Source organism: Pleurodeles waltl, chromosome 1_2 (genome assembly GCF_031143425.1).
Source record: "Pleurodeles waltl isolate 20211129_DDA chromosome 1_2, aPleWal1.hap1.20221129, whole genome shotgun sequence".
Taxonomy (NCBI): domain Eukaryota; kingdom Metazoa; phylum Chordata; class Amphibia; order Caudata; family Salamandridae; genus Pleurodeles; species Pleurodeles waltl.
This window is the reverse complement of record NC_090437.1, coordinates 650963695-651107873: the sequence shown is the minus strand read 5'-3', so window position 1 is coordinate 651107873 and position 144179 is coordinate 650963695. Positions and strand designations below refer to the sequence as shown.

General features: G+C 46.4%; 1 long non-coding RNA gene across 1 annotated transcript; it reads right to left on the bottom strand.

Moving 5' to 3' along the window:
* Positions 1 to 23700: 23700 nt before the first annotated feature.
* On the bottom strand, positions 23701 to 143068 carry LOC138295768 (uncharacterized). Its single transcript, XR_011203682.1, has 3 exons — positions 142991 to 143068; positions 25223 to 25580; positions 23701 to 24320 (listed from the first exon to the last, which is right to left on the bottom strand). It is a non-coding gene; the product is annotated as an uncharacterized lncRNA (long non-coding RNA).
* Between the last annotated feature and the right edge of the window lie 1111 nt (positions 143069 to 144179).

Here is a 144179-nt window from a genome sequence, read left to right as displayed (position 1 = left end):
CTGGCGGTGGTCTCCGGACCAGTAATGACGGTGCTGGCGGTTGTGTCTGGACCGCCGAAAATGATGGCGCACTTCTCCGCCGTAACACTCACAACAGGTTGGGGAGACTTCCTCGGGACCTTCCCCACCTTCTTTGGAGTTACAGCTGACTCACCAATCACCTTGGATCCCATTTCAGTTGTTGTCCCACCAGGAGTCTTGACACGGTCCTGTCGTCCACTCTCCAGTTTCAGAGCCTTTACAGGGGGTGGGCTGACAGTGCCTTGGCTCCGGGTCCTACTGCCTGCCCTGGTGGACGGTGCACTCCAAAAACCTGGAACACGCACCACTGGTACTGGAGGCTTTTTGGCTGAGGCGCTACGACGGGACTGATGAATTGGAGGGTGGGTGGGGGCAAAAAGGTCAATTTTACATAGGGACAGTTTCTGACGGACACTGGGATGGGTAGCTGGAGGGGGTCTGGGAGTGGAGGAAGAGGAGGTGGTTGTAGGAGGTGTCACTTTAGCTGTTTTGGGTGCAGGTACTGGAGGCTGTCGTGAGGTGGATGGATGTTGGGTGAGTGATTGCCGGTGTTTGTGTACTTTGGGAGGGGGCGTCACAGACACACTGGGAGAGGACACAGGGGACGTGTAAATGGCAGTGGAGGTGGTGAGTGCAGGTGAGCGGCTTGTGGTGCTGGGTGTCCTGGTGCGAGTCCTAGTGCCTGTAGATGTGGTGCATGCAGGTGTGTGTGTAGACGACACTGGGAAGGAGGAGGGAGAAGAGGAGGAGTGGGACACAGTGGAGGCAGTGGATGTTGCTGTGTCTGTATGGGTGTGATGCTTGTGTGAGTGCCTGTGGTGTGTGTGGTGCCTATGTTTGCTTGAGCTACTTTTGGGTGTTGACTTGTGTGCATGCTGGTCTGTAGGTGTGCTTGGGATGGACTGGGGTACAGGGGATTGGGTCTGGTGGAGGAAGTTGGAGGGGGGAGGCTGGACACAGGGACAATGGCTGCCATCAGTGCTGAGGCCAGAGATTGCAGGGTTTGCTGAAGGGCATCCTGACCAGAATTAATGCCTTCCAGGAATGCATTACCGTGTTTCAACTCTCGTTCTACACCCTGGATGGCATTCACAATGGTAGACTGCCCAACAGTGAGTGACCTGAGGAGGTCAATGGCCTCCTCACTGAGGGCAGCAGGGGTGACTGGGGCAGGGCCTGAGGTGCCTGGGGCGAAGGTGATGCCCACCCTCCTGGGTGAGCGGGTACGGGGCGAACGCTGAGGGGCTGCTGGGAGGGCGGCGCTGGTAGGGGAGGTGGCGGCTGTACCTGTAGAAGTGGGGTGCACAGATGGTGCCGCCACCACAGGGGAGCTCACATCGGCGGACGAGTCAGTGTCGCTGGTTGGTGATCCAGTGGCCGACGTGAAGCTCCCCTCGCCCTCCGTCCCACTGCTGCATTCAGAGTCTGTGGTGTGGCCCTCCATGGCCATGTGGGATGCAGCTCCCTTGTGCTCCGGTGCCACTGTATTTCCGCCTGATGATGCTGATGTACAAAAGGACAGGGAGAGCAGGAAAAGGGGGGTAGACAGAAGAAAGAGAGTTTTAGTGCATGGCATACCGCTACTGTTGGCGGACAAGGCAGACGCAGCAGCCCCATGCATTACGCCATGCTCCTGGCCTCTCCACATGCAATTTCTGGGATATGGCCTACATGGCAATGGTAGAAATCTGCGCACATGGATGGCAAAGGGGCAACTATACCTCAACTTGCCACTGTTCTGAGCTGGGGTAGAGTCCCACATGGCCTACATTATGGAGGGGCCTTGCCTACCTAACTCGCCCTGCCCTAGGGACACCCACAGCCCACCTCCCCCACCCAGACACCTCCACTGCACGCAAAGTCCACAGAATGAGGTTGTACTCACCCCCTTGTGTCTGCTGTGATGTCCTTAAGCGCCCATCCAACTCCGGGTAGGCCACCGCCAGGATCCGGAACATCAGGGGGGTCATGGTGCGACGGGCACCCCTCCCACATTTGGAGGCCATCCCCAGCTGAGCCTCCGCCGTCTTCTTGCTGCAGCGGCGAATGTCCTCCCATCTCTTCCGGCAGTGGGTGCCCCGTCTCTGGTGGGCCCCCAGGGTCTGGACTTCCTTGGCGATGGCACGCCAAATGTCCCTCTTCTGGTGGGCGCTGACCTACATGACATGCACAAGGAAAGAGGAACAGTCATTACCTACTGCACCGTCAATGTGAGTGGCCCCCTCCCAACTCTGCCCATGTGGCCCATTCATCCCCCTGCATTTCTGTTCTTAGAACTCTGACCCCTTCCCTCTCCCACCCAGCCCTGTCCACCCAGGCCTAGCCCATCCAACGTGCTCCTTGTGTACTGACCTGTTGGTCTGGAGGACCGTAGAGTAGCATGTACTGGGGGAGGACCCCATCCACAAGTTTCTCCAACTCCTGTGCAGTGAAGGCAAGGGCCCTTTCCCCAGACGCAGCAGCCATTGTCGCTTCCAGATCGAGGTCACACCAGCACTGGCAGTGTAGGTCCTCTCCTGTCGAAGGTCAGGTATCTAGTGATTGAACAGATAGAAAATGGCGGTGACGTCCGCGGCGGTGACGTTCGCGGCGGGGCGCATCATCACCGCCGGCGCACCTGTTCATTGGCTCCTGGGAAACATAGGGTCAAATGTTAACCAATGCAGCATTGTGCTGCGGTCTACGACCGCCTACCGCGACGGTGTCCAACGCCAACGCAGTTACCCCACAATTCCATTGTCCCAGTTTAGAGGTCAGGCAGCCGTCATTTCAGGGGCCCACATGGCTTCATTTACTACTGCGTCACACATACCGAGGCCTACACTCAAAACATATCCCAGAAGGGTTAATTGTCTGTTGTAGTCTTGTGTATGACTGTGGGTACATACCTGGAGGAATGGTGACTGTTTCTTCGCTGTTGTCCTTCTTAGGCACCGTCATTTGGGACATATGGGAAGATGGCGGAATCCGCCGGTGTACCGACCGCTGGGGGACCTGTTGACAATGGAAGAGAGACATTTGATTGTGACCTACCGGTTTGACCGTGCCACAATCCAGGAACTATGTACCCAGTTGGAGCCAGACCTGATGTCACCAATCCGCCATCCGACAGGAATCCCCCCTGACGTTCAGGTGCTGTCAGTGCTCCATTTCCTTGCAAGTGGGTCCTTTCAGACTACTGTGGCCATGGCATCAGGGATGTCCCAGCCTATGTTTTCCAACGTTTTGTCCAGAGTGTTGTCTGCCCTGCTGAAACACGTAAGGAGATACATCATTTTCCCTCAGGTGGAGGATTTGCCTACAGTTAAAGGAGAATTCTATGCCCTTGGACATATCCCTAACGTCATAGGTGCCATTGATGGGACCCATGTAGCTATGGTCCCCCCCCACAGGAGTGAACAGGTGTACAGGAACAGAAAGAGTTATCATTCGATGAATGTCCAGATGGTCTGTTTGGCAGACCAGTACATTTCGCAGGTAAATGCTTTGTTCCCTGGCTCTGTGCATGACGCCTACATCCTGCGGAATAGCAGCATCCCTGATATGATGGGTCAACTCCAGAGGCACCGTGTATGGCTATTGGGGGACTCTGGTTACCCAAACCTTTCCTGGCTATTGACTCCAGTGAGGAATCCCAGGACCAGGGCAGAGGAACGGTACAATGAGGCCCATGGGTGGACTAGGAGGGTGATCGAACGCACCTTCGGCCTCCTTAAGGCCAGGTTCAGGTGCCTCCATATGACTGGTGGGTCCCTATTCTACTCACCGAAGAAGGTGTGCGACATCATCATCGCCTGCTCCATGCTCCATAATTTGGCTTTGCGACGCCAGGTGCCTTTTCTGCAGGAGGATGATCCAGATGACGGTATTGTAGCAGCGGTAGAGCCTGTGGAGCCTGTGGACAGTGATCAGGATGAATCTGAGGAAGAAGAAAACGACAACAGGGAGTCAGTTATACAGCAGTATTTCCAGTGAAACACAGGTGAGAACATTTTCAGGTTTCACATTACATTAACTTTCACACGTCTACCTCTATCCTGTACCTACATTTCACTCACTATTTGTTAACTGAGTTGTCCCCCTCCATTTCAGTTTCACAAATGTGGTAACCTACGTGTCAACAGCTTGCACCCTTGAAGGGCTTGTGATGTGTGACATTGGTATGTTGGCCTTCCAATGGGTAACCCTTTTTGACAGTGTAATTGACAATACAAAGTTCAAAATCATAGACTGACTCCAGTTTTATTACTGTTTCAAGGGTGGTTATTTAAGTGCTTAAACATGAAGGGGGGTTGTGAATTGGGGATGGGTTATGGTGGAAGAATGTCCATGGCAGAGTCCAGTCTATAGTCTCACAGGTACATTGCACATCTGGCCATTGGATGTGGAGCTGGGGCAGTTCCAATCTGGACAGGGTAACAAAGTGGGACAGTGGTGGGACAATCAGGGTACTCTTATTTCCTGGCGGGGGTCTTGCCATCTTGCTGTGTCCTGTTCCTGGATCTCAGGGACCGCTTTCGTGGCGGTTGTCCGTCTGCAGGGGGTGGGGTGCTGGTGTGTTGGTCCTGTGGCAGGGCGTCCTGTCCACTAGCGCCGGCAGAGGTGGTGGGCATTTCATCGTCCTGGCTAGTGTCAGGGGCCCCTTGGAGTGCCACAGTGTCCCTCAAGGTCTTTTGAATGTCCGTCAGCACCCCTACGATGGTGCCCAGGGCGGAGCCGATGGTTCTGAGCTCCTCCCTGAACCCCAAATACTGCTCCTCCTGCAGACGCAGGGTCTCCTGCAACTTGTCCAGGACCGTTGCCATCGTCTCCTGGGAGTGGTGGTATGCTCCCATGATGGAGGAGAGGGCCTTGTTGAGAGTAGGTTCCCTTGGCCTGTCCTCCCTCTGTCGCACAGCAGCCCTACCAGTTCCCCTGTGTTCCTGTGCCTCCGTCCCCTGGACTGTGTGCCCACTACCACTGCCCCCAGGTCCCTGTTGTTGTTGGGGTGGTGGGTTACCCTGGGTTCCCTGTAGTGGTAGATACACCGCTGATTGACCTGTCCTGGGTTGGGAGGTATGGGCCCGCTGGGTGGGTGCTGTGCTGGTGTTACCAGAGGGTGGCAGCTCGGTGTTGGGCTGTGGCTGGGCAAGGGGAACCGACTGTCCTGAGGCCCACGATGGTCCGGGCTGGTCATCAAGATCCAGTAGGGCAGGGCTGCTGTCGTCACTGTGGGCCTCTTCTGGGGGTGGAGTGGTGTTGTCTGGACCCTCTGGTGTGGTGACGTTCCTTTGGGTTCCTGCGGGGGTATAAGTACATGATTATTGCATGTGTGTGTTTCATGGTGTGCAATGGTTGGGTGTGCGTGTACACCAGTGCTAGCATTCCTGTGTGGGGGCTTGTGTGCTGATGGTTGGGGGGTGTTCTGGGTCTGTGCAGTGGGCATGCTTTAGTGATGGGTATCCATGCTTAGTTGTGTCATGCAGGTCTTGGGGTTGGGATGGGTGGTTGGTGTTATGGGTAGATTAGTGAGGAGTTAGGGTGTTAGGGGAGGGTGTGAGGGTGGGGGTGTGTGATGGCATGCAGGTAGAGTGGGGGATATGATAGTTAAGATTTGACTTACCAGTGTCCATTCCTCCAATGACTCCTCCGAGGCCCTCAGGATGCAAGATGGACAAGACTTGCTCCTCCCATGTTGTTAGTTGTGGGGGAGGAGGTGGGGGTCCGCCGCCAGTCCGCTGTACCGCGATGTGGTGTCTGGATACCGTGGAACGCACCTTCCCCCGTAGGTCGTTCCACCTCTTCCTGATGTCCTCCCTATTTCTTGGGTGCTGTCCCACAGCGTTGACCCTGTCCACTATTCTTTGCCATAGCTCCATCTTCCTGGCTATGGATGTGTGCTGTACCTGTGAGCCAAATAGCTGTGGGTCTACCCGTAGGATTTCCTCCACCATGAACCTGAGCTCCTCCTCAGAGAAGCGGGGGTGTCTTTGGCGTGACATGGGGTGGTGTGTGTGAGGTGTGGGGTGGTGTATGTGGTGATGAGTGTGGTGAGTGTAGTGGTATGTGGTGTTTTGTGCGTGGATGTTGTGTGGGCGATGGTGTAGTGTGCCTCTGTGTGATGGGGTTCTCTACTCTGTGCTGTCTCTCTCTGGCCTTCTCTCTGATTTTGGGTCGTAGGGGTTTGTGGGTGATGTGGGAGTGTGTTTTATATTGTGTTGGATGTGTGGGAGTGTTGTTTGTATGTGTATCAGGTGTGTGTATTTTGAATTGTCCAATGTGGCAGTGTTTTGTAGATGTGTGTGTATTTTGAGCGCGGCGGTGTGTACCGCCAATGGAATACCGCGGTTGAGAGACCGCCGCGTGGATTCGTGGGTCGTAATGGCATGGGCGTGTTTCTGTTGGCGGGGAGGTGGAGGATTTGTTTCCGCATGTTTATCGCTGACCTTTGGTGTGGCGGTATTGTGTGGGTGTCTGAATTTCAGCGGATTCCGTGATGTGTGTCATAATAGCTGTGGCGGGTTCCCGCCGCCGCCGCGGTGTGTTGGCGGTCTTCTGCACGGCGGTAAGCGCCTTTTACTGCCAATGTTGTAATGATCCCCACTGTCTTTTTGAGGAACCCCACGTGGTAAAAGATCACCATCAGAGTTCTGGTCACCACAGGTGCAGTCACCATCCTTAGAGGGATTGCGTTTGGGTAGCATGTGGCATGGTCCACCAAGACCAGGATAAACATGTTGTCTAGGTCTGTCTTGGGGCCCAATAGACCGATGAGAATTATGCCCACCCTTTCAAAGGGGGTGGCAATGATGGGAAGTGGGATCAGGGGAGCTCTAAGCTTTTCCGTGACTTCCCACTGGTCTGGCAGGTGGGCGAGGACCTGCAGACTGTATCTGAGACTGTTTTCATTCTGGGCCAATAAAAGTGGAGGGCAAGCCTGGTTAATGTCTTGTCTTGCCCTAAATGTGCTGCCGTGGATATGTCATGAACCAAACCCAGTAGGAAGGCATGGTAACACTGGGGGACTACCAGCACATGTCCTGCCTCAGTACCAGGAGCCTTAGGCTCACTGTACAGGAGATCATTCTCCCAGTAGATTAGGTGATCCCCAGAGGCTTCACCTTCTGAATGGGATAAGGCCTGTTGCCTCAATCTCTCATGAGTGGGACACTCTTTCTGAGCTTTACAGAATTCTTCCCTGCTGGACCCACACTCCCCCCCCCACTCAAAGGGTACCAGAGCCACCAGTAGATGGCTCTCACGATTGTCGGCCACTATGACTTGGTGGAATGTGATCGGTAGGATCTGCTGTGCTGACATTTGACAGTTGTCATGCTGGTTCCTGTGTCACGCCCAGCCTCCACCCATTCATGGTGATACATTGCCTATACTTGGAAGTATTAGCAGCATATGGGCTTTTGGCACCACATCACTAGGGTTAAATCTGTCTGTTTCCCAATTCTAGCTGGGACTATCTCCTCCTTTGAGCACCACACTGGCCAATGCAGGTGTCTGCCCAGCAGTGGGGGGCTGTGCCTTCTTGGAACATTTGGAGTCACCCTTAGAGTGACCATACTTGGAGCACTCTATGCATTAGGATACCAACCTTCTTGCTGTATGGTCATAAAACCCTTTTTAAGATCAGACTGGGACTGGTTACCACTACTCCCTTGGGAAATATTTTGAGGACCTTTGGAGAACTCCATATTAATACGTTTTTGTCCCCTCTCTTTCTTCTGATGGGAACCCTGACCCCCTTTGAGGGAGTCCCCCAGATACATTTCTGGATACTCTGGTGCTAGCCCAGAGCTCTGCCTCCTCAACAAGCTTCCTGGGATCAGTCAGCTTATTGTCAACTAGGTGCTGGCGCACCTCCATAAAACAAGTACTGTGCATGTGCTCTCTCAAGATTAAAATGTACAACCCAACATATTCATTGACTTTGTTGCAGTAAGCCATTCAGTGCCTTACTGGAGTAATCAGTTAAATCTACCCAGGACTAATTGGGGACCTTCTGACTATCCCTTAATCTTTGGTGATACTTCTCAAGGTTCATTTCAAATTTGGCAATCAAAATAGCATTCATGGGAGTGTACTTAGTCTGATCCCCAACTTCTAGTGTTAGAAGTGTGTCCCTCCCAAGTGCTAGCACATATTTCCACAGTCCCGTCCCCCAGTGCTCTACAGGAACCCTGTGTACCCTCAGTGCATCTTCATAAGCAGAAAACCACTTATCAGTGTCATCTTCCACCACATAACTGGGCACAAAATCCTTGGGTATATGAATCTTCTTGTCTCCATCAGGTACAGCATGTATGCTGTCACCATTACTGCTGGAATCTGCCTGGCCTTGAGCTCCAGCTCTTTTAGACTCAGTTCATGAGCCAGAAGTAGTTTATTTAGGCTCTTTCAGTTTCCCTTTCAGCACTTTCAGCTTCCCTTTCAGCTTTTTCAGCTTCTTTTTCAGCTTGCTTAGCTTCCCTCTTGGCCTCTATTTTAAATTTTCTCAACTGCAGCTGGACTTCACTCTCCTCTCTCCTTTCCTCTGCTGTCAGGCCTTGACTCGAGACACCGCTTCCTGCCTTCACAGGTAGCACAAATCCAGGGGTGTCCCCCTTAACTGCTGCAGGTAGCTCCTCTGGAGAGCCATTCACATGCTCGCTCAGCTCATCATCTGCCTGGGAACGGGCCTCTGCCCAGGCTCTCAGCACCATTTGAAACTCCACCTTCTTGGTGGCTCCTTGGGCTGGTACCCCCATCCCTTTGCAGAATGTTTTCAACTGTTTACCTGTGTAACCCTCAAGCTTAGCCAGCTCAAACTCCTTTGCTCCAATTTTAGAACCAGCCCAAGACATCATGTAAAGGATGTATTAAAAATGCAAAGCAGGGAAAGTTGCAGACAATGGAAAAAACATCAAAATGTTCTTTAAATGTGGATAGAAATTTCACACGTAGCAATCGTGTGGCACTGCACAAACACATGTGCTATCCTCACAGCTGATCACCAGTGTTAGAAATTGGTCTCTAGTTGGCAGGGCTATGCACGCTGTCCAAGTAGTGACCACAGTTCTAGACAGGGTAAGTCACAACACAACCTAAATGATCCTGTGCTCACCCCTCAGTACTTAGCACAGAGCAGGCAGGCTTAACTTAGAAGGCAATGTGTAAAGTGTTTGTGCAATAACTCATACAGTAACACAGTGAAAAAACACAAAAAGTATTCCACACCAGTTTAGGAAAATAGATAATATTTATCTGAATAAAATACGACTAAAGGACAAGAATCCAATATGCAGAAGTCAATATATCACTTTTTAGCAGTTTAGGTAAGTCTTAATCCATACGGAGCAATGGTTGTATCTTTTTAGCACAAAGTACTTGGGATGTTTAGAAAATAACACGTAGAGGGCCACAGAGGAGTTGATGTGCCGGAAAGTAAATCAATGCTTTGATTTTTCTTGCGTGGCAGAAGTGATGCGTCAATTGCCTCCTTGCAGGCAACGTGCAACGTCAATTTCTGGTGCGAAGTCTTGGCTCCTGTGTGTGGTGCAGGGATATTTTGATGCCCAGGGACAATGCGTCGAAAATCCTAAATGCGCCCGGAGGATGAAGCAGGCACTGCATCAATCTGGTAGGCGATACAGCAATTTTTCAGCCGTAAGGCAGAAGCTGTGTCGATTTTGCAGGCATTGCATCGATTTTCTGATGCAGTGGATTTTCTCTCTGTGATGAAGTCTTTGATGGCCCTGTGACTTCTTTAACAGGAGGCATGCTCAGTCCAAGATCCTGGAGATCACTTGTGGGGGAAGGTAAAGTCCTTCCAGCAGAGACAGGGGGCAGCAGGCAGCAGGGCAACAAGCAAGGCAGCAGTCCTTCCTGAAAAGCAGTCAAGATGAGTCCTTTGAGCAGCATGGCAGTCCCTCTGACAGAGTCCAGTTGTAGATCCAGAAGTATCTGATTTTAGGGGGTCACAGACCCAGTATATATATCCAAATGTACCTTTGAAGTAGAGGAAAACTTCAGAGTAGTTTTGAAGTGCACCAGTTCCCCTTTCATCCCAGTCCTGTTTACCAGGAGATCTGCTAGAAGTTATTAGTCTTTTGTGTGAGGTCTGGCCACTAGCCTTCCTTTGAAGTGTAAGGGAGAGCCCCTCCACCCTTCCTGCCAAGGAAGACCAGTCAGTATGCAGATGAAGGCAGATGCAGCTGAGTGTCCTGTGTTTATGGCTGTCTGGTGGAATGCACAAGGGGAGCTGTCAACCAGCACAAACCAGACGTGGATTGGAAACATGCTGTAAGGCACAGAGAGCAGTAAGTGCAGAGAAATATATACTTTCTAAAAGTGGCATTTCTAAAATAAAATAGTAATGTTAAATCCAACTTCGCCGGTAAGCAGGATTCTTCGCTACCATTCTAACCATGCCAAACATGACAATGATTCTCCTCTTAGATCAGAAATTACCTCTTAAAGGTATATAAAGGAATTCTCAATGCTGGCCTATGAGTAACAGGCTTCACAGTAGTGAAAAATTACTTTACTTGTTTTTCACTACCAGGACATGTAAAATGTACAAGTACTTGTCCTGCCTTTTACTTACATAGCACCCTGCCCTGCGGGCTACCTAGAGCTTACTTTAGAGGCGACATATGTCATAAAAAGGGAGTTTAAGGCTTGAAAAGTAGTTCTAACTGCCAAGTCAAGTGGCAGTGAATCTGCACACACAGTCCTGGCAATGGCAGGTCTGAGACATGGTTAAGTGTCTATTTATGTGGGTGGTAAAATCAGTGCTGCAGGCCCATTTGTAACATTTAATTTACAGGCCCTGGGCACATGTAGTGCACTTTACTAGGGACTTACAAGTAAAGTAAATATGCCAGTGTCACCATGTTTAGAGGAGAGAGCACAAGTACTTTAGCATTGGTCAGCAGTGGTAAAGTGTGCAGAGTCCTACAACCAGCAAAAATCAGAAGAATGGAGGGATGCAGGCACAAAGTTGGGGGAAGACCATCATAAGGCTGTCAGGTCTAACAGTGGTCACCCCTTGATTTACAAGGAATAAATGGGGTGATAGATTTTATTTGTGTCTGGCTGCCAAGGAGTGGAATGTTCTTCCACTACAACTCTGTGCCACTGTGGACATTTTGCTTTTCAAGATACTTCTCAAAACTTGGCTTTTTAGGTCAGTCTTTTAGTCCTTATATGTGTTAGATTTTACTGTTAGCACCAGGACACTGTTTGAGTAGCTGTTGCACTGTACAAATCCCCAAATAATAAGAATAATCATAAGTCATCAGACGTGGATGCGAATTTAGTATTACGCATGCACATATTTTGCAGTGAGCATTTTATTTACTTTACATTTAACGTTCCAAGACGGTGAATGCAAATGTTTGAGTAGTAAACTAAAAAAATATCTGCCTGAAGATGCAGAACGGAGGAAGAAGTGGTCCAGCAGCAAATTCCAGCTGCTGGAAAAGAGACAATCCTATTGAGTGGCAGTGGGCAACTAAGGGGTGTGCTCCTGTGGAAAAAACACGAGCTGACTGTATTGGGATAGGCTAGGAAAACAATAAACGATGGTAGGGGAGCAACATAGAGAGACGAGGGGGTGAGATGGGAAGGAGGATATAGGAACAGAGCAAGAAATATGCTCTCACATGGAGTGCTGAACCAAAAGAATAAAATAGATCCCTTAAGTCGGCCATGGGTGCATACAAGTCCACCCTTTCAAAAAGGAAGTTAAAGGGGCTATGCTGCAGGGGAGTGGCAAACACAAGATGAGGCTGGGAACCAAGAAAGGAAGAAAGGAAATGAGATTGGCAAGGAAGCCAACCAACAGTACGGGGCTGCCCTATGGTCTACTGCGCTGCCCCGCAAACAATAGCTTTTCAAAAACAGAGAGATAAGGCTGTCCATCGGTGGACCTTAAACATAGGCCACCGACTGCCTAACAACTAAGGTCTAATGTGCTTATTTGCTACTGTGTATGAGATTCTCCAACAGACCTAGATGGCAATGTGTTTTTTTCCAAAGTGAAGGTACGGTTAGAGTTAAAGATTACTCACAAGACTTTACACGGCTCGTATGGATGGCTGCTGATTGTGCAACTATAGGGAAAAGGTTTATATAATTGTCAGTCCTTTGAAGTGTTGCCTCTGTATATACCCAACATTAGGATACATAAAAAAGCGTCCGTATACCTATAAAGAAGTGTTGTTTTTACAGTTGTGTATCTTCAGAGGTAGCGCTTAGGCATTTCGCATATTTTCTGAGGGATAAGTTCTTGATGTCATCATTAATAAAATAACCTTGTTTGTTTACCTTTATAAATTCGTATTGGAAATAAAACAAATGTTAATATAGATTATCAGAAAAGCCTATACATTTTGAAGATCTGCTTGCCTCGGGTTCTTAAAATCTGCGCCTCAGAAGGTATGTATATTCTGGGCTTTCGGGAAACAGTGGCTTCGATTGGGATCTTCAGTTTAGCATCACCTTTTTGAGGCCAGACCCAAGGTTCAGGAAGCTGTACGTTATCACAACCCCTGACAATCCTGATGATTTAGAGCTCAAAAAGGAGTGTAAATGCAGGAAAAGGAGTTCAGAACTTTGTGGGTAGATCCATAGTCATTCCCGAAAATCCCTCCAGCGAATCTATATGGTGCCTTTTCCTAAATCTGTAGAGTTTAAATTATATCTATCATTATATAAAAAGGCCTGGGACAGTTCTGCAAACATCCCAAAGGTAAGTTGTAGACACAAACACGGTGGGAAAGTGGTATGTCAACTTAAGTAATAGAAAAACAGATGTATTTTCGGATTTTATCAAATAATGTTCAAAAGTAATCCATAAAGCATAATTAACAACACAGGAACTGCATCAAAAACTTACAATACCCGCCAGTAAATCAGTAAATGTGTGATAATGTACAAAAGGTGTGGTCAGTTATGTAAAGAACGCTGAATGAATGCTTCAGTGGGACAGAAATATCAAACAATCTACCATTGTGGTTTGATTACATTGTGCACTCCAAATGGTCGAACTTAACTTTGAAGCAGTTCTGATTTTTCAGATACTCTAGGAATAATTAAGGGAAACTGTCTTTGAGCCTAGGTTTGTGGTCCAGAACTTCTTGCCTATCCTGGTCAGAATTCGTTTAATAGGTTTGTGTGGCTTTTGTGAAATGCTTATAATCATATTTGTCTACCTTGCTTTAGTATAGCAGCGTTTTATGACTAACATCCACATTAAACTTGTGAGAAACAAAAAACACGCTGAATAGGTCGTACTACATGTTTCTGTAGAGCAAAACAATGTGTTTATATTGTTCCAGGATGGTGTTTGGCATTCAGTTTGGTCATGGGATACAGGGTGGAATGTAGATGAAGAGCACAAATGAAAACCTAGGAGATTTTTAAATTCCCGTTTGAATCTAGCAATAAATAGCAATCCTTGGTAGGAGACCATCACAGAAGGTGTTCTATTCAAGTGAAAGACATGCTGCATAAATGGCTTATTCATGGTATGCACACTGAGATCTCCCTTACTCTGCATATAGTGTACACATTTTGAAAACGCATCCTTTATCAGGTTATTCAACATAGGAATGTCCATTAGAGGGGTGAATCTATAATTAATGTTAGATCAGACACATCTAGCTCACTTCCAAATGTAGTCAGCAACATGTTTCCTCATTACGCAGCCACTGCACCACCATTGTAGTGCCTCTAGGGTTTTATGCTGGCCCAGATGACCGACAGTATCGAAAATGTGACAACATAAAATAGATTGTATGTCCGCCTTGGATATGGGTACATGCAATGCCCATTGCATGGTAGGCTCTCTTTAATGTAGCTATAAACCAGACGACTTCTCTGTTAAACAAGCAAGTCAAGGAGGAGGATCAATAGGAGGATACAATCTATGGGTTATGCTGGAAAGTCTTTCTTCAACATGTCTCCGAAGACAGGAATTCGACAGGGGTGTAACAAAGGCCCTTGCAGCTCCTGCGGTGCAGGTGGGCGCCTGAGCTCCAGGAGGCCTCTCAGCACAGCACCTGGCCTGAGTGAGTCCGGAGGGGGATCCCCTCCATGTACTGTGCAGGGGGTCCCCTCCAGTTTGGTGACACAACTGGAATGGATGTAAACCTTCATTAAAGGAAAGGCTAAATTCATTAAAAACATACCTCTTATCTTCTTCCTGAAGCAGGATGGGTCGAAAAGCAGAACTGTACAACCATACTAAAACTGTTTTTCCTATTAAGATCCTGCTGCGTGGAATGTATGAAGAATCTGACCTTTCGACACATGACGGTGACATAGTATTATGCAGGGTTAAGTTCACATAACCTTACAGAGCACTGATCAGGAGGAGCAATGGCAATGGCTCTCTTTCAGCTGTGCACTGATGTCATGAGGCCTATTAATGGACCTTCCATAGTTATGCCGCATTTCTTAGCACTCTAGAAGTCATAATGTCTGGCATACATTGCACAGTTTTTCTTTTGTGCCATTTTTTTGAAACACACTGTAATGCCATTTATTGTGCAGCCACTTGCCTGGGATTCTGTCTGTACCTTTTCTGACTTCTCAGTGGGCACAAGTGGCAGGTGTTGTTTTCTGTCCACCCAGCAATCCTTCCCAGGCTCCTATAGACCTAACACAGTAGCTTTTCACATTATCAAGCTAACATTATAAATGAGGTCAACCTGTTGTGTTTATTTTTAGAGGCTTCTACCAAAGCTGACTCCTCTGTGGAACAGATGCTTTCCAGGGCATGCAGGCTCTGTAAACTGGGTTTACACTCCCCTAAGAGGACTACTTGAGTACTCAGTGACATGGGGTTCTCCACACACAGAGATCACACATATTAATAATCTGTTTTGGCAGAACTGGTGCAGCCCCTGCATTCTGACGTTCTATTATCCCAAGGCACACTTCTGCAAAAACAGACTCCCTGTGACACTGATGGACTTTGCATACACACAGGTTATGATGCATGCAAAACTCCTGGCCTAGTTCCCATTCAGAGATGACTGTGAGTGATGCACCAGAACCTCGAAAAATTGTTCGCAAGCTATGGAATGGCTACTTTGAGAAGTGGCCAATGGTTAAGATTGACCTTACTTAATGGCCCTTGAACTTGACAGATTTTACTTTCCTATTTGCCAGCCTTTTCCTAAGCAATACAGGTTTTTTGGATAAATTACACTTCCACTGTTGTTTTGATAATTTATCCCCTGCTGGACGTATGCCACTTAATTTGTCCACGTTGCTGATGTCTTTAAAAATATTTCCAGGTTCTTCTGAATTGTGAATAGCACACATGGTTTCGTCACCAGCGGTTCACTCTTTGCCAAATTGTAAAATAATTATCCATTCAGATTATTTGTAATATTCCTTATTTGTATCCATGCAGGAGTTCACCTTCTTTCCATGCTCATCCAGTCACCTTTCCTAGAACTTAACATTCTAATGAATATTATAGAGCTAATAAATAGACGTAGAAGATGCCAACATCACATCCACTCTTTTTGTTTTTTACAAAAGAAGACATCAAAGACTGCTGGTGTCCAGATTACTCGCTGCTAATCTTTGTTACTCAGGGGCATAGCATGGACAGTAAGATTAGGGGGGGGGTGAGCGTCAGTTTGTCCAACAAATAACTCTGCCATACATTGTCAAAATACACTATACAACAAGCAGGGCTCATGAGAGGGGCTAACAGGGCAATGGATAGGGAGATGAATGTGGGTTGGTAGAGATATTGATTAAGAGAAACACAATATTTAGTAAAATAACCAACATTTTTGAAGACGTTCAAAGCAAAGAGGGAGAGAGTGTTGGTGCATTTTTATCTGTAAGTATGTAAAAATTCCTTTCCTTGGGAAATCCGACAGCACCTCACCATACCCGACTGAAAGCACCTGCACCCAACTATTTTCTAGAAAATACATTTATTAGGGGGTGCAACACCCAACAACTCCCTCCCCCCCTGAAGCTACATCCCTGCTGTTACTTGTAATCCTCGTCACATTCTTTATTCCATGAGTTCACTTCCATCCTCACAGATATTGTTTGCTAGCTGGAAAAAAACAACACCATGGTGTCTGATTCTCTGAATACCACAAAGGAGAAGTGAGCACCTAACACTTCCTGTACATAATTTAGAAAAATACTAAACATACAGAATCAAAATTAAATAGTGCAGGGGAAATAGTGGGAGGGGATTTAGGACTGTGATGAAGAAGACCTGGACTACTACAGTCCTTATTTCAGCAGCACATACCCAAGCAGAAGAATTTGATTGTGATTCTCGAAAAGACCATCAACCTGTTTTGAATAATGCAACAAAATGTCTGGGACATGGACTAGGTTGCCTTACAACAGATCTCTTTGAGACGACAGCCTCTGAACCTACCCATAATGTTGCCAGAAAGCTTGTGGATCTACTAACTTCTGAAGGTAATTCCCACCATGCCATTTTGTAAGCTGTAGTAATGGTAGACTTGATTCACCAAGAGAGTAGCAGGAGATAGGTCAAGTCCTCTTCCGGAAAGGCTAAAGGTTACAAAGAGTGGATTACTTCTGGAAAAGAGGACGTTCTGGATAAGAACATTAAAGAGCTTTGTGGACAGCTAAAGTGTGTAGGGTGTACTTCTTCTCCAAGGAAGGATTTGGGCAGAATGCTGGATGGACAATATCTTCAGCGCAGTGGATCGAGGTTGGGACCTTCTGAAGGAAGAATGCACTTGGTCTCAGGATGACTTTGTCAGGTAAAATAGAGGAACAGTGGAGAAGACAGTAAAACTCCAAGTCTCCAAATCACCTACCAGAACACATCATGACAAAGAAAATAACCTAAACAGAAATGAGTTTATGATCAGCCATAAGCAGAGGCTCAACACGAAGCTCCTGAAGGTATCAAAGGAGTAAGAGAAAATGATATGATAGAACAGGCCTATGAACCACTGGAGTGTGGAAAACGGAGCCTCTTGGAAGCCTGAAAGATAACAGAGCTTGGGACAAGGAGTCCTGTTCCCGAAAAGCCTGGATTGCCAATCACTGGCTCTTTGTAGTTGACACCACTGGACCCAGTGAAAAAACGTCACTCAGAAAATTCAAAATCTTAATAGAATCACAGAAATATGGAGAGAGACACCTTTTCCTACATGGGATTATGATTTCTTCCAGTGTCTAGTAAACGATTTCAGGGTCAAGGGATGTCTAAATTGCTGAATGCATTTGTAATCTTACTGGAGCAACACTGTGAAATCAGCCTTAACCTCTCAAATGCCAAAACCCAGTTTGAGGCACCAGAGAGATGCAAAAGACAGAAGGGAGGGTAAAAAGGAAAACTGCAAGTGAGGACTCACGGATTATTAAAGGAGGATTGGGTACCAAGACTTTCTGGGCCAGCTGGGACATATCAACAAGACCTCCACATGATCCTCTTCAATCTTTTTTGCTATCCTCAAAATTAATTGGGAGGGTGAAAAACAGAAAAGAAGACTAGTTGATCATGGAATCGAGAAGTAGTCTATTACCCATGCTACTGAAGATGGAACTAGAGCATAAAAGGGTGGAAGAAGAACATTATCATCCATAGCAAGGAGGTCGAACCATGGAGTGCAGAATTTCAGAGTAATCTGTCAAAACAAACGAGGACACAGACAAAGGGACACCATTAGTGAGAACTGCTGACTCAGGCCCTTTCTCCTTCCCTCAAACATAAACTGCTAAGAGAGGGCAAATCCTTCTCTATCCAAAGGAAACTCCTCTGGGAAAGGAGAGCCAGACTCCAAGAGCTCATACCTCCCTGGTGATTCACATACGAATTCACAACCTAGTTGTTGGTTTGCATGCATAATGCATAAGATTGAATGAAAGGAGAAACATGGATATGTGCCCTGGTAACTGCCAGCAGCTCCTTCAAATTGGAGGATTGTGCTGACTTTTGAAAAGTCCACATCCCCTTAGCTGAGAGAAGCTTATTGCTGGCATCAGATGTTAGGGATACGAAAGGAGGAGTTCAAAGGGTAACCCCTGTCTAGATTGGACTGGATCATCCACCTTTGAAGCTCTTTTCTGATCTCTGTTGTCACATAATCATCTGATGTTGGGTTGTAATAGTGGAGTAAATTAAACTTGTGGTGTCTGTTATGTCACACACATTGCATATTTTGAGACTTCTTCACAACAACAGAGCTTGGTCCACAAACAACAGGCTGTAGGTGCCTCTCACTGGTTGCATTGAGCAGGTTGTGCTCATATTACTGCTTCTCTGCCAGTGCTGTCATGCCATTTTGTACCAGTAATGTCCTTTGCCCTGCTGGCTGCCTAGTTCTTACCTAGTCATGACCTTGGGCAGCCTGGCTATTGATGAAGGAATGGCTGAAGCGTCTGTTACAGCTACACCCAATGCTACCCTTGTCCATCCCCCATGCTAGCACCTATAGGCAGGTCCGGCCCCAGAGCTTGAGCTACAGCACCAGATTCTGCTCATTATGAACAATACTAACCACCAGTCCCAGTCTGGCCTGATATGCATGACTGCAGAGGGCACTGTGTAATATCAATAATGTTGGGCCTTCCCAAGGGTACAGGCTTTCTTACCAGATGAGATCTACAATTATTGGATGAAATAGGTCTCAGTACTCTTGGCCACCTGTACTAGAACAGACAACTGTAAGCAGTTGAAGACTTTCAAACTCAATACGATCTACACTCAGGCCAGTTCCTTACCTATGCCTCCATTAGCAGACTCATGCAACACCAGTGGCAGGTAGAGGTTACCGAACTGACAGAAAATACCCCAATTGATTATCTGTAAATACTGGGTAACAGATGGAGACAAATCATCCGGATCACAATGGTGTTGGTGACATACACCGAAGGCTCTCTGCAGCCTTCATGAGACATCTGGGAAGTTGAGATTGACAGGTCATTGCGTGAGTGAGCACATGCTCTTTAGCACCCCCATAAGTCTCTCAGTATGCCCTCCTTCAACTGATACAGTCTTACGTCCTGCACAATCCTTTCAAGTGTTTGACAGAAAGTCCTCCAAAAGCTTTCAGTGACCACGGCCTGACCCTAATTAGACAGTTTGGAGGTGGGAGCCATGGGGATTTACAAAACGTCTCCCTTTCTATTGTTCTGGCTCTTGATGGCAGAGACATCAGCCCCACATAGAGAGGAGGCTAGGGTAGTCTATAGCTCTGATGTGGCATGCACTGTTATCTCGCATTACGGAGTCTCAACCAGTTGCTTCCCATGACATTATATCAGCGAACCACCCTTTCAAACACCCCAGACAGTGCTTGATAGATATACCCTTCATATCACAAGAGGAGGGTGGCAAATTACCTCTCCCCATCTCTCTACACGGAACAGATGAGCACACAATCAGCAGACAGTAGGCAGAGCACACTACCTTGTTGGCCATTTACGTGATGTAAATACTCAAACACCTGGTCCGTAGGCCCCACTGCACATTTCTCTCTTCTATAGATCCCACTCCCAACCAAGTTTGCCACCGTTATATTCTTTACCCTCATTTGAGGAAGATAATCTTCCAAGCACTATAGGCAAGCCAACCTCACAGTGGGAACCCTCCCTCCATATTTCTCGAAGGGGTATCTACCACAGAGTTTAATTTTGGAGGCCATATCTAGAACTCTAGTAATGTTGCCTTCACTCAATGTGCAATGAGATGTATGCATCTTTACGTATACAAAATTCAATTAGAATTTTCTTTAAAAATTGTATTTGCAGACCTGAATTTACAATCGAATAAGCAAGACTACATGTTCCTGCATGTAGAGAAAATAGATTGGGCTGGATGCACTAGCCATACACTCATCAGAACCTCTTTTTTGTTCAAGCTGAAGTTTTAATGTGTCATGTTGAGCCAACACCCATGATGGAATTACTGAGCAATACATGTGTACTGAGATAACCCTGGCATTTTTAGTCAAAGGCTAGTTTTCAGTGTTCCCAGGTAAGGCCTGTACAATTGGTTGAGGGTGAATAAAGCCTGTGTGCCCAGCTTATTCTTGCACTCCAGAGTGATTCTTGTATGTCAAGAAAGGCTTACACTCATGCTTGAGAGTCTGTAAGCAAGATTTGTTTTGCACTTAAAATGATCTCAGTCTGCCTGACTTTCTGCTCATGGAAGTTGGACAGACAGAGGGCATCTCATTGTCTGCACTGACAATTGACTGTACTATGCAAAAATATTCTGTCTCATTCCTTTACTCTAGGAATTTGTGAGTGTCTGTCCCCCAATGTTGTCTCTACATTTTTTGTGAATAGGGTTTTCAGACTGTATTAGCTTCATTATTAAGACCAAAGTTCACCCAAAGGCATCATGATTTTAAAAACCAATGCCAGAGAAAGCACATATGGTAGTAAAGTAAGCTCAGCCTATGTTTTGGTGTGGCGAGGTGGTCAATGTGTTGGTGCAGTGTTTTAGGTGCACCTGTAATAATGGTGATGATGTTGGTGTGTTAGGGCCCATGTGGTGCTGCAGTGAATGAGGGCCATGTGCAATAGAGAAGTGAGTAAGCCAAATGTAAAGGTTGTATCGTTTCATATACTTTATAACCTAACCAACAATAAGGTCATTTTTCTAACCCGTACCCCACTTAAAAAGTACATGTGTATAACCACACTGAAGAGAAGTAGACTCTCAATACCAGTCTGATCTAGAGAAGAATAAGCACGTAAAATGATCCCACAATCCAACAGCGAGGGCGTAAAGCATGCCTCTACAGTCCATGCAGTACATGGGGGCCCCCAGCCTTTCACTTGTTCCTCAACTGCTTATGGAGGCCCCATTCAGTCAAAGGTCAATGAATATCTGTGAGTTATAGAAGACTTAGTTGCACCCTTCACATTCTGCAGAGAGCCCAAACATTTTACGTTACACCACTGTCCGAGAGAGCTATACAGATGAAAGAGGTGAGGGGATCTGTGGCCCATTATATTTTCACAAGTTTCATGTTAATTGTGCTGAACGATAAGAATGACAGTCAAGTGCGTAGGAGAAACTAAGGGCCTCATTTACAAGAAATGAAGTACAACAACGCTAGCGCAGTTGTGTGTCAAAAAATGAAATGACGCACTAAGTAAGTTCTTTCCATCATGTGTGCACCGTATTTACAAAACGGCGGCGCACCATGGTGGTAGGAGCAGGATAGTGTAAACAAAAATAATCTTAGCCTTTGCGACATGCCGCAAAAAAAATGATGCTAGTTCAGCAAAAGTGGCATTAGCCTGACTAGCGGCATGCATTTTGATGCTAGCCGTGCTTGTGTCACTTTTGCATCTAAAAGCGTCAAAAAAAGCCTGAGAAAAGCAAAACAAACACACAAAAAAGGACAGGAGACATTGCATGAAAAATGGAGAATCCAAGATAGCAAAGACCTCAGGAGGACCCCAAAGACCCAGGGCCAGCCAGGATGTCCAGACAGACTCCCAGGAGAAGGGGAAGAGGAAGTGCAGGTTTAGTGAGAAGGAGAACCAGATCCTGATCACTGAGGTGATGGAGCATACAAACCAGCTCTTTGGCACCTCAAAATTGCCATTTGGGAGGAAAGAGGCCCTATGGCAGTCCATTGTGAATAAAGTCAACAGTGTGGCAGAGCTGAAGAGGACCATCATTAATAGTAAAAAGTGCTGCCACAATGCCAAGCGCAGAACAAGGGAGAAACTGGCCAGCAACCACAATGCAACATTGCAGGCCAGAGGTGGAAGTCTAGCACCTCAGGAGGAGCTAGAGGACCTGGAGGACATGGTGGCAGCCGCCATCCCTGAGGAGTTGGTGGCAAGAGTCCAGGGATAGGCCAGAGCGGCAAACAACAAACAACAACAACCACAGGGTACATTGCAGATGGAGACAATGTGGTAATGAACAATTACCATAAGGGAAAGGCATCTAGGCCTCAGAGATAAAATGCACTGAATGCATTCTAAAGGGTTTCATTTGTGCATAAAAATGGGTAAACACCAAACATATGTAATGCGCATTGACCCCCCACTGTATGCAGAGACCAGTCCACAACCATTGTTGCGTTGGCTCTCATTGTACCATTTAGGCTGCTGGATTTGGGCTGCAGCATCGCCTGGATTGTGGAGAACTGTGTCCAAATCCCACACCATGTGACAACTGTCGGCCTTATCCGTTTCCGGACAGCTAGCAGTGCGTCATCCCTGACCAAGTGCTGGGACGATTTGTGGGAACCGAGCACTTGACAATATGACTTCTCAGGGAAATTGTGGTGGATCTGATCTCATCCTTTTCTTTCAGTTACCTTAGTCTCACACATGCAAAGACAAACAGAGGCAGAAAATGGTTCAATAAGATTTATTGAATCAGCTGCATCTAAAACGACATGAAATACAATATTTAGAATGATGAAGCATACTAGAAGCTAAATGGGGACAAAGAAAGTGAAACTCAGGGAAAGTCCCCCATACTGTCACTTTGCACAATATATGCAATTCCTAGCTCAACTATGTTAGAGCACAGCAGGAGAAGCTCTAATTTTCCCTTCACCATCCCCATGTGGGCCAGGGAACTGGTAGTCTCATCAAGCAGCTGTAACAAAGTCAGACAGCATGCAGTCATGGTCACATGATTGGAACCTCCCCCTAACATGCATAGGACAGGGAAATGCTTTTATAATAAAACAACTGATGTTCTGGGAAAATGTCCCCACGTAAAAATAGGTATGTTTCCGTGAATGTTAAAGATGCAGTGTACCACTTGTGCCGACAATCCTATCTCACTGTAGCCTTGAGGAAAGCACTGAGGGAAAGAATGTTGTGCTAAGAAATGTAGTGCTTTCCTAGACAAAAGGACAACTAGATAGATAAGGAAAACAAAACACCACCATGAATGTGGCCAATTCTAAAATAATAAAATGAGCAGAGTAAAATGTTTCTAGGCTAAAGGGCACAAGCATAAGTCTTAGGGCCAGATGTTTCAAGCTCCCGGTTTGCATTTCTTAAAATTCGCGATCGCAATTGCAATTTGCAAGTTGCAAATACCAAATTGCAAAAATTGCGAATCGGTATTTGTAAATCACAAATTGCGAAAGCAGCAACCCAGAACAGCCTGATGACATCATAACCAGGAAGTGAGTCAGCTCATGCTGTTTCCAAAAGCCCCACCCACAGGAGAAGGCAGAGAGTCCCAGCCCAGCACCAGGGAGGCAGCCTTGAGAGCCTCCAAACAAGATCATGTCTACTGATGGGAATGTGAAGGAGAAAGAAGACAGGAAGCGCAAGCTCAAATTCAGTGAGTAGGAATTAGAGGTGCTCACCTAGGAGGTGGTAAGGAACCACAACAAACTTTTTGGGAAAAACTCACTACAGGTACCTGAAAGTGAGAAGAGGAAACTGTGGTCAGACATGCAGATCAAAATATGCGCAGTGGGTGTTGCGCAATGCTCCATCAAGGAGATACGCAAGTGATGGTACGACTAGCGTTCACGTGCCAAAGAGAGGGTAGCCAGCAGGGCAAAGGAGGCAAGAAGCACCGGAGGAGGACCACCCACCCAGATACTGTCCACCCCAATGGAAGAGATGGTGGAGTTGACACGGCTTCCTGAAGCTGTCAGTGGTGTCACTGACAATGACACCTCAGGCACACCCAACACCAGAAATGGTAAGGACAGTAATGATGTGTCTCCCCATATGCGCATGTACAAATGCCCCTTAGAAAATAGCTATTGGCACTATGCAGTGTGATAAGTAGTCCATGCCTCATCTTACATACAACACAACAATGCCTTATGGAAGTGGTAGTCCACACCCCTAAAGTGCAAATACCATATAAGTATAAAGATAGTGTTAAAGCAAACAGAGAAACAACACAAAAGACTGTTAGTGATACTATGCCAGTGTACATGTAATTCTATTATGCAACTATTTGAGTACTAATCAAAAATGACATGCTTCACATTGCTGTTACAGATGTTCTGGGCCCTGACACAGCAGAAGGTGGAAATGAGGGGGATAGCGAAACTCAGCCACAGTCCGACTCAAACACCAGTGAGTCCTTCATACATGCACCAACAAGACGCAGGGCAAGAGTGCTACGTCTCCCTGAGTATAACCTGGACTCTGATGAAATGCCGGATGAAGTACCCACACCACCCCCAGAGGCTAGAAGCACTGACAGACAGCAGTCCCTAACCCAGTGTCAGTCCACTTCCCTCAGGAGGTGTCACGAAGCAGGCAGACATTGCATAGGAGAAGGTGAGGGTCCAACACTTTTTGGCGGCCTTGAGGCTTCCATGCTGAAAGTGCAGCGCCTGCAATGTAAACACATGAGGTCATTGCACAGGCAGTTAGTGTCAATCAATCATAGCATGGGCAAAATGCATAGGCAGTTTGAGTCTTACAAGGACAACATGGGATCAATGCACAAGCAGGTGGATGCACTCAATGAAAACATGGGATCAATGCACAAGCAGTTCGAGTCTCTCAATGAAAACATGGGATCAATGCACAAGCAATTTGAGTCTCTTAATGAAAACATGTGCAAACTGCATGAGGAAAAGCAAACAGCAGCAGAAAACTCAAAGGCGATGACAAACGCCATTAGGGAACTCTGCACTGTGATGCAGCAGGAGCATGTCAGCCATCCGTAGGTGCCATCACCAATTAATGGGCAGGTTGGATGAGTTCTGCAGATCTGTCAATTGGCTCACTACCACAACTGCCTTGGTACTGTGGGCATACAAATGGAGATGGCACATTGCAGGTTGGACGTTGCACCAGGATTGGTGCAAATAACCAATGTTTTGAAGACAATGCAGACAGCACGGAGTGCTACAAACAGCAAACTGGGTGGTGGGGATAGTGAGGAGCTCTCTAGCCTCGGCAGTCTCACAGCCCCTGTGATGGATCCTAGTCATCGCAGTACCAGACACAGTACTGTCTTTGAACTCGCTACAAGAGGTGCCACAGAGGAAACCCAGAACTCAAGTGAAGTGCATGGATGTCGGAAGTAATGTTGAGGTGTACAGGGGACTAGCTTAACATTTATCAAAGCAGTTACACTATGATGCTAATAATGTAACACTGTTACTCGCACCTGTTTGTTTATAGTGCATAGCTATGTCCTAATCACACATATCTTACCTGAAGTCAAGGCAATAAAGATGCTACCTACAGCAATACATAAAATAGACGTGGTATTGTCATTACTTACATCAGAAATAGTTGCACGGGATCTCAGCACATCTTTGTCTGCCCTCTCCTGCACTGCTTCTGTCTGCTGGGTGAAGGGGTGGAAAGGGATCATCATCCTCCTCTGAGTCCGGCTCGGTGGGTGCTACTGGTATGCCCCACGTTGTAGCAATGTTGTGCAACATAGCACATGTAGCCACGGTTTTGCTTGTTGTTTTAGGGCTGTATTGTAGTGCACCACCACTCTTGTGTAGGCATCTGAAGCGGCTCTTCAGCAGGCCAAAGGTCCTCTCAACAATGCTGCGGGTTGTCCTGTGAGCAGCATTATACTTCCTTTCGGCTGGCGTTGCAGGACTCAGATAGGGCGTAGGCACTGTCTCCTGGAATGACAGGAGAGTAAAATGAGTAATTGTTATCCGTGACATCACATATACATCAATGCGATATTGTCTACTATTATATTACCCAGTAGGTATCCTTTGCCAAATTCGCCAGCAAGTAGTCTTGTGTAAATTCCACTATGCAGAGTCGTGTGCTACCTGGGTATCTGGCCACGAGATCCGTTATAATGTTGAAGGCATTGCTAATTACTTGTATGTTCATGGAATGTGTACTTTTGCAGTTCCAATAAACATACCCTGTGGCCGATGGTGGACAGATAGCTACATGTGTCCCATCGATGGCGCCTATTACATGCGGGAATTGGGCAATCTTGTAGAAATCAAATTTTGTCTGTAGTAATTCCTGTGGGGTGTTAGGGAATCTTATGTGCTGTTCAGTTTTGCTCAGCCTGGCATTGAGAAATGCATTGAAAAATCATGAAGAACACTCTGTGAGACCCTGCCAGCTGCTGCTATGACCCCTTGATAGCTCCCTGAGGCTAACAGGTGCAGGGAGCATAATACCTGTACATGGGTGGGTATGCTATTGGTCCTGTGTGTGTTGCGCTGCAGTATGGGTTGTAGATCAGCTATCAGGTCAAGTATAAAGGCAGAGCTTAACCGGTACTCATCATATATCTCCTCCTCTGTCTGGTCAAAAAGGGTAATGCACACACAAAAATTTTGCTCATGTGTCCTCCTCTCTCTCCTCAAACCTCCTCAATCCTCCTCGCCATCACGTAGAGTGCAGCCATTGTGGAAAAGAGGCTGAGTCATTCTGGGTCTCTTTATAAAGGTTGCCCCTGTTTACCACCTGATTTCACTTTGTGGTAAATTGCACGTGCAAAAGGCCATTCTGCGAATATTCGCTATTTGCGAATTGTTGATGCATTGCATTGCTAGACAGAATTTGCGAATCACATTCTGCGTATCGCAAATAGTGACATGATTTTGCGATTCTCATTCTGCGATTCGCAAATCCAGATCGCAATTTGCGATTCGCAGAATGCGATTCACAAATTCATGTTGCTATGTGCGTTATGCAGAATGCGACCCACAAATTAATGTCGCAGTTGCAAGGAATTGCTATCTTAACTATTCCTTATATTTGCACTGCGAATGCCTTTCATACATTGTGAAAGGCGATTTTGCATTCGCAAACGGTGAAATTTACCAATTCGCACCGTTTGCGAATGCCAAATTCTTTGATATATCTGACCCTAAGTTGCTAAATTAGCGTGCCCATAGACATCACTAAAATGGCTCTACAACACCCTCACGTTGTTGGGTCAAAAGTGGTAAAGCAGCCTAATTCTTACTTAAATGCAACAAAAATGCAGTGCAAAACATATACACATAAACATCAATAACAACATGTTAAAACACACTTGAGCATGCAAGTATAGAGGACACAGTAATTGGAAATCCCCGAAAATATTGATTATATGGCTGAAGGTATTGAGATAAATATAGAGGAAAAGGTGTTAACAAAACCAGAACCAACAGGCTTAAAGAAATGTACAATCCCAGTAGTACTAGACGTGTTAACAATTCATCCCACATAAATGTCTCGGAAAGTATTTAAAAGGGACTATATTTCTGTGGATGACCTCGCCACTTGGAGTGCATAAGTCTTGTATGCAAATTTCAGCATCACATGTTTTTAAAATAATAACGCCTTTAGTCTGCTCAACTTATCAAAATTAACATTTGAAGTAGCAATGTGAGGCCAACTATCTGCTACTTTCAACTGTTGTGTAGGGGGGAAAAGAACATTCCCGCAACAGGTGACAATTTTGGAGACTGAAACCATGTAAGCAATTTTGGCTCGCACTCCACAACAGTTCTCACAGTTAAGAAGTCCATAGCTTCCATTAGAGACCACCTGGAACTCACATCTAATCAAGGGGACTCAGACTCTCTTCAGATAGCATGCTAAATTCGCTGCTGAAGCATTATCCGCCCGTGCAAGGACAGCTGCCTTCAAACCACTGAATCTCTCACAGAACTTTGGCATTTACTGCCACTAAGAATGACCTCTTTTTAATGGCACTGAGACATTTGTGTGAAAAGGGAATCTCTGACTCCTCAAGAATTTAACTATCTCCTAGCCTTTCATATCTGCCTACTGGAATGTGTTTCAAGCAGGATTCAAATTGAAGTGTTGAGAAAGGCAGAATTATAACCCCATGTATTAACCATTCAGCAGACGGTATTTCAACCACAGTAAAAGGCAACTTTTCTAATTTCTTGATGTTTAACATAAGTGGATTCCTTCTTAGCCAGTATTTGTTGCCGCCACATCAAATTAAATGCTGAAAATATGTCCCTCATGCTGACATGTTGCCAGGGAACATGGTCAGATTTCATTGTCTCTAGTGTCCAACCCAGCTGCATCACTTTGTAGAATGTCTATTGCAGAGGAAACAATGTTGTTTGAAGTATATATGCAGTCGAACAAGGTGTTAATCCCATTATGTACAACAACTAATGTTTTCTGTAAATTTTCCTGATCTTTTTGCCTTAACCGAGGAGCAGCTTCTTGCTGAGAAAGTTTCCAAATTTGAATATAAACTGCATATAAGAAGCACTTTTTACGTTGTCTTCTGGAGCCTAACAGGAAATCCTGCGAGTCCGTGTTATTAGACCGGAGACTTAGGTGTTCCTAAACAGCATCTAGTGAGGAACTTTTTAACCAGCTCTGGCACAATTTCCCTACACTGTATGTTGCTACTATACCTGGATGTTCTGATGACACATAGGGAGGGTCTGGTCTATTCGTTCTAAAACCCACTGTGAAGTTTACAAAACACGCATGACAGCCATTTGTGTCCACTAGCCACAATAACCACCCACCAGGATGTGAGAGTGATGTGTTAAAGGTTCTATTTTGGACCCACCCATCGAGCTGAACTTCAGTTGCATTAATATATTTTTGCCATTTATAAAGTTTAGCAGTGGTGTGGATACTGGGCACATTCAACTCCTTAAATTTTACAAACTTCTCTGTTGTAAAATTTCATTTAAAATTATAATTTGAACAGGTATCAGGCATGTTCTAACTAAAGCTTCCTTTTCCCTTATTGCCAATTTTTTGTTCCCCATACACTTTTTAAATCAATAGTCTTCAGCCAATATTCATAGCCTTCTATAGCCAACCGGGAAACAAAGGAATCAGATCAAATCAATTTTGTATCAGTTAATACCATATAGTGCATGTCCATTATAGGCAATTTAAAATAATACAACTCAGAATTTTTAACATTCTGCCCAGAAAAATATGCTAACTTTTCGGAGTATGTTTACGAACTCCCCACTGGCGTAATAGGACAATGTTCCCATTGTGTGAAAATAAAAAAAGTCTTTGGGGTATTTGTTCTGTGAATGTAATAATGTCCATAATAGTTATAACAGAACATAGTCCCATAATTTTCTTTTTATTTATAAACATCTTCACTTTCAAATACAGTAAAATATTCTAATTCAGATAACATGGTATCAACTGTTTTTACATCTCAATCATCAGAAACAACTATAGGTGTTATTACATTATTCATTCAAAGTTTAAATACATGAGGAATTCAAATAACCTCCGTAGGGCCATATTTTCAAAAGATACTTTATCCCAGACAATCCCATCTGGAATTGGTGTAGCTGAAATATTCACTAGGGACAAGTCTCTGCGGACCTTATTGGAGGAAAAATTTGGTTTTAGGACGTCTTCCACCGGTTCAACTGTAGAGCATTCAGGAAGGTAATGACCACGTATTAATAAGAAAAAGACGATGACAAACCCAATCCAAAAAAGGCAAGTATAGTTAATAAGAGCCAAAGATAGTTCAAAGGAAGAATAAAATAGTTAATTTTGAGCCAATTTATCAGCTTACGCGCTCTTGACAGTCTTGTGTGTAGAAGAGGCAGGTTAGTCAGAAAAAGAGTCATTGAAGTTGGCAAAATTTTCAGAAGCAGTTCGTGCAAAAATTGGAGCCGTGTTTGGAAGAGGAGTACTGGCAGAAGTCTCCCTTGGTGGTTCATAGAAGACTATTCCATCCATTTAAGTTGAATTTGAGTAAAATCGCTCAATATTGATGGCATTGCTTGTTGCAGAAGTTAATGGAACTAATAAAAGATCATTTTCCACCCTCCCCAAGCTCAGAGAGGTGGCAGCATTGCTGCTCAAAACCTGTAGAAGAACATCCTGGTCTGTAGTGAGAGGGAGTCGGTACTATCCAGGAGTCTTCTAGGTCTGCTGTGCAGGATCAGCCATATGTTGTAGCTTGACATTGTTGATGGAGACAGAGAGGTTTTCTTTAGAACCAGGCAGCGGTGGTATATTAACGGTTCTGGTACAGTATATTCCCAGGACTGGAACCGGTGCACCATGCGACAATTGTTAGCCCAATCCGTTTCCTGCCAGCAAGCAGCACCTTATCTCTGCCCAAGAGTAGGGAAAATTTGTGGCAACTGTGCATGTGACATTATAAATTATCAGGGAAATTGTGGTGTATCAGATCTCAACCTTTCCTCTCAGTTACCTTAGTCCCTCACATGCAACAAACAGAGGCAAGAAATGGTTCCATAAGATTTATTGAATCAGCTGTGTCTCAGATAAAATGGCATGAAATGCAATAATGAGAATGATGAAACATACTAGAAGCAAAATGGTGACAAAGAAAGTGAAACACAGGAAAAGTCCCACCATACTGTCACTATGCACAACATATGCAATTCCTAGCTAAGCTATGTAGAGAACAGCAAGATAACCCCTAATATGCCCTTCAGGATTTTCCCTGGGAACACATCATCCCCCATACCTGAGTATGACAGTAGTGAAGAAGCCTGTTATCTATAGAGACACCAACCCCATGTGGGCCAGGGAACTAGTGGTCTCAGTAAGCAGCTGTAATAAAGTCAAACAGCATGCCGTTGTGGTCACCTGGCTGGAACGTCCCTCTAATGTGCATGGGACAGGGAAATGTTTTTATAATTAAACAACAGGTGTTCAGAGAAAATGTCCCCACGTAAAAATATCTATGTTTCTGTGAATATTAGAGATGCAGTGTACCACTTATGACAACAATCCTATCTCCTTGCAGCAATGGGGAAAGCACTGCATGAAAGAATATTGTGCTAAGAAATGTGATGCTTTCCTAGGTGAAAGGACAACTGGATACACAAAATAATATACCACCAGAAATGTGGCCAATTCTAAAATAACAAAATGAAGCAGAAACAAATGTTACTGGGCTAAAGGGCACAAGCAGCAGGCCCAGTTGCTAAAATAACATGCCCAGAGACATCTTTAAAACACCATCACCTCACTCCCATCACTGTATCAACTGTAGCATCTATCCATATTTAACTCTCATTGGGCATCATCTATGAGGCATGTTGCACAGGGTGGAACAGCAAGTGATGGGAAATGCCTCTCTGCATCACCAGGAAAGGGTACAAATGCAACGTATTCAACACTACAGAGAGGTAGGAGATACCCTAAAACGTCACTAACTCCTACATCATTGCACAATCACACAACACAGTGGAGCCGGATCATGTTCCATAGCTAGCAATACCTCTGATATTGGCTCCAAGTTTTTTACCTAGTCCCATACAGGGAAATCCTTTTTATGGATGGAAAGGTCCCACCCACCTAATAGTGGCATGCTTCATTATTGGTCAGTCCAACCCGCTGAGTCAAGATAATACCGACTCGGCTGTCTCAACCGTAGCGCCAGAGGAAAACTAGATCCTCTTGGTTCAGAAAGATCATGATAAGGTCTATTCTGGTAAGTAGAAAAACATTGCTAAAGAAACTTAGTTTAAGCTGTGTCTGTGCCTACCCAAAAATATTACTTTATTTAGGATGGTATGAGGTAGGATTAAAATGATTTGGTGGTAAATAATTGACCTTGAATGGATCAATACACCTTTGCAACTGCCAATATGTTTATAGATAGATGGAAACACATTTTGTGTTAGTGTCTTTGCATGTGTCCCTTCCTGCACAAAATCACTCAGCTCTGCAAAGCTGGATGGTGCAAGGATGTCTGTGTTGCAGGTACGACACCCAACAGGCTGGGGGCAATTCAAAATGTCTTGGAGTCCATGAAGCGGAAGCTGGTCTTCCTCATTGCAATATTGGGTGCCCTTAGCTGTGATGTTGCTACAGTGTTGCAGACCATGAAGGCCCTCCTTGCTGATGTGCTGCCTCATGTGTTCTGACAGATGAGAGCTGCTGTGGACACAGCATCCATATCTTCAGCCCTTGATGTGTGTGTGCCTCCCTCTATTTCAGCAACTACAATACCCCAGTCACAGGAGGCACCACATACATCATAGGATGAAGTTGTAGAAGGCACATCATTCACCAGGAAGACTGCCCAGTAGCTTTTTTTCTGTGGACACAGCTTCTTTCTGCTTTCCTCTGTGCCAAAGATCATGCCAGTGTAAAAACACCTGGCACCATCCTCAATTTAAACCTCCCACTGTTAACCTCTCACATATGTGTACTGTCATTGTGACCAATCTTCCCTAATGGCATTGTGGTCACCTCCTCACTGAAGCACTCCTCTTCCACACATGTCCCATGACACGTTTACCCGGACTCTGTTTGGACATCTAATGATATATCTAGTGCGGTAATTGTCCTGTGAAAATGAACATCAGTACATCATATACATTGGCACATGTAAATACAATCACTTACTACATCCTTTGTGTTGAAAGTGTTTCTGAGCAAGTAAAACTTGGAATCAGTTGTATTGTATGAAGCCAATACATTGAGTACTTGCAAAAGGGATTTGTGTCGATTTGTGACAGTCACAAAGCCACATACACACTGACTAACTACGTTGATTAACAAGCAGTTCCTGAAGCTCCCAAGCATGCCATGCCACAGGTAGCATGTATGAATTGTGACAGCTGTTAAAATCACAACACAAGTGGCTGGGCTAAGCAAGGATGGTAGCAACAGTTCACAATTCATGTGACAAACAAATGATGCATGTGTAAGATTGTGAGGGGCAGCCATGAGTGCGTCAGTAATAAACCCTAGATTTAGGGTGAGTGAAATTACAACAAGATTCCAACAATGCATGCCCCATAACTTACCAACACAGAGCACCTGCATATGAATACCCATTTTGGGATGTGTATCCATGACCATCCAGATCGTCACGTATGTTGATGAACAATGTCGGCAGATAGCTGATGTGGCACCATGGCCAACCTGGCAGTTCCTTGACCACAGGGGATACACATAGTCACACACTTCAAAGTAGTGCTTGCAAAGCCGAAGGCATGTGTCTACCATGACCTGTGCAGACATGCTATCACCTAGATAGTAAATCGTGATGGAGACCATACAGTAGGAAAAAACAAGATTTAATAAAATGAAAAATATCAGCCTAAAATTCCCTAAACTGACTAACCTACCTATTCTAACCTAACCTACACAATCGTTTCCTAGCTTATACCTGCAACAAACTTAGCTTATCATAATTTTTCCTATACATTGAACACCACATGACAAACATTAACTCCCCACCCCTCTTAAAACACATCTGTAGACAAGCACAACAGTAACTACAGCTAAACATTAACTAACTAAATATATTGCCTAAACAAATGTACATTTTTGAGGATTATTCTAAAATGATATATATGTTTTGGTTTATTTATTTTTTATAACAACACACACACCCAAAACACCACCCACCCACCTAGAAACACCAAAGAAAAAGAGAAATCAAAAAAGCCGCCCCCTAAGAAAAACACTATGTACTACATATAATCTACAGTACGCTAACTAGTCAAAGCCTAATTATCTAAATCCAAGTATGAATAAAACTATACACAAGGGTAAGTAGTGTTCATCGGGTCCATTGTCATCCTCAGCGCTTGGTCACTGCTGACTTAGGCGGTCATTACAACATTGACGGTAAAAGCCGCTTACCGCCATACAGAAGACTTCCAACACACCGCCGCGGAATTCCGTCACAGCTATTATGAGCCACAGCTCGGAATCCGCCAAAATTCAGACACCCACACAAGTCCGCCATACCAAAGGTCAGTAATAAACTGGCGAAAACAAAACCTCCACCGTCACGCCAACAGAAATACGCCCACACTATCACGATCCACGAATCCACGTGGCGGTCTTTCAATCGCGGTATTCCATTGGCGGTACATACCGCCGTGCTCAAAATACACACACATTTACAAAACACTACCACAATGGACAAATTGAAATACACACACCTGATACACATACACACACCACTCCCACCCACCCATTACAATATAAAACACACACCCACATCACCCACAAACCCTACGACCAGAATTACCGAGAGAAGGCTAGAGAGAGATACCACAAACAACTACCAAGCATCCACAGGCACACAATACCATCACCCACAGAACTTCCATGCACCTCACACAACACACCACTAAATATCACCCCACTTATCACTACACACACCACCCCACACATCACCCACGCCACCCCATGGCACGGTAAAGACACCCCAGGTTCTCTGAGGAGGATCTCAGGGTCATGGTGGAGGAAATCGTCCGGGTAGAGCCAAAGCTATTCGGATAACAGGTGCAGCACACCTCCATAGCAAGGAAGATGGAGCTATGGCGCAGAATAGTGGACAGGGTCAACGCAGTCGGACAGCACCCAAGAAATAGGGATGACATCAGGAAGAGGTGGAACGACCTACGGGGGAAGGTGCGTTCTTTGGTCTCAAGAAACCACCTTGGGGTTCAGAGGACTGGCGGCGGACCCCCACCTCCTCCCCCACAACTAACAACATGAAAGGAGCAAGTCTTGGCGATTCTGCATCCTGAGGTCCTCGCAGGAGTAGATGGAGGAATGGAATCTGGTAAGTCAAATCTTAACTATTACATCCCCCACCCTACTTGCATGCTATCACATACCCCCACCCTCACCCTCACCCCATCACTCCAACTCCTCACAAATGTCCCAACATCACAAACCACACATCCTAACACCAAGCCCAGCATGCAACAACAAAGCATGGACACCCATCACCAAAGCTTGGCCACTGCACATACCCATATACCCCCCTAAACCACCATCACACAAGGTCCCACACAGGAATGCAAGCACTGGGGTAGACGGCCACCCACCTATTGCACACCATAGCACACACAGATGTAATAAACATACTTTTATCCCCCTGCAGGACCCCTACCAAACGTCACCGGACATGAGGGTCCACACATGTCCACACCACCAACAGAAGAGGCCTACAGTGATGACAGCAGCTCTGTCCAACTGGATCTAGATGACCAGCCCGGCCCATCGGGGACCTCGGGACAGTCAGTTCCCCTCACATAGTCACAGGCCACCACAGAGCTTCCCCCCTCTGGAAACACCAGCACAGCACCCACCCAACGGGCCCATACCTCAGTCCCCAGGACACATCAATCAGCAGTGTGTCCACCACTACAGGGAACCCAGGCTAATCCACCACCCCAAAAACAACAGGGACCTGGGGGCAGTGGTAGCGGGCACACGGTTCAGGGGACAGAGGCCCAGGAACACAGGGGAACTGGGAGGGCTGCTGTGCGACAGGGGGAGGACAGGCCAAGGGAACCCACTCTCCACAAGGCCCTCTCCAACATCATGGGAGCCTACCACCACTCCCAGGAGACGATGGCAACAGTGCTGGCCAAGTTTCAGGAGACCCAGCGCCTGCAGGAGGAACAGTGTTTGGGCTTCAGGGAGGAACTCAGATCCATCAATTCCACCCTGGGCACCATGGTAGGGGTGCTGAAGGAAGTACTCAACACCAGGAGGGACACTGTGGCACAACAAGGGGCCCCTGACACTAGTCTGGACGATGAACTGCCCACCACTTACGCCAGCGGTAGTAGACCCGACGCCCCGCCACAGGACCACCACACCAGCACCGAAACCCCTGCAGAGGGAGAACCACCCCGCAAACGGTCCCTGAGATCCAGGGCAAAGACAGAGAATGATGCCAAGACCCCCGCCAAGAAATGAGACCGCCCTGAATGTCATCCTTCTGTCCCACTTTGTCACCCTGTCCATCCTCAAATTGCCCCAACTCCACTTCCTATGCCCATTTGGGCAATGCACCTGTGAGACTAATAGATTGGACTCCGCCATGGACATTCCTCCACCATCACCCCTCACCATTTTACAACCCCCTCCAATATTGAGCACTTAAATAAATATCCTTGAAGCACAAAACAATCTGGAGTCAGTTTGTGATTCATAAAAGTGTATTAGCAATCACAGTGTCAAAATGCTCTTTCAAATGTAATGTTAACATACCTATGTCAAACAGCTCTAGTCCATGAGGAAACACAGCAAATGTCACACAGTGGGACCCACATCTGTGAAATCGAAAGGGAAAGTGACAACTCAGTGACCATAACCTGGGTGAAAACAACAGACAGTAGAGAGGTAGTAGTGTTAAAGTACATGTAGTAGGCAGGTTTGCATTCTTACCTGTGTCTCACTGGAAATATTGCAGGATCACCAAGTTCCTGTTGTCGATGTCGTCTTCTTCTGCTTCCTCGTCTTCACTGTCCACAGGCTCCACAGCTGCAACAACACTGCCATCTGGACCATCCTCCTGCAGAAAAGGCACCTGTTGTCGCAAAGCTAAGATGTGAAGCATACAGCAGGCCACGATCACGATGATTTGGCACACCTTCTTCGGTGAGTAGAATAGGGATCCACCTGTCATATGTAGGCACCTGAACCTGGCCTTCAGGAGGCCGAAGGGCCGCTCTATTATCCGCCGAGTTCGCCCATGGGCCTCATTGTAGCGTTCCTCTGCCCTTGTCCTGGGATTCCTCACTGGGGTCAGTAGCCATGACAGGTTGGGGTAACCAGAGTCACCTGCAAATGGCGAGGGACAACTGTTAGACACACACTAACCTGTAGGGATATCCCCAGACCCAGACAACCATTCCCACTGACTTGCTTCCAGGTGCTCACCTAATAGCCACACACAGTGCCTCTGGAGTTGACACATCACATAAGGGATGCTGCTATTCCGCAGGATGTAAGTGTCATGCACTAAGCCAGGGAATTTGGCAATCACATGGGAGATGTACTGGTCTGCCAAACACATCATCTGCACATTCATGGAATGATAACTCTTCCGGTTTCTGTACACCTGTTCACTCCTGTGGGGGGTACCAAAGCCACATGTGTCTCATCAATAAAATTGTAAAAAAAAAATTAAAAACATTTCGCACTTGTATAGCGCACTACTCACCGGTTAGGGTCTCAAGGCGCTGTACGCATACTGCTGTGGAACCCCTCCTGGCTTTTCCCTGTGAGGCACCCACTCCTGGGCAACCCCCAGGGTAAAACCAGGCATCCAAGCACTGTCAGGGCCATTGTGGAGATTAAGCAAGCTATTGCCCAGAGTGGGAGCCATTAATTAGATCAGGCACTGAGGCGAGAATTATATGGTCCAAGGGAATTGAGCCCAAGACCCACCCAGGTGTGAATTCAACCCTGGTCTCGGGCCAGATCTCTGCATCAGGGTCTGCCACTTTAACCATTGTGCTCCACTTCAATGGCACCTATGATGTTGGGGATATGTCCCAGGGCATAGAAGTCACCTTTCACTGTAGGCAAATCCTCCACCTGAGGGAAAACAATGTAGCTCTGCATGTGTCTCAGCAGGGCAGACAACACTCTGGACAACATGTTGGAAAACATAGACTGGGACAACCCTGATGCTATGGCCACTGTTGTTTGAAATGACCCATTTGCAAGGAAATGGAGTACTGACAGCACCTGCACTTGAGGGGGGATTCCTGTGGGATGGCGGATAGCTGACATCAGGTCTGGCTCCAACTGGGCACACAGTTCCAGGATTGTGGCACGATAAAGTCTGTAGGTGATGATCACATGTCTTTCCTCCATTGTCGACAGGTCCACCAGCGGTCTGTACACCGGGGGATACCGCCATCTCCTCACATGTCCCATCTGACGGTGCCTATGAAGGAAAACAGCGAGCACAGAGTCAACCAACTCAGAGGTACGTACCCATAGTTTACACAGAACACAAATCTTAATCCGAAATTTGGCCTGTATGAATCTTGAGGCAAGGCCTAGGTTTGTGTGACGCAGTTAAAAATTAAGCCATGTGGGCCCCTGAAATGGCGGCTGCCTGACCTGTAAAGTGGGACAATGGGATGTGAGGTAACTGCGCTGGTGTTGTACACCATCGAGATAGGCGATCAAAGACCACGGCACAATTCTGCATTGGTTAACATTGGACCCTATGTGTCCCAGGAGCCAATGAGGATGTATGCCGGCGGTGACGGTACGCACCACCGCGGACGTGACTGCCATTTTCTATCTGTTCAATCACTCGATACCTGATCTTCGAAAGGAGAGGACCTACACTGCAAGTGCTGCTGTGACCTCTGTCTGGAAGGGACGATGGCTCGTGCGTCTGGGGAAAGGGCCCCTGTCTTCACATCAGAGGAGTTGGAGAAACTTGCGGATGGGGTCCTCCCCCAGTACATGCTGCTCTACGGTTCTCCAGACAAACAGGTAAGTACACTGGGAGCATGCTGTATGGGCTATGCCTGTGTGGAGTGGGGTGGATGAAAGATGGGGTGGGAGATTGTGGCGTGCATGAAACGACGGTGAGTGCATGTGCCACATGGCAAGGGTAGGGATGGGGGCCAATGACTGTGACGGTGCAGTTGGTAATAACCTTTCTTTTCCCCCTGTACAATTCATGTAGGTCAGAAAAAGGATATTTGCCATGCCATCACCAAGGACGTCCGGACCCTGGGGGTCTACCACAGACGGAGCACCCACTGTCGTAAGAGATGGGAGGACATTCGCTGCTGGAGCAAAAAGACAGCGGAGGCCCAGCTGGGGATGGCCTCCCAACGAGGGAGGGGTGCCCGTCGCACCATGACCCCCCTGATGTTCAGGATCCTGGTGGTGGCGTACCCGGAGCTGGATGGGTGCTTGAGGGCATCACAGCAGCCACAAGGGGGTGAGTACACTCTCATTCTGCTGATTCTGCGTGCAGTGGAGGTGTCTGGGTGGGGGAGGTGGGCCGTGGGTTTCCCTAGGCCAGGGCGAGTGTGCTAGTTATGTCCCCTTGTTCTGGCAGACCCTGTGGCACCCCACCCCACCTGTGTACAGTGCCAAGTACACCTAGTCAGGCTCCTGTGTCATCCATGTGTGCAGATTTCGGCTATAGCCTTGTAGGCCATGTCCCAGGGATTGAACAGTGGAGCCCAAGTGCGCGGCATAGTGCAGGGGTCTTCTGTGTCTGTCGTGTCCGCCAACGGTAGCGGTAATGCATGCACTCAACATGTCTTTCTTCTGTCGTCGTCCCCCTTTTTGTGGTCTCCCTGTTCTTGTGTGCATTAGCATCATCAGGCGAAGGAGCAGTGGCACCGGAGCAGGAGGGAGCTGCATCCCACATGGCCCTGGAGGGCCAGACAATGGACTCGGAGTTCACCAGTGGGACGGAGGGCGAGGGGAGCTCCATGGCGGGGACAGGAGCTGACACCCGTGACACGGACTCGTCCTCTGACGGGAGCTCCCATGTGGTGGTGGCAACATCTGTGCCCTCCGCATCTACAGGTATAGCCGCCACCCCCCCCACCAGCAACGCCCTCCCAGCAGCCCCTCAGCCTTTGCCCCGTGCCCGCTCACCCAGGAGGGTGGGCATCACCTTCGCCCCAGGCACCTCAGCCTCTCCCCAGTCACCCCTGCTTCCCTCAGTGAGGAGGCCATTGACCTCCTCAGGTCCCTCACTGTTTGTCAGACTACCATTTTGAATGCCATCCAGGGTGTAGAAAGGCAGTTACAACAAACAAATGCATTCCTGGAGGGCATTCATTCTGGTCAGGCGGCCCTTCAGCGAGCTTTTCAGACTCTGGCCTCAGCACTGATGGCAGCCATTGTCCCTGTCTCTAGCCTCCCCCCTCCAACTTCCTCCACCCAGTCCTAATCCCCTCTACCTCAGCCTATCCCAAGCCCACCTTCAGACCAGCATGCACACACCTCAACACACAAGGAAAGCTCAGGCAAACATAAGCACCACACATCCCACAGGCACTCACGTAAGCATCAGACACATGCAGATACACCAATATCCACTGCCTCCACTGTGTCCCCCTCCTCCTCGTCTCCCTCCTCCCTCCCAGTCTCGTCTACACTCACACCTGCATGCACTACATCCACAGTCACTGCTTCCATCACCAGCACACACACCACACCACCCCGCTCACGTGCAGTCACCACCGCTACTACAATTCACAAGTCCCCTGTGTCCTCTCCCAGTGTGTCTGTGACGCCACCTCCCAAGATACACAAACGCAGGCACACACCCACCCAACAGCCATCCACCTCACGACAGCCTCCAGCACATGCACCTTCACACAAGGTCACCAAACGAACACCTCCTACAACCACAACCTTTTCCTCCACTCCCAAACCCCCTCCAGCTACCCGTCCCAGTGTTCCCAATAAACTTTTCCTCTCCAACCTTGACCTCTTTTCCTCACCTCCCCCACCCCGTCCGTCTCCTAGGGCCCGACTCTCCAGGTCCCAACCTAGCACCTCAACCACAACATCTCCGGGACCAGTGGTGCCTGTAGTCACTGGAATCTGGAGTGCACCGGCCACCAGGGCAGCCAGTGTGGCACGGAGCCACAGCACAGAGAGTCCCCCACCTGTCAAGCATCAAAAGTTGGCCAGTGCCCGGCGGGAGACGGGAAAGACTCCAGCCACCAAAGCCACTCCCAGGGGTACAGGTGGGAGTGTGGAGTCAGCTGCGACACCTTCCAAGGTGGGGAAGGGCCACAAGAAAGTCAGCAAGTCTGGGAAGAGCAGCACGGCGGAGAAGACCGCCAACATCCCCGCTGCCCAGGAGGCAACCGCCCAGCTGCCCAGGAGGCCAGCACCAGCCCAGCTGCCCAGGTGGCCATCATCCCCGCTGCCCAGGAGGCTGCCATCATCCCCGCTGCCCAGGAGGCCACCGCCAGCACCTGCCCAGCTGCCCAGGAGGCCACCGCCAGCACTAGCCCTGCTGCCCAGGACACCACCGCCAGCACCAGCCCTGCTGCCCAGGAGGCCACTGCCAGCACCAGCCCTGCTTCCCAGGAGGCCACCGCCAGCACCAGCCCTGCTGCCCAGGACAGGACTGCCAGCATCAGCCCTGCTGTCCAGGACAGGACCGCCAGCACCAGCCCTGCTGCCCAGGACAGGACCGCCAGCACCAGGCCCCCTGGGCCAGACAGGACTGCCAGCACCAGCCCCGCTGCGCCAGATAGAACCGCCAGCGCCAGCCCTGCTGGGCCAGACAGGACCACCAGCACCAACCCCGCTGGGCCATGAAGGACCGCCAGCACCAGCCCCGCTGGGCCATGAAGGACCACCAGCACCGGCCCCGCTGGGCCAGACAGGACCGCCAGCAGCTGCGTCATTGCAAAGGACCGCTGAACAGGGCACCGCCGCCACAAGCACCGCTGAACAGGGCACCGCCACAACAAGCACCGCTGCCAATGACACCGCCGCAACAAGCACCGCTGGCCCATGAGCGCCAAGGGCACTGACGCTACTGAGTCCGTCACGAGCTGGATGAAGCACTCTGGGCACAAAGCCCCCTCCAGAACCAGTAGAGTATCACATCCACTACCTCTGTCCTTGGCAGGATGAAGCACTCTGGGCACAAAGCCCCCTCCAGAACTAGTGGAGAAAATCATCCACTACCTCTGTCCTTGGCAGGATGAAGCACTCTGGGTACAAAGCCACCTCCAGAACCAGTGGAGACAAACATCCCCTACCTCTGTCCCTTGCAGGATGAAGCACTCTGGGCACAAAGCCCCCTCCAGAACCAGTGGAGACTGTTATCCACTTGAGAGACTGTGGCTTTGCACTCCCCAGGATGGAACAGTGGGCAAACCACCCACTGTAGAGACTTGAGAGACTGTGGCTTTGCAATCCCCAGGATGGAACAGTGGGCATGTGGCCCCCTCGTGGATTTGGCGTCGTGCACTCAACCAGCTGAGGTGCCCCCCCCTTTCCCTTCCCCCTGAGGTGCCTGTTTTATTGCTATCTGATGCCCCTGCAGTGTTCTCTCCGTCATTTTGGGGATTGAGTGTGGGCCCAGTGTTCCACGGACTTCAATGGAGCACTACCTGGACTACTATTCTTGGTGTATATTTTGTATATAGTGCATATATATATATTTTTGCGTACAGGATTTTAATATATTACAATGGTTACACTAATTTCCTTTTGTCCTTGCATTCTTCCCGGGGGGGGGCGTAACTGTTATGTGTCATGCTGTATTAGTGTGCGTGTTGTCGTGGGTGGGGGTGTTGCGTGTGTTTTTTCCCTCCCCTCTCCCCCCTCCCCTGTGGTCTTCGCCGCCGGCGTTCGTGCTCCTGGTAGAGGAGCAAGAAGATAAGGGCTGGCAGGATGTGGAGTTTGGGTTCCATTCCATGGCGTCCTGATTCCTCGTGGGGTGTGTAGAGGTGAGCGTTTTCCCTTCGAAGTCCTGTTTCAGCCGTGTTTTTGTTCGCGGTGAATCCACCCCGGAAAAGGTGGCGGATTTGTAGGTTGTGATACTGTGGGTGGTACATTGTCCTCCGCCTGTCTGTTGGTGGTGACCGCCAAACTGTTTGTTTGTACCGCAGTGGCGGTCGGAGTGTTAAAGTGGCTGTCTTTGTTGGCGGTTTCCACCACGGTCGTAATTCCATTTTTTTTTCCGCCGGCCTGTTGGAGGTTTTACCGCCGCTTCAACACCGACCGACAGGGTTGTAATGACCACCTTAATGTCTCTAAGCAAAACCAGCATATGGCCTATCTTATGTTCCAGTTTTGCAATTCAGAATTTCAGGTCCGCTATCTCCATTCTCAAATCCTGCACAAAGTCTGGGCCAATGACTGGAGAGACAGCCTGAGACATTGATGGGGCACTTATTGTGGCAGCTGATATCAGTGGTCTGCAACCCAAGATTCACCTGATGTGTGAGTGCTAGAGATGGATGGTCGCTTAGGTGGGCCAACTTGTGGAAAAGCCCTCCAGGAACCCAGTGCTCACTCACTTTCATACAGCCGCCCATCCTCCGGAAGCCCTTGTGTACCTGATGGTTATGGCGGTAGTGTTTCGCCTGCTTCTCAAAGTCCCACTTCTTGGATGGGGTCATGTTGGCAGCTGAAAAATGAATGAGACATGTCATCCAAATGTATTTTAGGCAAATGAACAACAAGCATGCAATGTAAACACCATCTACAGATGTCACAGCTTGGCCAGCACAAATCGCAATGACATCTTGAAGGGCAAAGTTAACACCAATCTGCCCAACAATCATCATCTCCATATGTCTCATGTTCAAGGTATCAAGGCTAGCTAATAATGCACATTACCATTAAACCATCTTGTAACATCTTCAAAGGACCATGTCACCATTGACTATTCTCATTAGAAATATCAGTTATGTGACCATGGTAGCTCACACTCATCATGTTGGATTTCTCAACAATGTCTCTTCTGCATATGCAATTGCCCTTAGATCCATTGACATGTACCAAACTCATCTGAGCAAGGACTGCAAGTTAAATTTAGTCTCACAACAGTTTGTGCCTGATATGGCAAGGACAGATGTCTGGACACACTCCTATACGGAATATAGATGTGACAGGTATCATATGTGAGAATGGAGGGTGATGCATTTACTCATGTCACACAGAAATGCATGAAACTACTCGCATATCCACTCAGGTCAGTACATGGTGGGCTGTGCCATGACTTTATGCATAGTCTCAGAGTAACTTGATATGTCCCACTACGCTGCCAATTGCCAGTATTTGTGTCCAAAATTCTGGTCAGCGTATTGCACAACAGCATTCGGCATCACCATCTCATATGTGGGTGCATGCATGCCTTACATCTTATCTGCACAGGGATCTTGGAACAGCATTGGATAAATGTTCATTGTGTGAAACTGTTTTCATGACATCATGGATACTATCAGGACCAGCACTATCTGAAGCTATGTTAAGTAATAGCATGACATATGACAGTGGTGTATGGACATCCTTCAGGTCAAACACACATGTCAAGATCTATGCGGATAACATGATTTGGCAATGTTGCTACATACGACACAGAGTATGCAGCATTACACCACATGGGTGGGCAATTCAACTGCATTTTTAAGAGTGGTATGTTGACCACTGTCCTGCTAATCGTAGGGACCTATTCACACAGTCATTAATCCTAACATGACCTCAGTTACTGTGTGCTAAGTGTAGCACTCAGAGCAGTAACATGTTTTGTGAACAACATATTTCCACCCTGCATACATGAGTAGGACCCTGTACTTCTGGCACATGTCCTTACTGTCATCAAAGTCTTTGGACTCATGCAACTTGTCCAACATTTAAAAGGCTCTTGCAGTACAAGTTGTACATCCTAGAGACAACATTGACCATACTGTCCATATCCATGTATAGCATACGTTGTCTGAATTACCATACATGCACTTGGTACATGGCATTGCACTCAGCATACAACATCACACACTTGCACTACACATCACACATACAGGATGACACTCACTGGTAGCATCGCACTCTGCAAAGCTTGCCACCTCTCCAATGGTGTATGGCTTGCTCCACCTACAAGAAATGACATGCAACATAGCACTGTGAATGTTGGACAATGAACACTATGGACAACTATTGCACATGATTTGCTTATGGACAAAGAAGACTTAGGTTAGTGAATACTTAAATAGGCCATTAGAGATGTCTCAGTGACATACATTGATAGGCCAGGCTGAAATGTGCACATATGTGCTGGAACCATACATACATGTCTCAGCTACATTGTTCACTTTTTTCAGATGACTTTCTGCTGAAACATTTTTCAAGCATAGCTAATTGTAATGGCACTCTGCACATACACGACTCACAGAACACACTCAGCCAGGACTCCCTTTACTCCTGCATCACTTTTATCATCACATGTACATAACAATGCAACATACATTAATAGTCAGACCCTTAATAGACATGGACCATAACCATGTACCTTTGCACCATGACACTTGTGTCAGCATTGGTGCACATCAGAATTTTGTGGAATAGCAGAGGGGACAAGCACAGGAATATGCCATTTGTCTTATTGATGGTTTACTTCTGTCCTTGTCTGGATGCTGGGTGGCACAGACACACTACTTGCAGCCCTTTCCTTTGTCATAACTTGGTAAAGGAGGCCCTATGGCCAACAGACATGAAGTTGCAAATGCAAAACAGGAGTCAGCCACATAGATGGCGTACTTACCCACAGTACCACCAACCTTGATTCCCAGGTGGTTCAGTTGAGGTCTGCCCAGCTATGTTTCAATTGGTGGTCCATGAGCTGAAACTCAAATGTACGTGTCATGTGGTACAGGACCGTCTCCCACCGCAGCTTGAGTGCCTCCATCTTGTATCGTATGATGACTCGCCCCCCCCATGACCACCCTATTAGGGAGGTAGTGTGTCATTAACCAGATTAATCTCCCAACTCATTCACACTTAGGTGATGGGCCCTTCCCTTCCCCGATATGTCCCAACCTAAACACCTAACAAACAAAAATCCCCAAACTAGCCCAACAAACTTAACTACCCCAGAGACAGATGCACGATAGTACACACTTACACCCAACACAATATGACAATAAACATAACAAAAAAGACTTTAGGGACACAATACAGACAGCACAAAAAACTGGAAAACACCACTCCTCACAACAGTACCAGCACCACATAACCTCTCCCAAGCACAGACTAAAAAATTGTGAATGGAAGAGAAAGTGAAAGTAACTTCACAGTTCCTGGTTTGCAGAGAGGATGTACAATTGCATCACTGCCTGGGTGTCTGCATCACATTTTAAGGCAATGCGTCTTTTTTTGACGTATGGTGGTCATGCATGTATTTTTACTGGAAGGCTGACAAGGCACACTGATGAAATTTTGACAGACAGGCACAATGTGTCATTTTTTTACTTACACAATGGCTTTTTTATGCAAGGAGTAAAATGTGTGTCTTATTGTATGTTGTTAGGTGGGGTGCATGGAAGGAGTCATTTGGATTGCAATTGTGCATGTTTACCACCTTTCTGTCTTCCTCTGTGTACAATGTGTGTTCTGTGACTGTACATATGTGAGATTAAATGCATTAGTGGGATCACACTATACAGATGGCACATTTCCTCTGTTTGTTCAACCACACAGCTTAGGATAGCTTCCCCATTTGGAAAACATGTTTTTGCACATGATACCCTTGCTAAGTGAACACCGAGGGAGGCTGGTGACTTGGCCTGGAGTGTTGTCAGCTCTCCCACCCCTATGATAGTGCATGCATGTGACAATCTATGGTGTGTCCCAAAGAACAGACTTCAGGCTGTCATGCAACATGGGTAACTTACAATTCCTTGTGCAGGCAAGTGTTGGGATGTGGTGGCCAGACGGCTCATGGATGTGTTTAGTATGACACGCAAGTGAGAGGTATGTGTTCTTCATGTGTGATTTGTTCTGCCTACTACAGTTGCATGCTTTGGCATCACTTCAACAATCTTTTGAGTCCTTTCATGACTCATAGTGCATCTTCAGAGCAATGTATTTACTTATATCAGTGATTTACTTGTTACCTTATGAAGGTACATTTTTACAGTATCTAAATTTGTAGAGGTGGAGTTTTCCAAACACCAGGCCCTATGATGCATCTTTGTGTTTGTCCCTGCTCAAAGTTATGCCTGGGGCACCTAGAGGGGATATTAAGGGTTACATTTGTGTGCCTGTTCTTTAACCTACACTTTGTATGCACAATTCTTCACCGTGTAGTTTGGCACAGACTCTGCTTTTAGCGCACAGTCTGCATTACCGGGCTGCTGTCAGACAGGGATGGCAGGCAAAACAGCAGTGAACAGTCAAGCGCAGGAATCCTACTGTACATGTAAACTCCCTTGCCCTATTATCTACCTGGGACTTACAAGCTATTTATGTCAGCCATGCCCTATTATCTACTAGGGACTTACAGATTGTTTATGTCAGCATTGCCCTATTATATTCTAAGGACTTACATGTTGTTTATTACAGACTTGCCCTATTATCTACTAGGGGCTTACAGGAGGTTGTCATTGGAAATTGTACTTGTGCCAATGTAGCGTATGCCTTTTATTCTGAGTAGTGGTCCTAGGCCTGGTTAGAGGACACATGGTACAGCCAGGGTCAATAACCGCCATATTTTGTGACTCAAGTTTTGTAGAATGTGCAAATTGAATGATTTTCTCATACTATGACTGAACAGTTAATTTGGCTAACTCTGGATGTGATGCAATGTGTTATCTTCCATAGGTCCCTCATACATATATGAGTCATTCTCTGTCCTAATGTACTCAAACATATTTCCAATAGCATGAGACATGCGATGACATTGATTAGCATACATGCAAGATGAGAACTGATTTTTTGAACACTGTACTGCACATACAGATGTACTAACCTCTGTGATACACTTTCTATTTGTCATACATGTAAGGGCAATAGATGTTGATGTTGTGATTTCTCAGAAGTTTACAAATCTTTCACCCATTGACTTGATACATATTTCACATTGGTCAACTGTTGCAGTTCCTGACAACTATTTACAGAGCTTGGCACACAGTATTGACCTGATGCATCACATAGTGATTCCTATCTATCTGTGTTCCTTTTGGAACAACAGTTCAATGGCAGATATGAGTATTTTCAGATGAAGATGTTTGTTTTGCAGGCAAAGCAAACAATACACACCAAACTTTTCAGACCTCAGTGCATTGTGTCTGGTACTTAGAGGATGACAACAGTGTTAACATTATTTTGGCAACTTTTGGGGCCTACTCATGGTTTCAGGGATGATGTGTATTTAGGAAATGTGACTGTGACGAACACTCCAAGACACAAATTGAATAGCATAGTCCATTAACATGTTTTGAATTCATGCCTTACTCCAGTTGTTTTCAGGAAAAGAAATGCTGCACAATGTGGTCACATTACCGCAGATATTGTGCAATATGGAACATGCCATGATCATCTTTCAGATCATGGGGAGGGAATACAGCAGTCGCCCACCTGGTAGATCAAGGCAACAAAAGTAAGCTTTAGGCAAGCCAGAGGTCCTCTCCATGATATTCCTGGTCCGAACATGTGCCTGGTTGTAGTCTGTCTCAGCATCTGTTTGTGGGTTTGCAAAAGGTGTCATCACCCATGGTTGGATGCCAAAACCTTGGTCAGCTGAAAAGTTAAAGGATAGAAAAGTGTCATTTCTTTAGACTACTGCCTTTGCATACATCCTTGCAATGTGTGTCATGTGTATTGGTATTTGTTGTGATGTTCTTGTTACTAGCTTGAGCTAGGCCTGGAACCTCGCATTCTCCTGAGTTCCAGGATCAATATTCTGGAGCCTGGAGACGTGAAGGTTCCAGGTGAGGGACGGTTGAGCTGGAGATCGGTTGAGGAGAGAGACGGAGCACGGATCGATTTATGGGTTGGATAATCTTATGACAATAAATCTCCCTTTATATTGCCTTCCTTGTATCGGTGTTTCATTACAACACTGGCGACGAGTCACCAACCAACCCTGAACCCACGAACTTACCTTCTGCGTGGAAGCTTCTAGTATTTCTGGATTCGCGCTACCGTCAGCTGTCTTCTTTTCTTGTGGACCTGAAGAGTGAGGTTGCCAGTTCAAGTTTCGTCTGGTCCTGTCGTGTGAGTGCCTCCGGGGCTTTGTTTTATTTCTGGAACATCGGACTACCGTTATTCTTGGTGAGGCTCGCGCTTTCCCTCGCGCACCCTCGCGCTCTCCTCTGGGTGCTGAGAGCACAGAGAACACGCTTATTCTCGCGTCACGACCGCAATCTAGAAGCTAGACCACTTCTTTTTGTTCCGGTTTCGGCAGGAAGTGAAGAGTAGGGAAGGAAAAAAAAAAACGAAAAGAAAAAACAACTAGACTGCAACTTTTACGCCACAGTTTTTACCAGGAAGTTGCCAAGTGTTCCCCAGGAGGAAACTGGATTGTAATAATTTTGTTTTTCTGCTTACAGTGGTGGATTATTATATGCCTCCGTTTGAGATGAACTTATATACTTTCTCTAGTGGTTTTGATTAACTACTGGGCTGTATCTAACTTTTGTTATTTGTCTTTTCCAAGCCTGACCATTGTTTTACCATGGCTACACCTACAATGTCACAACCACCTCCTTTCTTATCGGACAAAGGTGACCCCATTCTTCCATGGAAACGATGGAAAAATCTTTTTGATTCATATATAATAGCCATTGGTGGGGAAAAGTTCTCTCCAGCCAGGAAACAAGCAGTTCTTCTACATAATCTGGGAATTGAAGGCAGAAATATATATGACAGCCTGGAACCTTTGTCTATTGGTGGGGCAGATGGTGAACCCAGAGACGTTTATGAGATGTCGGTGGTTATCCTAGCTGCACATTTTGAGTCCAAACTCAATGTGGTGTTAGAAAGACATACATTTTTCGCCAGGTCTCAGGGTAATACTGAAAGCGTAGGGAATTTTGTAGCAGCCCTACGCACATTAGCACGCACATGTGATTTTGGTGAAATTACAGACTCTCTTATTCGTGACCAACTTGTGCGTTGCACCAATAACAAAAAGGTTCAAGAGAAACTTTTGACAAAGAACCCTGACTTGAGAGAGGCGATTGCCATTGTAGAAGGAATGGAGAGTACTAGCAACTGGATCAAAGAAATGAATCATACGGAAGGGGACAGTCTCTCTACTGTGCATGTACCTAGGACCCAGGAAGAAGTCCTTAGGGTTAACAGTAGTAGTAAAGCACAAGCATCCATCCAAGAAAAGAAGAGAGACATTAAATGTTTGCGTTGTTACCGCTGTGGCAATGCAGGTCATGCAGCAAATAGTCCTAATTGTTTTGCACGAAATTCATTGTGTAGGAAGTGCGGGAAGAAGGGACATTATGCTAGAGTTTGCAACAATGATAGTAGCAATATAGATTGTATCACTGAAGATGTCAGCAAGATGGTATTATATGTGGGGCAGGAGATTGACTGTACTGAGCACAATACTGGCATAGTAGATGAGGGTCCTGTGATCATGCCTGAGTGTACTATTAAACTGGATAATAGAACGGTTACAGTTTTAGCAGACTCGGGATCTCCCTACACCATGGTTGGTGATAAGAACTGGCAGGATATTTTCGGGGCATCTATAGGCTCCCTTGTCAAACCTGACATCAATCCAGTCAGTTATGGAGGTACCAGAATAGAGGTGATTGGGTATAGGGTCATGAAGATTCAGTTCCAAGATAAAGTTACCATGGGAAAGGTCTATGTAGCTAAACGTGGTAACAATTTGTTAGGATGGCGACACCAACGGGACATGGGTATTAAATTAGATCCCAATTCTGATAACCAAGTTATGGTGGTAAGCAATGGGGACGATTTGATGGAGATTTGGAAGGAATTCCCTAGTGTGTTTAGTGAGAAGTTAGGTTGCCTGTAAAATTTTGAACACAAGATTATTTTTTAAAAAAATGCAGTGCCGGTTGTTCATAAAGTCAGAAGAGTACCTAGGTTGATGTTGGAACCTCTCAAAATGGAACTAGACAGATTACTTAATGCCGGAGTAATTGAGGAGATAGAATCTTCGGAGTGGTTGGCCCCGGTTGTATTGGCACCCAAAGATAATGGGAAGAGCATCCGCATGTGTGTGGACCTCAGAGATCTTAATAAGCACATATGGATAGATCGTCAACCTTTACCCAATATAACAGAAGAGTTGTCGTGCCTAGGTGGGTCGAGGGTGTTTAGTGTTCTGGACTTATCCTCAGCTTATCATCAAATTGTTTTGCACCCTGAGTCCAGACATCTCACCTCTTTTATTACACCTTTAGGGGCTTACCAATTTCTGAGGATGCCTTTTGGCCTGGCTTCTGCAGCCGCGTGTTTCCAACGAGTCATGAAAAAAATTTTGGAAGGGATATCTGGAACGTTGTGTTTCCAGGATGATATATTGGTTCATGGTAAAACAGTAGTTGATCACGACAAGGTATTAAGGAAAGTTTTGTGCAGTTTAGCAGAGGCTGGTCTTACTGTTAAGAGGGAAAAATGTAAGTTTGGGGTTACTTCGGTGACATACCTGGGGCATACTATTTCTGGCGATGGGATCAGACCGAAGTTGGAACTTGTTGAATCTATAACTCATGCACCTGAACCCAGAGACAAAGATGATGTAAGGTCATTCCTAGGGTTGGCAGAGTACTACTCTAAATTTATCCCCAACTTTTCTAGCGTGACGCAACCTTTGAGAGCACTTTTGAAGAAGGGTTGTGAGTTCGTTTGGGAGAATGACTGCATGACTGCTTTCTCTTTTGTAAAGAACTGTATTGGGAGGATGCCCACCTTAGGGCATTTTAATGTGTGTGCAAAAACGTACTTGTACACTGATGCTAGCATCAAAGGCTTGGGGGCTGTTCTTGTCCAGAGGGTAGGTCAAGAGGAGAGAGTAATAGCTTTTGCGTCACGATCTCTCAAGGAGGCTGAACAACACTATTCGGTCATAGAGAGAGAGGCTCTTGCCTGCATGTGGGCTGTCAAGCATTTTAAATTTTACTTGTGGGGTTTACCTTTTGTGGTGAGGACAGATCACAGACCTCTTGTCCAAATTTTCTCTCCTAGGAAAAATGAAGGGCTGACCCCGAGAATACGAAGGTAGACAGAGGGGTTGTTAGAATATAAGTTTGTTGTAGAATATGTGCCTGGGCCGAAAAATATTGTGGCTGATTATTTGTCACGTTCTTCGGTGGATAGTTGTGAGAAGGTTGAAGATGAGGTTACTATTAATTGGGTTAGAGAGATGGCCCTCAGCGAAGAGGAGTGGAAATTGGCAGTGGAGAGAGACTTGGAAAGGCAAAAACTTGGAGAGTTCATTGTTAAAGGGTGGCCTGAGGTTAGGGACATGCCTGACTCTTTGAGAGGCTATTGGAATGTGAGAGATGAACTTTCCTTAAATGGTAATGAGTTATTTAGGGGAAACAAATCTATACCTCCTAAAGGGGTGAGGAACAAAATTTTGAATCTGGCTCATGAAGGGCATTTGGGCAGAAGTTTAACCAAATCCAGACTTAGAGCCATTTATTGGTGGCCAGGGTTGGACAGTGAGGTTGAAGCTGTTGTAAAAGATTGCATGAGTTGTGCACAAAATGACAAAAGCAAGGTTGTGGTGAGAGCGCCGCTTTCCCCTTTTGAGATTCCGGAAAAACCCTGGGTGAAATTAGGACTAGATTTTATGGGTCCTTTCCATCTTTTACCACCGAATGAACGTTATGTTATACTTATGGTGGATTATGCGTCTAAATGGGTGGTGACCAAATGTGTGAACTCAATTGATACCCGTATGGTAATTGAGTTTCTGGAGGAAGAGTTCTCTAAAGAGGGTATACCTAGTCATTTAGTTACGGATAATGGAGTACAATTGACATCACATGACATGAAGCATTTCCTGGATTCCCTTGCCATTGTACACTTGAGGACAGCATTGTATCTGCCACAAGCCAATGGTTTAGCAGAGCGTATGAATAGAATGGTGAAAGCTTGTGTGCAAGAAGCTATTGGAAGCAGGACTCCCTTAGCTAATCTTCTGAGAGATTTGTGGTGGGCACATCGTAACACTCCAAATAGTATTACAAATATAACTCCTTTTGAGTACATGAGGGGAAGGTTGGGTTGTACTAAATTGTTCCCAGCATGGTTCAGTAACACTTTAGCTCGGGTTGATCTGGATCAGGAAAAATTTGATAAAGCACCCGGTCTCCGAGAGGAGTACCAACGTAATTACAAGTTGCGTTTTGATGCTAAGCATTGTGTTGCTAAAACGATGTGGAGGGTAGGTGACCTGGTGTGGGTGAAGAACCCGTGTTTTAAAGCCAAAGGTAAAACATCATTCAAAGGTCCTTTCCGTATCAGAACAGTAAAGAAAAATATTGTGATTCTCGATAATGGGGATGCATGGAGCATGTCCAGAATTACGAGATGGACGGGTACAGAGGGTTCCTCTACCTTGAAAGATTTGAAAGAAAATCGTTTCTTGGGGATATCTAAAGAGTTACCACGTACCAATGTTTCATCCAGATTACATTCCAAACCAGTCTGGATGAAAGACTATATATCTTGACTTTTTGTTGTTGTATTTCTGTTTTAACACTGTATTTTTCCTTCTTTGGCATTCTTGTATTGGCATAGAGTTATTAATGTAAGGGAAGGGGATGTGTTGTGATGTTCTTGTTACTAGCTTGAGCTAGGCCTGGAACCTCGCATTCTCCTGAGTTCCAGGATCAATATTCTGGAGCCTGGAGACGTGAAGGTTCCAGGTGAGGGACGGTTGAGCTGGAGATCGGTAGAGGAGAGAGACGGAGCACGGATCGATTTATGGGTTGGATAATCTTATGACAATAAATCTCCCTTTATATTGCCTTCCTTGTATCGGTGTTTCATTACAACAGTATTGTCATGCACTTTTTGCAATTATGAACACATGATCTGTCAATCATGCCAGTGGAGTGCCATTTCCAGGGGCCTGTTCACTCACTGTATGTGATGTCATGTGCAATGCACGGGAAGATGCATCATGCGATTCAACTTCCTGACTGGCCTATTTGTACAGAAGGCGTGGCTGGTGGCTGATTCCCATCGTTCTAGTCCACTCAATGTTTTGTGTTGCCTCTACACATGTGGTGAGACAGAATGGGCCTGTGTATAGGTCCAGGCTAGGTTTTTGGTGACACGCCAGACATGGATGACACAGGCACATGTATGGGTCCATACTCCTCCCCAGTTGTAGTGTTGTCCTACAATACATTTGGTCATGCCTTGGATTGTCCTTCATTGTCCATGACAGTTGGCATGATGCTATCTACAAAGTCTGCCCTCACACATCCCAATTGAGTGACATGATGTGACAACTGCCAATTCTAAATCCATGGTTGGATGTCATGGTGGTGTATCATTGTGTGTACATGTGCAACGGAGTTGTGCCCAATTTGTGTACACATCAGATGTATCCTGCAGATTTATTTCGGGTCTTCTGTAGTCCAGTAACACCACCTCCTGCACTGTACTACATCTCTAAGAAGGGAAACTAGAACACATAAATTGGGGCCTCCTGAAAATTTGGGGTCCATGCAGCTATACTTACACACAAGTTGCCTGGTGAGTACACATTCACACTTGTATCAGAGGTGGTAGGTGTTTCACTTAGCTTTCAGGATGAAATTTGTGTATGCAGTGGCACCTTCCAGCCAAGGCTGCTGCATCCAAGGCATGGTGAGTGGTGTCTGTGTGTAGCATGTGAGATGTGGCTGCTGCCTGGGTATACCCCATGCCACAACCCTAGAACATCCCTTTTACACAGTGTCACGTGGGTAAGTTGCCCATATTTACAAGGCCATAAAAAGCCATGCAAGGTAACTTTGCATGGCCTTGTAAATGTGGAGTGGCACACTGTGCCAGCAGAGCATCCATAATATGTTGCTTTGGTGGCACAGAGTGGCACAAGGGCCTGGCAACTGAGACTCCTAGTCTGTGATGTATGGGCCATAACACAGCTGATATCCCATGTGTGTTGTATGTGCAACCCCCCCATATAGATGTTACACCTTCCTTGCACATAGAGATGTAGAGTAGAATTCCTGTCCGCCATGCATGGCTGTGTGCCTTTACATCATGCAACATGTGCAATAGTGGCTTGAGATTTGTTCACCTGTATGTCAGGATGGTTTGCATTTTGATATGTATTCAGAAGAATGGTGCATATATCTATGGCAGTCCTCATCATGCAGTCCCTATCTGTGCAGGCAAACTGTAGTCTGTGTATTGTGTCCCCCATATCTGTTTGTTAATGTGTGTGATAGTTACCTGCTGTTTGCTTACCTAAAAGCAAGTCATTTCCATATTGTCCATCCTGGAATCTTTGGTTGATGATGGACTGGCGGAAGATATAAGCGATATGAACAATGCCCGGGTATTTGGCCAGCACATTGATTAACAACCCATGTTGGTCCATGATCGCCTGCACATTCATTGAATGGGTGTGTTTCCTGTTGCTGTAGATATGTTCTGCTGCTGCATGAGTTATAAGTTGCACATGTGGGCAGTCCATTACTCCAAGCACATGAGGAAACGCAGCAATGGAATAAAAAACCCTGTATATTTTCCTGCTGCAATTGCTGGGTGTGGGGTTGTTGGGGAAGATGATGTGGCGGTGTGAGGCGGATGATTGCATCCAAGACAGTGGGCAGGATTGCAGACAGGGATGGCTGTGATACTCCAGGCACTCGTGCTACAATGGTCTGAAAGGATCCAGATGCAAGTAGATGGAGCACAGCCAGAAGCTTGGTCAGCGGCTGGATGATGGTGTACCTCTAAACCATTGTCTGCAGTTGGGGCTCAATGAGGCAGAGCAGTTGTATGATGGACTCCCCGTGCACCCAGTAGAAGGTAATAACCTCCTCCACTCTAAGGGCAAACAGGGATGCCCACTGGCAGTAGATGTGCTCTTTTCTCCTGCGTTGCCTCGGCGGTGTGGGTATTGGTGACTGTGGTGGTGCTGGTGTATGTGACGGTGATGGTGGGGATTGCGGTGGTCTCCTTGGTGCTCCAGGTTGTAGCAAGAATAGATCCATTGTGTACTCCAGGTTTCCAGAGTGTTTTGGATGTGTTCGCCTTATATACCAGTGCCTAAATGTCATTTTAAAGCCTGGTCTGACAAGTTTGCCATAGCACAGGAACAAATAGTGCTCAAAAAAGTGTTTCATTGTGCAGTGGTAACTAGTATAGCCAATATCAAATGTATGCTGCTTTTTGCTTAGTTTGAAGAGACAGGAAACGGTGATTCAATGGCTACACATGGGGAGTGTTTGTGTTCTTCCTCTGGATAGACACCATCCTGGAGAGAAAACACAAAATGCATACTTTAAACCAAATTCTACACCTGTCTTTCAATGCTCTCTGAAAAACTGATCCTAGAGGTGTTTGCTTGAGGTGGCAGGAGTATGCTTCTGGTTAGACATAAATTATATGTTCAGGCATCCCATAACTGAGCTATCTCTCAGTCTACAAACAGGTCAGGCGCCAGACACCAGAGCTATCCCTTGGGTGACAATTTCCCATCAGCAACAGACTAGAGCCACAACACTTAGGGGGTCATTCCGACCCCGGCGGGCGGCGGGCGCTGCCCGCCGGGCGGAAACCGGCAAAAGACCGCACCGCGGTCAAATGACCGCGGCGGTCATTCTAACTTTCCCGCTGGGCCGGCGGGCGATCTCCAAAAGATCGCCCGCCGGCCCAGCGGGAAAGGCCCTGCAAAGAGGAAGCCGGCTCCGAATGGAGCCGGCGGATTTGAAGGGGTGCGACGGGTGCAGTGGCACCCGTCGCGATTTTCAGTGTCTGCTTTTCTTTGTGGGGCCCTGTTAGGGGGCCCACGACACCCGTTCCCGCCAGCCTGGTTCTGGCAGTGTAAACCACCAGAAGCAGGCTGGTTGGAAGGGGGTCGGAATCCCCATGGCGGCGCTGCAAGCAGCGCCGCCATGGAGGATTCCCTGGGCCAGGGGTAAACCGGCGGGAAACCGCCGGTTACCCTTTTCTGACCGCGGCTTTACTGCCGCGGTCAGAATGGCCCAGGAAGCACCGCCAGCCTGTTGGCGGTGCTTCCTCTGCCCTCCACCCTGGCGGTTTCAAACCGCCAGGGTCGGAATGAGGGCCTTAATGTCTGCTTGATTTCTTCCAAAATTGCCACAGGCCCTGTGTGTAGTTCCCAAGAGCACCCACTAAATAATACAAACATTTAAAACAATGTATTACAACAATGTATGTACATATAAGCTGAGTATTAAAACAATGTACGTACATACAAGTTGAGTTGAGTTCAAAGGCATCTTGGCGCGGAACTGACTGACAACATCAGAAAATATTTGAAGGTAATCAATAAAGCAGATGAAGAGCCCTCTTAAACATTGAATGGTACACTCTTTTTCACAGGCAAGATGGAGAGCATTTCATATAGAGGTATCAGGAAAAGAGAAGGAACATTATAGAGTCGCTGCATGGAGGATAGAGGCAGAAAAAAGTAGAATGGCTTCTACACACGGGGCGAAAGCTCCCTGTGCATCATGCAATCTGTGTTTTGCATTGAGAGAACAAACTTGCTCATTGACAAATATGTTTAAAAATGGTGTGCCTAGCAAGCCTGCAGAGCACTCAAGACTATCTCACAGTAGCAGTTACCCTCCTGGTTCAAAATTTTGGCCAGGGAAATGGAGATCTCTAAATAGAGCAGAGAGTCCTCTGCATGATTGGCAAAGGCAATGTGCTTAAGCCCCCTGGCAGATCTACTGATGGTCCACCAACTTCTAAATGTTCCCTCAGCTTGATCTACAAGGTTAGAATAGGGAGGACATTTGAAATATCAGCTGAGTTTCATGGTCTTCGTGTGCCATCAATATCTATGCATGATCTGGATTATTGGTTTAGCTACGCTCTAAGATGTTATCATAGTGCAAGAGCAAAGACCGAAGTAGTGACTGCAGGTAACTGGGAAGAATAGATGGGTTCCATCATTGTCTCCACACAAATACAGACACACACCACATCAGCTTCCTCGGCTTATAATACATAATTGTATTGTCACAGCAAAGCAAGTTGGACATTCATTAGTAGCTTTGATGTAACAGCAGGGCGAAACATGGAAAAACTAAATGGGCTTGATGACCCCAATTGGAGACTAATATATTGTAAGCTGTGTACCTATCTTGATGGATATAATCACAATAGATAGATCAGGAGACTAAGGCCATGGTTCCAAGTAATTCAAAATTTGGGTTATAGTTAACACAATAATTACTAGTACACTCTAGTGGGGTGTTTAATGCGAACAATATTTAACTTTTCCTGAGTTTCCTACCTCAGAATGAAGGCTTAACTGTGATGTTGATATTAATCACATTGATTACTGTATGTTTTTCATTTATGCCTTAGCATTTAATCCTGATAAATCTCCTCAAGCTTTTTCTGGTGTAATCTGTCAGGAGAAAATTACGGAGTGTTGCAATTGGTGCACAACTCGGAATTCAGATTTGTGCGCAAACATCCATTTGCACACGAGTACACATTTAAAACACAACTTTGAATCAGGATCTAAGGCAGCAGTAGGCTATGTCACAGAGATTGCGCTGTGTTGCCATTATTATGGCCCTCCAGGGCTGTAGAGTTTAAGTATGTTATATTGTATATTAGTTGTTTTTATACAGTGCTTCATTCTCACAGGGAGGCACCAATGTGCATTTGTAATGGGTAGTGTTGGATTGTCCGTTCGTGTTGCATGCGGAAAACGGCAGCTCATGAATAAATGTACACCACACAAATTGCTTGGCTACTCGGACTGGCGGGAAAACCTCCTGAGTCCCTTTTTATTACAGTCGGTTACGTCACCGACTAAACCATTGTTGAGAGACACTGTAGGAGATCTCCCTTCCAGTGTGGACGTCAAGGGTAGGTCCATGAGTAAAACATTACAGGTAGCACGCTACTCCCTTGTATGGTATGGATGGAACAGTGTGCTTTGTGATGTGTGAGCTAAATGGGAAGTTTTTTGATGTCATACATCAGGAGTTTGTCTCTTAATACGTTTTGTTGCTCTGTTTCTGCATGAATTTGAAGAACGAATGAGTAAGATAGGTTTATTAAGCACTGAAATATAATTGGAGGATAGTATTATGTGAGTGCTGTCTAACCTGTGATTGTAACGTTGTGGTGTGTGAATATAGCTGAAAAATGCCGCAACTCTGTGATAAACAAGCATTTAGCTGTGCAAACTCATGGATGTAGAAGAGAAGTGTGAGCATAGACGCAGTTGTACAGGGCACTACCTATGAAGTGGTCTGTATATAAACACATTGACCCACATAGAATATGGGGCTAAGAAAGTGCATAGAGCTGAAGGGAGTATGCTTTGGAGGAGCAACCTCAGAAAGTTAGGCAGTTACGAAGCCCTAGAGTACATCCAATCAAGCCCAAAACAGCATATGTGGAAGGAAAAAGCCATATGAACTTCCTAGTACGATGGGTACTACAGCACCCATTAAAAACACTTTACTTAAGGCAACAATTAACTTAAAACAGGAGAGCAGACAGGCTTTGAAGGGATGGGTCATTAATCAGAATCATTGTTAAAAACCTAATAACAGACCATATAATGTTTTTCTCCAGTTTCTGTTTCAATAGTGCCTGATGTCCTGGATGGGTTCAAGGTATTAAGAATATAAAAACAACACAATGTTTTGGCCATATCTGTGCTTTGGGCCTCTCAAGGGTTAGGAAAGTGGTACACGAATGACAATTCAATACACTATCACTGCCTTTCTCTGTTACATTTTGATGGTATCTTGCATTCTCATGTCTTTTTTTCAAGGTAAAGTGTGCTGAAACACCCCTGCTGTGTATTTCTAAATGTGGTACAATCTGACGGCTAGGCTTTTTATCCCTGTTGATCTGTTCCTCAGCACTTCAGTATCCTCCCATGGCCCAATGATACATTGCACACTAGTGGTGGATGTGCAGATTCTGCACCAGTGATTAACAGTACCATGCAGTAACAACCCACCAGTACTGTGCAATCAAAGGAAAAACTCAGTTAAACCCTGCAAAATAGGGAATTACTGTGCGCACCTGGGTTTATGTGGCAGTATTCTGCATGGTATTCCCTTTTCTGTGGGGTTTAACACACACATTTACCACCTGCATGAGCAGATACAAATGCGTACAGGTGGCTTTTGTAATGCAGGTGTAGAGGCAAGTAATGATGAGGGGAAGGAAGGAATGGAGAAGTTGGGTGGAAGGGAGGAGCATGCAATGTTCCACCTAGGCCTTGTCTGAGGTTCAGGAAGGGGTTATGGAAGAGGTCTTGGCCTCAGCATATTCTTTTCTCACAGTGATGTTATCTGCTGGATTTTTCCACCAGTAAAATTTGGTTAATTGCTATTGCTCTCAGTAAAGTCACTCTCAAAAACACTAGGACCACTTATTATATTTTATTTTATTTTATTTATTTGTTTATTATCATTATAGAGGGCACAATTACCCCAGGATGCCCTGGCACTAGCAAACTAGCACACTCTATAAAGCTACTTGCATACTCAGTGGCTCCAGGAAAAGCCCAGGTAAGCAAATGAGTTTTTAAAAAACTGATAATTCTAACATATTTGGCTCAAGGCATAACTTGGGGGAGCCTGTTCCATGCTTGAGCTGCAAATACAGAAAAAGCCCATTCTCCCAATCTTGCTCTCCAGTGTTTAAGTTTTAAGTACCATGATCAAACAGGTGGACGTCGAGTGAAGCACTCTAGGAGGGATGTATTTTTTAAACATATCTGATATATACCAAGACCCTGTTTCTGGGTACTGAACTATACAAAGGGCTTGAATTAGCATCTCATATGAACAGAGAACCAGTGTAACTGGCCAAGTAAAGACGAGATGCTTTCAAACTTACTTTTCCCAAAAACCAACCTAGGTGTAAACTCTTTATAAGCTAATCCAGAAGACCAACATATAGAGCATAGCAATAGGCCAGACTGCTTTAAATCAAGGCTGAGACCAACAACTGTCTAGAATGTTGAGGAGTTAAAGGGTGGATCTTTTTTAGTTGTTTCACTAGCAGGAAGCACATAAACATTGACTTACTGTCACACTCAAATGAACGTTTGCTATCAAATAGCATGCCCAGATTACAGACAGTTGATGTTGGTTCTGGACGTACTCCCAACAATTGGGGCCACCATATAGAGGACCGAATCAAGGGATTACCAAATATCAAAACCACAGCTTTATCTGATAGTTTAGCTGGAGAGAATTGGCATTCATCCAGTCAGCTACTTTGACCAAAACAGGCTTAAAACCTTCAGGATTTGGGAAATGTTGCCCTCCATGTGGATGAATATTTGGGTATCACCCACATAGACATAAAAATGAAAGCCAAAAGAAGCAATTAAAACTGCCGGGAGAGCAACGTAAGTATTAAAAAGAGTGTGACTGAGAGCAGACCCCTTAGGAACACCACAGGCAATATCTTTAAAAGAAGAATTACAAGTTGTTGTCTAGACTGCTGGAGTTCTGTTTTCCAGAAACGATCCATACCATTTGAGTAGCTTATCTCTCAGGCCAAACGTAATTAACCTTTCCAATAAAATGCCATTAGACACCACATCAAAGGCAACTGACAAATCAAGAAGTATGAGTGCCACTGAACTTTCTCCATCAAAGATCATACGGATGTCATTGAAAACCTCTATAAGTCTGATTTCTGTGCTAAGGTAGGATCTGACTCCACATTGGTGCTCATTAAATACACCATGTTCGACATACTAAGAAGTTTGCTGCATATTTATCCAGTTCTCCAGGATTTTGGGAAAAAACTGAAGAAGAGAAATAGGTCGATAATTGGAGCAAATGCTAGGGCCTGGAGTCTCTTTTTTATGAGCAGAGTATCTAATGCTGGTTTACTAAAAGCAGGTTCCACACCCCTCTCTAAGGAGTTAACACACATAACAGCTATCAAAGGATAGAAAAAGGGGGCTAGCTCTTTGAAATGCTGCACTTTTTAAAATCGAGACATATTCCCTGCAGTTTATTTGGGTGGGATTTTGGACAGAATTGGTAGATATTTTTCTTCCTCAGTCAAGGAAGTTAAAACTGCCCCCCTATCATTTGGCACTGCTATGCCTAGAAGAAGCTTCAACCTGATAATGGCTTGGTGTCCTGGGGAAATGGCAACTTATCTGATAGTGGTTCCTTGAGCACGATTACACCTACAGTCTCTTCTCTCCCATCTCCTAAGTCATGGGAGCCGTGCTTAGAGGACTGCAAATTGTTCATGCTCACCTGAGGAAGTTGGGCGAGTACCCAGATGTAATCCCATAAACTTTATTGGCACCCAAGGTTTTCAGTTCAGAGGTAACCGTAGGTATGTGCAGAGTGCAGATGCTACTTGAGTGAAGGCTTCAGGGTTGCATGAAGCATGCAACAGAACTCTTGTAAACTACATTTGCCAAGATGCTGTGGGACTCTCTGGAGATTTGCAGTGGTGGAGGCCATCTTGATCATTTGGGTATGAGGTCCTTGAGTTGTCAGGCATTAACTATTAGACATTTGATCTTTGTGTTGCTGCAGCCAGAACCCTTGTTGTCAGGAGGCAGGGTTGTTTGCTTCATCAAGTCAAGGGGGTTCAGGATCTTCTAAACAGACAAGTTTACTGGTTAACCCTATAGATTTGAGATCTATACTATAGTATTCTGGTTTTGTGCTAGGAAATCTATACTGGAGTAATCAGGTTTTGTACTATGAACTTGATACCTGTCTTGTTGAATTCTACTAATTCCGTACTTCATACATTCTTAGGCATGCAAACTCTACTGTACAGTATTTATTACTTTATGCGACTTATGTGAGGGGACTATGTGAATTTAGGACTATTTAATTCAAAGACTTCACTTGCAATCTGGTGAAGGCACTTATAGAGTTAAGAACACATGTACTCCAGGATATTCTGTAAAGCTTTTTAAAGATTATGACTTTCTTTCAGCTCTAACAAAGTCATAGAATTGACAACAGCCTCAGATAGCAGGCCTTGCGGAGAATATTACAAGGTATATCATGTGATGTAGCAGAATTAGTGATTAGTAATCTAGCCGACTACTCTCTAAAATAGTATTCTCTTGGTAATATCCATGCCTGTATAAAGCAGGGTGAGACTGGTAGGAAGATCAGGTGAGAAGAAGTTATCCAGTGTCTCTGTCACTCTTTATCTCTTTCTGTGGTCCCATTCCACTTTCCCAGGCCAGTTGCATGCTCACTATTGGGCCTAAGGAAATGTGAATATTAGCAATGTTTCTGTTGTATCTGAATAACTAGATTAGCTCAATTGTGAGAGAGCCAACCCATCTTGACAGGGGTTCTCTTTAAGAGTAGAGGGTGGTCGCTTTGTTAGTAGGCCAAGGGCTCACTCTGTCCAACTGAACAGTGCTAACTTCCACTCTGTCAGATGCATACCTTCCGAGACAGCGAATGGGCATGCAGGTCCATTCAGTCAGATAATCCCATTATCCTTCTCCCTGAAATAGCCCTGGGTTAAAGCACAGGATCATATACTTGAAGCACTGTGAAAAAGGCTGCTAAAGCCACCTGCTCAATATGGAGATTCTTGAACATGACCTCAATGTTGATTGGAAGACAATGTAAATTACGCAGCAGGATGGATGTAGGGTCTAAGTAACCACATGAAAGTCAGGCATTCCACTGCATTCTAAACAGTGTAAAGCTTATTTAGGGTACTTCATATGTTCAACAGTTCATTGGAAAAGTCTACCTGGATCATCTGAGTTTCACCAAAGAGGGGATTCTACCTGTTTATGTATGGTGAGTATCTTTCTTAAAGGTGAATAGCTGAAAAAAGCAGGCTGATGATTGTGCTGCAATTTGAGGGCCCATGAACTGACCACAGTCTATTATAATCAACAGGTTTACTAAGTGTGCTGGGAGAGGATGAGATCCTGGTTACAGGGGCCACAGTATGGTGTGTGAGAGTAGGTCACTGCTGCTGTTAACCAACACGAACACGGTTTGAATAAATTGTGACCCATTTAGTTATAGGGTCCCACCATATATAACAGAGTATGACTCAGCTCCACGTCTCTATCCAGATGAACAAGAATCTGGTTATCATCGGTGTACGTGAAAAGTGAAAGACACATATGTGCATGTTCAACATAAATACAAAGTACATATAATTCACTGGAAAATCCAAGTTTAACATTTAAAACAAGGTTATGGCTAGTTTTGGTAATGACACCTTAACAAATGCTTATAAAGAAATTCAATTTACTTTTAAAAAACTATCATTAAAGTACATTTATGGTTATAAATGAAAAGCACTGAAATTTGCAATGCTTATTACCTTATTTTGATGTGACATATACAATTACAAAATATATAAACAATGTTATAGGTCAGATTACTTACCACAATGGCATTCATACTACCAATAAGATGACAATAGGAACTGTGTTTATTTTTTGGGTATGAGTTTCTATGTATTAATGTTGGTTCTGTATGTGGTGTTACCTATAGGTTTTCTTTTTGGGAGGTCATGAGCATTGCATTTACTATGCAAGTTATGATTCAAGTGCAGAGAGCCTGAGGTGTGTTGTGCCCCAGGACAGCGAGGCCCAGAATCCCTGGGGAGGCGGTGAGAGAGACTGTGGTATTAAAAACCACCATTGGCTACCTCAGTGCAGGACTCGCCCAGAGAGCCAGAGTTGTGCAGGACTCCAGGACCACAAAGTCCAGTATCCCTACGGAGGTAGTGAGAGAGACTGTGGTGATAAACACCACCCTTGTATACTGCAGTGCAGGATGCACACCGGACACGCACAGGCATGTACTCAGACAAAGACCGAGCCAAGAGTGTGCCCGTCTTCACCTGTCATTGCCCGGAAGAAGCTGGGCCATCCTCCTTAGCACTGCTGTAAGATTGTCTTCAATCCACTGATTGGACTCTAAATAGGACTTATTATTGTTAATCTGTTATGTTTTGAACTATGGGGAAGAGACAGCCTATACCTACAACAAAGAGAAAATATGAATCTTGTGTGCCAAAAGCCTGTATTGCAGATTATTTGACTACCGTAATGGCAATGGTTACATCAGAACCAGAGAATGTGGAGAAATCGATTGATGATGCACAGTGGCAAGTCTTGTAACCAGAGGTTATTATTGTTAATAGGGAGCTTAACATCCAGATATTCCGCTACCCTTGGCTGATGGTGTCCCACAGGGAGCCAGGTTGGGGACTAACTTGCCCAGAGAGTTGAGCTTTGCCCCAATACACACTAGAAAATACTTCACTGGTAGGAAGTTCTCCACTGACAAGAAAGAGAAGGGACAATAAGGTTAGACCGCTGATATCAGCTCCTGCATTAAGCTTAGCTGTGTCGGTCAGACCAAATCAAAGCGGCCATGGTGTACAACCTTCAGAAGGGGTTAACAAAGAAAGGATAAGGAGATAGCTGTAAAAGACAAAAAGACACCTACAAATTTGATACAGAAACATTAAAGCGGTTTCATATCGAACCAGAATCACAGAGTCCCTGCACTTGCCACCTGATTGCGCCCCTTATGTGATTGTGCTTGAAATTGTCCCACCTGTCTCAAATGGGACAGAGGAGGATGATGAAGTCTTAAAACGCAAGACTGTTCATTGGCTACAGAATAAAGTGGGTCACTGTGATGATTTGTTCAATTAGATCCTTCTGTTCCGCAGTGTAGGGTGGATCACCTCTTATGCCGATGATACACAACTAGCGTTCCAGTATGAGGATGAAACAGATACTATCAAGGAAGCATTTGAGGGCTGCATGAGAGCGGGTCTCAGCTGGCTCAGAGAAAATCAGCTGCAATGCAACCCGGACAAGACTGAAATTCTTCTTTTTGGCCCCAATTCCAGTCTGGGTTGGAATGGAGCTTGGCATCATGAAGGTCCAATGTCACCCACCGCCAACACAAGAGGTCAGAAACTTCGGAGTAGTCTTTCATGACAAACTGCCCTTTAAGGCTCAGATGTATTCTATAGCCAAAATTGCATGTGAATTTTTACCTCTTCTTCCATGGGAATCTCTTAATACTGTAGTGTGAGGCACAATTCTTTCTAGACTAGACTAAGCTAATGCCTTGTATCTGGGTTTATGTGCCTATTTGATCTGCTGACTTCAGTTCATTCAGGACACAACAGCTCGTCTGCTATTTAACCTTCACAAGAGTACTCTTATAACTCCATATCTGAACCAACTGTACTGGTTACCTGTGAACAAAAGGATTATGCTCACAGTTTTGACTCTTGCCCATTGGGCATTTCATAATTCCAACTTCTCTATCGTAACAAAAGATTTGAGACATATAGGCCCTCATTCTGACCCTGGCGGTCTTTTCGCAAGACCGCAGAGTTACCGCCGCGGTGAAGACCGCCGACCGCGGCGGTATGCCGCTGTGCGCATTCTGACCGCTGGGAGCGTTCCGCCGGAAAACCGCCAGCAGCCACACTGGCGGTCGGCGGGAAAGTGGAGACTGGTCAACCTCCACCGCCACGCCAGCAGAACACCGCCCACAGAATTACGACCCACATTTCTGTGTGGCGGTCTTCTGTTGGCGGTCTTCTGTTGGCGGTCACCTCCCCATGGCTCCTGTCACCTCCCGGAGGACCAACGCACAAGGTAAGTTGATCGTCCGTGAGGGGAGGGGGTGGGGGGGTGTTGTGTGATGTGTGCGTGCATGGGGGTGTGCGTGTGAGTGTGTAGAGGGGGTGTGTGAGTGCGTGCATGCGGGCGGGGAGTGCTGCTGTGCCTATGGGCAATGTGTGTAGTTCGGCGGGTGCGCATGTCGGCATGTATGTGTGCGGGTATGTGTCCCCGTTGTGTATGTGTGTGTGTAGGGGGTGTGTATATGTGCATGTTGGGGGTGTGTGCATGTCGGGGTGCGTGTATGTGCATGTCGGGGTGGGGGTGGGGAGGGGGTTCGTACCACCTCTGGAGGGTGGCAGGGGGGTGGAGGGTGTGGGGGGAGGACTCGGGGGGGCAGTGGGGGGTGGGGGAGACCCCTATCAGTGCCAGGGAAGGAATTCCCTGGCCCCGATAGTGCCTACCGCCATGGTTCGCATGGCGGTTCCCGACCGCAAGAAACCGCGGCGGTAAGCAGGGTCATGATACCGTTGGCGGTCTTGAGTCGACCGCCGGACCGGAGTGCGCAGACTCCAGCCCATCGGTCATGACCGCCGTGGCTGTCGGAGTGGGGAAGTGGCGGTCGGTCGCGGCGGTGACCGCCGCGGTCAGAATGCCATTTTTAATACCGCCGGTCTGTTCGCGGTCCGACCGCCGCCTCTCCGCCGACCGCCAAGGTCAGAATGAGGGCCATAGTCCTGTAGTCTAGTAAAGCACACTTGATACAGGTCCCGTGCTTCAAAAAAATCTCTACAAGGTGGTACATCTATTTTGTCCTGTGTGGCCAAAATATGGAATCATCTCCTTATGCAGCTTAGGAGTTTAAGAAATGAATTGGCCAATCCTAAAGCATTGAAGACATACCTCGATAGTCAGTAACCTTGTATGTCACCTCCTAGTTTCACGCAGTGGTAGTGGGGGCTCTCTCAGAGTAGCTGTGTGCTTTACAATTTACATCATTCATTCATTCATTAATCGGTCACTCCAGCAAAAAATCAAAAGGTCACTCTGTAGTGATACATTTTAGAGACCTAAAGCTTGTCAAGCATCGCCTTTATCATCTAAACCACCTGACCAAAAACAAGAGGATGCACGGGCTTACACCCTTGGATATCTCTGTATGCCTGCATCTCCCCCTCAATAAAAAACTGTGTTAAAGATCAGAGGGTTACAAAACTGTAATCTGACAAGCAGGATTGTTATAATGTCCCTGTGAGCAACCAATATGTTCTAGTGGAAGGGATGGGAATTATTTATTGACTACCCTTTCAGGCCAAGTTAAGTAAGCCTTACCTCCAGATGGAAGCCAAGCCTGAACCTGTGCAAAGCATTTCTCTTCTGATGTGATGGGGGCCTGAGAGGCTTCAAAGGGAAGGAAAGGAATTTCCTGCCCTTTAAAGTCTCTCAGAGCATTTCGTAAGCTGGATCGTGAAGCAATCCGGCTTCTGGAATGCCCACTAGACACCAGCGATTTATTTTCAAAAAGAAATTGCCATAAGGGGATTGACCCCTTGTGCAAGAGTCGCTCCCCAGGGGGGCAATTTTTTTCAAGGCCTTTTCTGCCCCCCCTGGAGGCAGATCGGCCTATTGTTATTAGGCCGACCTGCCCCCAGCGGGGGCAGAAACCACTAGGTGCCAGGGATCATTTTTATTTTATTTTTTTAGAGTTGGGGAGCGACCCCTTAGGCAAGGGTCACTCCCCTAGGGGGGCAAATAATATTTAGGCCATTTCTGCCCCCCTTGGGGGCAGATCGGCCTATTTTTATGAGGCCAGTCTGCCCCCAAGGGAGGCAGAAACCACTAGAAACCAGAAACTTTTTTTTTATGTGAATTCACAGAAGGGGAGCGGCCCCCCTTAGGCAAAGGTCACTCCCCGGGGGGGGCAAATTTATTTTAGGCTATTTCTGCCCCCCTGGGGGCAGATCAGCTATTGTTATTAGGCCGATCTGCCCCAAGGGAGGGCAGAAACCTCTAGGCGCCATGGATCATTTTTTTCTTCTTTTTTTTTTTTAGAGGTGGGGAGCGACCCCTTAACCAAGGGTCACTCCCCTGGGGGGCAAATTGTATTTGGACCATTTCTGCCCCCCTTGAGGGCAGATCGGCCAATTTTTGTTAGGCCAATCTGCCCTCAAGGGGGGCAGAAACCACTAGGCACTGGGGATTTTTTTTGTGCCAATTTCACGCAAGGTGAGCGACCCCTTAGGCAAGGGTCACTCCCCGGGTGGGGGGGGAATTTATTTTAGGCCATTTCTGCCCCCCTGGAGGCAGATCGGCCTATTGTTATTAGGCCGATCTGCCCCTGGGGGGGCAGAAACCTCTAGACGCCAGGGATCTTTTTTTTTTGTTTGTTTCTTAGAGGTGGGGAGTGACCCCTTAGGCAAAGGTCGCTCCCCTGGGGGGTCCAATTTATTTTTGGCCATTTCTGCTCCCCTTGGGGGCAGATCGGCATATTTCTATCAGGCCGATCTGCACTGGGGGGCAGAAACCACTTAAGCTCCAGGCATTGGTGGGTGTGTATGTGGGTGTTTTCTTTAGGGGGGCAGCTCCTTGGGTAAGGGTCACTCCCCATGGGGGCACATTACTGTTGGCCATATCTGCCCCCCTTGGGGACAGATTAGCCTATTTTTGGAAGGCCCATCTGCCCCAAGGGGTGGCAGAAAGCCCACCAGAGACCAGGGAAGTTTTTTTTCTCCAAAATAAGAGGATGAGGGCATGGCCATACCCCCACCCAAAATAAATGGGGCCAAAGTTGTTCTGCCCACCAGTGGGCAGATGGGGAAATTACCCCTGATCCACACCCGGGGTGGGGGGTGCAGAAAGTCTACTAGATGCCAGGGAATTAAAAAAAAAATGTGGGATGGGGGCTACCAATCAGTATGGGCCTGGTTATGACCCACCCCAACTGAAGGGGTAACAGTCTTTCAGTTCCCCCCACACTCTAAAACATCTTATCCCAAAGCAAGCAAGAAGACATTTGATTATTTTGTGTTTTGGTTTTACATTTGGGCCATGACAGCTTGGCTAACTCTCAAAATGGTCCCACCTGGAATGGTGAGGGCTGCACTTTATGGACTTTGGGATGCTGCCATGTAGAAAAATCCACAAGACCTAGACACATCTGAAAACTAAACATCTGGGTGATTCCAGGGTGGTGTGTTTCACATGCACCCTGCACCATTTTCTTACCCACAAAGCCCTGCAAACCTCCAACTTTGCTGGAAATCACACATTTTCCCCACGTTTTTGTGATGGAACCTTCCGGCATCTGCAGGAATCTACAAAATTCCTACCACCCAGCATTGTCTCATCTATACCGATAAAAATTCTGCGCTTGTCAGCTTAAAAATGTTTTTTTTCAAACTGCCCGTTTGGACCAGGTTTTGTTTCCCCTCAATTTGGACATGTTTTTGGCTCTTCTGTGTCACAAGCACTTGGCCCACCTACACAAATGAGGTATCATTTTTACCGGGAGATTGAGGGGAACGTTGGGTGGTATGAAATTTGTCCTGGTGCAGTGATTCCACACAGAAATGTGGAACAAATTGATTTTTTTAGCTAAATGTGAGGTTTGCTGTGGATTCTGGGTAAGAAAACATTGGGGGATCAACGCAAGTTACACCTCCCTGGATTCCCTCAGGTGTCTAGTTTTCAGAAATGTCTGGGTTTGGTAGGTTTCCCTAGATGGCTGCTGAGCCCAGGACCAAAAATGCAGGTCCCCCCCCAGCAAAAACAGGTAGTTTTGTATTTGATAATTTTATTGTGTCCAGATAGTGAGGTACCATTTTTCGGGAAACTTGGGGGAACGCTGGGTGGAAGAAAATTTGTGGCTCCTCTCTGATTCCTGAACTTCTGTCACCGAAATGAGAGGAAAAAGTATTTTTGTTGGCCAAATTTTGAGGTTTGCAAAGGATTCTGGGTAACAGAACCTGGTCGGAGCCACACAAATCACCCCATCATAAATTACCTTAGGTGTCTAGTTTTCACAACTGCACAAGTTTGCTAGGTTTCCCTAGGTGCTGGCTGAGCTAGAGGTCAAAATCCACAGCTAGGCACTTTGCAAAAAACAGCTGTTTTCTTTGTGAAAATGTGATGTGTCCACGTTGTGTTTTGGGGCATTTCCTGTTACAGGCACTAGGCCTACCCCCACAAGTGAGGTACCGTTTTTATCGGGAGACTTGGGGGAACACTGGGTGGAAGGAAATGTGTTGCTCCTCCCTGATTCCAGAACTTTCTGCCACCGAAATGAGAGGAAAAAGTGTTTTTTGGCCAAATTGTGAGGTTTGCAAAGGATTATGGGTAACAGAACCTGGTCAGAGCCCCACAAATCACCCCATCTTGGATTCCCCTAGGGGTCTAGTTTTCAAAAATGTTGCAGCTTTGTTAGATTTACCTAGGTGCCGGCTGAGCTAGAGGCCAAAATCCACAGCTAGGCACTTTGCAAAAAACAGCTCTGTTTTCTTTGTGAAAATGTGATGTGTCCACGTTGTGTTTTGGGGCATTTCCTCTCGCGGGCACTAGGTCTACCCATGCAAGTGAGGTACCATTTTTATCGGGAGACTTGGGGGAACACAGAATGGCAAAACAAGTGCTATTGCCCCTTGTCTTTCTCTACATTTTTTCCTTCCAAATGTAAGACAGTGTATAAAAAAGGTGTCTATTTGAGAAATGCCCTGTAATTTACATGCTAGTATGGGCACCCCGTAATTCAGAGATGTGCAAATAACCACTGCTTCTCAACACCTTATCTTGTGGCCATTGTGGAAATACAAACGTTTTCTTGATACCTATTTTTCACTTTTTATATTTCAGCAAATGAATTGCTGTATACCCGGTTTAGGATGAAAACCCATTACAAGGTGCAGCTCATTTATTGTCTCTGGTACCTAGGGTTTTTGATGAACCTACAAGCCTTATATATCCCCACAACCAGAAGAGTCCAGCTGATGTAACGGTATATTGCTTTAAAAAATCTGACATCGCAGGGAAAAGTTACAGAGTAAAACGTGGAGAAAAATGGCTGTTTTTTTCACCTGAAATTCAATATTCTTTTATTTCAGCTGTTATTTTCTGTAGGAAACACTTGTAGGATCTACACAAATGACCTGTTGCTGAATTCAGAATTTTGTCTACGTTTTAGAAATGTTTAGCTTTCTGGGATCCAGCATTGGTTTCTCACCCATTTCTGTCACTAACTAGAAGGAGTCTGAAAGCACTAAAAATTGTAAAAATGGGGTATGTCCCAGTAAAATGTCAAAATTGTGTTGAAAAATTGGGTTTTCTAATTCAAGTCTGCCTGTTCCTGAATGCTGGGAAGATGGTGATTTTACCACCATAAACCCTTTTGTTGAAGCCTGTGACGGGGTCTTTTATCCCGAGTCGAGGGGATATTGGAAGAAGGTGACAGACGCGGCACTTAAGGGTGTAGTACGTTTATTTTCTTGTTCGTTGGGATTGTAGCACTAGCTTTTCTGCCAAACTGTTATATTCCAAGTCCAAAACTAATATAAATCCCTTTTCTTTTCAGGGTTCCTTGGTGTTCCCGGGACAGCCTGGTCCGGTTCGGAGGGAGAGGTCTTGTTCACCCGGCTCTCATGGTCCCAGGATTTCCCAAAACAAAGAAGGAGAAAGGAACAGGTAAGTGGGGAAAACTATTTATATACGGTTAATTGGGGTTAGTAAGGAGTGAAAGGGGGGGGGATTCTGTGGAGGTGGAGGAATGTGGGGTTACTTTTCTCTTGTGACTTCCTTTCGTTGTGCCCTTTCTGTGACCCCCTTACAGTTTTATTCACTGGTCTGGGTACGGTCCTGGTGTGATTATTCTTCAGTTAACTGTGGTCCTGTTCAAATTGGCTCCCCTTCCCTACACGACCTCAGCCCTCCCCTCTTAGCCCCCTTAAACCCAGCCAACCACCCAGAACCCCAGTCCCAGCCCCGGTACGCTCGTACCTGACTTGGCCACGCCCCTCCAGGGACGCGGCCGGCTTGTAGGGGATCTCCCGACTTCGTCTCGGCAGGGGCGGGAGGCGCCCAAGGGTTTCCGCTCTCCGTCCGTTGTTCCTCGTCCACGGCGGGGTTTCCCTTCTCTCTTGACGGTCCGTGGCGTTCGTCTCTCCGGCTCTCCCTGACGTCGGCGTCTCTCTCTGGGTCGCGCGGTGCTTCTCCTCCGTCGGTCGTCCTTCCTGTTTTTGTCTGACGGATGACGTTGGACGTCATCACGTCAGAAATCCCTCGGGTGCCCCTGGGGTATCCCCCGGCGGTCGTTCGCTACGACAAAGAACCGGTGTCCGGAGGCGCCCGGTTACACATCCCCTCACATGAATGGGGCTGATCGAGCCCCACCAGATCCGGAAACCGGGACCAATAGTCAGCCTGACCCATAAGGTCACCAGGGAGGTGGCAAACCTGGAAGGAGAAAGGTTGGAGTTCTATGAACCATCTCAATATACGATTGTTGGTATTCTTGTATCTTGAGAGCCACGTAAGGGGTGCATGGTCCGTATACAGTAGGAAAGGTCTGCCCAAAAGATAGTATTGGAGGCTTTCGATAGCCCACTTAATGGCAAGACATTCCCGCTCTATAATGGGGTATCTTTGCTCCCTGGGAAATAGTTTACGGCTAATAAAGACGACGGGATGGCTCACTCCGTCTTCATCCTTTTGAAAAAGAACGGCCCCTACCCCCACATCGGAGGCATCCGTTTGGAGATGAAAGGGTTTGTCAAACTCAGGACATTTCAATATCGGTTGAGTGGTGAGACACCTTTGCAAGGTATGATAACTATGAAGTTGAGTCGGGTCTAGTTGTGGGATGTTGTTGGGCTGTCCTTTTCTTAAAAGATTGGTTAGGGGGGCAGCCAAACTGGAATAGTGGGGAATGAACCTTCGATAGTACCCCACTAGACCTAAAAAGGAACGAACTCCCTTCTTCGTGGTGGGAGCATTGGTGTGTAGGATGGCTTCGATTTTATTCTTTTGGGGTCGAAGTATACCATTGCCAATGTGATAACCGAGGTAGGAGATCTCACTAAAAGCCAGTCGGCTCTTGGCGGGGTTGGCTGTCAGTCCAGCCTTCCCTAAAGCCGAGAAAATGTGGTCTATGTGGACCACATGGTCTTCCCAGGTCTCACTGAAAATAACGATGTCATCCAGATAGGCCGCCGCGTATCTGGTATGAGGTCGTAATATGGTGTCAATGAGACGTTGGAAGGTGGCGGGGGCGCCATGTAACCCGAAAGGGAGAACCTTAAAGTGATACAATCCGGAGGGAGTAGCGAAAGCCGTCTTTTCCTTGTCTTCGGGACCCAACGGGATCTGCCAATATCCCTTGGTCAAGTCAAGGGTAGACATGTATTTTGCTTTCCCCAATCTTTCTAAGAGCTCGTCTATCCTTGGAAGGGGATATGTGTCAAACTGTGATATGGAATTGACCTGTCTAAAGTCAATACAAAAACGTATAGACCCATCAGGTTTGGGCACCAATACCACGGGCGAACACCAGGGGCTGTGGGAAGGTTCTATGATGTCTAGATCTAACATCTTTTCGATTTCGTTTTCTACGAGGGTTTTCCTAGCTTCAGGGATACGATAAGGTTTTAGTCGTACGGTCTTCCCAGGTGGTGTGAGGATTTGATGATGTACCACTCGTGTCCTACCGGGTATCGAGGAGAACACCCGAACGTGTTTATCGAAGAGATTCTTCAATTGTCTATTTTGCTGAATCGAGATCTCTGTATTAATGATAGGAACCTCCCTCTCGCCAGGGGGATCAGTGGGGCACCACCCTATCTCTAGTTCCTTAACGGTATTAACTAGGCAGCCATGCCTTGGGTCGTTCGGAGGTTCTTCCCATCTTTTTAATAAGTTAACATGGAAGATCTGTGACCTCGGGGGAGTATCGTTACGTTGAATTTTATAAGTCACGGGGGTTACTAGTCCTGTTACGGTGTAGGGTCCCTGCCACTTGGCCAACAATTTGTTGTCTGAACTGGGAAGGAGAACTAGCACTTTATCTCCTAGGGAAAAGGACCTCAATTGGGTATTCCGATCATAATTCCTTTTCTGCTTGTCTTGGGCCCTCTCCATGTGTTCCCTTACGCTTTCCCATACTGTATGCAGGTGGGTTTTTAACTCACGGGCGTATTTTAGAATGTTTTTTTCCCCGTCTTCTTCTTCCCACATCTCAGTGGCCATATCTAGTAGGGTCCGTGGTTGTCGCCCAAACAACAGCTCAAACGGACTATGGCCCGTAGAGGCTTGTTCGTGTGTCCTGATTGCGTATAATACTAAGGGGAGTTTCCTATCCCAGTCCTTACCTGTCTCCAAGATAGCTTTCTTTAGTAGTGTTTTGAGGGTACGGTTGTATCTCTCCACCAAACCATCGGTTTGTGGATGATAGACCGACGTCCTTAACTGTTTAATCCCCAATAGCTGACATATTTGTGTCATCAGGTTGGACATAAATTGGGTACCTTGGTCCGTTAGGATTTCTCGAGGAAACCCAATTCGGGAAAATAACCCTATCATGGCGTGTGCAACACTCTTGGTGTTAATACTAGAGAGGGGAATAGCCTCAGGGTATCTCGTGGCGTAATCCACTAATACCAATATATAACGATAGCCTCTCGACGAGGGCAGAAGAGGGCCAACGAGGTCCATCCCTATTCTGGAGAAGGGGACATCAATGATGGGGAGGGGCTGTAAAGGGGCCTTTCTCCGTGAGCCTGGGTCAATCAATTGGCATTTTGGACATTGTTGACAGAACTTCCTAATCTGGGAAAATACCCCCGGCCAGTAAAATTTCCTCAACAAATACTCCTCTGTTTTCTCCCTCCCATAGTGTCCACCCCCTGGCTGGCTGTGTGCTAAGTGTAGAACTTGTTGTCTATAAGGTTCTGGAACTATCAACTGTTTCTTTTCGTCTTGGTCTTTGTAAGTGACTCGGTATAATAGGTCCTTAACTATGGTGAACGAGGGACCCTTATCCTGGGGGTTCCGTGGCCGTGCACTTTTCCATGCATGAATTAAACTGGGGTCTTCTCTTTGAGAAGTCCGGAAGCTGGGAAGAGCAGTGAGGGCGAGGACCTTTGTAATTACCCGGGGCCTGCTGGAGTGGTCTTGAGTATAGGCTTTCTTAATTATTCTTTTCTCCTTCCGGGAGAGTTTAGGTCGTACCCTCGGAGGTGATAGAGGCATATTGGAGAAAGGAGCGTCCTTCCACCAGTTGTTAGTTTCTTCGAGCTGTCTAAGGCTGTCTAGGAGTTGCGGGAATTCCGAAAAGTCAGTTCCTATAATAGCTTCTTCAACCAGTTGCTCTACTAAACTCACTCTTATGGGTATTTCTTTTCCTCCCCAGGTGAGGGTTGTCCAGATTAGGGGATATTCTCTGGTTTCTCCATGGATACAACAGATTGATACCGTGAGTCCCGAAGTGTAGTAATGTGCCTCGAACAACCCGGCCCTGACCACAGATTGGCTGCACCCTGAATCGATGAGGGCCACTGTGCTTTTCCCATTGATAATCAGTCTCTTTTTATAAGGGGTGTCTCTTCTCCCTGTATAAAAGACTCTTCCCCTAGTGACCCCTATTTCCATGGGTTCCGGTTTTTCTGTTTTCAGGGGGCAACCTCGAGCTATGTGGCCCCATTCCCCGCAACTGAAACACTGAGGTTGTTGTATATAGGGCCTATCCAGTCCCCGGGTTTTCCCTATGTCCTCATTGATTCTTCGTCCCACTGTCGAGGATGTTCCCGAACCCAGACGCAGGGGACTAGGTGTTGATCGGGGGGGGGTTACTTTGAACTCAAGGGAGCGATGAAAGGCGCAGGCCAACTCGATGGTAGTATTGGTATCCGGGTTTGGATGTTGTTTGATCCAGTTGCGTGTAGACGGAGGCAGAGCGTCTAGGTATTGCTCTAAGAGCACGATCTCAATAATGTCTTCCCGATTTGTCCCTATGGGACCCAACCATTTGAGACCCAGATTTTTGATCCTAAAATATAGGGCCCGGGGATTTTCGTTGGGTCCCCATTTAGCTTTTCTAAACCGGACGCGATAATGTTCCGAATCAAAACCCACCCGTTCTAAGATGCTCTTTTTAATATCCTTATAGGGGGTTATTCCACCGGGGTTTACTGCTTGATAGGCGGCTTGGAGAGTCCCCGTCAATAAGGGGGCGATACATTGGCCCCATCGCTCCTGAGGCCAAGTAGCGGAAGTAGCAACTCGTTCAAAATTGGTGAAAAAGGCATCGGGGTCTTCACCTTCTTGATATCGTTGTAAGACCGAACTGGGCACATTCGGGTGTACACGGGTAGCAGCGATGGTATCTGTGAGATTCTTAATGGCGGTTTCATGAACCAACTGGTTGTTGGCCATTATGGTGGCCTGACTCTTAAGGGCATTTTGTAGTGCCTCTCTTTCCAATTTGGCCTCTTTTTGTTGCTCTTCCCACACTAATTGTAGGTGTCTTTGTCCGGAGGCCAACTGTTGCATCATATCGGATATGGTACACTTCTCCTCCATAGTGGGGAAGTCTCTGTCGCCTATTCCAACATCCCACTTCTGACACCACTGTGACGGGGTCTTTTATCCCGAGTCGAGGGGATATAAGAAGAAGGTGACAGACGCGGCACTTAAGGGTGTAGTACGTTTATTTTCTTGTTCGTTGGGATTGTAGCACTAGCTTTTCCGCCAAACTGTTATATTCCAAGTCCAAAACTAATATAAATCCCTTTTCTTTTCAGGGTTCCTTGGTGTTCCCGGGACGGCCTGGTCCGGTTCGGAGGGAGAGGTCTTGTTCACCCGGCTCTCATGGTCCCAGGATTTCCCAAAACAAAGAAGGAGAAAGGAACAGGTAAGTGGGGAAAACTATTTATATACGGTTAATTGGGGTTAGTAAGGAGTGAAAGGGGGGGGGATTCTGTGGAGGTGGAGGAATGTGGGGTTACTTTTCTCTTGTGACTTCCTTTTGTTGTGCCCTTTCTGTGACCCCCTTACAGTTTTATTCACTGGTCTGGGTACGGTCCTGGTGTGATTATTCTTCAGTTAACTGTGGTCCTGTTCAAATTGGCTCGCATTCTCTACACGACCTCAGCCCTCCCCTCTTAGCCCCCTTAAACCCAGCCAACCACCCAGAACCCCAGTCCCAGCCCCGGTACGCTCGTACCTGACTTGGCCACACCCCTCCAGGGACGCGGCCGGCTTGTAGGGGATCTCCCGACTTCGTCTCGGCAGGGGCGGGAGGCGCCCAAGGGTTTCTGCTCTCCGTCCGTTGTTCCTCGTCCACGGCGGGGTTTCCCTTCTCTCTTGACGGTCCGTGGCGTTCGTCTCTCTGGCTCTCCCTGACGTCGGCGTCTCTCTCTGGGTCGCGCGGTGCTTCTCCTCCGTCGGTCGTCCTTCCTGTTTTTGTCTGACGGATGACGTTGGACGTCATCACGTCAGAAATCCCTCGGGTGCCCCGGGGTATCCCCCGGCGGTCGTTCGCTCCGACAAAGAACCGGCGTCCGGAGGCGCCCGGTTACAAAGCCATTTTCAGGGAAAAAACCACGAGCCTTCTTCTGCAGACCTTTTTTCCATTCTTTTTTAAAAAATTGAATTTTTTTCTGTATTTTGGCTAATTTCTTGGTCTCCCTCTGGGGAACCGGCAAAGTCTGGGTACCTCTAGAATCCCCAGAAAGTTTTAAAAAAAGGACGCATATTTGGCATGTGTAGCCTATGTGGAGAAAAAGTTATGAGGGCCTAAGCACGAACTTCCCCAAATAGCCAAAAAAAAGGCTCGGCACAGGAGGGGAAAAGCCCTGGCAACAAAGGGGTTAAATCACTGTTTAGGTGATGTGATAGATCAGTTTCATAGTTTCTTGATGATTTTTATTCAGTCCCAAAATTCACTGTTCTTTTAATATAGGTTGGGAATTTTAATATCAGTTTATGCCAATAAAATAAGCATGTCTGTGGCTTCACAAACCAAAAGAATGATAATATAATGCACTTTAAGCACACAGTATATGGCGAGGCATTAAGGACCCTTACATTGAAGCATAAAATAATTTACACTAGTGATAGGAAGCCCATACAACGCCCTCAATGATATTTTAAAAACTACCAGGGGCCCCTATTAACACAATTCAGAATATATGCTGTGACAGTCCACATCTCAGACTCCTGGAGGAGAGTTGCATCATCCCTACTTTAAAAAACGGAGATACTTCATCACTGTCTTGTTATGGACTGATCTCCCTCTTAGCTTCCAGTGTAAAGATGTCGGCTCCTTTCCCCCAGAAAAATCTGGGCTGATGAAGATAACATCCTGACAGAGGTACAAAATGGGTTTAGACCAGGAATCTGCACCGTTGACCAGTGCCCTAATTTATATGTCATGACCAAGGGGGAGCTTTACATTTGGCCTTTTTTGATCTGTCAAGTGCACTCAATCTAGTGAACCTTTCAACATTATGGCCCTCATTCTGACCCTGGCGGTCGGTGATAAAGCGGCGGCCAAGCCGCCAACAGGCCGGCGGTCTAAAATATGCAATTCTGACCCTGGCGGGAACCGCCAACACAGCCCGCCAACTTAACACTCCGCCCGCCACAGCGGTACAAACAAACAGCGCGGCGGTTCCCGCCAACAGCCAGGCGGCAGACAATGTACCGCCCACCCTATTACGACCCACCAATCTGCCACCTTTTCCGGGGCGGGAGCACCGCCGATAAGAACACGGCGGAAACAGACTACGAACGGGAAAACGCTCACCTCTACGCACTCCACGCGAGATTCCGGCAGTATGGAACCAGAGTTGCAGGTCATCCCCGCACTCCTATTCCTGCTCATATACCAGGAGCACGCCCGGCGGCGCGGAAGACATCGGTGAGTACTGCACCTACGACACAGGGGAGGGAAAAGATTACCGGCACACACCCACCCACCCACACCCACTACAACACACACATCAATGCATTCCCACAGATCACTGTCACAACCCACAAACCACCCCCCTCCGAAATAATGCAAAGACCAAAAGAAGAGATCATAAACGGGCAGATATATTGAAATATGTACACCAGTAATCCCAATAAATAAATAAACTATGTACAAAATATATACAGCTACTAAATGTAGTCCAACCACTGTCCGTGGATCACAGGCGTCCTGTGCAAAGGGGCAAGGCCCAGTCCCACGACAAGAACTCCACGGAGAGAACACTGCAGGGGCATCAGAAAGAAAATAGGACAGGCACCTCAGGGGGAAGGGAAGGGGGGGCACCTCAGCCACTTGAGTACACGACGCCAGATCCACGAGTCCAAACAGTCCATACAGTGGGTGGCCTGCCCACTGGGCCATCCTGGGGAGAGCAAAGCCACAGTCCATACAGTCCATACAGTGGGTGGCCTGCCCACTGGGCCATCCTGGGGAGAGCAAAGCCACAGTCCATACAGTCCATACAGTGGGTGGCCTGCCCACTGGGCCATCCTGGGGAGAGCAAAGCCACAGTCCAAACAGTCCATACAGTGGGTGGCCTGCCCACTGGGCCATCCTGGGGAGAGCAAAGCCACAGTCCATACAGTCCATACAGTGGGTGGCCTGCCCACTGGGCCATCCTGGGGAGAGCAAAGCCACAGTCCAAACAGTCCATACAGTGGGTGGCCTGCCCACTGGGCCATCCTGGGGAGAGCAAAGCCACAGTCCATACAGTCCATACAGTGGGTGGCCTGCCCACTGGGCCATCCTGGGGAGAGCAAAGCCACAGTCCATACAGTCCATACAGTGGGTGGCCTGCCCACTGGGCCATCCTGGGGAGAGCAAAGCCACAGTCCAAACAGTCCATACAGTGGGTGGCCTGCCCACTGGGCCATCCTGGGGAGAGCAAAGCCACAGTCCAAACAGTCCATACAGTGGGTGGCCTGCCCACTGGGCCATCCTGGGGAGAGCAAAGCCACAGTCCATACAGTCCATACAGTGGGTGGCCTGCCCACTGGGCCATCCTGGGGAGAGCAAAGCCACAGTCCAAACAGTCCATACAGTGGGTGGCCTGCCCACTGGGCCATCCTGGGGAGAGCAAAGCCACAGTCCATACAGTCCATACAGTGGGTGGCCTGCCCACTGGGCCATCCTGGGGAGAGCCAAGCCACAGTCCATACAGTCCATACAGTGGGTGGCCTGCCCACTGGGCCATCCTGGGGAGAGCAAAGCCACAGTCCATAACAGACCCCACTGCCACTGGAGGAGGCAAGTTGGCCAGAGGACATCCTGCAGCCCTGCCCGAGATAGATCCTGCCCTGCCACGTCTGCCAAAGGGCCAGCGGTTCTTGCCTTGAAGGGCCCAGTTCAGCGGTCCTTGCCCTGAAGGGCCCAGTTAAGCGGTTCTTGAGACGGCGGGGCCCAGCGGAGCGGTGCTTGAGACGGCGGGGCCCAGTTCAGCGGTCCTTGCCCTGAAGGGCCCAGTTAAGCGGTTCTTGAGACGGCGGGGCCCAGCGGAGCGGTTCTTGAGACGGCGGGGCCCAGCGGAGCGGTGCTTGAGACGGCGGGGCCCAGTTCAGCGGTCCTTGCCCTGAAGGGCCCAGTTAAGCGGTTCTTGAGACGGCGGGGCCCAGCGGAGCGGTGTGTGAGACGGCGGGGCCCAGCGGAGCGGTTCTTGAGACGGCGGGGCCCAGCGGAGCGGTGCTTGAGACGGCGGGGCCCAGTTCAGCGGTCCTTGCCCTGAAGGGCCCAGTTAAGCGGTTCTTGAGACGGCGGGGCCCAGCGGAGCGGTGCGTGAGACGGCGGGGCCCAGCGGAGCGGTTCTTGAGACGGCGGGGCCCAGCGGAGCGGTGCTTGAGACGGCGGGGCCCAGTTCAGCGGTCCTTGCCCTGAAGGGCCCAGTTCAGCGGTTCTTGAGACGGCGGGGCCCAGTTCAGCGCTCCTTGCCTTGAAGGGCCCAGTTCAGCGGTTCTTGAGATGGCGGGGCCCAGTTCAGCGGTCCTTGCCTTGAAGGGCCCAGTTCAGCGGTTCTTGAGACGGCGGGGCCCAGTTCAGCGGTTCTTGAGACGGCGGGGCCCAGTTCAGCGGTCCTTGCCTTGAAGGGCCCAGTTCAGCGGTTCTTGAGACGGCGGGGCCCAGTTCAGCGGTTCTTGAGACGGCGGGGCCCAGTTCAGCGGTCCTTGCCCTGAAGGGCACAGTTCAGCGGTTCTTGAGACGGCGGGGCCCAGTTCAGCGGTTCTTGAGACGGCGGGGCCCAGTTCAGCGCTCCTTGCCTTGAAGGGCCCAGTTCAGCGGTTCTTGAGACGGCGGGGCCCAGTTCAGCGCTCCTTGCCTTGAAGGGCCCAGTTCAGCGGTTCTTGAGACGGCGGGGCCCAGTTCAGCGGTCCTTGCCTTGAAGGGCCCAGTTCAGCGGTTCTTGAGACGGCGGACGGTCTATGGCCAACTGCTAATTGCCTGGTGGTGCCCTCCTGGGCAGTGGGGATGGTGCTCCTTCACTGCCCACCTGGGCTGTGGGTGGTGGGGCCCTCCTGGCCAGCTGGGCTGGGTCCTCCCTGGGCAGCGGCTATGGGGGTGGTGGGCTCTCCCGGGGCAGCTGTGCCGGTTCCTCCCGGGGCAGCGGCTATGGGGGTTGTGGGCTCCTCCTGGGCAGCAGGCCTGCTGCCTGACCTCTCCGACTTGCTGCCCTTGCCCTCCTTAGTCGTCGGCCTGTGGCCCTTTCCTCCCTTTGGAGCTGTGGCTGGTGACTGTCTCTGGGTGGTGTCCGGGGGGGATGTAGAAGGCGGGCTCCTGCGGCGCCCCTTCCGCCTTCTGCTCCTCTTCCCAGGGGGTGGGCTGGCTGTCCCCTTGCTGCTGGGCGAAGATCCAGACATGCGGCCTGGCGGGCTCCAATAACCCTGCACCCTTGTCAAGGGGGCTGCAGGGCTGGTGGTGGCTGAGGTGCTCTTCTTACCCCGACGAGAAGGAGGGGGGGGCTCAGGGTCAGGAAAGAAGTTAGTAGTGGCGAGGAAGAGCTTCTTGGGACAATGGAGAGTGGTAGGTACAGTGGGAATGGGAGTGGAGGGAGAGGATGTGGTTGTAGGTGAGTCACGTTTGCTGTCTTTGGGTGCAGGTGCAGGAGGGATAGGCTGTCGTGAGGTGGATGGCTGTTGGGTGGGTGGGTGGCTGCGTTTGTGTGGTGTGGAAGAGGGGGTGACAGACACAGTGGGAGAGGACACAGGGGACGTGTAAATGGCAGTGGGGGTGGTGACTGCACGTGTGCGGACTGGAGTGGAGGGTGTGCTGGTGATGGAAACACTGGCTGATGGTGAGGTGAATGGAGGTGTGAGTGTAGACGTCACAGGGAGGGAGGAGGGAGACGAGGAGGTGGGGGTCACAGAGGTGGTAGTGACTGTTGGCATGTCTGCATCGGAATGTTGCGTGTGTGAATGTCTGCGTGATCTGTGGTGCTTATGTTTGGATGAGCTTCTCTTGGGTGTTGAGGTGTGTGCAGGCTGGTCTGATGGTGTGGGTGGGACAGGCAGAGGAACAGGAGACTGGGAGGAGGGAGTTAGTAGAGGCAGGCAGGAGACAGGGACAATGGCTGCCGTCAGTGCTGAGGCCAGAGCCTGGAACGATCGCTGATGGGCAGCCTGACCCGAATGAATGCCCTCCAGGTACGCATTGCTGCGATGAACCTCCCTCTCCACCCCCTGGATGGCATTCAAAAGGGTAGTCTGCCCAACAATGAGCGTTCGGAGGAGGTCAATGACCTCCTCACTGAGGGCAGCGGGGGTAACAGGGGTAGGGCCTGAGGTGCCTGGGGCGAAGGAGATGCCCGGCTTCCTGGCAGAGCGGGCACGGGGCGAACGCGGAGGGGCTGCTGGGAGGGCGGAGATGGTGCGCTGGGTGGCGGCTGTACCTGTAATGGCGGGGGGCACGGATGGTGCCACACCCGCAAGGGAGCCCCCTTCCGAGGACGTGTCCGTGTCGCTGCAGGGTCCAGTCGTCCCCGTCGTGGAGCTCCCCTCGCCCTCCGTCTCACTGGTCCAGTCTGACTCTGTGGCATGGCCCTCCTGGGCCATGTGAGATGCAGCTCCCTCCTGCCCCGATGCCACTTCTCCTCCGCCTGATGATGCTGATGCACACAAGCACAGAAAGACAAACAAAAAGGGGGGGGGAGAGAGAAATAAAGGGATATTGAGTACATGGATCTCCGGTACAGTTAGAGGACATGACAGACACAGATGCCCCCTGCACTAAGTTGCGCACTTGGGGTCCGCTACGCATTCCGTGGAACATGCCCTACACGCCTAGAGTTGACAACTGCACCCATGGATGACACGGCCCAGGGATGGCTGTACTGACAAACTACTGAGGGTGGTGGCTGGGGACACAGGGGCTTACGGGGGTGCCCAGCCTACAGATATCGCCCTGGCCTAGGGGGACCCCCAGCCCTCCTCCCCCAACCAGACACCTCCACTGCGCGACAACAGAGTAGATAATGCTTGTACTCACCCCCTTGTGTCTGCTGTGCTGCCCTCACGCGCCCATCCAATTCAGGGTAGGCCACCGCCAGGATCCGGAACATCAGGGGGCTCAGTTGACGGCAGGCACCCCGCCTACGTGGGGAGGCCATCCCCAGCAGAGACTCGGCGGTCTTCTTGGTCCCGCGGCGGATGTCCTCCCACCTCTTGCGGCAGTGGGTGCCCCGTCGATGGTGGACCCCCAGGGTCCGGACTTCCTTGGCGATGGCACGCCAAATCCCGATCTTCTCATGGGCGCGGACCTATGTGACACGTACAGGGAGGGAGAAATACCACGTTCAAGTTTGTCAGCATTTTCCTTTCCAGTGGCCCAACGCCCCCCATCCCCGCCAGGCCCCCCGCCATGACCCCCGCCAGGCCCAACATGCCCCCCATCCCCGCCAGGCCCCCCGCCAGGCCCAACATGCCCCCCATCCCCGCCAGGCCCCCCGCCAGGCCCAACATGCCCCCCATCCCTGCCAGGCCCCCCGCCAGGCCCAACATGCCCCCCATCCCCGCCAGGCCCCCCGCCAGGCCCAACATGCCCCCCATCCCCGCCAGGCCCCCCGCCATGCCCCCCGCCAGGCCCAACATGCCCCCCATCCCCGCCATGCCCCCCGCCAGGCCCAACATGCCCCCCATCCCCGCCATGCCCCCCGCCAGGCCCAACATGCCCCCCATCCCCGCCAGTCCCCCGCCAGGCCCCCCGCCAGGCCCAAACATGCCCCCCATCCCCGCCAGGCCCCCCGCCATGCCCCCCGCCAGGCCCAACATGCCCCCCATCCCCGCCATGCCCCCCGCCAGGCCCAACATGCCCCCCATCCCCACCATGCCCCCCGCCAGGCCCAACATGCCCCCGATCCCCACCAGGCCCCCCGCCATGCCCCCCGCCAGGCCCAACATGCCCCCCATCCCCGCCATGCCCCCCGCCATGCCCAACATGCCCCCCATCCCCGCCAGGCCCCCCGCCAGGCCCCCCGCCAGGCCCAACATGCCCCCCATCCCCGCCAGGCCCCCAAGCCAGGCAGTGGCCCCAAATCCATATTGAATTAAACTCACTTGTTGGTCTGGAGGACCGTAGAGTAGCGCATACTGGGGGAGGACCCCATCCACAAGTTTCTCCAACTCCTCTCCAGTGAAGGCAGGGGCCCTTTCCCCAGGTGCAGCAGCCATTGTCCCTTCCAGACCGAGGTCACAGCAACACTTGCAGTATAGGTCCTCTCCTGTGAAAGTTCAAGTCGCAAGTGGATAAGTAGATAGAAAATGGCGATCACGTCCGCGGCGGTGCGTCCCGCCACCGCCAGCGCCCTTCGCCATTGGCTCCTGAAACCCATAGGCTTCAATGTTAACCAATGCGGCTTGGCGCCGCGGTCTTGGCCCGCCGCCCGCCGCGGTGTGCCACGCCAGCGCATTGACCTCACATCCCATTGTCACACTTCACAGGTCAGGCAGCCGCCATTTCCAGGGCCCACATGGCTCAATTTCAACTGCGTCACACAGGCCTAGGCCTTGCTTAGCCACTCAGACACGCCATTCACTGCATAGAGAATCGTTTACTGTGCTAGCTGTGAGTACGTACCTGTGGGTTGCTTGACTGTGTGCTCCATGTTGTCCTTCCTAGGCACCGTCCGCTGGGTTGGGCGAGGAGACGGATGAATCCTCCCGTGTACCGACCGCTGGTGGACCTGTCGACAATGGAAGAACGCCACATTATCCTGACCTACCGTCTTAACCGTGCCACTATCCATGAACTGTGTGCCCAGCTGGAGCCCGACCTGATGTCCCCCATCCGCCAACCCACAGGGATTCCCCCTCTGGTGCAGGTCATGTCAGTACTCCATTTCTTGGCAAGTGGGTCATTTCAGACAACCGTGGGAATTGCTTCTGGGATGTCTCAGCCCATGTTTTCGAAGGTGTTATCCAGAGTGTTGTCTGCCCTGATGAAATCCGTGAGGAGCTACATCATTTTCCCTGAGGTGGGCGAATTGGCTACAGTGAAGGGTGATTTCTACGCCCATGGACATATTCCCAACGTAATTGGTGCCATTGATGGGACCCATGTGGCTTTGGTTCCCCCAAGAGACAGGGAGCAGGTGTACAGGAACAGAAAAAATTACCATTCAATGAACATCCAGGTGATGTGTTTGGCTGACCAGTACATCTCGCATGTAAATGCCAAATTCCCAGGGTCAGTGCATGACGCCTACATCCTCAGGAATAGCAGCATCCCTTACGTGATGGAACAGCTACAGAGACACCGTGTATGGCTAGTGGGGGACTCTGGGTACCCCAACCTGTCGTGGCTACTGACCCCAGTAAGGAATCCCCGGACCAGGGCAGAGGAACGGTACAATGAGGCCCATGGGCGTACTAGGAGGGTGATCGAACGCACCTTTGGCCTCCTAAAGGCCAGGTTTAGGTGCCTGCATATGACAGGTGGATCCCTAATGTACTCACCTAAGAAGGTGTGTCACATCATCGTGGCCAGCTGCATGCTTCACAACCTGGCTTTGCGCCGCCAGGTGCCTTTCCTGCAGGAGGATGGTCGAGACGGTGGTGTTGTGGCAGCGGTGGAACCTGAGGAGAGTGACGAGGAGGAAGACGACGGGGCTGAAACAGACAACAGGGACAGAATCATTGAACAGTACTTCCAATAGGACACAGGTAACATTTCAAAGATAATTTAGTAAATGTTAACTACTCTCCAGCATCTCTGCTGCCTGTCTATTTGCCCCAGTGTATGATGACTGAGTTTTGGCTTTTCCCTCCCTATTTCAGATCTGGGGTCCCCACTACGAGTCCTGTGCTTCGTTTCCCCATGGACTACAGCTTTGTGGCAGCTGTTTGTTGACTTCACCATGTACAAGGACATATTTGCACTGTCATGTCAATTACAATCTATTGAAATCACAGCCAGACTCCAGATATTTTGGTGCAAAATAGGTGTTTATTTAAGTGCTCAAAATGGGATGGGTGGTTTCAAGTGGGTGGGGGCTATGGTGAAGGAATGTCCATGGCAGAGTCCAGAGTAACAGTCACACAGGTGCATTGTCCAGAGGCCTGTGGAGAGATGGAGCATGGGCAGTTCAAGGATGGACAGGGTGACAATGTGGGACAGTGGGATGACATCAGGTGGTATCCATTGCTGGCGGGGGTCTTGACATCCTACTCTGTCTTCTTGCGAGATCTCAGGGCCCTCTTGCGGGGTGGTTCCTCTCCTGCAGGAGGTGGGGGTCTGGTGGGCTGCTGCTGTGCGGGGGCCTCCTGTCCACTAGCGCCGGCGGAGGTGGTTGGCTGTTCTTGGTCCAGGCTAGTGGCAGGGGCCCTTGGGTGTTGTTGAGTGTCCGCCCTGTTGTTGACGAGGTCCTGCAGCAGCCCTACCATGGTAACCAGGGTGGTGTTGATGGCTCTGATGTCCTCCCTGTACCCCCGATAGTGTTCCTCCTGCAGTACCTGGATCTCCTGGAACCGGGCCAGTACCGTCGCCATCGTCTCCTGGGAGCGGTTGTATGCTCCCATGATGGTGGTGAGGACCTCGTGGAGAGTGGGTTCCCTGGGCCTCTCCTCCCCCCCCTGTCGCACAGCTGCCCTCCGAGTTCCCCTGTTTCCCTGGGCCTCTGCCCCCTGGCCGGTGTGCCCACTACCACTGCCCCCAGGTCCCTGTTGTTGTTGGGGTGGTGGGTTATCCTGGGTGCCCTGTAGTGGTAGACACACCGCAGATTGACGCGCCCTGGAGACAGAGGCATGGGCCCGCTGGGTGGGAGCTGTGCTGGTGTTCCCAGAGGGGTTTGGGTCTGTAGTGGCCTGGGCCTGTGTGAGGGGAACCGACTGTCCAGAGGTCCCCGATGGTCCGGGCTGGTCATCGGTGTCCAGGTCGACAGAGCTGCTGTCATCGCTGACGGCCTCTTGGGTGGGGGGGTGTGGATAATTCTGGCCCCTCCGCCGCGGTGTGTTGACGGTCGGGTCCTGCAGGGGTATAGAGGTATGGTTATAGTTTCAATGTGTGGCATATGGGTGTATCTGTGGGTTCTCGTGTCCCCAAGTGCTGGCATTCGTGTGTGGGGGCTTTGGTGAGGGTGGCTTGTGGGGGGGATGTGTATATGCATTGGGCATGCTTTGGTGATGGGTGTCCATGCTTAGTGGACGCATGCAGGCCTAGGTTTTGGGATGTGTGGGTTGTGATGGTGAGACATTGGCGGGGAATAGGTGTGCTGGGGGTGGGGGTGAGGATGGTGGTGGGGGTGAGGATGGTGGTGGGGGTGAGGATGGTGGTGGGGGTGAGGGTGGGGGTGAGGATGGGGGTGGGGGTGAGGGTGGGGTTCGAGGATGGGGGTGAGGGTTGGGGTCTGATTTGGCATGCAGGTGGGGGGGAAGCAGTATTGATGCTTCAACTTACCAGTATCCATTCCTCCGCCGACTCCTGCGAGGCCGTCAGGATGCAGGATGTTCAAGACTTCCTCCTCCCATGATGTGAATTGTGGGGGTTGAGGTGGGGGTCCTCCGCCAGTCTTCTGCACGGCGATGTTGTGCCTGGATACCATGGAACGCACCTTCCCCCGTAGGTCGTTCCATCGCTTCCTGATGTCTTCCCGATTTCTGGGGTGCTGTCCCACTGCGTTCACCCTGTCGACAATCCTCTGCCATAGCTCCGTCCTCCGGGCAATGCTGGTGTATTGTATCTGTGTGCCGAACAGCTGGGGCTCTACCCGAACGATTTCCTCCACCATGACCCTGAGTTCTTCGTCTGTGAAGCGGGGTTGTCTTTGGGGTGCCATGGGGTGGTGTGTATGATGTGTGGGGTGGAGTATGTGTATTTAAGTGAGTTGAGTGTGGTGGTGTGTGTTGTTTTGTGTGTGGATAGTGTGTGGGTGATGGTGTTGAGTGGCTGTGGCTGTTATTTTTTGGATGCTGGTGTCTCGCTCTTGCCTTCTTTACGAATTTTTTAGCGTAGGGGTTTGTGGGTGATGTGGGTGGGTGTTTTATATCGTATTGTGTGTGTGGGAGTGGTGTGTGTATGTGTATCAGGTGTGTGGGATTCAAATCGTCCAATGTGGCTGAGTTTTGTTCGTTTGTGTGTATTCTGACCGCGGCGGTGTGTCCCGCCAATGGAATACCGCGTTTGAATGACCGCCGCGTGGATTCGTGGGTCGTAATGGCATGGGCGTATTTCTGTTGGCGTGACGGTGGAGGTTTTGTCACCTCCACCTTTCCGCCGACCGCTGGTCTGGCGGTCTGTTGTGGCGGTCGGATTTTCGGAGGTTTGCCTTCTGCGGGTCAGAATGGAGGATTTCTGACCGGCGGTAGGCGCCTTTTACCGCCGAGGTCAGAATGACCCCCTATGGGTCTTAACGGAATGTATGTGTGTTGAACCACAACTCCTTTATCTTCTAAGATGCCTGCACTGGGACTTAACTGTAATGGTCTGCTATGGTCCCCTAAGCGAATGTACTTCTCAAATTAGACCAACTCAGGTGTTAAACAACAGTGCATCCAAGACCTCTTTCTTTTTTTACTTCATACTTTGTACTTACTAAGTATAAGTAAAGCACTTTGCATTATACTTCGTACTTAGTGAGCAATGGAAAAGATATTCCTCGTATGGGAAGTCGCTTTACACCCATTTTGTTAAAAGTTTATGACGCAATGCTTATCACCCACACAGCAAATGACTTACAGGCCTTATTGGATTCCTTTTAAAATTCTATGAAATATTGGGATCTTAAGGGAAACCACTCAAAATCAAATAATATAACCGGTGGGTGATCAAACACGAAGACCAAGCGTTTTGTCACGGGAGGGGTACACTTATAGAAAACTAAAACATTTAATTATTTGGGGATACTTTTTAATTAATCTTTTAGTTGGAACACCCTCAAAAATCTAAGACTGTAACAATATAGTAGGAATACTGAGGCTATTTTTAGATTTGCATACAGATTAGGGCACAAACCAATCAAAAACGCTGCAAATATATACGAGTAAATGTATCTTAGCAGGAACATATGGTGCGGGTCAGTAATAACATGAGAGTTCTCCAACAACCTGAGTTTGTTTTATCCACAGATTACTCTCAGTCACTAGAGGCACTGCCACTTTCATATGTCAAGAAGAACTAGGTTTACCATACTTGGAGGAAGGAGTGGCCACCACAAATCTCAAAAGGGAGGTAAATAAAAATAAAAATAAACTTACCTGTCCCATTGCTGCTGTGAGAGAGTAAACATTATTAATGAAAATGTTTCACTACAATATAATGAAATAATGTGTGTTTAGAGGCCTAACTGAATAAACATGCACTTTCAATTACACCTTCTCTGGTGCCAGCCACAATGAAGTTCGACATGAAATTAAAAAATGACTAATGAAAATATATTTTGTTTAATCATGTTTAGGTATACTGACAAAATGACTAATAACATCTACTAAAAGGTCAGTGGTTTTAATTCAAAAGAAATGTTTTATTCTTCATGTTTTAGTATTAGTTAAAAGGCCTTACATTTTAATAATTTTCCAGAGGAACAATATTTTAAAAGATTGCTAACTTTGCAAAATAATGTTTCTTCAAACATCCTGTGTGACTTACACAGTGGCCATTTCTGTTGTGCTTCTACTGCAGGTGTTGCATATTTCCTTGAGATAAGAATCGGAAATTCTAACAGTGGGCCTCAGTGCTCAATGTGGTATTTCCATGTTACATATTTGTACTTGTTCGAGTTTTAGATTTTGGCAGGAAGCACATGTACTGTTCTTATATTGTTTAAATGTGATTAATCACAGAACCTGGTGTCAGGAGACAAGAGAGGAGATGACATCGTAAGCCAATCATGGCTGCAGAAAATTTAAGTGATACATCCAAAGCGCAGATGATGTTTTATTGGCTGCAAACTAAACTACCCCATAGTGATGTCCAATAGAAACTTAGCTAGTAACTTTTTGGGACTTTAATAAAGCAATATATAGATGATTTAAGTTCCGTTCCAGTTAGATAGAGTTCTGGTCCATTTTTGTTCAGAGTTAGATGTGTTTCTCTCTTTGCCTATGATTCTAACAGTTCAGTTATATTTGGCTCAACTTTAGTGAACTGTTTCCCTTTCATATTCAAATGCTGTTTTCTGAAGACTTGATGTTCCTGCGCTCTGTTGAAGTAGATTCTACTGACTGCTGATCAATTTAGGAGAGGTATAACCAATGCAAATGTGTCTTTCTTGCAAGATTTTCTACATTAGAAAATCCAAGCACTTATTTTGGCTAGTGCCTAATTAGATGTTTTCAAAATTAATTTGTGTCTTATTTTTCTTTTTGCATGAAGCCCACACATGGTTTTCGAACTTGGGTGTTGGTTAGGGATGCCTGACTTACTATCTAATTTTGAATGTTTATTAACAAATTGTGTTTCATTCAGCCGCACAGACTAAATGTATGTAATTTCTATTTTCTTTTTGATTCCATTGTTGTTCTGCATTATTCTTTTGGAGTGTCTAATCTTACATGTTTTGATTAGATTGAGATTCTTCAGTCATTTTGGACAGCCTGTGATGTTTCTGTATTGCTATCATTTGGTCTTGGGCATGATTTAGGTGAACTTAGCATTGTTAATCTAAAGGGCAATAAATGTTTAAACTTTACCAAACTGGTGTGTTGACTCATGGCCACATAGATCATGGTGTGTTCAATTACTGACTCCACTTGATTATGTTGATTATTTGATGTTATATTTGATGTTTATTGGTTCACAGTGTCAGATTTGCATGATTTCACACCCCTTGCTGAGTCAAAAGATCTGAGTCGACCACTGAGGGTAATTGATGTTTTACCCTATCCATGTCATCTTATCATAATAATTGTTAGAAATTGGGTCTTTGGTTGGCAGTCAGGTTACCCCCTGTCCAAACAAGGACCCTCACTCTAGTCAGGGTAAAGGAGAATCACCCTCAGCTAACCCCTGCTCACCTCCTTGCTAGCTTGGCACGAGCAGGCAGGCTTAACTTCAGAGATCTAGTTGTAAAGTATTTGTACCAACACATACATTAACTTAATGAAAACACTACAAAATGACACAACCCAGGTTTAGAAAAAAAGAAACTATTTATCTCAACAAAACAAGACCAAAACGACAAAAATCCAACATATACAAGTCAAGTAATTATTTTTAAAAGCAAAATAATCTTAAATCCTTTAGTAAACAGTAAAAACACTGGTAGCATGGAAAAGTAGCTGGGTAGCGTCAAAATGCCGGTGGCATTTAGTTTTTCAGCCACATCTCAGAAGGTGCGTCAATATTTTCCCCGCATGGCAGTCTGTGCATGAATTTTCAGTCTTGGTCTGTCAGCTTCACCTTCTAAGGCCTCAAGAACTGGATAGGGCACCACTTGGCAGGGCAGGAGTCTCAGCAGAGATTCCAGGTGCTGACAGGAGAAGTCTTTGATGGCCCTGAGTCTTCAACAACAGGAGGCAAGCTCAAGACAAGCCCTTGGAGATTTCTTCACAAGCAGGAATACACAACAAAGTCCAGTCTTTGTTCCCTTGCACAGGCAGAAGCAGCAACTGCAGGATAGCTCCACAAAGCACAGTGACAGGCAGGGTAGCACTTCTCATCAGCTCTTCTCCAGGCAGAGGTTCCTCTTAATGTCCAGAGGTGATCAGTCAGTCAGTCAGTCAGTCAGTCAAATAACTTTATTCGGCAATTGCCATAAAGGTACAAACCAAGACACATTTACCAATCTATAAATAGTATAAAATAAAACTTAAAACCATTACTGAAAACACCACATGAGCATCCAATCTGAAACCCCTTGACATACATAGATAAATATACTAGACATGATTAAAAATCACAAAGTCAGAAAAGTACAAATATTAGCTTTAAAATGATATACTATACGTACATAATTTTTTTAAAAAAGGAGTAGGCCTTTTCCTAATACTTAAAGAAGCAGCGACAAAGTCTAATACATGATGACAAATTTGAATATCAGGCAATCTCTGAAGATATAGTAGAGCTTCCTTATAATGAATGGGTCTAAAAAGGCGTAATGTGGGTAAAATGAAGGCCCCTCTAGGAGCAGCATATAAAGGGCAAAAAAGAAAAAAGTGCAAAGTGCTCTGAGTTGATTTGGAGTCAGAGGGACAAAGTGGTAAGTCCTTTTTCCAGAAACATGGTTCGGGGAAAGCTACCTTAAAATGAATTAGATTAAGTCTAAAAAGTGTTAAAAAGGAAATTATTCTAAAACTTGAAAACCAAGTCAAATAGGGTTTAAGGCATGGAACAGTCACAATCCGAGAGTAGGAATCAAAAGATTTCAATTTCAGGGAACTATAAAATCTCAACTCTGATATGTGCTTGGAGTAAGTAGACTTCAAAACAGACCTAGATTTTGTGGTTAACAAATGAGGATCATCAAACATGTATCTAAGCCCTAGGTTCTCAAAAGAGTTTTGCAGAAACATAAGCCAGGGAATCCTATTTGAATTTTCCAATTGTAGACAATCAGAGATACAGTCTTGGACCAAATTTGCCATAGGGTTTGACCAACATCTGATCCAGAGCAGTAGGGGGGGCATAAAGACCCTGTCCTCCAAAAAGCACTGACCAAGTTCTTCATGGCAGATTATGTTTGCGGTGCATTTTGGAACCAACAATAATCTGCGCAGGAATTTATTTTCAACACTCTGAAGAGACGGAATTTTATTATAGCCCCAGACGCCTGCCCCATAAAGGACTGATGCAGTGCATTTGGAATTATAAAGAGTTTTCAACTGTGCAGGGGGTCTGTGACCTAGTTTATTTGAAAAGCGAAAAATTGCTTCGTTGTTCCTTATCAACTGTTGGAGCTTAAAATGAATGTGTGTCTTCCAGGACAAAGAAGAACTCATGTACATGCCTAGATAACAAAATTCTTTGACCTTATTAAGAATGTGCCCTCCCATAGTGAATTGTTTAGACTTTGTATTGCGTGGGCCACAAGTCATAACGAAAGTCTTGGGGTAATTTACTTTCAGATCAAGGTCCAGCATAAAATCATAAAATACATCCAATAGTCCCTGTAAACCGTTTGCAGTACGAGCAATTAAAACTGCATCGTCAGCATATAATAAAACTGGAAGTTGTCTCTGGCCCATCTTCGGTATGTCCTTTGCATGTTTTAACAGTGAATCATAGAGCCCATTAATGTAAATCAAAAAAAGAAAAGGGGCTAAGATACATCCCTGCCTTACACCCCTAGTTGACGGGATGGGGGAGGTTCTCTGCCCATGTGAGCCGACCTGAACAGAAATCGTTAGGTCTGTGTGTAGGCGTTTAATAAGCTCCAATAGAGGTGGATCGCAGCCTAAGGCTTCCAAAATTTGCCATAACTTTGACCTATTAACCATATCAAAGGCACTGGTTAGATCAATGAAAGCCATGTGAATAGACTCTTTTTTGACTGTCACGTATTTGCTGAGTATCAGCTGCAAGTTTAAGACTTGCTCAACTGTGCCTACACCAGGTCTGAAACCAAATTGAATAGGGGATAAAATCTGGGCCTCGGACACCCAATCTTCTAAACGGGACAGGATCACGCTACCTAAAATCTTTGCCGTCGAATCAATAAGAGAAATTGGTCTGTAACAAGAAGGATCTTGTCTATTTCCTTTTTTGAAGATAGGAACAATAATGTCCGATTTCCATGAGAGGGGCACGTTACTATTTACCACACTATTCAACACATTTGTAACTAACGGACCCCAAAGATCAATTTCTGATTTAAAAAGATCAGCGGGAACCCCATCGGGGCCAGGAGCTTTTCCCTGTCTTGATCTATCAATGGCATTTTTGACCTCATGGAGGTCAAAAATAATGTTTGGGGCCTTAGTTTTGGAGTCTAAAATAAAAAGTGCAGAAGGATTTACATGCGAATTCTCAGAAGTTCCTGAACAGAAGACTTTCCTAAAATGAGTTAACCAGACGTCCTCAGCAATAAGACAGTCATTGGCCAAAGAGTGGTTACCAGAAAAGTAAGAGTGATTTATCACTTTCCAGAATTTAGAAGTATCCTTCTGCTCAGATGCAGCCAAAAGTTCGCCCCAGGCCCTAGACCTAATTTCTGATTTCCGTTTGTCAATGGCAGCCTTATAGTCGGCTCTGGCTATTTTAACTAATTGACAGGAGAGAGGAACTGCTTTAAGTGCATCTCTGAGTTTTTTGTGGGCAGATGAGCACGCAGAATCGAACCATCTGTGGGCCACCGACCCCTTCGCGGGCCTGTCCACCACCCAGGGCGCGTGAGATGTCAGTGCTTAAAGATTCAAATTCACGCACTATGCGGTCAGAATCTAACTGCTGGGACAGACACATATGAATCGAGTCAGACCTACTTCTTACAATTTCCTGGTTAAAAATTTTTGGATCTATTTTGTCCCATTTTAAACGTATGCCACAATTTGGATTATAAACAGTAGCAGCACTCAAGCTTTTATTCTTGGGTGCCTGGAAATTTTTTAGGTCCAATATAATGCTAAGGGGGTTATGATCGCTCGCACAATGAGGCGTAATCTTAAATTCTTGAATTACATAAAAATCAGAGGAGCTGATAAGTATGAAGTCGATAATGCTCCCCCTCAAATTTCCTGTAAAGGTTGGTGTATTGCAGGCGTCGGGGGCCAATTTCTCGGTGACATGAACCAGATCAAATTTACAAGAAAAAAGGTTTAAGGCATCTCCTTCAGATGTATGGTTAAAATGAATTACTGACTCTCTGCCCTCAGCAGGAAAGGCACACAGGTCCATGTGTTCTTTGCTGCACAGAGGAGTATTGAAATCGCCCACCCAGATAATAATTAGATCACTATTCTGCAAAACATGTGAAGAATCTATGAAGTCCGTTACCTCTTCCAGATGACCCATAAGGAGGCCCCGAGGGATGTTATTGTAAAAATTTAAAATTAGGATATCCTTTAGGCCACTAATAGAGACCAAGACAACCATAAAATAAAGGGAAGACCAGGTTAAAGACACATTTAAAAGCGGAAGATGTACGGAGACAAGAACTAAAAGGCCGCCACTAGCTCTCCCCATTTGGGAGGTTAGTGCCGGCTGACACAGAGAGGTGAAACCGTTCAGAAGGAACGTATCTTTGGACCAGGTCTCCTGTAGACAAATTATATCGTAGGAGGAAATAAAGCTCTTCCAGTCCGAATTGTCAGATTTGGATCGCAGCCCTGCTATGTTCCAGCTAAGCAGAGTTAATGGTCTAGACACAGGACATGACATTAGAACTTTAGTATTTATAGGAACTTTCAGATCCAATTCAGGCTTTCCTGTGTCCCAGGTACATTCAACGTCGACATTCCCAGCCTTCGGTCTCTCCATGTTAGAAGAACAGGGGTGGATCACCGATAGTCAATCGTTCTCGTCAAGGTGACTAAGAGTCGAGAACCGATTGCTAGAGGGTACATTAACCTGTAAATGAAGCCTTTCTGGGTCTGGTCTATGAATACTTGAATTAGTGACAGTGCGGTTTGGTAGGAGCACAGGGTCGTAAAAATGACACAGGGGATGTATTTGAATCCTGTTAGTTGACATATTACAGTGGCCCAAATTGGTCAAAAAAAGGTTTACTGAACGAGGATTAGCAAAACTTAAAACAACATAGTTTCCCTCCTCCAGTACCTTGGAATATCCTACCCTCCTCACTCTTCGGGCCATGAGAATCTTACCATTATGAAAACAATTAGGTTTGAAATTGGAGTTCAACCAGTGACCAGCTTTTCTAATTAGGGAGTGGGTATCTTCTTGTTTGGAGCACTCCAGAGGAGGAACATTTGAGAGAACCAGAACGTACGGATTGCAGGCAGGTGGTAAATGTAAAAAGTCTGCATGGTTAGTAAGGTTATTTGGACCTTTGTCATGTGTCCTAGAGGAATAAACTTCCCTTATCGGCCCTAAAGCAGGGTTGTCAACGTGAGTTCCTTGACCGGAGACGGCTTGTGGACCAAGCGAAGAATTACTTACTCCTTGGGGTACCAAAGTAGAGGGAGGAGTGGATTGATGGGCTGGTTCAGGGCTATGATATATTCCCGTACATAAAGGACCTGGTTTTAAAAAACTAGATAAAAACCTGGTCACGTCATTACAAAAGCAATCAAGCTTCCTAATGATCAAAGTGGTAATTTTTGCCTCTAGAGTTGCGCAAAAGGATTTGAGTGTCAAGTCAATAAAACTAGAATAATCTTCAGGAGCATCCTTACTCAGAGGGCATTCGGGGAAGGAGACCAGGGAGATTGGGGGTTGGTCACTTTGGGCCGGGAAGGTAGGTAGTTTCTTTTTAGAGCCCAGGGCCTTTTTTGTGTTTTTGGGCTTTTTCCCGGCTCTCCTCTTCTTCAAAGGAGGAGAATCGGCCTGAGAGCAAGAGCTTTCAAGAGGAGGAGCAGCTAAAAGGGGAGAAGAATTGATTCGGTCGGTAGTGGGGAGTATATCGACGCCCAACTGACTGATATTCAGAGGCGAGATCAGTAATGGAGGACCAGTTCTTGGAAAGGTGGAAATGTGAACGATAGGTTCCAAGGGGGGGTGTTGAACAGTGCTTTGAACAGCCCCAATCCTTTCTTCTACATGTTCAAGTTCAGATTCAATGGCCCCCATCACAGAAGATAAATAACTAGTAATGGAGGACTGAAGGGAGCTGGACCCGGCTTCCCCCTTCTGAACATTAGTCTTTCTTTTCCCCATATTTAATAACAGACTCACACAGTATCTGACCCAGCACCCAGATGGAATTACCACAGGCGGAAGGAGTAGACGTTAGGGGGGGGCCCAGCCCGGCCTCTTCCGGTTGATGACGGGCGAAGGACGGGCCCGCCCTTGGCCCGGGCGCCGCCCGCGCGCGTCCCGCGACGGCGGGAGCGCGGTACAGATTTAAAGGGCTCCTGCCCCTCCTCCAGTCACATCGCTTCCCGCGACGGCGGGAGCGCGATTAACAAAATTAAAGGGCTCCTGCCCCTCCTCCGGTCACATCGCTTCCCGCGACGGCGGGAGCGCGATTAACAAAATTAAAGGGCTCCTGCCCCACCTCCGGTCACAGCGCTTCCCAGAGGTGATCTAAAGTCTGTGGTTTTGGGTACCCTTCTTATACCCATTTTGGCCTCTGAAGTAGGCTTACTTCAAAGGAAAGTCTCTCTTGTTTGTGAAATCCTGCCTTGCCCAGGCCAGGCCCCAGACACACACTAGGGGGTTGGTGACTGAATTGTGTGAGGACAGGCACAGCCCTTTCAGGTGTAGGTGACCACTCCTCCCCACCCTCCTAGCACAGATGGCTCATCAGGATATGAAGCCTACACCCCAGCTCCTTTTGTGTCACTGTCTAGAGAGAGGTGCAACCAGCCCAAGTGTCAAACTGACCCAGACAGGGAATCCACAAACAGGCAGAGTCACAGAATGGTTTACGCAAGAAAATGCCCACTTTCTAAAGGTAAAACCAACTTTACTAAAATATGTATTTTTAAATTGTGCGCTCAGAGACCCCAAACTCCACATGTCTATCTGCTCCCAAAGGGAATCTACGCTTTAATCATTTTTAAAGGTAGCCCCCATGTTAACCTGTGAGAGAGATAGGCCTTGCAAGAGTGAAAAACGAATTTGGCAATATTTCACTGTCAGGACATATAAAACACATTAGTATATGTCCTACCTTAAACATACAGTGCGCCCTGCCCATGGGGCTACCTGGGGCCTACTTTAGGGGAGTCCTATATGTAAGAAAAGGGAAGGTTAAGGCCTGGCAAGTGGGTACACTTGCCAAGTCGAATTGGCAGTTTAAAATTGTACACACAGACACTGCAGTGGCAGGTCTGAGCCATGTTTACAGGGCTACTCATGTGGGTGGCACAACCAGTGCTGAAGGCCCACTAGTAGCATTTGATTTACAGGCCCTGGGCACCTCTAGTGCACTGTACTAGGGACCTACCAGTAAATCAAATATGCCAATCAAGGAAATCTAATTACATACACATTTTATACAGGAACACATGCACTTTAGCACTGGATAGCAGTGGTAAAGTGCCCAGAGTAACAAAAACAGCACAAACAGAGTCCAGCACACATCAACAACCTAGGAAACAGAGGCAAAAAGTTAGGGGAGACCACGCCAAGGATGAAAAGTCTAACAATAATATAAATAACTATAAAGTCTGACTGCCTCATGCTGTTCTTCTGATGGTGTCCCAGCAGTCCCTGGGACACCAGCACAGGATACCATGCAATCCTGGCATAATCCTGGTGCAAAACTAGCATGAGCGCATGGTGCAAAACTAGCATGAGAGTAGCACCAGGATTGGTCTGATTAGCTTGGTCTGCAGCTCAGACACTGCGTTGCAGTCTCTGCAATTTCCCCAACACAGCTGTGTAACACAGCTGGGTTGGAGAAAACTAAGTGCTCATGTCAGTTTGCCCGGCCTAAGACGGCCAGCCAAACTAACATGCACACTTAAGTGCACTCCACTCCTCCTCCCTCTTCTCCCTCTGCCCTCCCATTGCCCAGCCCCTCCCCTCCCTTCACATACTGGCTCTTAGGCAGTGGGGGACATGCGGAGGAGTCAACGCAGCATGGACAATACATTTGGGCTCACCCTCCTAATACTCTGCAATAAATGTTAGGGGACTAGAGATGCAGGTTTGGTCAGAACTTGTATTTCTGATTGTCTTATCCTTCAGAAGGTAGTGTAGATTTCCTGGCATTTCTACTTGAGAAACACATTTGAGACAGTAGGTATTCCTGAACTAACCTGCAAGAGATAACATCCAAATGTAGGGAATGTAGCTGTGGCTGGAAAGGGCCCTGACTAAGAAGACAGTAGTTAGATACTCTCTGGTTTCAACTACAAGGATTTGGAACCTTCTTTAGATTGGATTGTGAACACTACTCATTGTTTTTACCTTACTATTGTTAGACTATGCACAGCACACTTTAAGGTAGCCTTCCCCTCTACAATGATCATGGCATCATGATCGTCCTCCTTGCCACTATGATAATGTTTCTAAGCAAAGCACAAGTCACTTTACATTGTTCTGCCCACTCTGTTTGGGACCACAATCCTCCTTTCTGGTTCTCTTCCTTCATAGTACAAATTTGAGGCAGCATCAGGAAGGGTTAGTGTTCCTGCAGGGACTTGACACAGTATACATTTGTTATGTGATCATAAATTTGATAAGAGTGCCTTTTGCAATAAGGAAACGTTGTGAAGATCTTCAAATGTGATTGCAGCATGTCCTTGAAAATGATGTTTCATTCTCTGAAGGCTGGTCTTAACATTGCCATTTATTATGTAATTATTTTATATTTGCAATATATGTATTGCATATATTTTTATGTTTCACTTTTATGACATTTGCTGAATAAAAATTGACTTGACTTTACTTGATTTGCATAGCTGTGTGAGTTACGGATTTGGAGCTAACCATAATGTATGAACTTCAGTGATACTACTTTTTTTAAAATAGTAAACATGACTGTATTTTAACTATGTTTTTTGAGTATGTTTCATTGCTTTTGCTAAGCACAAGGGCATATCTGAGGCCGGACTTTGTGTGCCCTACCCCCACTAGGCAGTCATCGCCATCTGCACATGGCCTTCAACCGTGCACTGGGAATTGGAAGTAATGCGCTGGCCCCCAACCCAGTGCAGGAGGCCAACCTCCCTGTGCATGGCCAAATGCTATTGTTATTATTAAGTTATTATAATCAGGTTCTGACATCACAATGCCTGCTGCCAGAGCCAGCAGCCGAGGTGAAAGACGGGTTATGTAACTGTTTTAAACCACAAAAATGAAATGTTGCTTTTATTTCTTCTACTCTACTTTTCTAGCTTACGGTGACTAGCAGAAAGAACATGTTTATGTTTTGGCTTTCCTTTGATAATTATAGAAAACTAGAATCTTTCTGAATGTTTCAACAAATTCCAAATTACTGCAGCTTTTTTTTTTTTTAAATGACTTGTACTGAACTGTTTCTAATATCTTTCTTCAACAAATATCAAAAAGGTTTTTGATTTGTTTAATTTTGCACTATAGGTTCTACTTTTATTTTAACCCATTGGCGGTAGACACCACTGCGGTCAAGATACACACACATTTACAAAACTATACCACATTGGACAATCCAAAATACACACACCTGATACACATATACACACCACGCCCACACACTCACACCACTATAAAACACACACCCACATTACCCACAACCCCTTACTATGACATTTTTGGAAGAAGCAGAGAGAGAGAAAAGCTAAGACAACACCAGCATCCACAGGCACACAACACCATCACTCATACACCATCCACGCACAAAACACCACACACCCCAAAACATCACCCCACACTTCGCATCTAACATCACTGCACACATCACTCACACCACATCATGGCACCTCAAAGACATCCCAGGTTTTCTGAGGAGGAGCTCAGGGTCATGGTGGAGGAAATCATCCGGGTAGAGCCACAGCTATTCCGATCACAGATGCAACAGACGTCCATTGCTAGGAAGATAGAGCTATGGCAGAGAATTGTCGACAGGGTCAACGCAGTGGGACAGCATCCAAGAACACCGGATGACATCAGGAAGAGGTGGCATGACCTACGGGGGAAGGTACAGAGGACTGGCAGTGGACCCCCACCTCCTCCCCCACAACTAAAAACATGGGAGGAGCAAGTCCTGACGATCATGCATCCTGAGGGCCTCGCAGGAGTAGCAGGAGGACTGGACTCTGGTAAGTCATATCTCTACTATTATATCCCCCCCACCCTACCTGGGTGCCATCACAAACCCCAACCCCTACCCTCACACCCATCACCCCAACACCTCACATATACCCCACTATCACAACCCACCCATCCCAATACCAAGCCCTGCATGTGACAACAATGTATGGACACCCATCACAGACCTGAATGGACACCCATCGCCAAAGCATGTCCAAGGGAGAGACACAGCCAGGGCACACAATCACCACTCACACAAGGGCCAAGGCGAAATATGCAAGTACAGTAGTAGAGGGAAACACACCCATTGCACAAGATGGCACACACAGATACAATAACAATGCATTTCTACCCCAACAGGACTCCTACACAATGTCACCGAACAGGAGGTGCCAGCCATATCCAGTCCCCCCACAGAAGAGGCCCACAGCGACGACAGCTCTGCATGCCTGGATCAAGAAGACCAGCCCAGCCCATCAGGGACCTCTGGACAGTCGGTTCCCCTGCCACAGTCCCAAGGCACCACAGAACCTCCCCCCCCCCAGGAAACACCACCACAGCATCCACCCAGTGGGCCCATGCCACTGTCCCCAGGACAAGTCAATCAGCAGTGTGTCCACCACTACAGGAACCCCAGGCAACCCCACTAACACAGGATGGTCAGGGACCTGGGGTCAGTGGCAGTGGGCACACGGTTCAGGGGACAGAGGCACAGGATAACAGGGAAGCTAGGAGGACTGCTGTGCAACAGGGGGAGGAATGGCCAGGGGAACCCACTCTCCACGAGGCACTCTCAAACACCATGGGAGCATACATCACATTCCCAGGAGACCATGGGAATGGTACTGGCCGTTTCAGGAGACCCAGCGGCTGCAGGAGGAACAGTACCTGGCGATCAGGGAGTACTTGAAGTCCATTAACACCACCCTGGTCACCAATGCAGGGGGGCTGGCAGACATGGCCAACACCATGAGGGAGACAGTGGCATACCACCGGACCCCTGACACCAGCCTGAACGATGAACAGCGTTCCACATCTGCCGGCACTAGTGGACAGGAGGTCCCGCCACAGGACCAACAGGCCACCAGCACCCCACCCCCTTCAGAAGGAGAACCACCCTGCAAACGGTCCTTAGGATCCAGGTAAAAGACAGAGAACATTGCCAAGACCCCCGCCAGGAAATAGGACTCTCCTGATTGTCAACCTTGTGTCCCACTCTGTCACCCTGTCCACCTTGAACTGCCATTACTCTCCTTCCTATGCCCCCTTGGACAATGCAACTGTGATACAAATAGACTGGATTCTATCATGGACATACTGCCACCATCACCCCAGCCCATTGCACATCCCCTCTACTTATTAGCACTTAAATAAACATCCTTGAATCACAAAACAATCTAGAGTCAGTCTGTACTTTCACAAATGTATTATTAGAATTTCTTCGACAAATATCAATGTAAATGTTCATTTGCACATACTAATGTATGACAGTTGTTGGGCTGCAGTAAACATAGCAGAAGGCAGAATGAGGTACTCAGATCTGTGAAAAGGAAAGCCAAAGTGAACTGTCAGGGTCCATACACCGAGGTTACAAGGCTGACTTATACAATGTCTTACAATAGTCAGATATGAGATGAGCAGTGCCAGTCTCTTACCTGTGTATCGCTGGAAGTACTGCATGATGATGTTGTTTCGGTTGCCAAAATCTTCTTCCTCTGCCCCCTCTTCCTCACTGTCCACAGGCTCCACTGCTGCAACAAGACCATCATCAGGCCCATCCTCCCGCAGAAAAGGCACCTGGCGTCGCAAAGCCAGGTTGTGCAACAAACAGCATGCCACAATGATCTGGCACACCTTCTTCGGTTAGTAGTATAGGGAGCCATCTGTAAGATGGAGGCACTGGAATCTGGCCTTCAGGAGGCTGAAAGCCCGCTCAATAATACACCTCGTTCGCCCATGTGCCTCATTGTAGCATTCCTCTGCCCTAGTCCTGGCATTCCTCACTGGGGTCAGTAGCCATGAGAGGCTGGGGTAACCAGAGTCATCTGCAAATGTTGAGGGATATCTATTAGACACACACCAACCCTTAGTGTCTACCCCATACCCAGACACCTATTCAAACTGTGTGGTGATCTTGGGCTCACCTATTAGCCACACCCGGTGCCTCTGGAGTTGGCCCATCACATAAGGGATGCTGCTATTCCTCGAAATGTAAGCGTCGTGCACAGAGCTAGGATACTTGGCATTCACATTAGAGATGTACTGGTCTGCCAAACACACCATCTGCACATTCATTGAGTGGTAGCTTTTTCGATTTCTGTACACCTGTTCATTCCTGCAGGGGGGGGACAAATGCCACATGTGTACCATCGTTGGCAACAATGATGTTGGGGATATGTCCCAGGCCATAGAAGTTAGCTTTCACTGTGGCCAAATCATCCACCTGGGGGAAAATGATGTAGCTGTGCATGTGTTTCAGCAGGGCAGATAACACTCTGGTCAACATGTTAGAGAACATTGGCTGAGACATCCCTGATGCCATGGCCACTGTTGTTTGAAAATAACCACTTGCCAGGAAATGGAGCACTGACAGGACCTGCACTAGAGAGGGGGGATACCCGTGGGATGGTGGATAGCTGACATCAGGTGTGGCTCCAATTGGGCACACAGTTCTTGGCTTGTGGCACGATGAAGTCTGTACGTGATAAAGATGTGTCTCTTCCATTGTCGACAGGTCCACCAGGGGTCTGTACACCAGAGGATGACGCCATCTCATCATTTGCCGCAGCGGATGCGCCCAGAGGGTCATGTTCCACATAGGTTGCACAAGTGTTTCTGCAGTAATGTGAGTAAATCCGTGTGTGGCGTTGTCTGTCCGTATCTCTGCCCAAATGTGCTGTGACGCAGTTAGGTGCCATGCCATGTGCCACCCTGAAATGGCAGCTGCCTGACCTGTAAGAAGGAACAAGGGGAAATTAGGTAATTGCACTGGCGTTGTGCAGCGTTGCGGTAGGTGGTCGAAGACCGCCTCACAATTCAGCATTGGTTATCATTGGGCCCTATGGGTTCCAGGAGCCAATGACGATGTACGCTGGCAGTGACGGTACACACCGCCGTGGATGTGACCGCCATTTTCTATCTGTTCACTCACTTGATACCTGACCTTCAACAGGAGAGGACCTATACTGCAAGTGCTGCTGTGACCTGTGTCTGGAGGTGACAATGGCTCGAGTGTCTGGGGAAAGGGCCCCTGCCTTCACTTCCGAGGTGTTGGAGAGACTAGTGGGTGGGGTCCTCCCCAGTACATGCTACTTTACGGTCCTCCAGACAAACAGGTGAGTACACTGTGAGCATGATGTGTGGGCCATGAATGTATGGAGTGGTGTGGATGGAAGATACATGGGGGGCTGAGGCCTGCATGAGAGGATGGTGAGTGTATGTGTGTGAGGGCACGGGTGGGAAGTGGTGGGCAATGAGTATGACGAACCGGATGGGCAAGTAATTTCCTTTCATTCTGTACCTTTTCTTTAGGTCAGCACCTACCAGAAGAAGGGTATTTGGCGTGCCATCGCCAAGGAAGTGCGGACCCTGGGGGTCTATCATTGACAGAGCACCCACTGCCGCAGGAGATGGGAGGACCTGCGCCGCTGGAGCAAGAAGACGGCGGAGGCCCAGCTGGGGATGGCCTCCCAACGTGGAACGGGTGCCCATCACACCATGACCCCCCTGATGTTCCGGATCCTGGTGGTGGCATATCCGGAGCTGGATGGGCGCTTGGGGGCATCACAGCAGCCACATGCGGGTGAGTACAGTCTCATTCAGCTGAGTCTGTGCACATGTTACAAGGTGTCTTGGTGGGGGATGTGGGCTGTGGGTTCCCCTAGGCCAGGACGAACTTGGTAGGGTAGGTCCTTGTTAGGCAGGCTCTGTGGCACTCCAACCCCAATTGTGGCAGTGGCCATCTACAGCTAGTCAGCCTCCTGTTGGTTCCAGATGTGCAGCAAATGGGGTTAGGCATAGTCCCCCATGGGCAGGTGTTTTTCCTACTAACTGCTAGTGCATGGCCTAGTGCATAGGGCTGCTCCCTGTGTGTTGTGTCCGCCAACGGCAGTGGTGTTGGTGGCATTGACCATGCGTCTCCTCTGTCTTTCCCCCCCTTTTTGTTTTGTCACCCTGCCCTTGTGTGCATTAGCATCCTCTGGCGGAGGAGCAGAGGCACCGGAGACAGAGGGAGCTGCATCCCACATGGCCCAGGAGGGTAAATGTATGGAGTCTGAAGGCACCAGTGGGACGGAGGGCAAGGGGAGCTCCACAACGGGGACAGGAGGGGACACCAGTGACAGCGACTCCTCCTCTTATGGGAGCTCCCTTGCAGTGATGGGCACCTCTGTGCCCACCGCAACAACAGGTACAGCCGCCACCCCCCCACCAGCACCACCCTCCCAGCAGCCCCTCAGCGTGTTTCCTGTGCCCGCTCACCCAGGAGGGTGGGCATCTCCTTTGCCCCAGGCACCTCAGGACCAGCCCCAGTCAGCCCTGCTGCCCTCAGTGAGGAGGCTATTGACCTCCTGAAATTACTCACTGTTGGGCAGTCAACCATTCTGAATGCCATCCAGGGTGTCGAGAGGCATTTGCAACAAACAAATGCATACCTGGAGAGCATTCATTTTGGTGTGGTGGCCCAACAGAGAGCATTTCAGGCTCTGGCCTCTGCATTGATAGCAGACATTGTCCCTGTGTCCAGCCTCCCCCCCCAACTTCCACTACCCAGACCCAATACCCTCTACCTCAGCCTATCCCACGCACACCATCAGACCAGCATGCACACATCAAAACACAAAAGTGGCTCATGCAAACATAAGCACCACACATCCCACAGGCTCTCCCACAAGCACCATACTCATGCAGACGCACCAACATCACTGCCTCCATTGTGTCCCCTTCCTCCTCGTCCTTCCCCTGCCTCCCAGTCTCATCTCCACTCACACCTGCATGCACTACATCCTTAGCCACTACCTCCATCACCAGCACGCCCATCGCTACACACCGCTCAAGTGCAATCACCACCCCCACTACCATTCACACGTCCCCTGAGTTCTCTCCCAGTGTGTCTGTGAGCCCTCCTCCCAAAGTACAGAAACGCCGGCACACACCCACTCAACAGCCATCCACCTCACAACAGCCTCCAACCCATGCACCTTCACCCAAACTCAGCAGACGTACACCTCCTACAACCACTACCTCTTCCTCCACTCCCAAACCCCCTCCATCTTACCATCCCAGTGTGTCTAAAACCCTTTTTCTGGCTAACATTGACCTCTTCCCTACACCTTCCCCCGTCCTTCCCCTAGGGCCAGGATGTCTAGAACCCAGACCAGCACCTCAGCCACCAAATCGTCGTCCACTGTGGTCCCTGCAAGTCCTTGAGGATCGAAGGGAGCACCCATCAGGGCTGCCAGTGTGCCACCCTCTGAAGCTCAGGATCACCCGATTCCTCCACCTGCCAAGGTAAAGAAGGGGCCAGCATGCAGAAGGGAAAAGCCACACCACCCACCCAGCAAGGCCTCATCCAGAACCAAAAAGGACAGTGTCAAGGTCCCAGCAGTGACTACCAAGGTAGGGAAGGGACACAAAAGCAAAGGAAAGTCACCTCAGGGCATGGAGCCTCCTGGTGAGGGACTGGTGACCCCCATTTCTCATGACAGGCCTGCAACCTGTACCACAGTGAGCACCGCCGCAAAGGCCGCCACCTGCACCGCCATCTGCACCGCCACCTGCATGGCAGCTGCCACAACTACAGTCACCAGCATCATCCCCAATGGGAAGCCGTCCGAGGCTGCAGGAGACGGCCTGGTGTCTCCCTCCATTACAACAGACACCTGCACCATGGACAGCAGCGCCAGCATCTCCGCCGCAGCCACCGCCACCTGCCCCGCCAGTGCCCAGCCAGTGCCACTACAGCGGACATCAGCATCAACCCCAGTCGGCAGCCGTCCAAGGCTGCAGGAGACGTCCTGGACCCTGCACACACTACATGAGGCACCAGCACTGGCACCACCAGCAGTTTGCAGCCTAAGTCGCCGCAAGGTGGAGTGTGGCTCTGTCTCCATGTAGTATCATGCTACCTGTTCCCAGAAAATCTTGTGGCTCAGACACTCAGGTGAGGGAATGGGAACTGCCACACCCCAGGCGCAGCATCACTGGGCACCAAGCCCCCTCCAGAACCAGTGGAGAAAAGCATCCACTAACACAGTCCTTGGCAGGATGAAGCACTCTGGGCACCAAGCCCCCTCCAGAACCAGTTAAGAAAAGCATCCACTAACATAGTCCTTGGCAGAATGAAGCACTCTGGGCACCAAGCCCCCTCCAGAACCAGTGGAACATGTCACCGACTTGAGAGACTGTGGCTTTGCACTCCCCAGGAGCAAGCAGTGGGCAAATCACCCACTTGAGAGACTGTGGCTTTGTACTCCCCAGGAGCAAGCAGTGGGCAAATCACCCACTTGAGAGACTGTGGCTTTGTACTCCCCAGGAGCAAGCAGTGGGCAAAGCACCCACTTGAGAGACTGTGGCTTTGCACTCCCCAGGACCAGGCACAGGGCATGGAGCCCCCTCGAGGAGCAGTAGCGTCATACCATCATCCGGCTGAGGTGCCCCCCCTCCCCTTTCCCCTGAGGTACCTGGTTTTTTTCCGACCTGATGCCCCTGCAGTGTTCTCTCAGTTTTGAGGCAGGTGTCATGTGTGGGCTTCGCCCATGCTTTTTGGGACCACTGGTCCACGGACATTTAATGGGACAGTGTACGGACTTGTGTACTTGCTGTATATATTTGTATATTCTGATTGTTCGAATATTACACTGGTTAAACTCATTTATTTCGGTCCTTGCCTTCTTCTAGGGGATGACAGGGTGTATCTGTGATGTGACTGGATATGTGTGTGTTGTTGTGGGTGGGGGTGGGAGTGTTGTGTGTGTCACTCTCTTTTCCCTCCTCCCCTCCCCTGTGTGCTAGGTGCAGTACTCACTGTGGTCGTCGCCGCCGTCCTTCGTACTCCTGGTAGATGAGAAGATACACCAACATTGGTAACACCTGTAACTCGGGCTCCATGGTGTCCTGGTTCCTCGTTGGGTGTCGAGAGGTTAGTGGTTTTCCTTCCAAAGACTGTTTCCGCTGTGCTTTTGATGGCGTTGGTACCACCACGGAAAAGCTGGCAGATTGGTGCCTTGTAATAGTGTGGGTGGTACATTGTCTTCCGCCTGGCTGTTGGCAGTTACCGCTGCGGTGTTTGTTTCTACCGCCGTGGTGGTCGGTGTGTTAAAGTGGCTGTCTGTGTTGGCGGTTTCTGTCATGGTCGTAATTCCATTTTTTTACCGCCGGCCTGTTGACGGTATTACCGCCGCTTTATCACCGACCGCCAGGGTTGTAATGTAGGCCTTTATCTCTTAAATACTAAAAACAAATGCTGAATTGTCTGCTTTTGTTTACTTGGTCATGACTTTGCTCTCTGTCCGCACCACGATTAGTGAGCTGTTGCTGTATTACATCATTGAAAAACAAACATTTCTATCCTTAAATATTAGATGGAAGCCCATTTAGAATTTGGACTAGTGTGCTTGTCAGTGTGTCAGGTACCTAGCCAAACAAGGCAGCTGCAATTAGATCATAAATTCAAAGCTGCGCCCATCAGGGGCCCCCATAATGCACTTGGCTTATGGCTCCCAAAATCCTTAATATTACCCTGAGTTTAGGAATTTTCCTACAGGGTCACAGTGGCCTATTGGTCAATCAGGCTGTGCCCGATGGGCTGGTCTGACTGGTCAGTGTGTGTGCCGTTTTTTTATTTAGCTCTTTATGGGTCTGTTTTTTTGCCAGATGGGCTGTTTTGTTTACTTTTGATTTCCCTGATATTACCACAGACAATGCCTGTGGCAAACACATATGCATGCAGTCACTCCTACCTTGCAAAACCCCAATGCATCTCATCTTCACAAGTTCAAACTTGGCCTGGGTTGTAAATGTGGGAAACGTTTTAGCTATCTGGTTCTTTAAAGGGCGACAATTTTATTGTGGTGACTGGGCCTAAATTTTGTCCCAGTAAGACCCTGCCTCCCTAATTACACCCCATCAGACTCAGAGAAGCTCTGAGACTACTTTGCCTTCTGAGTAAAAGGGTGAATTGGCACTACCAGATTGGCGATGTATTATTGACAATTAGGGGACTATGGGTAATGCACTCTATAAACTCTCTCACAATTACAAACCCACACTCATTCTTTGACATGTTCTTTCCCACGTGTTTACTCTGTTTAAATTTAGAAGCCCATGTTTTTTAACAGGTGTGCTTTAAGTTTCTCTGGATGTCATTTGGTTTACATTTGGGTCCAGAAAAAAAATGTTAAAATACCTCATTGCAAGCTATTAGTTTTTTATGGGAGAAGGCACAATCAAAGGTGATATAAATACCCCTTCTGTCAACTATGGCAGGACACCCACATAACTACAGTCTCAGATCTTCTTTATGAAGGAGGTACATTCATGGGTTTTGAAGAACTCAAGCTTAAATATAGCTGCCCAACAAAGCCTTCTTCAAGTATATACGGATGAGAGACTACCTTAATGAGTTATCTGTTTTATGACTTATTGATTGGAATTGGGCAGAGAAATGAACCATTTGAATTGGGCCATACTTCATTCCTGAAAGAATACAGGGAACAATAGGAAAGATCATCGACCAGAGGACCAACTCTAGGGCTCGGAGCGGAAATTATTGTCGGTGCACCCAATGACTTCCATTTCCACAGATTCCTTCACTAACACTCTCCAGTGACCCCTTCTTCTCTCTAAAGCCTGTCTCTCATGTCTATGTAATTTCTGTTGTAGTGAAACTCATACTAATGTAGGGTGTCAGAGCACATTACATCACACATTATTCAGAGACAATGAATCATACAAGTGCCTCATTAAATGTATAAGGCAATATGGACACCAAGGTGTAGGAGTCTATTGTAATCCATACTAGTAGGCAGGATATTTTAATAATGCTTAGTCTTGGAAGCACACACGCAGGATTTAAAATGTAACACATTTGTTGAGGGTGAATGTCTAACAGGAACTTATGTCTACCTAAACAAACACTTTTAGCAACCTTAGGATAACAAACGATTGATGATAGCACATATAGTTCTAAACCTATGCCTTGTAGTTTGGATGCAGCTCTTTGATGCCAGTTCATTGCCCTCTGGGCAACAGCTGTAAACTTATCAACTGCCCATAACAAAAGTAACTCTGTGACAAAAGCAGCACCCACTGAGATATTTCCATAAAATATAGTTTTTTGCACAGTAACCCTTTGCACTACTTTATGAGGAGTCAAAACTGTGCGTAGACAATATTCAGATCTCACCAGCAAGCACACTAGTTATCAGAGTATCTCGAAAATTGTATTGCCTTGGAAGCGGTGCAGCAGACACTTTTAAACCCTTAAGATATTTCAAAATGTAACCACCTACTTCCTCCTCCAAGACTCGGAGCATGGTGGGGCGGCACCGATTGTACCACCCTAGATCCGCGGCTGATTGACAAGATTGGCAGGTGAAAACTGGAGACAGGGAGACATGTCCCAGAAGTGCAGATCCTTCAGCCGAGAGAGTACATATGTTTATGAATGCCTAGCTCTTCAGAAATTCTGAAAAGTGATATTTCATACACTTGACTCCATTTCACCCAAACAATCCCATCTGAACCTAGCCATAATATTTTTTTAGATAAATTGACACCTATACCTAGCAAAGTGTTAGCAATCTAATTGCGAAGGAATGGAACCAAAAGAAATCACATTCTATTTTTCATATATGACCTAATAAGAAATTGAAGAAAAGATACTGCCCTCATTAAGACGTAGCTGAATCAATAACTTATGTAATGTTCAAATCCAACATGAATACTCCCCACCTATATTTCCTGATGTACTCTCTTAATACTGAAATCAGATCAAAGTACTTACCTTCTCTCAATTCCTACTACCATTCCCAGATAGAAAGACATTTCTGTGTTAACATATATGTGTGTGCGTGTGTGTATATAAATATATTTTTATATATTTATTTCTATAACTGCTGTTAATAGAAAAAAATAGAAAATAGTATTGGTGTGATGCAAACAAATAAAATAAGCATGCTAGAACAAGGTGTAGAAAACTGGGGGAAATACAGGGATGAGAGGGGCTTCCTTGCATAGGCAAGGACATTAATAATGTCAGCACAACCTTGAAGACTTTTAGAGCTATTGTAAAGTATTATAGCAGGCCTTAGAAGTTCAGGTCCTCATTTACAAGAATTTTAGCGCAAGACAGTGCTGCAAAGATTCCTCCTGCGCTGCCTTGCACCAAAAGAAAAGGGCGAGAATGCATTGTATCTATGAGATACGGTGCATTTCTGTCATTTCCCCCCTGTTCTGGCACACAATGGGTTGCCATGCACCTTGGCCGACACTCTTGCACCACAGTGAAAGGGTGTCTGTGTTGTATGGATGATTGTTTTTCTGCATTGCCTCATTCCATATGCACAAGACCATGAAAAGCCACGCAAGATGGCTTTACATGGTCTAGTAGATATGGTGCTGCAGAGTGCGCCACAGGAGCATCAAAAAACTGATGCTCTGGTGGCACACGGGGGCTTGTAAATAAGCCCCTCAGTGTAGTGTAGGGCACAAAACAAACAGCCTGCTTGTTAGGAGGTGGGGAAAATACTTAGTACTGGAGAGAGAGGGAGAAGTGGGGAAGGCTATTATATAGACAAGCACTTTTTGGTGAATTTTGATCAGCTTAAAGTGGTAGTCATTATATGCAAACACAGAAAGGGCAAAGTGTGTCATATCCAGGAAGAAAGTCAGAGTTGCACAACTTAAACTGTTTTGCTTTCACTTCTTTCTTTAAGGCCAATAAGCTTTTGCAAACATTCACTGATGAATTCTAAAACCATTTTTTTATTTTGGATGGAGCATTTTAGATGATCAAAGATAGGGGTGACAGCTACGGAATGGATCAGTGCACGTTTAGATTAAATTTCAAACAATGAAATGTGTACAGTAAAATGTAATAATGTCTGAGGGCCAGGTTTAAAGTTGAACAGATGGTACTGCGTTTGTCATGGAGGATATTTCACTAAAAGCCATACTCCATTCCAAACACACTCTATGGACCTTTTTTGAGGAAATGTGACCACATTTTACCCACATTTTGACTGAGTCTAATAGCTAGTATAATTTCCAAACTGTGTCAAACATATCAATAAGCCTTATCTATCTGATTCCACAATGGAGCTGCAATATTTGCCTGAAACTCTACTCCAACAAACATCAAAATGCAACCTACCTAGGAACATCTGAAAACACAGCTATGGTGAATCTTCGCAAATTAAGGGCCTGATTAGGATCTTGGTGGATTGAATACTCTGTCACAAACATGATGGACATTCCATCCGCCGTATTGCAGTCTCCTTAGGATATAATGATTGTAATATGGTTGATGGGATATCCGTCACATTTGTGATGGAGTAGCCCTGTCCCCCAAGATCGTAATCAGACCCTATGCACGCTTATCTGTCACTCTAGAGTTGAAATGACTAATTGAATCCCTACCACAGAGGATAAATTACAGCATACAGGGTTGAATTCATGTTTGGCGGCGAGGGTACCCTATAGTGGCAGAGTACCTTCTCTGCCAAATTCACAATTCGTCCACCCGATTTAGAGGTGGGTGGACCAGAAGTATGTCCATAATGAAGACTACTCTGACTCCATCATCAACATACTCCTTCAACAGTTCAACAATGTACAGGCCTGCAAAGGATAGCCATCCACCTGCCCTTTTAATTTAGAGTGGGCATTCGGTTTGGTTTTATGTCTCCCACTTCTCCATTGCTGTCAGCCTGAACTCGTGTCTATTGTCCCTGTCAACCATGATTTAATTCATTTAAAAAATCATATCTCTTGTTCCCCTCATTAGATATTTGTTATTTTGGTGTCATTTTGTTCATCTTCTTTTTCTTCAGTTTTAGAAATTGGTTGTGGGATTGTATTGTGTTATGTTTTGACATTTTAACTGGGTTGTTGCTGCTAAATGCTTAACACATTTTCTTAAATTAAGCCTGTCTGTAGTGTGTCACAGAGATGAGCCCAGGATTAAATTATGGAAACTATGTTTTACCCTTTCAGGTAAGTGGCCTTATTCGGTTGCATATGCTCTCATTATTCTAATGAGACTACTGGATTTTGAGCGGTAGAATTGCCTGCGGTGTGGGAGACTGAGTCTGATCCACTACAGGTGAAACCTGTCGCCCTAATCCGGGTTTTGCTCTGGCTAACTAGCAGTGCCTCATCTCTACCCAAGGGCAGGAATGATTGGGCATCCAAGCGCATGACATATTTGATTTCTCAGGGAAACTGTGGTCACTCAGGTTTCATCTGTTTCTCTCAATTACATTAATCTCACATACACAATGACAAAGAGTCATTATATGCTTCAATAATGTTTTAATGAAGCAACTGCATCTTGGATAGCAGAGCCTGGGCTGAAATAATCAGGACGATACAGCATGACAAGATTAAAATGGTGACAAGGAGAGTAAAGGATAGAAATAACGCGACCATATTGTCACTAGAGCCAATAGACTAATTCCTTCCTAGGCTATAATAGAGCACAGCACGTTAAGCTCTAATTCTGCCCTTCAGGTTCCCCTGGGAATACATCATCCCCCATACCTGAGCAAAGGCCTGAAGTTGCATAAGCAGCTGTAGCAAAGCGTTCAGCAATCAGCATACAGTCGTGGTTCTCTGGCTAGAATCTCCCTCTTACATGGAAGAGACAGGGAAGTGTTAATAAAACAACTGATGTTCTGAGAAAATGTCCCTACGTAAGGATTTGTGTTTTTCTATGAATGTCAGAGACAAAACTTGTACCACATTCATCGCAACCTATCTTACTACAGCCTTGAAAGAAGCAGAGAGTGAGCATGAATGTCTTGTTTGAGAAAGCAGTGCGGGCCTAGGCAAAAACAGCTAGATAGACTGAAATAAAACAAGACCACAAAAGTGGCTATTGTAAGAATAATAAAATGAAGCGGAATAAAATATATCTAGGTTAAAGTGCACAGGGGCAGGCCTAGTATGCTAAAATAACATGGATGGAGCTATACATAAAATGGCTACACAACAATTAATTGTGGCAGACTTTGAACCACCACAATGAATAATTCACTTTTTACATGTGCCTTATGAAATCAAGTTTCTTGGCAACTAACTAAAATGAATCTACCAGCTGTTTTAACCTCATGATAAAAGGTATTTGGACAAAATATAGAGACACAGAAATGTCAGAAAAATATATTGTGATACAAAAATATTGTGAAGCAAAAATTGTTAAGAATATAGTTGTTATTAATATCGTTTTCAATAATATAGTTTTAAAGAATGTCCGTTTTATTTCATTTAATATGTTTTAGTTTATATAATAATTTTGTGTTACCATTGTTTGTATAATTGTTTTATTCTGTTTAAATATAGTTTGTAATTTTAAACAATTTATAATTTAAAATGTAATTGTTAATAATAATTTATAGTGTTGTTAATTAGGTAATATTTAGTTATTGGGTAAGTATGTGATTGATATTCATTAAGTATATTATCTACTGTACAATTGATTTTTTACAATCATATTTTAGGTGTGAGTTGCTAAGTGTGGTTTGTTACTTTTGCAGGGCTATAGAGTGGGAAGTTTCTTTGGCAATTAAATAATAATTAATATATAATTTGTTGTTAATTATTTAATTGATTCTCAAATATGTAAATTGTGTAATAATTATATACTTTAGTTATATTTTAGGTTCAGGCAGATGGATATGTATGAGTATGGGGTGGGAGGTTAATTAAGTATTAAATAATAAACAATTACATAATAGTTTATTATCAATTGTTGAATTGATCATTAATTATGTACATTAGGTAATACTGATTTATTTCAGTTATATTTTAGTAGAGGGTTGCTAGGTTTTCAGGGGTATAGGGTGGGAAGTTACCTAACCCCTTTAGTTTGTTTGACTGCCAATGGCCGTCACACATATACCCTCCCTGTTGCGGGTCACAGCCATTGGCCGACACCAGGGATAACTTCAAAAAATCCTCCGGGGCACAGGAGGATTTTTTTTGCTTTTAAAAAAAGACCATGGGAGAAGCAGGATAGCTTCTGTTTTTCCCGCTACCCCCTCTCCTGGCCATCTATGATGTCAGTGCACCGAGAGGCACACTGAGGTCACAGTTTCCCCACCAGAGGATCGGAGGAGCAGGGAAGCATCCTCTTCCGACTCCGGTGGGAAAAAAGGGCAAAAGGCTTCCCCAGATGCCTTGTCATCAATGCCTTCCTGGCACTCTTTCCTGGCCATGGATCGCTGCCCCAGGGATACTGTTTAGGGGGTTGCTCCCATGTAAGTGGGCTGCCACCCCCAATGAGGGCATTACTTTTTATAAAAAAGAATGGCACTAAAAAAATGGTGGGGTCAGCCTGGCCAGACATGGGCTGACCCCCGAAGAGGGCATAATTGTTTTTTATACATGTATAGTTTCCCTTGGGGTCGCTATCGGCCCCTGGGAAACCACACATGTATAAAAAAAAAGTGATATATGGAGTGAGAGAGAGACTGACTTTATATATACATATATATATATATATATATATATATATATATATATATATATATATATTTATATATCTATATATATGTATTTAATATATGTATGCATATATATATATAGAGAGAGAAAGAGGGAGTGAGAAATCTCCTCATACATACATATGTGTGTGTGTGTGTGTGTGTGTATATATATATATATCTCACTTTGTTTTATACATGTGTGGTTTCTCACCGGGAGCTGCAATCAGACACCAGGGAACCCACACATATGTTTAAAAAAGTGATACACACATATATATATATACATATATATATCTATTTAGAGAGAGAGAGAGGGGCATCTCTATAAGAGATATATATCAATATAGCTATATATATTTCAGCCATATGTAGATTTCAGGAAGCAATACAAATGTCATGATAACGCTTCTGATCATGTTCCTGCTAGAAAAAAGAGATCAGACTTTTGTGAGGTGGCAGTTTTGATGCCATAAAGTAGCACAGAAGGTTTATATGTCTGCTGCAAAGACCAGATCTGTATTGTATGTGAATAGCTGAGTGAATTAGTAAAGACAACCATTACCTGCGCTTTAAAACAAATGAAACGTATGTGCAAGTGGCACTATGGAGAGATGAAGGGCACTTTTGCTCGGTGGTAGTGAGGGAATCGGAGGAGAAGGTCATGAGAGGGTGAGCATCAAAAATGATTGTCTCACTGGGTGCCACCAGTGCTAAAGGCTGTGATGATGGGTTGGTGGCAATATGAAGTAATAGTGGGTCTTTTTTCATTGTTTTCAGTGTCTTCAGAGAACCTGCTGATTGAGGGAAAAAGCAAAGGTTAAGAGGCTGACATTTACTGTTGTACACATCACACACATGCACCAACAATTTTGTGAACATATCTGCCTTCTACGTAGGCTAGTGTTTTAGAGAGACAGTTTAGCCAGTAGCAGAGGTGGCATCTCATTGGATGACTGCTGCTAAAGCCCTTACTCATGTTATTTATGACAGCTCTGAGGCAGAATCAGAGACTGAGACAGCAGACACTGCGACAGCAACTGAGGGAGAGGACAATGGAGCAGAATCTGGGAGTGATAGTCCTATGTGATGACTTCTCTTCTAGTGATTCTGAGGGAGACGATGAGGACAGTTGTGCAACAGAAGGTTGGTCTAAGCCAGAGAGCAGGTGTGTGCGGCGACAAGCACAGAGTGCTCTCTTGGGAGCCTCCCCCAATTAGTTCAGCCCCAAATTCCACCTTTTACTGGTGACACTAGAAGTAAAGTCAATTCCCACCATCTTTTTGCCAACTTACTGCGTGCATCCCTTTTTGGATGTTGACTTCCTTCAGAAAATTGTGCAGTAAACAAATTTGCATGCTAAACAATTTCTGAGGGAGCATGGAGCATGCTAGGGCCCTGTTCTATGGCACGCCAGTGGACTCCACTTCTCTGGCGGAGTTCAAGATATTTTTAAGGCCGTACAAACAAAATGGGGTTACTGCAGAAACCTACCTTGCAGTCCTACTGGACGACTCGCAAGGTTGGGTAACCCCCATCGTCGTACCATATATGCGCTGAGATCATTTTTTGCTATTGCAGCACATGCTGCATTTCAATGGTTATTGTGCTGCATTGCTACAGGAACATCCAGATCATGACAGGTTGTTCAAAATTTCCCCTGTCATGGAACATTTTTCTGCCAGGTTTCCAGACATCTATACTCCTGAAAAGAATATAGCAGTTGATGAGTCCTTAATCCTGTACAAAGGGTGGCTGCTGTTCAGGCAGTACATTGCGAAGAAAAGAGCTTGCTATGGCATCAAGCTGTACATGCTGTGTGAGAGCTCTACTGGCTACATATACAGCTTGAGAGTGTATACAGGGAAGGACTCTATGCTAAACCCTGTAGGTTTCCCTCCCACGCTAGGAGTCACAGGTAAGATTGTATGGGAGCTTGTCCAGCCACTCCTTCACAAAGGTTATAACCTTTATGTGGACAATTTCTATACAGGAATAGAGCTGTTCAGTAAGCTCTACAAAGCTGGCACTGTGGCCTGCAGCAGAGTTCATTGTCACTGCAAGGATTTCCGCAGGAGTTTGTTTGCAAGAAGCTCCAGAAATCCCAGCATACTGATTTGCATTCCAACAAACTGCTTGCAGTCAAGTTTTTAGATAGGCTTGATGTGTACGTGGTCACTACAATTCATGATGAGAGCACTTCCCCCATCGCGGTTTGGGGTCAGATGCCCAGAGTTGACAAGCCTACCTGAATACTTGATTACAATAAGTATATGGGTGGAGTGGACAAAAACGACTAGGTTCTTCAACTATGCAATGTGAGTCATAAAACTTGCACTTGGTACAAGAAACTGTTTACCCACCTGATCCAGATGTCAACATACAATGCGTATGTTGTTCATCATCAGACAACCACAGGAAGACTCATGCCTTTCCTTGAATTTCAGTTATCTGTGATTGAAAGCCTCACTGCTGCTACAGAAGCAGCAGCGACCACTTAATATGTTCTGAAAAATGTGGCAAAGCTGCGGGAGCAACACTTTGCTGATCGCATTCCTAAAACACTCAAATAGGATCAACCATGTCGTCGATGTAAAATGTACTCAAAGCAGGTAAAGAGGCAGGAAAGTCATTATTACTGTCTCCAGGGCCCACCTCAGCCATGCCTGTGGTTTCCTACTTGCTTTACATTGTATCATCCTAAAGCAAACTTCTGGAAAATTGACTGAGGTGGAGCCACTGTTGGGTAAACATTTAAATGGCTTTGTATGGATACCTAACGTCCATGGACCACTCCTACTTTATGCAAGCAGCCACAGAATTTAAGTTCATCTACTTCAGGAAATTATGGACTTCCGTATGGACTGCTTGACACCTTTATTTGCCACCCGAAAGTGGTAGGTGTTCTGTTTGATGATTAACATGCATTATAGTCCCCACTCTTCACATACTAGGGAACAGAACATATGCCGCATTGTCACGTAGTATCCTGTGTGGCACAATTGCTAAAGGCATAATTGAATTTTGAAGTGCTTGTTAGGGAAGTTGTGTATGCTACACTAGAACCACACTGATTGTCAACGAGAACCAGAGTAAGTGTAATAAGTCAAACAAATGTCCTGTGGGACACATTCATTAATATTTTGATATAGGAAGAATAGGAATACATCACATACAAACAAACATAAGTTCCCAAATCCCAATACAAACATTTTAGGCTAGATAGTTGTAAACCAATGTAAGTAGTGAAAGGTTTAATACATGACATGTTAAAAAAGACAGACTGTGGGATCAATAGAAAAGGCAGGTCATATTTAGGACAAACAAACACTTATTACTTAGGAATCATATACACATGCTGCATTGTTAAGTTAGCTGTGCTGAAAAACACAAGAGGCCCAAGCCACATTAGAATGAGAGTTTTTCTTTAAAGCTGCACCAACTGTTGCTTTCATAATGTTCACTTAGCATGAACAGGGTGGAACAGAAGGGTGTATCCTCCCTTAGCACAGGGGTCCTAAAAACCACAAGTCATTCATATTGTGTTAAGGGGAACTGTGTAAAGGGTCAGATAAGTATTTGCAAGGATGGGCTACCTTGAGCAGCACGCAACATATAATCTCTTGTTGTGCAGAAAGATAGATATGGTGAATGACGTCAGTGTAACTTGCCCACCCATGAGGCCAACAAGTGGAAGTGCTTCTTTCCAGAGGCACCTCATTACCTTATCTGTACTGCTTGTAGTTGCTTACGTAAATGCTGAACTCTTGACCACAGTTTTTTGTGGTTTTTACAGTATAAATGCTACTGGTGTTTGAACCATAACTTTGAACTTCAGTCATGGCCTCTATGTAAGACTGTCTGTTGTTCCCAGCTGAAAATCGATTAAACTTATATTATTGTGTCAAAATGATTTGTTTTATTTTATTAACAGATTTCCCTCTAACATATTGGCGAGCTAAGCCAGGAGCTCTACTTTGATCTCACCAACTGCTGAACTGGGGGCCCTGCCTGTCTCCACAAGGTGATTTGTGCACATTTTAAAGAGGTAAGGGAGATGCCTACATTTATGTAAAAATCTCTGATTTCGTGGGGACAGATGGGTCTCAGTGGAAGGTAGTGAGGTGGACAAAGTACGAGGTCTGTTCCTTTTATTTTATAAAGACATTTACAATTTTGACACTGTAATATATGTAATTTTTGTGTTTGCATGCAAGATTGTGTATGAATTGAGATAATATTAAGGGATCCCGGTGGTAAGTCCGGAAGATACAGGGAGCTTGACTAAGTAAGTCAAAAGTGGTCAGGAGTAGTGTTGGACTTGGGGGCTGAGCAATCAGTGTATGTTTTAAAGAACACTCATGTCAACCTAACCCAGATATTAAATCTGGAAGTCACCATTTCTTTAGTTGAAAATAGTGAAAAGTTGCCCCCTCTATGAATCCAGAGGGAAGTGACCAGTAGTATTTTGTTTGCCCTAGTATGAAATTAAGAATTACTGTGTATGTATATTAAAATGTACTGTGTATGTATATGCATGTATAGACAGAAATGTGGCCACATAATAATGTCAATATATAAGTTTGTTATTTAGTGTATAATTTAGGAATAAGTATCAGACCTCCTATTCTTATGAAGGTTAAGTTATAATAGTATACTCAAAAGTAAAGTAATTGACTGGATTGGGCAGGTCCCAAAAAGTCAACTAATTAAGTCCACATCCCTGAATTAATTATAAATGTTTATAACAGTCAGGCTGTCGCCCTCTGCAACAGAACTGACCTTAGTAGATCAGCAATATCAATACCATAGAATCATGTTTTAAGTCAGAAGTTTATGTATTTATAGTATATCACCTCTAGGCCTAAAACAACCTGCCTATTAGACAATTATAAAAAAATATTCAAAGAACTAATACAAGGACATTATCCTTCAAGTTAAAAGTAGTGTACTAGCCTCATGAACCCCATAACAAATATTGACACTACTATTATCCCCATTATGAAACTATGGAGCCTTAAGATTTGAGGCTAGATGAATTATCAAATAGTATAGACTGGGACATACACATATATATTGAAGGTATACAAATAGAAGGAGAATAATCAGCTACTATACATACAAATATATTTAACTACCTTTCATATAGATGTGAACAGGATCTTCACATAATTAGAATAAAAGAGTTTATTTTGAAATGTACAAAACCTGTTGCAGTTGTCTTTCCAAGAGTAAGGCATTCATTTGAAGGCCTCTAAAAATAAATACATTTTGTTTTAAGTTTTTCATGTGTGACACTGGAGCCACATTGTGGCCAGAAAGTGAATATATTGAAGTTACTGCAATTTTTCAGTGGAACCATGGGCAACAGTCACATGAATTTCCTGCAATAATAAACAGACTCAGATTTAGTATTAGACCTCCTACTGTATGCATTTATTGGGGACCTCCCAGTGTGGAATTTAGGATATGAGTAATTAATAAACATGTATATAGATCACAATAACATTATTGTTTGTTGTGTCAGGCAAACAAACCACTTAGGCCACACATAAATGCACCTACCATATATATCTATATATAAATGAACAAAGTCTTTCAGAGATTAGGGATATATATATATATATATATATGATTTTCACCTTCACAGCCTAATAATAGTTTATGTGAAGTCTGGAAATACCATAGGAAGTAAATAGAAGCCCATTTAGAGTGTAAAACATATAGTACAAAAGATTAAGTTCACTAAACAGACATGGGGTCTCCTTTAGAACACATGGTTAAAGTGTTCTCTTGAGACAGGGACAGGATAGGAAAATACTGTAAGGAATGGCACAAAGCAACATTAAAACTTGCACATGTATGGCCCAAAGTGGGCACATTTGATAATACAATAATAGAACACATGGGCACATTCCTACAGAGTAAATACAAGGGAAATAAACTAGAGAAAAGGAAGATCACACTAGACATATGGAGGGTCTTTTGTGAAACAAATATGAATGAGTCTAATACAAAGCCTCAGACCCTCCCTTCGGCTCCTCCATCCCCTATCAAGATGTGCAATTAAGGTTAGGCAGTGCTAAGGTACAGGGCATGTATACATTGCAACCTGGTGCCCCACACTCATTACCCACCTCTTCACATCCCCCTGCTGTGGGATATACAGACCCAGAGTATAGCCCACCATTAGAATCTTTTTCTAAACATAGAGAATATGTTCACCCATCTCCATGTCCTCAAATGGCCAGTACACCACGGGAAATGTCAGGTGGGGACAGTACTAAATACATAGGGACACTAGATGCCACATTTACACTTCATTTGGAGGACGAGATGTCCCCCACTAGAAAAAATAAAGGTATACCTAATGAGGGATCAAGAGAGGCACAGAGAATGGATGGGGCTAGAAAAAAAGAAGGTGTTTTGAAAAAAAACGAGTACCAATATTAAAAATAAGACAAGAAGGTTAGCTTTCACACCAGAAAGTTCTCCCACAGAGTACTGGAGGTTCATGTACCCAGGAGCAGAAGAGAATAGTGTAGGCAAGTGGATCACAGAGCAGGAAGATGGATGGGTAGACAAAAGAGCGACTTGGGAAAAGGAGGACGGGCCCCTGAGGCAGTCAAGGGCCCTCACTAGGCCACAAATGATTGAACAAGAAGGACTAGATGACACAGTCTCCACACACAGCAGCTTAGGTGAAAAAGATCTGGATTTAGAAAAAGCTTACAAAGGATCAGAGGGGGCATTAGATGACATCACTGAGCATGTTAAAAGAATGTCCCTTTTTGAGGACCATAACAAGGAACAGTCACAATATGCCTGTGAGGGAGAAGAAAACAATAAGACAGGACAGACTTTACAAAAGAAGCCAAGAGAATCACAGAGATTAGTATTTGATGGGGTGAATGCACGCCCATATGAGAGAAAGGGAACATTTGATAAGGCAGGAAAAATGACACTGAGGAAAGACATGGCACATGCATTCCCTGTATGCCCTGGCAATAATTTGACACCCAATTAAATAGTAGCTCAGAATGAAAATAGTTGGTATAATGTTGTCCTTTTACTGACAACCTAGTAGGCTGGACAGAAGGATTGGCATCACAGATGACACCATGGCCGCGAGAGGGTTCCTTTGAACCCCGAGACATGGCTAATGCAGAAATGTGCATTTTTCAGGGTGCAGGGGATCCTTATTGGGATTATCCCTATATGCAGAAAAGTTTAAGGGTGTGGCAGAGATATGCTTGTAAGTATGACTCTCGTCACCCTACTGGCAATAGGACTACAGTCCTGTCACAACTGCCCTTGATATTCAAGGGCCCAGGGGCGCCTCAATATATACCATGGCCCCAGATGGACAAAGAAAATCTTAAAAAACAGTTGCCACAACTTGCTGAGGGTGCTGGGAAATGGATAGCAGCTCTGGAAAAACATACTGCAGGGATTACTCTTGCAATAGGGGACATTAAGAGTTTACTAAGTTCCCTTATAGGAGATGAGACAGACACGCTGTTCACAAAGGAAGGAGTAAAGGGATGTGACATTGACTAACCCAAAATGTGATGGGGCATCCTTTAATAGAGTAAGGGGAATGGTTTGGAAACAACTGAGGAAAATGTATCCAGACAGGCCAGACATTGGGTCCCTTATGGCACAAGCAATGCAGCCAAATGAGGACCCAGCCCAATTCCTTAGCAGAATGAAGGAAAAATGGACACAGGAAGTGGGGGAGAGTTGGGATGTCACTGGACAGAATGCAATACTATTTTTCAATGTAGTGAAAAAGCGTCTGCCAGCTGAAGTGCAGGATCAATTAGATAATATAGTTGCCTTAGAGGCCAAACCATGGACAGAGATACAAGCACACATAATACATTTTTGTAAGAAGAGACAAGAAAAGGAAAAGAGAGAGAAAGATAAAATAGAGAAAGCAGCAGCTAAATTGGTCCAGCAGAAACTAGCCAAGAAAACAGAGGAAGGAATTGCCACTGTAATGGCCAGTTGATGACGCCTGTCCTCACCCAAAATTATCCTTTAGGCCACAAACCAGTTGCATATTTTAGTGGCCTACTTGATTCTGTCATGAAAAGTAATTACCCTTGTGAACAAGCACTAGCCACAGCAGCCTTTGTAGTAGAGAAAAGTGCTCCCATTGTCATGGGTGCACCCTTGACCCTGTATGCTGAACCTGCTGTGTTTGCAATAATTCAGAAAGCTAAAACAACATTAACAACACGGAGAGTATCAGGCTATGAGATAATATTATCACTAACATCCTTGAAGGTGGTTAAATGCCACACAAATCAATCCTGCTACCTTCTTTGCACACCCCATTTCAGACACTGATGATGATGCCCATGATTGTGCCACATATACTCCAGATGAGTGTAGCCAAGCAACAGAAGACTCCATTCCAGGTAGTGTTGTATATTTTGTGGATGAAACTTCCACAATAGATCAGGACACAGGGGTAAGACATACAGGTGCTGCAGTGGTCAGAGCGATGCAGCACAACTCTTCAGACACACTGCAGATAACTGAACAGATAACTTTGCCATCTCAATATTCAGCCCAGGCTGCTGAATTAGTAGCTTTAGGGGCAGCTCTCAAACAAGGGGAAGGAGAAACAATAACAGTATACTCTGGTTCAGCCTATGTCACTACAACAGTGCATTCCAGCATTATGCGGTGGAATAGATGGAGATTTCTCAAGTCTGATGGAAGCCCTGTCATGCACCGTCCCCTTTTAGAGGACTTGATACAAGCTTTAACACTGCCACATGCAGTTGCAGTAGTGAAATGTGCAGCCCACACTAATGCTCAGGATTTTGTGTCCCGTGGAAATGTCCTGGCTGATTGGGCAGCCAAAGATGCAGCAACACACCCTCTTAGTGATACACATACCACAGTTTTGTTAGCTAGTGAAACATTGACATCTTCAGACCCTTTGAATGCATCCAGACATTACACAGAAACAGCTCATCTGCATATAAGAGAGATACAAGAAAATGTACCAGAGCATGAGAAACAGTTGTGGGAAGCCAGAGTATGCACACAGACAGGAACAGATTTAATATACAGACAAATATCAACAGGGAAGCCTGTCATGCCCCAAGCATTGCTACTGATAGCTCTAAACCAGCTACATCTTCCTTCACATACTGCTAAAGACAATATGTCCCTCCAAATACGTCAGGATTGGTTTGTCCCTTACTTACATGAGATGATTACAATGTACACACACACCTGCACAGTGTGCCAGCAGTGTTCACCAAATCCCACCTTTAAGGTAATAGCTTCTACAATACCTCGCCCACAAGGTCCCTTTAAGGAACTGCACATTGACTGCATTGATATGATTGACAGATGCAATCATTATCGCTATCTTATAGTTGTAGTCTGCCCATTCTCAAGGTGGATTGAAGCAGGACCTTGTGTTCACCATAATGCCAAGTCTGTTAACCCTCTATGCTTTGAGAAATACCCCAGGATCAGAGCACTATTTGACTCCTCATCAAATAGTGACAGGTAGAACAATGAGCACATTTGTGCCACCAACCAGACATAAGTTGGAGACTGAGAGTGCACCTGAAGTTGTACAAACTGAAATGAATGAATACATGTCTGAGCTAACCAAAGTTGCAAAGTTCTTCTCTAAACAGGTTACACGTGCATCCAAGAAGCGCGCCAACGCATCTCCTGTAAAGAATCAACAAACACCATTACCTTTGGGAACTTTAGCAATTTTGCAAGACAATGGAAGAACTGCAAATTTAATGGACCCTTCCCAGTGCCATCCATCCCTTTTGACACCGAGCAGGAAAAAGAGGGGGGAGAACAGGAGAAGCAACCGGAGTAAAGCCTCCCTCTAAAGCCTCAATCTTAGACAATTCTTCTTTTAAGTTATGTATTTTATGTTTGTTTTTCCTCCTCGTTGCACTGATTTTGCTGCTTTTAGCCCTTGGATTATTTTTTTTTTTTTTTATCCTATATCAATTATTACACGCATGCGTAGAACTGTTGATAATGATACTGACCATCACCCTCTCCATATTGCTTTGTTTGACAATGTGTGGTATCAGCACATGCACAGTATAGGCACATCCACATCCAACACCAGTTGTTATGTATGCTCTCTCATCCCCCATGCTGCTGGAGTAGATAAATTGCATCTCCCTAAAAAGGTATCCCCAAACATTACACATTGTCTCCTGCACCTATTTTTATGCAGAATGAGAGCACAGCTACAGCCAACTCACATTAGTCCTGTTACTGCACGAGCTAAACCCCTGCTTCCTGATTGCGCAGGCAGGCCAGTTATTAGTATCACAAGATCAGTATTTGCCCATGATAAATGGTACAGAGACACAAGGTCCACTAAGCTTTAATAAGATAATAGGCCAGTGTCAGGAAATATGGGATGCGAACATACAGAGATATACATGGACAGGGACTACCATACAACCTAGAATAGCAATGAAATTAACACAGTTTTCTCTTTGTTTCAGAGGGAATGGGACAATAAAGGTGGGGAGTAACCTCAACTGCAACATCACCACCTACAACGCTGATATGCAGGGCGGCACCTCCAGCCTGATGGATCACTACTGGATGTGTGGGGCCCGGCTCCACATGCAACTACCCCCAAACTGGAATGGCCTCTGCTCCCTAGTGCCTTTGCACACCCCCTCCCTGGTGATACCAGGTGTGGACATCTCTCAGTTACATGACCATCCCATGAGCCATCCAACAACCTTGCTTCACCATTATCGGACAAAACGAGCCGCTGAGTTTCTTGGTACTGAAGTGTGGAAAGACGTTCGACAGGAACATAGACTATTTAATGATGCCCAAATATTTTTTGGTAGCATCCTACCATTCATTCAGGCGAAGGCAACTGCACGCTGGCTGCAGATCACACACTTTGAATTGATGAAGACCATAAATGCAATTGAAGATGGGTTCAATGCTATCAAGGAAGAACTTCAAGCCCTTAGGCTGATGTTAATGCAACACAGATATGTATTTGATTTAATGATGGCCATGGAAGGAGGGGTGTGTAAGAAGATTGGATCTTTATGTGCCGGCCAATGATGCGGACAATGGGACATTAACTCAGGCCATTCAGACATTGCATGATCTACAAAAGAAAATGATCGATGAGGGGGGTGCCCCTGATGGGTGGTTCGAGGGCCGGATCGAATGGGTGCCGTCCTGGATGTCGGGGTTGTTCAAGGCCTTGTTGCCTTTGATTGTGTTGTTGCTTTTGATGTGTCTTATTTTTCAGGTAATAATAGCATGTTGCAAAAGGATGACAGCTAAATTGTTAGGGACAGAGTAGTGGGTATGTGATGATTCACCTAGTTTCATTAGTAGATGGGAAGGTAGGAAAAGTAGTTGAATAATCAACTAGAGGGAGGAATGATATAGGAAGAATAGGAATACATCACATACAAACAAACATAAGTTCCCAAATCCCAATACAAACATTTTAGGCTAGATAGTTGTAAACCAATGTAAGTAGTGAAAGGTTTAATACATGACATGTTAAAAAAGACAGACTGTGGGATCAATAGAAAAGGCAGGTCATATTTAGGACAAACAAACACTTATTACTTAGGAAACATATACACATGCTGCATTGTTAAGTTAGCTGTGCTGAAAAACACAAGAGGCCCAAGCCACATTAGAATTAGAGTTTTTCTTTAAAGCTGCACCAACTGTTGCTTTCATAATGTTCACTTAGCATGAACAGGGTGGAACAGAAGGGTGTATCCTCCCTTAGCACAGGGGTCCTAAAAACCACAAGTCATTCATATTGTGTTAAGGGGAACTGTGTAAAGGGTCAGATAAGTATTTGCAAGGATGGGCTACCTTGAGCAGCACGCAACATATAATCTCTTGTTGTGCAGAAAGATAGATATGGTGAATGACGTCAGTGTAACTTGCCCACCCATGAGGCCAACAAGTGCAAGTGCTTCTTTCCAGAGGCACCTCATTACCTTATCTGTACTGCTTGTAGTTGCTTACGTAAATGCTGAACTCTTGACCACAGTTTTTTGTGGTTTTTACAGTATAAATGGTGGTGTTTGAACCAGAACTTCGAACTTCAGTCATGGCCTCTATGTGAGACTGTCTGTTGTTCCCAGCTGAAAATCGATTAAACTTATATTATTGTGTCAAAATGATTTGTCTTATTTTATTAACAGATTTCCCTCTAACAATTTCTAATTATTTTAAACTGTGCAAACTCAATTTGTAGCTTCACTTTCAAAGCAAAAATAGAAGTGTTGGTGAATGAGTCCCACATGATTTTTTGTTTTTTTCCTTAAGAGATCTGAGGTGGTATTTACCATCATATCTGCCTTAGTTTCAACCGTAAATATGCTCACTCAGTTTGAGGAATAGGCCTCAAAAGGCATATTCGGGCACCCCCAACTTGCATCCACAAACTGGAAGGAGTTAGATTTAGTGCAGTAAGTGCACTGATGGCCCATGAAAGACATGTTATCTTGAGCTTCAAGAAACTAGGGATGGAAGGCATTAGTATAGGTTCACTTGGCAATTATAAAGGATCAGTCAGGACTCTGATGAGACATGAACTGGTAAGAAAAGCTTACGGTAGGTGTGCTTGCCCAGGGATATTGCATAGGTAGAAGGTAGATAGTAAGGGTAGTAAACATCATCTATACCTATGGTTACAAACCTATTGGTGCCCAGCTCACACTAAATGACTATGACAAATATGGGTCAGTATTTGGCCTGCTTGCCATGTTCATCCTCCGTCAGAACTTTGCTGTATGATAAGTGCATTACAGTCACAGCACTGCATATAATGGTTGCTGGGACAAATGCTACATTCTCATGGTCTACCCTGTGTGCCAAACACTCTCCTTCATAAGGTGTATGACATTCTCTCAAGAGAATTTCACAAAAACTCCCCAGCATGTCTGCCTTAGTTTCAATATACTCACTCGAGGAATGGGCCCCACAGAGAATCTTCAGACAACCCCAGCTTCCATCCAAAACATGGAAGGAGTTGGATTTAGCACAGTGAGTGCGCAAAGGTGCATGAAAGACATGTCTTACTGAGCCTCATGTGGCTGTCATGGGAGTCATTGGTAAAGGTTCCTTAAGCATCTGTTCGAGAATGTTCAGGTAGAAGGAGGAGGTTACTTGACAGGTGGGAAAACGTGGTCAAGCTTATTCCGTCCTGTGGCACATGAATGTGATGGGCCCTTGCCTGGCGCTGGTAAGTTGATGTGAGTGCAATGATTGGTTGGATTGCGCCTGTGGCCGGCGGTATGAAAGTGTTGTGTGCTGTGCATGAATGGCATGTGAATAGACCATAAATCGGTTGGTGCCATGAGGATGCTTTGTGGCTCACCTTCGGAAGGCTCGGTTTCAATATTCAAATACTTTGATAAGTATTTATGCTTTGAAACCAGAATTTCTGGAGGTGCTAAAACCAACCAGTGCGAGTGGTGGATTAACTTTAACATAATAGTGGCAGGGGAGTACAAGGGTACAGAACTTGGGTGGCTCTCAACAGTTTTTCTTCACCCCGAATCCCTTAAAAATCACAAACTTTATTTAAAAAGCACATTTTCTTTGCAATTCCATGACAGAAAGTCTTGGAATCTTGAGGCAACCACAAATTTCCTACCACCCAGCATTCCCCTATGTCTCCCGAGAAACACATTGCCTCCTTTGTGTGGGTGGGCAAGTGGCTGCGACAGGGAAGGGTCCAAAACGTATTGTGGAGACATCAAAATTATCTATCACAAAACAACCTGGTTTTGTAAGGCAGGCATCATCAACACAAGAATATGGGGATCTTAGTGGACAGATCGGTCAGGCATGTTTAACTGGTCATCAGATCACTACTGGAGTGGTCTAATTTAGGTCTGAGGTATGGTAGTGTTAGCTGTGTTCTGCAGGTGGGGGTTCGCCTTAAGGAATAGGTGGTCTCACAAACATTGTAGTGCCATGCTTCATCATTTGACCACCTATCCCCACCCAGGTAGGATGGTACCACCTGGGTGGACTCAACCTCGTCGTTAAAAGAATTCTGAGGGAGTGATGGAATGATATCTTTCTGGATAAAGTGGAGATCCCCTTAAGTGAAAATATGAGCTAAAATTACCTGACAAATCACCAGTGTATCTTACACCTTTAATAATGGTGTTTGTTGGTAAGGTTAAAAGCACAACTGAGACATTATTGAGTATAATGATTCATAGTGGCACCTTAGTCCTAACGGCCAACAGGCCTACCTACACAAGTGAGGTACCATTTTAATCAGGATAATTGGGAAACACTGGGTTAAAGGGAGTTTGTGGCTCCCCTCAGATTCTAGAACTTCTCATCACCAAAATGTGAGGAAAATATTTTATTTAGCCAAATTTTGAGGTTTGCAAAGAATTCTGGGTGACCAAACCTGGTAAGAGCCCCATCAGTCACCCCATCCTGGATTCCCCTAGGTGCCTAGTTGTAAAAAATGTACAGGTTTGTTAGGTTTCCATAAGTGCCAACTGAGCTAGAGCCCGAAATCCACAGCTAGACATTTTGAAAAAAACAAGTTAGTTTTCAGTGTAAAAATGTGATGTGTCCACATTGGGTTTTGGGGTATTTCCTTTTGTGGGTACTAGGCCTACCCACACAAGTGAGGTACCATTTTTATCGGGAGACTTGGGGAATACAGAAAAGAAGAACAAGTGTTATTGCCAATTGTCGTGCCTTCCTAAAGTAAGACAGTGTGTCAGAAAAAAGTAATTTTGAGAAATGCCCTGTAATTCACATGCTAGTATTGGTACCCAAAGTTCAGAGATGTGCACTACTTATAAACCCCATATCTTGTACCCATTTTGGAAATACATTGGCATCCTGGGTATCCATTTTTCAGTCTTCATATTTTACCAAATTTATTGCTGTATACCGGGTACAATGAAAACCCATTGCAAGGTGCAGCTCATTTATTGGCTTTGGGTACCTTGTGTTCTTGATGAACCTACAAGCCCTATATATTCCGCAACCAGAAGGGTCCCACAGATTTAATGGTATACTGCTTTAAAAAATCTGCCATAGCTGGAAAAAGCTGCAGAAGAAAACGTGGCAGAAATGGCTGTATTTTTCAACTCAATTTCAATATTTTTTTATTTCAACTGTTACCTTCGATAGGAAAACTTTGAAGGATCTACACAAATGACCCCTTGCTGAATTCAGAATTTTGTCTACTTTTCAAAAACATATAGGTTCTACACCCATTTCTGTCACTAACTGGCAGGAGATTGAAAGCACACAAAATAGCAAAAATGGGGTATGTCCCAGTAAAATGCAAAAACTGTGTTGGAAAACTTGGTTTTCTCATTTTAGTCTGCCTGTTCGTGAAAGCTGGGAAGATGGTGATTTTAACACTGAAAACCCTTTCTTGATGACATTTGCAGTGAAAAAACGAATGATTTATTCTGCAGTACTTTTCCCCTATTTTTCCTAAACAACACAAATTTTAGCTGTATTTTGACCAATTTCTCAGGCCCACCTGGGAAATCAACAAACCCTTGGTGCCTTTTGAATCCCCAGAATGAAAAAAGGATGCAAATTTGGCGTGGATGGCTTATGTGGACAACAAGATTTGGAACCCTAAGCATGAATAGCCAGAAAAGGGCTCAGCACAGGGAGAGAGAGGAAGGCCCAATAGCTAAAGAACTAAGGGGTTAAATAACAAATAAAAAATAAACATAATTAATGTATAATAAAAAAATTAATCGATTAATTATTATATAAATTGAGTAACAATATATATTTTAGTTATATTTTAGGTGTGGGCTGCTGGACATATAGGATTGTAGGCTGGGAAATGTATTAAGTAATAATTAACAATGAATTATTAAGTGTTAATTAATTATGTAACTTATTCCAACATATATGCACTTTGAGGTCATAGTCAATGTAAAAACACCAGGGTTATGGGATACCTGTATCCCTAATAGTCGATCCATCCAGAACAAGTAAGTCGCTCTCGCACTCACTCAAGGTGTATCAACATAGCGTACAAAATATGACAATATGGGGAGATTGTCTGCTATTGCATCAAAGGAAGCCCTATCCATATAAATTCAGGCAATTTAGTCCTGGGCATCAGAGTCTGTTTTTTGGCTCCACAGGCTGACAGAAGATGCAGGTTTTGCAGTAAAATAGTCACGCCCTTTATGTTTACAGAACACACTCTTTATACAATTAGTTTCCTTTGCACGTAATGTTTGCACAATGCACTTTTTACTTAGTTTGTGTGTTCATTCAGGCCTGGAGAGGCTTGTCTCACTCTTTTTGCACTGTTAAATGCTTTTTTTTGCACCAGTTTTTAGGCGAAAGCAGGATGGACAATGGTTTAGTTAATCAGTTGAAATTTTTTTGTCTCATAAAAGATCACATAAATCTATTGCGAAATTAGTATGTGTATGTCAGGCCTCATGGTGCTACTAAATTGTGCCTTTTTTTTCTTTTAGGTCATTAGACTAGAACAGGAAGATATGACGTCGAATGTTTATGTCTAATCATGTGACAGTTTTTGTTTTTTACTGAATGTATGATTTTAAGATTATTAACCTGCGACGTTTATGGGTTTAATCAACTAATAAACTAAATTTCATCATCATCTACTGCTGCGATGCATGGAGTTGGAATAATATATTTAACTCCTCTGAAGTCCTACAATTTCTCTACTGTTGCATAAACTAGAGTGGGGGTGTGACTTATCCGCCAAAGATGGTGGACATCCAGCTGAACAAGGTCCGGGACGGCAGGCGAACTAACCCAGCAAAATCCTGCCATCCTGGATCAGATCTGTATTCCACGCACCAGTGGAGGAACATGGGAGGATGATGTAGTTGTGGCAACCACTTGCACGGCTGGCTTCTACCAAGGGGACTGACGCACTCAGCTGGACCACATTTGCCAGGCCAGCACAGCCTGCTTGTGGTGCTTACCTGATTTGGTGTGCTAACACAATAACAGGCTACCTTGTAGTGCAGCCAACACAAAAGTCCCAAAAGTGGTGGTGCCCGAATAATCACTGCTGAACCGACTTCACAACAGTGTGTGAGGAGGACAGCCCTCTCCTCACCTAACTACTCACTGGTGAGACCTCTGAGCTCTACTCCCTGTGGAAGCACCTCACAATGGTGGCGCACTCTGTGAACAGTGCTAGCCGGGCCGCCTGCAGTGCCGGGGCCAGGTGAGCAGAGCATTATCACCAAGCGGATCATGTCAGTGAGGCATCCTTCCTCTGCTCCTGAGGAGACCTCAGTTGAGTCCCTTAATCGGCTTGCAGACGGCACACAGGTTAGGGTGCCAGGCTCTTGCACTCATATTTAGGACAGAGCAGCACCTTCCCTGGAACCCCTGAGGCCCCCTCAGGCCCATTTCTTCACTTCAATCTCTCCTCCTCCATGGGACCCAACTACCTTTGGCCTCTTTGGACTTGCCAGGAAACCCTATTGACATGCATTTGATTGCCCTGCTAACTTTGACCACGAGGTGAGAAGATTTCTCCAGGAACTCCCTGGTCCTCATGCATCCTGCCTTGGCTATTTCTGATGATGCATGCAGCCCCCCATTACCACACCTGGTAGAGTGGCCCCAGTGACCCCCTGAACATCCCTGAGTGGGTCTGCAAGTTGCAGCTGAGCCTTTGTTCTGAGCCACGCCTCGGTCTCTGGACATGTGGCAAGACTGGACTAAGACTTGGACTGGGGCCACCAATTCTCAAGCTAATGGGTCCTGTCTTGTAGACATATCTGAGTTTAAGCTTCTGCAGCCACATGACAGCCGCTCTTGCTACCCCTCGACATACTTTGACAACACCCAATAGGCTGTACTGATTTGAACCTGGGGTTCAACGGCAGCCTACACACCGTTTGGTGACTCTCCCACAGCACCTAGCCATGCATCTGCTCACACCTTACCTCCTCCTTTTGGGTCACCTGCTTGCAAGGGGGTGGCATCAAATGTCCAGTTCTCTGTTCAGTAGTATTCTCACGTCGTTCCTCCTCAAACTATGGGTAGACAGAAGCAGACCCAGGGACAGTCCTGGACTCCCTCATCATTGTCCTGCTCCCCAGGCTGCCAGTCAGCAGACACCACTCAACCCGTTCAGTCTTAAGATCTTGCAGCCAAATTAGATGTAGTTTTAAACACAATAGAAACATTGCATACTTCTGTAAAATCCAGAATTGAGGAAATTTGAGTGGAATTCAGACTGCTTCATGGTGATCAAAAGAAACTGGCCTCTAGAATTATAGATATGTAATTCAGTATTGAGGACATACAAACACAGGTAGTGGATCAAGAAAAATGCACAAGAGACCTTCTTGACAGGGTTTGGTGTCTGGAGCATCGGGTGGAGGAATGGGTGAAGTCCTTCACTCTGGCCTACTCTGACTCCCCTCACTTCTCCATGGTAAGGACAAACCCGGTTCCAGCCCGTCGCCCACTACCAGGGGCACCTCCCTCACCGATGGTTGCCAAATTACTTTATTAGAAGGATAGGGACACAATCCTGCAGGTGGCTAGAAAAGCTCCGCTCAAACATAAAAACCGCAGGATTTCAGTCTTCCCCAACTACACCATGCAGACCGAGCGTGAATGCTGCTCCTTTCTCGCTGTCAAGCACCAGCTTCAAGTCCTCCACATCCAATACTACATAATATTCCCAGCTAAGTTAAAGGTCATACACGACTAACAGACTAATTTCTTCATGGAGCCTGAGGCAGCTTGGGGCTGGATAGAAGCTTACTTTGAGGTGAATCATTATCCCCTGGTAGACAGGAGTGCTACGTCCTGCCCTGGAGGATGACGGGCTTGGCCCCATGGCAATTCTGGAGGAACTCCTGCAGTGCCCACATCACAAGAACAGAAATAGAGTCAGTAATCAGCCATTGCAACAGGGCTTTGCCCTATGTAAAACCTTGCTTATTCCACACACCAACTCTAGCTTTGCCGTGAGTGATGATGACATGGTGTTTGGCATCTCGGGGGATACTGGACTGTTGTCTGGCCCCTAAGTAACACCACAAAACATGGATGATCTCTTCTAATGCCCCATTGTCTCCATCGAGCAGCACACCATTCAGAGGAAGATATTGATGATCACTCACTGGACTATCTTCACTCCCTGAATGGTGACCTCTGCTCTCATACCTTTCATGCTGCCTCCCCCTATGACGGTTGTACCACCAATGCCCGCTCAGCTGTGGATGGCGGATGGACTGTTTTCCATATTGAACAATGGCTTGGGTTGTCTGTCTGCCATCCACCAACCCCTATCAATTAGCATATGTCACTGGATAATAATACCCCCCACTCTATGGACTGGTTTTTGAGACACTGTTTGGCATGCAGCTCTCAAGCTGCAGGCTCTTGTTGGTTGAGTTCTATTGTTTGTTATGAATGGTTGTTCCCCCAATAGCACGAGCAACTGACCATTTTCCCACCTATGGGCTCGAATGGGCACTGGGGCAGGGATGCCCCCTAAAACATTTCCACCTCCTGATATGCTTACCTACTGCTCCCTCTTGGCATTCTGATCACCCTCCATATTTCTCACGCTAAATGTGGGAAGGATGCACAGAGCATGTTCCCGTTAGTCCTTGTATCGCGACATCAAACGGCATAAGGCACATATTAGCTTTTTGCAAGAGATGCACCTCACTAGTGGCAAGCTCCAGTACCCTGATAAAACAAGGAGAGGCACAACATATTCTGCCTATGTCCGGGGGGGTGGCTCCTCTGGATCTGACCAGGCATGGCTTTCCAAACACACACCACTCTCATTGATGAAGAGGAGAGGTATGTTTTTGCTGTGGGCAGGTTGGACAGCTTCTTTCTTCTGGGCTACATCTATGCCCCAAACACAGAGCAGGCGGAGTTCTAGGTCACTTCATCTGAAGTGCTAGATCAATGGATGGATACACATTGGATATTAGGGGGGGTTACGATAACATCCTATATCTCTCTCTTGACCGCTGACACTCCCCCACTCCACCAGGCTCCCTTATGCCAGCTTTCACAGCAGTTTTCCAGCTGGGCCCAGCACTGGTACCTAACTGATGCCTGGAGGACACTGCACCCACACATACACCTGTATTCTTTTTTTTCATTCCCACATTACTTGCACAACCAGCCCGGTGATTGACTGCTATGAGCTACCTCTGCACCCAGAGCCACCAGATGAGGTGATGAAGATTTTAGCATTGATTCCTGGGCTTGGCCCCCCAAACCTCTACATCCAAAGGGTAGAGTGTAAGCCCCAGCTACTGTGGACCGTTCAGTACCAAGGACAGCCAAGTCACCTCAACAACCGGACTCCCTGGGCAAGGTAACAAAAGGCTGACTGTTGAATCTTGGTCTAGGTCCCCGCAGAACCTTAAGTTCCCAAGGGGTCACTGGAACTCACCCTACAAGTGCCCTAATGCACACTGCTGTTTTCCCTATTGACTTCAGTGGAAGCCCTTTCAATCTGCAAAGTAATGTATTTTCCAAAGACTTAGAAATTCACAACTGTCCGAAAGCTACAAAGTCTGTTTTGTTGTCTAAATTAATAATAAAATCTAATCTATTTTTCTAAATTGGTGTCGGATTTTTATCAGTCATTCACTTATCGTCCATTCTGGTGATGTGAAAAGCTTTACAATATAATACCATGACCTTGCTACTAGATAAAGTGTGCTTTTTGTAATTTTGTGCAAATCTAGGGATGCAAATCTTCAGCAGGTCTGACATATCTCAAGCCTAAATCTGATTGACTGCCAGCACTTTAACCAGGGTCAGCGGAGTCCCAAGAAAAATGTCCAAAAAGAAAAACAAAAGGGGGAAGGGTAGGAATACCTTTTCTCCTAGGTCTGGTGGTGGGGTCCCAAACGGACCCTGCCAGGGGCCAAAAATGTTTTATTTTTATTTTTTTATGCAAAATCACAGTGGATCCGTGAACCTGCAGCAAAGTTTTTTTTTTTTAAATGCAGTCTCCCATGCTTGTTTGCACTGCAGCCCCCAGGTGAGACAGGTCCCGTGGACAAATATAAATCTATATATTGGAGAAGGAGCTACACGCGGCCCCTTTCAGGCCGCTTACAGTCCTGGAGAGTGCTACCTCCCCAGGGCAAGGCCAATTTTCAAAATGAAGGGGGCATGCCTCCTTCCTGGGGCCATATCAATTTAACAATGGGGAGCGGTGCTGTTCAGGCCCCCCTTCTGGGCCGTTTTCAGCCCCAGGGACCACCAGGCCATGCATTTCAAAAGGAGGAGGGCCATGCTGCCCTCTCCTGGAGCCATTATTGGAGACTGCAATCCCCCCCGGGCTGGTTCTCTATGTCCTGAGGTGCCCCCCCCTTGCGACATAACTGCATGCTCTTGTTTGCCAGAAGCTATTTGACAGCTCCCACCATGCAAGAGCAATCAGAAAGTCAGATCTCAGTGGAAGAGGGGGACTGGATGGGGTCTGAGGGGCACTGAGGGGCCTTGGGGCTTCCCCCTGTGGCCTCCAACTATGGGTGCCCTGAGTTGGGCCAAGGAACCCAAGAATTTGAGGTGAGGCCTCAGGGTATGGGCATCTCCCATGGCAAATATTGGCCTGGGGAAGGGGGCTGTGTACCCACTCCCATTCTTAATGGTGGTTAGGCCGCAGGAGTTTGGGTCCCCAAGGCCAATATTGGCCCATGGAGGGGGGCTGCATGCCCCTCTCTCCCCTTTAAATGCTGTGCAAGCCCCAGGGGATGGAATCCCCTCGGCCAATATTGGCCCCAGGGAGGGAGGCTGTGTGCCTCTCTTCCACCTTTAACTGCTGGGCAGGCCCTGGGGGGATAGGGTCCCTGGGGGCAATATCGGCCCATGGAGAGAGTCTGAATGCCCCCTACCCCCTTTAAATGCCAGACCAATCCCTGGGGATGGGGTCCTGGGGCCAATATTGGCCGAGGGAGGGTGCACTGCATACCTACCGCCCCTCTAATTGCTGGCCAGGCCCCAGGGTATGGGGTCCATGGGGTCAATATTGACCCAGGTTGGGGGACCATGTATGCCCCTCCCCTTTAAATAGGTGGTAGGCCATGGGAGATCGGGCTAAAATTGGCCCATGGAGGAGGGCTGCGTGTCCCCCACCCATGTTGACTGCCTTTGAGGGTTTGTACACAGGGCCTGGCTGCTTACCAGGCCCTATGGCTAATCCCCCACGGAGCATTGCTAACGGTTGGATTAACGTATAGTAATTAAAAATTACTTTACGTTAAAAAAAAACAATAGATATTCACTAAAAAAAAAAAACATTACAGGGACTTTATAGTTTGGAAATAACATTTAAAAAAACCTTAGGAATTGACTTAAAAAATCAAAGGTTACAGGGATGTTATAGTTAACTTGTGCCCTAAGGTAACTGTAGCTCACATCCTCGCCATGTACTGCTGGTTACCCCACACATTACATCAGTCATGACATCTTCTATGACATCATTAATAATGTCACTGCAACATTTGTAGGAAAATTATTGAAGAGAAAACTGCATGGTGGGGTGCGCGTAACAGTTACCGTAGGGTTTTTTAGTGAATATATATAGAATCATTCACCTATATGTGTTAATATACGTATATATTTATATATATAGTATTAAATATTAGTGAGATTATTTAGTTAACATTATATTAATGGTATATATTAAAATATTTAAGATTTACTACTTGAAACTATATATATATATATATATATATATATATATGCGCAGGATTTATGTTTTTGTATGTTTTTAAACAATATTAGTGTGGCACATTATTTTTTTATATTTTTATACTTTCCATTATAAGGATAGGAAATATTTTTACTATACAATATTGTTGAATACGACATCATGTCAGTGATCCATGATAAAGGTGACATAAATATAAGTTCTAAGAGAAAATGTTACAGGTTAAAAATCCAGGTTTCATTAACTTTTTAAATCTCATAAGCAAAGTTTCAAGTTGAAATTTCAAACGGTGTGTGTTTCAACATCTTGCTGCTGCTGCTGCAGGGAAGGCTCTGTTTGCAAAGATTATTCTATGAGTATTAGACCCTGTAACAGGATACTGCGTGCAGATTGCAAGGCTCTTCCTGGGTTATGCTATGTAAATATAGAGGTCATAAAGTATAGAACCTTTAGGTAAATTGCTCTAAGGAAGAGTATGATGGCTTTGAAGAGGACTTTCTTCCTAATAGGCAACTTATGAAGGTGTCTCACTGCACGCGAAATGTGTTCCTTCATTGATGGTAACATAACCATATGAGCAGTGGCATTATGTACTAACTGTTACTTCCTTAATCATTTTTCAGGCGTCACTAGGTAGGTAGAATTGCCTTAGTCTGATCTAGGCTGGACTAGATTATTGATCAAAGGAATATGACTTCAATGTATAGAACAGTTGTCATTTGAAAGATCCAGGTGTTGGCTGCCTTAGCTACCTGTGTGCTTAGGGGTAATTTAGTGTGAACATGTATACCGAAATGCTGACTTGAACTGGCCAGTAGTGGGAGTGGACCAATATACTGATGCCAGGAAGAGGTGTGTCACTTAGCTGCATGTAACTAGGTGATCAGAAGTAACATTTTTGATGGCTTAACTTCACAAAATTGCTGGGTATCTACCAATCACAAATCAGTAGAAACTCTTAAGTCAGAAATAGATGATTGTTTTTCCTGCTTTGGTGGGAAGGATAACCAAGAGACTGACTGAGTATCATCACCACAAATGTTGAATTGTGCCCCAGTATACTGGAGTAACTTTGCCAAGGGGGTGCATGTAGTGTTAAACAAAAGAGGTGATAATATTAATCCATGGGAACTCTAAAGCTAAGGTGTTTAGAACAGCATAGGGGAAAAGTCACAAACCCTGTTTGGGCCTCAAAAAAGTGTATATTCACTTGATGACAGTAACTATATCATCCACATCTTGATGTCTGGTTACCAGTATGAAGTGGCTGATGGTGTCAGAGGCTGCTGTCATATTAATCAATCGAAGTGCCCCCACACAACCACCATTTACTATCCTATTCAAATCATTAATGCTTATTTGACAAGAGTAGTATGATTTTTTGCCATTTTGAACTTGTGACTATATGTTTTGCTGAATGTCTTGCATATGCACAGGCCTGCCATGCCATGCTTGAGTGAAACGTGGACTGGCCGTTTGAAGCTGCACATTTAAAATATGGGGGGTCCCCTGCACAAGGTGTAGTGAGTAACAAAACCCATCTGCAGGGAGATCCCTTGGGGACACTGAGACTACAGTTCCCCTCTTCTAAATGGCACTCTGAGGGGCAGACTGACTTCTCAACACCTTTGTGTTGGGCGATCATGGCACCTTCTAAAGACTATCTGCCTCTTTCCCAGCATCACTAAAAAGGCACGATTGCAAGACAGGGGGTCACCTCATTTACCTACTGCCACACCACCACTCAAAGAGAACATTGTCCCTTGTGACCATTCTCTACTGAATGTCCTCAGGTGCTATCCATATTACAGAGGACACCACACAAGACTCTGCAGCCCTTTCTGTAATACCATAGTGCCTTGTGGAAGGGAAGCAAAAGGAGAGTGCACACACCAGTTACACCCCTTTAGCATATCCTTTACATTTGTAAAGTCTGTCTCCTTAAGTATCTGGACAGTAGAAACTGCTTTATGTTTAAAACAGTTGTAAACAGTAACAAGCATTTGCAATGCAATAGGTCTTGCATTTGTTTGAGTTAGAGCTATTGGCGTTGTAAATGTATAACTGGACTTTTGTTGCAACATAAATTGGTCAACCCTACTGCATAATTTTGTCCTGTCTGCCACATAATTCCAGTGGCCCTGCATCTAACTAAAGCACTTCAATTCATCTTCTTCCTCTATCTGCAGCAAAAAATGAAAATATTGCCATTATTTATTATATTTATTTATATTACACACACATATACACATAGAAGTAGATTACAACAGTCGTGAGACAGTGCATGCGTACTGGCTAGGCTTGACCTAAAAACCTGGACTGAGTGAGATAAAAGGAGCACTTCCTTGTCAATAATTTTAAACAAAAGCATTTACTACTCACCGGTGAAGGCCTGTACTAGGCTTAAGGCTGCTGCATCTTGCAGCTTGCAAGCTACATCCCGTGCAAGGTGGATATTCAGTCCTGGTAGTTACCTGGACCGTGCAGCCTCCAAAGTTACATTTATTGCTTTATCAAATACTGCAAAAAAATGTTGGTCCAAGAAGTGTTTAATTGCATAATAATCATGTTATCGACCTCAGCAGTGAAAAGGCTGAGTTGCCTCCACCAGGTCGTGGAAAGAGCTTGCGACTTGAAAGTTGCACTTGAGCATTTGCCAAAGTTGAGACACCTTTTGTTTACATCCAGCTGTTAATCTGCGCTGGAGGTTCCATCGTGATGCCCTAATCTCTGACTCAGACATGTGGCTGGTAGCATCCTTTGTGCAGTGGCTAAGCCAGGGTGATGAGCCCACTGCCTGCCGGCTCTTAGCGCACACTGCGGTCTCCAACTAGGCGCAGATGGCGCCTAGGGAGCCATGGAGGTGCTGTGGTGGGCGTCGAAAGTGCGTTGCTGGTTACGCCTTAATAGTGAACGAGCTTTACTTCTACATTATGCATTAAAGACCCTATAAGCGCTGAATTATCTGCATTTACAAACTTTTGGCCTGACGAGTTAGCATTTCTTGTTCTCGGCTGTAGCCTGTCTTGGGGGCGAGGTGAGCTCCGGCCATTAAGACACTGCACTTCAGGAGCAGGATGTTAGAGTCTCCAGCAACCTGTTTGTGCCTTGTCTCACTGTGTGACCTTGGGCAAATTGTTTCACGTGAGCCATACAGTAATGGAAAGTTGGAAAGATGCTTATAAGCTGTGATAAAATCTTATTTATGTCTGTTTAGTGTCACGTTGGCTAATTGTTTGAATTCAGAACACTATATATAGCTTGTAAACATACAATGTATACTTAGAAATAGCACTGTATACAGGAAAATACCAAAGGAAAGAAAAGTCAAAATGACAGTTTAACATCTGCTTCTTCAGAGTGTTTCTTTACGTTGTGGGAAATGCGATTATGGCAGGAGGAAAGAGTTTTCAACTCCTGCGCATGTAAACACCTATTATTTGCACGTGAATGCATTTTTAGCCTCAGCTCTGCTCCCTAAGTGAAGGGCTGCTGACATCACAGGCCTGGCAAAGTTCTGCCTGGGTCCGACTGTCCATATGCGCACCGCAGTGTGAAATGCTCAATGACTTCAGCTAAACAAACAAGCCCACGAACCAACCAAACTGATGGGCGTGACATGGGCATGGTTAAAAGCCCATAAAGAGAGGTCCGGTATACAGTGGGTCGAAAAAGATGAATGGAGGGAAGAAGCTGGGTGAGAGCGACGGAGAAGATGGACAATAAGCAGATGATACGCTACAGCGAGGTGCTATTTAAGAAACAGAGGAAATCTGATTAATAAAATTACAAACTTGCCAATGAAAACAGATTACAATAAAACGCCGCGTTGTTCATTAGCAACCTATGTCTTGGTGCAGAAATCGGTGATCTGTCCATTCTACCCTATCCACAACCATTCCTCTTTCAACAGTGTACAAACAAACATCATATTATGATAACATTTCGGCTACACTGCAATCAACATGCAACGTAACAAAGGTAGTAAACACGCCAAGAGTGGGTTTTGCTGCTTGATCTATGTAAAGGTAAACTCAAATTGTAGGCGGAGACAGGGCCAGCTCCAGCCGAGTGGCGGTTCTCTAACCAGATGTGAATCATGGAGCAGACAAGGGCTAATAAAGAACGCCCTCGCAGAGGGCAGAGTCAACCGAAGGCAAGAGGCACTACACTGTATTTGTGATGGGTGAGAAGGCCGAGACCCCGTCACTGATGCTTGTAGCCCCCAGGAGGAGTTCTCCGATACTCACCAGCCTCCTGAGCTGAGCAGTACGAGGCTGCGCGATGCGTATGGAGCTTTGCGCGCGCTGGCCCCAGTTCTGTCTGCTGCGCGCGGCCTCCGCTTTGAACAGAGAATGAAATGGCGCGTGCAGCACACCCACCTCCTCCTCATCATGGACGGGCCCCCGAGCGGGGTTTCCTGAGACCCCTCACAGGGGCAGCGACGTCAACGGAGGAATGCGAGGGGAGACAGAGTTTCTCCACTGCCTGTTTCGCTTTTGGAGCATAGTTTGGAGGCTTTTTGAAAAAGAAGTCTCCGGCGTTGCAAATATTTATTCACGCAGTTTGATGTAGCGTGGAAAGTACACAAAAGTGTTAGGGTGCTTCACTGTTGTGTGGCCCTGTCTGATAAGCGGGCCTGGTACGCAGCGCAGAAAAAGACACAGGACACGGTATTGAAGTGCGTTTCCAGAAACTGCTGCGCGAACCTTGCGGCTCTCCTTTTATTCAGCGCACGCCATACTTCAGGCACGCAAGAAAAGAGGGAGAGTGAGCTGGCCCTGGAGAAGCCCTCCTGTGTTTTTATTATGTTTGCAGAGGGAGCTGGTGTGGAGGAGGGACTGAACAAGCACCCACACTGTTGAGCTGAAACAGGCAGATGACAAAAAAAAGTCCCTGACAGAAGAGATAAACAGGACATAGAGTAATTACACAGTACTTTGTGCTGCTCCCAAAGTGAAAAAAGGCAGGACAAAGAAGCAGAACTGACCACTAGCAAGCAAGAATTTTTGAAGGACTCTGCAACTAACAAATGAGAAGGCTAGAACTCACTCTATTGTATACTCTAGTATACAGAAGGCCGAATGCTAACGCTCGACCTAAAAATGCCTAAACCACGTAGAAAGGTCTTGCAGCCAAAGCGATATTCTTGATTTCATTTACAAGGACATAAGTTAAGACTTGCAACGCCCCGTAATGGATTTTAGAAGTCTTTTTACAGGCAACATACAGAGAGAAGTACACAAGTACTGTACAAAGCAGTCTCTTGGCATCCATAATTAATGATTAGTGACCTTTTTAGTTCATCTCATTGAATTCTGATTGAAATAATTTTCTGTAAGAAATCTGTATTACACACTAGAAGAACATCCTCAAATGTTGTTTCATATTCTTTCCGAAAATTAGCCGACTCTGGGCAAAACTCCAACTCATGCTAAGCCATAGGCCATTGCCTCCCATTACAACTCAGTGATATAGGGCGTATTAATCAATGCATTGTAAAACAGCGGTGTTAATTAAAAATCTCACTGCGCATGTTCGTATAATAATCTGGCAATGCCATGTCAGAAC